Below are 144179 nucleotides of genomic sequence, written 5' to 3' on the forward strand. Positions count from 1 at the left end.
TTCAAAGTTCTCTGGCAGAGATCTCTTCTCACAGATGGGAGTACTTCTGAGCGCATCTCCGAATACTGCTGCCTTTACAAGCCTGACTTGGGTTTTTTGTTGTATTATACATTAACAGACGCGAAATGAAAGAGAGGTCAGTGGTTCAGCAGCTCGCGGTGCGGCAGTCACTGATGTTGGGAGAAAGCTGTGGGGTGTGGGCTTGCCTGTTGGTCCTTCCCTTCATCTCACAGGCCGGGAGGTTGTAAAGTCTAATGATTAAGGAGGCAGGTTTAGAAATCGGAGTCTTGAGTATAGATCTTGACTTTGCCATTTTCCAGCTCTGCCACCTTGGGCCCATTACTTAGTCTTTCTGAACCTCATTTCCTTATCTTCCGAGTGGGTAAATTCATACCCAACCCACAGCATTAATAGAAGCATTAAATGAAATGCTATATGAGAAGGCATTTTGCAAAGTGTTCAGGGGCAAGTTCTAAAGCCCAACCCAGACAACTTAAGCAAAAGGAGAATACACTGACTGACATCATTAAAACGGAGTTCAGGTGTGGCTAGATCCAGGGCCTCATACTCTGCCATTAGGTCCAAATTTCACCCAACTTTTATTCTGCTTCCCTCCACATTGGCTCTCTCCTCAGACAAATCCTCCCTTAGTGGGTCAAGGGGGCAGCAATAACTCTAGTCTTTCTAGCAGTTCCAGGAAAAGTGTCAATGCATCTTTTTGGCTTTGAATTATCCTGGAACCAAGGCAATGTTTTGGTTAGTCACATGCCCATGTCTGGAGCGAGGTATGGAGTCAATACCTCCTGCACAGAATGAGCCCTGGCTTCCAAGCAGAAAACTGAGGTGCTGTTGCCAAAGGAAGCGGGAATAGATGTTCCCAAAGCTGATTGCACACCAGAATGACCAATTTAAAAACAAAACAAAACAAAAAAAAAAAAAACAGTTCTAGGAAACTGGCAGTGGATTCACTCAACCTGGGGTGGAGCCTAGAAGTCTAGATTTTGAACAAGCTTTCGGGCTGCCAAGACTAGTGTTTGGGTCTTTAGGGGCCCCCCTCCCCCAACCCCCTGGCCATCCCTCCTCAGTTGCACTCCCCACTCTGCGCCTGATGGATCTGCTGACATCACCGTTCCCTCCCAGGGTTTGAAGCCCCAGATGGCAGGGGCTCATGCAGCTCTGGGTACCCAGCCTGGAGTGAGCGCCCACAGCCCACTTGCTGAAGGAAGACAGGCAGGCAGACAGGCAGGCAGACAAGCAGCCTTCTCCCCTGTGGGCTCTTCTGGGAGAGAAAAGCTTCTGTTTTGGGAAGGGGCTGCCATGATGGAGGAAAGACTGTGGCAACAAAGGCAAGCAGGCCAGCAGGGGCGGACAAGGCTCACGGTCCCCTGGGCCACACACTCTTAGAAGACTCCTCCATAACTTGAATGATAATGTGACCACAAGAGTGATGGTGATGGTGTACGAGCATGACTGTGTGCCGACCACCGGGTCAGCATCAGATCCCCATTTTACAGACGATGAAGGGGAGGCCCCCGAGGGAGCAGGAGCACAGTTGGGAAGTGACACAGCTGAGCCTGGGCAGCCTGGCCCACGTGACCACCACCCACCTGCCCCCCCCACCTCTCAAAAGGCTGGCACCAAGGCTCCGGGACAAAACACCATCCATATTTGCAAGGGGCCCATTTCCTTCCTAGTAGCATCCGGCAAACATAAGTCAACAGCAGAGGAAATCAGGGGAGAGCAAGAAAGAGACCATTGTACACCTCTCCAAAAAGGCTCTTTTCTGCCAACTTCTTATTTCCCAGCTGTGTGCTGAAGGTCACTGGCTACGTCTGCACAAACCAGTGAAGTCACAAGAAGGAAAACTTGGCGGGGGAACCCAGGCGTGGGGAGGGTGGAGCTGGAGACAGAGGAGGGTGGAGTCAGAGGAGGAGGGGGCCAGGCCATTCCACACCCAGGGACAGGGCCTCCTGACCCTCCCTCAGTCAGCCCAATGGCCGGCTTTCCTAGCCGTGACCACTCCCGTGGGCTGGCTTCCCTGCACACCCACAAACAGCCCGGCCTCAGGAGTCTGCCTGCATTCCTGAACACTGGGTGCTGCTCCCTACTTCTCAGAAGGCAACCTCTTTTGGAAGAGCTGGAAAGGTGAGTGCCTGGTTGAAGCTCCTTTCCTTCTTCTCCGAGGGTGCTTTTTATGAGCTTGGAACTAGGGCGGGGCGTCTGGCCTCTGCTTGGAAAAGCGCTTGATCATCTTTTTGAGAGGGACCCACTGAAGGACAGAACCTGGCTGCTCTGAAAGGGATGAGTGGGGAGGTAGAGGGAGGGGTGAGGGAGGAGGCCTTGGGAGAGAAAGGAGCTGTTGTCCTTTGCACCTGCGATGAACTGTCCCTGCAGACTTTAGGGTTAAAAAAGAGAAATCTGGAGGGAAGAAGGCCGCCTCTCTCTCTTGCATGCCTCCAGTGCCTGGACCTACTAGGGCCCAGCCACCTCCTGGGGGAGGCATGGGTGGGAGGGCCTGGCTGGCTCAGACTCATCTCCAGGGTGCTTTCTAGGAATAAGGAACTGGAATGTCGGAAAGGCCACCGTCTTCCGAGATCCAGACCCAGAAAGGAGGCACAGCCTTTGTGGCTTCCTTGGTCCTCTGTCTCTGATAAGCTGTCTTCTCTTCCAGACCAGGCACACAGACCCCCCCACCCCCCGCCAAACCACATGGTCTTTCACAGCTCAATCTCAGAGGGACGGTGTGCATGTGTGAGATGGGTGAGCCTGCCGTGGACTGGCTTTGGTGGGGGGGGGGGCGGGTAGAAGTCAAGGTTTAGAACCACAGTGTCCGGGCTCACCTAGTGTTGCAGAAGAATTTTTTTTTTCTTTAAAGAGAAAAGGATCTCTTTCGAATGTTAAGTATTACCCAAGCATTCTCAAAATAGAAAGTTTCATTGACACACCCCAAACAATCTGGTTTTGCTCTGTTTTTAAGGAAGAATTTTCCGACTGGCAGAGCCCTCCGAGGGGCAGGACTGCTGGCAGGGGTGGGCAAGGCGATGATGATGCTGGGGAGCTCGAGGCTGAGGCCTGGGTTGGTTCCCCACTGTGGGACCCGCTCCCTGGGGCTCTAGTGGGGAGTATGGGGAAACCCATATCAGGCCCTGTCCGAGGCGGTGGTACCCTTGACCTGCCCTTCTGGATTTCTCCTACCTTTCCTGCCCCTCCTTCTTGGAGCCTTTCCTGGGAACCTCCTCCTCTCGTGGCCTCAGTAGCGTCTCTCAGCGGATCATCCTGAAACATCTATCCACATTTCCCTCCGGTTGCTAAGGGCTGCCAGATACCGGGAACTTCCTACCTAACCAGGCTCTGTGCTGTGTGCCTTCAGCTGTTCAGTGTGCTTGGGCCACACACTTCTAAATCTTGCCGTCAGCTGCTTATTGACGCTGTAACCTTGGGCAAGAGGCTTACTTCTCCGTGCCTCAGTTTCCTGCTCTTTGAAAGGTGGATAAGAGTAATGCCGACCCCACTGGGCTCAGGGAAGGCTTCTGTAACTCGATACAGACAAAGTGCTTTTAACAGCGCCTGTAGTTGTGTTTGATAAATGTTAGCCCCTCACACTGTCTCTCTGAAACCTCACGGCAAGGCTCGAAGGTCCGTATTATTATCCCTATTCGCAGATAAAAACACTGAAGCTCAGAAGAGAGGCGGAGCTCAATTAACTTTCAGTCCAGCAGTTTCTCTGCTGCTCTACACTCATAGTGAGCCCAGAACCCATTATTTTCATCATCATACTAGATTGCCTTTCTGTAATGGTTACAAGAAGGAATAAACACCCCTCCCTGGAGTTTGCTTTTCAAGTGGCATGTGCCTTTGAAAGCACGGCCGACCTGCAAACCAGTTCTGTGGAGAGAGCACTGGTCCGTGAGGACAGACTTAAAACTATGAAGACAACCTGCCATATAGTATCTCACTGAATCTTCACCGTGATCCTTGGTGACATTACCTTATCTGGTGGGGAGCTGGGACAGAGTCAGTCACTTCCCCACAATATGGTGATTAGCACACATTGGGATTGGGATCTGAGTCTGTGTCTGACTCCAAAATCCTGGCTGAGTCCCTGAGTCTCTGATGGAGCTTTAAAAAAATAGTAATCCATGCCCACTGAATCAGAATCTCTTGGGCGAGGACTGGGCATGTGACTTTTAGAGCCAGAATCCAATGTGCAGTCAACATGGAAAACCTCTCACAGGGACACTGCCTCTCCCAAGTGCCAGACACATATTTCCAAACGGCTACCAAAGAGATACCCGACCTGGGCACTGACCAGCCTCTCACCCTCAGCGGGCTCAGGATGAACTCAGCCTCTCTCCCAACTTCTCAGGGCCTCCTACCAGCAGGCACCCGCCCTGTCCTCCCTGCTGGGAACCCCATCATCATGGCTGTTCCCGCTCCCTCTCCATCCCCGCTATAAGTGCTATTCAAGATGTCTCCCAAGTCCATGCCCCTCCATCTTTGCTGCCTCCACCTTGGTGAAGGCCCTCATTAGGTCTGCTTTCCCCTGAGGCAACCAGGCAACTCATCTCCCTCCGGCTGTCTCCGTTTTTCCTTCTCTGTGTCTCCATCTCTTGCTAGGCTATTCCCACTCCATCTTCCCTCTTCCCTCCAACCCCAAAGACCAGCCCATATCCTTTCCCCATCCAGGTTAATGAACTGAAAACTATCTCATTGCCCTCTGCTTTAAAATTTCCACCGGCTCTAGACCACTCTCCCCGCCCCCCGAGCCCAGCCCAATATCCACAGTCCTTACTTAGCACAGCAAACCTAGACCCTCAGCCCCTGAGGGTCAGCTCTAAATTCCCTCCTCCCTGGCTGCACACACCATGTTCTAGCAACACAAAACTTCCCCCAACCCCTTAAACAAACCATGCCCTTTCACAGGCTGTGAACATGTCACATTGTGCCTCCTGCCTGAAGTGGGCTTCCAACCTGGCTCAGCTCAAAGACTGCTTGCTTTATGAGACCAAGTTCAAATGTCATCTCCTCTGGGAAGCCTTCTGGGAGTTCACACAGCAGTGTGGGTACTCCTTCCTCTGTCCTTCCCCAGCACAAGACTCTTCCATCTTCAGTCACAGGGAGGGCGTTAGAATGATCTGATGACATGTCTGTCCCTCCATGAATTCCTCATTCAACAATCACATATTAAAGGTGTCCTACAGCCAGGTGCAGGCCCAGGTGCTGGGGATGATGAGTAAGACTCAGCTTCTGTCTTCAAGTCTACTGTGCGCGCCAAAGAGAGGACAGGGCACTTCAGAGAGAGGGCATCGCTGGTGCAAAGACCAAGAAGGCAGGGGCAGCTAGCCTCAGTAGGTGTGTAAGGAAGGATGCTTGGCCAGAGTGGCAGGGGATGTGGTGGGGTGATCAGGGGAGGCAAGAGGTCTGGAAGGGCCACCCTCACCCGACCCGAGGTGCTCCCCGGATTGCCCCAAGACTCCATCCATGTGATGGATCCAGGGCTGGAAAGGACTATGATCACACTTGTGGCTCAAAAAGATCGCCACGAGTTGCCCAAGACTGTGTCAACCCCCACACCTAACCCAGGTCCTGGAGCGCAGCAGGGTCTGAGACGCAGGAGCTAAGGCAGGAATGCCCACTGGGCAAAGAAGCTCCTGGGGTCCAGAGTCCAGAGGCTCCCCAGTGCCAGCAACTAAGGCTCGCTCCGCCCCACCCCTGGGGGTGCCCACAGGTCACCGACTCTGGCTATGCTGGCCCTGTTGCTGCTGTGTGCCTACCTGCTGCTGGCGGCCCCCGCCTCGCGCGCCTGGCCTGGCGTGGACCCGGAGGAGCCCGGCTCCATCACGGCGGCGCAGATCCGCGACATGCACGAGAAAGTGACGGCCATCTGGCAGGAGCTGACGCAGCGACAGGTGGCGGCCGACGGCCCGGACGCCGCGCTCCATGCCGCCTGCCGGGTGGAGCCGTCGGCCACGCTGGACACCGCGCAGCCACGGGTGAGCGGCCTCGTGCTCTTCCGGCAGCTGGCGCCCGGCGCCCGGCTCGAGGCCTACTTCGACCTGGAGGGCTTCCCCGCCGAGGCCAACAGCTCCAGCCGAGCCATCCACGTGCACCAGTTCGGAGACCTGAGCCAGGGCTGCGAGTCCACGGGCGCGCACTACAACCCGTTGGCCGTGCCACACCCGCAGCACCCGGGCGACTTCGGCAACTTCGCCGTGCGCGACGGCCGCCTCTTCAAGTACCGCGGCAACCTCGCTGCCTCGCTCGCCGGCCCGCACTCCATCGTGGGCCGCGCCGTGGTGGTGCACGCGGGCGAGGACGATCTGGGCCGCGGCGGCAACCCGGCCAGCGTGGAGAACGGCAACGCGGGCCGCCGGCTCGCCTGCTGCGTAGTGGGCTTGAGCGGGCCGCTGCCCTGGGCGCGCCTAGCGCAGGAGCACGCGGAGCGCAGGAAGCGGCGGCGCGAGAGCGAGTGCAAGACCGCCTGAGAGCGCCCCTCCGTGGTCGCCGGGGTCACAGGGATCCCCCCTCCGCGTGGCCCCCGACGCCCTTCCCCTCCGCGCGCGCCCCAGACCTGTCCCCTGCCTGCCACGAGTCTCTCCCTCTGCTCCCAGAGACACCCACAGGCCGGGTCCCGGGGCTGCCATGGCTGAGGTCTCCCGGAAAATCCCCTCCACCCCGACACCTCCAACCACGTATGCGGAGACACCCCTCTGCTTCCAGGAGGCAGCCCCCGCCCTCTGAGACCACTCATCTTGAGCTCTGAGGGCCCGTGGAGGTATTGAAATACCCTATCTACCCTCGCAGACCCCCCCATTCCGAGGTTACTTCCCACCCTGTCACCCCCACTCTCATTCCAGGAGCCCTGAAATCCCTCTTTGCCCCGAGGACTTAGCTCTTCCCACCCCGTCGATTCCTTCTAGGAGCTCTGACACCCCTCCTGGGGTTACCCAGCCCCCCATGCCCGCCTCTCCGCCTGTCGTGCACCATGCCAGCAAATGAGCCTGCGGTTAGGCACCCCTGCCCAGTGTCCTCTCAGCTGTCTGTCGCTCGCCCACTGCCACCCCCGCAGAGAATTGCTCCTTTGGGGGCTGTTTGGCAATCTTTGTGTTCGCATTAAAACTCAGCAATTCAGACTTGCACTGGGGCCTTGGTTACTTATTTTGTTTGTCTGAGGCTCTGCTCCCAGGCTCAGCTACTCTTCGGAAATAGCAAAGATATTTCCCAAATCCGTGCAGGATTTCTCCTTATCCTCCTCTCTCCAAGTCTGCTGGCCGCGGTATTCAGTCACTGGTTGCCTTGCCCTTCCGTGGGGCTCCGAGAATGGAGGGCACCAGGATCACTCAGGAACATGAGAGAGGGGAAAAAAAATGACAGCTTCCTGGGCGGGAATCCAAAGGAAAAGATGGACATCTATTTGCAGCAAGCTTCCTGGAAATTCCCAGGCTGGAGCCACCGACCTGGCACACAGCTCATGCCACCTCACTGGGCCTGGCATCTCCCAGCATGTGCCTCTAAGGGCAGCCCGAGGTCCATTTCCCAGATGGCGGGGAAAGGGCCAGTGAAGCAGTCCAGTGGGCAGTTTACAGGGAGGTTGGCATTGCTGTCGGAAGTTGCTGGCCTTCTCCAGGACCCAGACAAGGACAACGTTCTTCTTGACTTCAAGAACCATGGAGCCCAATGGTAGGCTTTGACTTGGATGTTCAGCCTCTCTTTTTGAAAATTATAATCTATACACAGACTAGAACAGAAAGTGTTATCCACCTTTGTTTATTTTTTAAAAGATTTTACTTGTTTTAGAGAGAGTGTGTGCTTGAGTAGGGGGAGCGGCAGAGGAGAAACAGAGAGAGAATCCCAAGCAGACTCCACATTGAGCATGGAGCCTGATGTGGGGCTCAATCCCAGGTCCCAGAGATCATGACCTGAGCTGAAATCAAGAGTCCGTTGCTTAACTGACCGAGCCAGCAGTGCCCCTAAACACCTTCACTGATTAAATAAAAACACTCACTTCTTGGGCCGACTCACTCCGTAGCTGTAGCTTTTTCTCCCTGTTACTCAGAGGCAGCTTCCATTTCTCCCAGACTCTTAAGGCCGTGAGTCAAATGGAACCTTAGCCAGAAACCCATCCCCAGTGGTTATTTTTGCTTCTTACTAGGACTAACTTGTTATTTAAAAATCTTTCCTTGAACCCAAGTGACAACCAGAGAGCAAGGTTTTTGCCTGGTGGCTTTGCTCCACCAACTGGTTCTCACTGGTTTGAAGTATTAGCCAGAACTGTGCAGATCAGCCCTAAAAGGGAACATAGCAAATGGAGTCTCTAAATATCCTGATCTCACCAGATGTGCGTGCCTATCCCCACAATTAAAAGTTGTGAAAACAGGGCAGGAATCACATAGGACACTCAGTGGAGCCATAAACACCCCATGGATGGATGCCCAACACCCCATCTTCGACTCTGCTGCTGCGATTATAGGTTAATTCAGAATCATCAAGGGAGGTTTGGACTTATTTTTAGAAGGAGGGTGGTGCTAACCTTCTGTTGTAGTCCATTTGGGCTATCACAAAATATCACAGATGGAGTAGCCTATAGACAACAGAGATTTCTCACAGCTCCAGAGACTGGAAGTCCAAGATCACAGCATCAGCATAGTCAGATGAGGGCTCTCTTTGGAGTTCACAACCATGGACATTCACTGTGTCCTGACTTGGAGGAAGGAATTAGAGATCCCTCTGGAGTCTCTTCTATAAGGCTCCCCCTGTCACGACTTTGGGACTTCCCAAAGGTGTCACCGCCTGTTACCATCATTTTTGTGGATTAGGTTTCCAATGTATGAATCTTGGCAGGGGGTGGGTGGGTGGGGTGGGGGGCAGGGGATACAAACTTTCACATCATAGCACCTTCCGTTCTTAGTTTCCCTTTTCACTATCTTTGCCCCCCCAAGACTAAAGAGACACCCTAGCAGACCCATTTATTTATTTTATTTTAAAAAATTTTTTTAAGCTTTTATATATTTATTTGACACAGAGAGAGAGAGATCACAAGTAGGCAGAGAGGCAGGCAGAGAGAGAGGGAGAAGCAGGCTCCCCGCTGAGCAGAGAGCCTGATGCGGGACTTGATCCCAGGACCCTGAGACCAGGACCTGAGCCGAAATCAGAGGCTTAACACACTGAGCCACTCAGGCGCCCCTAGCAGACCCATTTAATTTCCTTTCTGTCCATCAAGGGGAATTGGATTGATAAACTATTCTGTGGGACTCCAGAGACAAGAAACAAAGAAAGGAAATAATAGAAGGGTCAATTACAGTTCACTGTAAAGGCAAAGGAATGCATTCAGCAGGGTGGTTGACAGCTCAGGCTCAGGTACAAAGGACTGTTTGGAACCCCACCTCTGCCACAGATGCTGTGGGACCTGAGTAAGTCACTCCACCTCTCTGGGCTTGGGTTTTCTCATCTATAAAATAAGATAATCACACTGTTTTGAGGATGAAATCAAGTGTTATTTGTGACGGGTATATAGCATAGCATGAAGGCCTAAGTATCTAGTACATGTCCACTTAATAACAATGGCTAACGGCAGAAAAATAGTTAACCTACAAATGGATTAGACTATCTTGTAAGGTAATGAGGGTCCCGCAACTAGAAGGATTCAAGTAAAGGTTGCTTTCACTTAGGTTTGTAAGAAAGTTTTGGCATCGGTGAAGAGACTGGCTGTGATGAACTTTGACCCCAGGGGGTGGTCGTGGTGGGGCGGGGTTGTTCTGAGAGGAAGGAAGATGGTGAGCAGTGGAAGCAGGCATCTGGTTTGGGGCACAGAACCTGATGTGTGCCACCAAACCCGCCCACTGGACCCCACTTGGCCCCTGGAGGCTATTTTTATTCCTCTCATCTTACAGATCTGTTTTGTTAATCTCCTTATATTCGCTGTTTTGACTTCCCAGCCAGCTTGCTAATCAGTTTGCCTGTTTGACTCACAGGGTTTGCATTTGTCACTGAGACTTAAACACACACTTGTTTTGATTTCTTTTTGTAAAATTAGAAGCGTTTGATGTAATGACTCTACCTAGACACAGCTGGTAAAGTGAGAATAATGCTCAAGTTTGCACAGTTTAAACACAATGTAGACAATAATTAGAAATGCTATCTTTAGATGTTTAGGATAAGCTTTTCTCAGAATTGCAGTGAATTTTTTCCGAGTGGGGCTTTTCAGTGCGTGTATATACAGAAATACTAAAAACGTAAGAAAATAGAGCAAATCAGTGAGTGCTTTGGTCAACTTGAAAGACTGCAGGAAATAAACCAACTGATTTTAGATCTGGCATTTTTGACTGAATGCGTAAAATCTTTACATTCTCCATAATTTTCACGACTGCCATATGATCTAATAATTTTAGGTGACAGATTGCAACTGATAAGTTGTTAGAATGCGCTAGGAGGAACGCTCAGCCTGTATCATTGGCCTGCAGCGAGGGTGGAGAGAGAAAATGGTGCAAATAATAAAGATAATCATCTATACCAGGAAAATTACCACATGTTTATTTCAGGTAACAAAAAAAGATATAGTTATATTACATGATGATCGTAGAAACCAATAACACAGGGTCTGCAAATGAATAGAAGTTACTTCTTTCTTTAAATTAAACTAAAAGATAGCAGCTGGTTTGCATTTTTTAAAAAGCAAATTGTTTTAAATTTAATGGGCTATCACTAGCCTTGGCCAAGATCCAAAATATATTCCAGGGCTCACATAGATTCCAGAAAGTCAAACTTGTCAGTATTGTACAAACTTTCCCTATTAAAAAAAAAAATCCCTCTCAGTCAAGAGGTGATCTGAAATGTAAGGTTGCGCATCTGTATCTATCATTTTAAATTGCCTTCATGCTGTATCAACTTGTTTTGTTTTGTTTTTATGAGCAATCATAATATCGAGAGACAGGTCCTTCTTATTTTTTCTGCTTCTCATTTCTAATTAGATTCACTACTCAGCTCTCTATTGCATCTCTGATTTTCAAATTTTTTCTCTGTTCAGAAAGACATGTGGAAAAAAAAGGAATATATTAAAATAATGAGTTAAGGGGAATCTTTTGGCTTCTTGACATCCTGACTGAGCCGGGTCTTGGTACCCTAAGTATTTATTAAGGAGGGAGGTTTTTCCAAATGGAGGCTTCCATTTGGAAGCCTTTCCATTCCATTTCCATTCCATTACTTCCATGAAAGCAAAGGGCAGACAGAGAAGGTACTCAAAGAGAGGACTCTTTTTTGTTTTGTTTTGTTTTTTTAAGATTGTGTTTATTTCTTTGAGAGGGAGAAAGAGAGCACAGGCAGAGGGAGTGGGAGCAGCAGACCCCCGCTGAGCAGGGAGACCAACATGGTGCTTAATCCTAGGCCCCAGGCCCCTAGTGTCATGACCTGAGCCAAAGGCAGCAGACTTTTGAACCGACTGAGCCACCCAGGCGCCCTGAGAGAGGAATTTTTCAAAGAGAAGTGGAATACCAAGCCATCCAAAAGGCTGCAGCAAAGCGATGGGGGCCAGGAGAGGCCCCATTTTTTGGAGGAGCAGAAAACCAAGAGGGGAGAAGGCATGCTGTAATATTAAAGAAACAAGGAAGGTAACACCAATGAGCAGGTAGCTGGTCTTTGAAATTCCTTAAAGAAGAGATTGAACGTCTTATGTCACATGGTAAGTGCAAATGCTCCCATGGGACTAACACATCCGAAGATTCACCCCAACACGTGAATGACTGATGCTGGAAAGCTTTTTTAGAATCCCCTGTCTTGGTGGGTATTGGGGATTGAGGGCACAAGAGTCACAATGATGGGAAAATGTGTTTAGTTGAAGAGCCCGGAGTGGTTGGAAGCTTCAGCTGGGATTGAGCTGAATGCCCCCAGGAGCCTCCTAGCTAGAGAGGCTTCTGGAACAGCTGTGTGAGGTGAGGAAGACGAGGGAGGGGGAGAGGAAGGTGGGCAGAGGCGGCATGGAAAGAGGAGTTAGGGATGAGAGATGCCTGGTTTGAAAAAGCCAATCCATTTCCAGAGACCTTAATTAAAAGAACGACACATGCTCATATGTAAAAATCCACACCTAAAGGCTCTCAGGTACAGAGCGGTCACCAGAAATGCAGTATGTGCAAACGAGCTTTCATTAAGAGACTGTCAGCTCTGTTTCATTTATCCAGACTGCTCTGCATTCTGCTGGCAACCGAGCTGGAAAAATAATGGAAGGACAGACACACTCATAGAGGCAAACAAAGGTGGGAATGTCCCAGCTACAAAACAGAACAGATGATCAAGCAGCCAGGGAAGAGCCAAGATGAGATGGCATTCTTCTTAACAAACAACCACGGCCCCGCCCCCCAGCCCCAAACTCATTAGTAGCTCAATAGTCTGCCTTTTCAAGGGAAGAAAATGAAACAAAATCAGAGGTGGGGTTCAGAGACAATGCTGCTGTTGGCCTATTTAAATCTATTCTCAACTTTCCTGTACTGCTCAATTTTGTTTTGCTGTTCACCATTTTAGAGTCTGCATGTCCAGGGACGGGCCCTCCCCAGTTCACATGTGAGGAGCTTAAACCCTTTTCTGGAATTCCATCTCCCTCGTCAGGGTTTGGTGGAGACATAAGCATGTGATAATTCTGACCATTGACATGCGACAAGGACTAGGTTTCTTACTCTTACTCGTGCACATGCACACACATGCATGGACCCATGTGGGAAGAAACTTCCTTCTTGCCTTTGGACACAAATGTGAGAATAGGTGACTGATGTTGGAGCTGTGGTGGCTATTTTGGCAGCTTGAGGGAGTAGCTGACCCTGAGGTAGGCAGAGAAGAAAGATGGAAACCCAGATCCCTGATGACTTCTTGAATCAACCAGCCCCAGAATACCCTACTTCTGAAGTTCTTGTTATGTAATATAATTCATTTTCCTATTGTTTAAATCTCTTAAAGTGTGAAATGTAGCTGAGCGTGCTCAGACTGATGCAAGGCTAGCTGGTGGAACAGAGGAGAGAATGCTGTGCACTTTCACGATGACTCTCAAAAAGACAAGACAGCCATAAGTAACTGCTGAAACTCCCTTTAATGTCTGTGGAACAGAGGAACTGCACTGGGCTGGAACAGCAGGGGTGGGACAGTGTCACGTGTGTGTATGGGGCATTGTCAAGGTTACTCATGTGACGGGATCAACTCATTGGCCCCAATTCCATCTAATAACAGAAAACCTTCCGAGGTAGACTGCATGCACAGTTTGGATTTTCATTCCCTCTGATCTCCCTACCCTGAACTCCACACTCTCTGGGACTCACAGTAGTTCCCCTGCCCGTGATGGAATGTGGTGGAGTTTATTATAAGTGCTGCTTTCCCAAAGGTGATGGAATGGGCCCTAAAGACGTGCACCTGGCCGACTGCGCGTCAAAACCACTGCTTCTGTGGGGAGAGATTTTTTTTCTTTTTATTATTATTGTATTAAATCTGGCTGTGATTTCCTTTGGTGGCTCTGGCAGGCTATGCAGTAGCGCTGAACATTTGCAGATAGTTAAGGCCTGGTGCCGCAGGAAAATTATTTCCGTGCCTGCTGGCTTGTGCGAACTCTGCAGCTGCAGAAGCCGCCTCCCTGGAGAGGAAGTCAAGGGGGCGGGGGTGGGGAGCCGGGAGAGGCCGAAGCACAGAGGGATGAATGGGGTTTGGGGGGCTGATGGTGTGTCCAGATCCCAGCTCCTGGGTCCGGGAGCGGCAGAGCACTGACCCGGGCACACCCCTCTTCCACTATCGGGGTGATGTCTGTTGAGTGGGAAGCAAGCAGCGGGAGGCCCACCCCGGCCCCAAGCTGGACCTTCTTGCCTACACTTCACTCTCCTTCAGGGTGAAAGAGCACAAAATTTCCACCAGCAGAGTAAGGGCAAAGATGAAATGTGGCAGGGAAGTTTCCAGGTGGGCGGGTTCACAGGGTTCACACCTGGGAGTGTGCATCTGCTCTACACATCTGATATTTCGGATAAATTTGCCATTTTCCCACCTCGGGAGCCTCTCTTTTCCCTCAGGAGAGCCTCTTGTAGGAGTGATTCTGGTTCTCAAGGGTGTTTTGAGCTCTGGGATATGGTATCAGGCCTTTCTGGGGTAATGAACTGAGTTTTGCTCAAAGAAAGGCCTATTGTTTGATGAGTCTTCCATTTTCTGCAGCTCTAGGTGCCATCCAGAAGAGCTAATTTTATCTCTCAGGAAAAAACCAAGGAAGGTCGACATCCCCTCCCTTCCGACCCTTGGTCCTTGGTTCCGCAGCCCCCCAAAACAAGCTGTAATGAAGTTATTTTGTTTCCCTCTCTTTTTCCACTATTGGGCCGCGTGCTCTGTGTCTCAAGGTCCGGTACCTGGCAGCACAGGGAGGCAGCCTTAACCCACTGCAGGAGGAGTGAAGGTTTCCCGTGGCACAGGAAACTGGATGGGCCCGAAGAGTTTCCTGCCCCAAGTGCTTATCTTGTCCCAACCCCCCATGGCCACAAAAACCCCATAGGCAGCACAGGTTGAATGCAGAGAACCAGCGCTCCCAGGCTCTGGCTCTTATCTCAGAAATGAAAAAATCAAAATACCACTGGAGTCCCCTTCCTTCCCTCTCCTCCCTCCCATCACTCCAGGTCGATTAATCCTTCGGAATTACAGGCTGGAAAACTCAGCTCAAGCAGTCCACAAATGGGTCTCCACAGGGGACGTGGATTTCAAACAGGAAACCCAACCTTCTGAGCCCGCTTAAGCCCTTCTCCACCTGCCAGTCGGTGGCATGACAGACAGGGCTGTGGGCAGGGTGCCAAGAACACCCACGCTGGGAGGTCCTCCGGGGCCCTGACATGATGGAGCGGAGCTGTGGGCCCTCTGGACCCATTATGCTCAATGCCACTTTTCTCTCCAGCGGCCTAAACATTACAAAGATGGGGGACCTGATTAAAAACCCCATCTGTTTCACGCTCTCCCCATAATTTTGATCGACAACATTAAATGCTAATAGAAAAATGTCTTATCTCTAATAAAACAAATGCTGACAGAAAGACGGATGCCGAAAACTAGCCATATGGCTGACACGATTCTGTGCCCGGCCGTGTTCACAGCAGCGCGTCTCCGGCAGAAAGAGATGACACCGAGAAGCTTGAGGACGCGCATTTAATAAATCAAACTGGGCTGGCATCATCAGGATATTCACAGTTTGCCAAAGGACCTGTGTCTCTTCTCACTTGTAGACTTGGAAGTGTGTGAGGAGAAAGCAGCTTCTGAGAGCTGCTCAGACACTTAATTCTTTACCGCCCCCTGCACTGTAGACGTGTCACCACACGGGTCTCTTTTCTCTTCAGGTTTTCACTGCGCTCCTCGTGCCGCCACCCTCTGGGGTCTCTTTGCTGTCCTCCACGCTGGAGGCTTCGACTGCCGCCTGGCTGGACTCAAAGGAGCCCAGGCAAGATTTGGGGACCTCCCCCTTGGAGGCCAGGCCCGGTGGGGCTGTCCCTGGCTCGTTCCTCTGAGTCTCCCCGAGACTCGCTCTTCTGACCACTTCCGGTTCTGCCTCTGTCAGTTTCATTCTTTCCCCTCCAAGCCTGTTTATGCCTTCTTCCTCAGACACTACCCGGGGTGATGAAGGATGAAAGGGGTTGCACTGGTTCCCATGGCTCTGAGTTGCTGGGGAGCGGCTGGCTGGCCTTCTAGCATCCTCCGGTGCTATCAATGCCTCAGTAGCGGCCCGGCTTTCATTTCGTTCTGGCCTCTGGGCCTCCCCTGAAACAGACCCAGGACAGCATCAGACATCTGGCGGGGAGTCAGCCCTCGCTTCCTCTCTCTTCCCAACCTCAGGCTCACGTCACAGGGGCTCGGAGACAGAAACTGCTGCTAAAGGGACCCACGTTAGTAAAGAAAGTAGCCACCTTGGCGACCGCTGTGTCATTCACGGAGGGAAAGGGTGCCCATGGTCATGGGCATCACCCATCCCTTCTGGGAGCCTGGTTATCTCCTGCTTCCCGCTCTAACTGTGCTTCTTCGTGCCCATTAAGCATCTAAATTGAGGACAAAGGTTCTGTAGATTCTGCAGCTCAGGAAAGACCTGGGATCTTTAGTCATGAAAAGAGGTGCTGGCGGCCTTCCTGGTGGGAAAGAGAACAATGTGGGAGGCATTTAGTATCCCCATCCTCCCACTCATTCTCCAACAGCTCCTCATTCTTCGATGCACACTGCTGATGTTTCCTCAGTGTTAGTAAAACGTTATATGCAAAAGAAGCTTAAGCTCCCCACCCCTCCTAACTAAATTGTTCTACCCAGGCCTCTTCTCTGAACAGCAGACATTTTCGAGCTCGACTGCTGGGGAATGGGAGAGAATGGGGTCCTGAGAACTGGCGCCTAGCCCTATTTTCCTACCTACTCATTGTGATCAGGAGAACCTGTCTGGCCTCCTTTCCGCAGAAACAAATTGAGGGGCAGGAGTCCCTGATATCCCTTCCAGACCTAAGCCGCAGAGGCTCTGTAGGATGGACACATGCCCGGGGAGCAACCTCTCAGCACCCAGTCGTGTGCATTTGACCCCAGACTCTGAGGTTCCCTAAAGTCAAGATTTTCTTAGCTTGAGAGAGTGGTGACATGCATGGAAGAGCCTCATAGGGCTGGTTTCAGAGGCCAGGGCCCGGGGAAACCGGGACCAGGGTAGAGTCCCACCGTGATCCAACTGGCTTCAGATACATGTAGACAGCTTCAGCCTGACAGCTGGGATTTGGGGAAGCCAAGGGAGAACTCAGGACAATTAGAAGAAGTTGACTTGTCCTGACCATGCATTTTTCTGCTTAGGACCTTTCGCCGGAGCTTAGCTGCTTCTAGGATAAATTTTAATTCCTTTCACTCGGGTCTCTGACAAGGTCCTACCCAATCTGCTCCTGATTCAGCCCGCAGCCTTGTGTCCTATGGTTCTCTCATGTCTGTGTGTCCTTCTGTCCATACTATGCTGGCTTTCGGTCTCTGCAGGCACCTGTGGTTTCTCCCTCTTAAAGTGAATCATACCAGCCAATTCTTTTTAGGTGCTTTTCTGTGCTGGGGTCAGTGCTCAGCATTGGACACGTTGATCTTATTCTAGAATGTAAGCGGGGGCCTCGTCTGACTTGTACACAGTGCTTGGCACATTCTAAGCATTCAAGAATGTTTATAAAAAGTTCCTCACTTTCCTTTTTTTCTTTTGTTGGGAGTCTAAAAGTGTGCTGTTACGTCTACAACTCACTGAATTTCACATCGTGGACACACCCATGGAACCAGCAGCCAGGACAAGAAGCAAAATAACCAACCACTACAGACACTTCCCAGTCTATCTACTCCCCTGGACCCCTTCCTAGTCACTTTTCTGCCGAGAGTGACACTAGCCTACTTCAGACACCAGAGATGAGTTTTGTCTGGTCTTTGGCATTGGCATACCAGAATCGTACTGGAGGTGCTGGTTTGTGTCTGTATCGCTTTGTGTATATGAGATTGATCCATGTTACTGTCTGTAGAGTGGGTTCATTTGATCGTGCCATGGCATTCAACAAATATTTAAGTATGGAATGGAAACAGGTAATTCACAAGGACATACAAATGGTTGGCAAACATGAGAAACGATGAGATCACTCTAACTAAAGATATCTACTGCAAAGAGATACAATTTTTCATCTACCAGACTGGCCAAAATGAAAAGGTTTGATAAAGCTCAGTGTTACTGAAGATGTGGGGTTAACAGATGCAATCATACATTACCAAAGAGAATAAAAAGGAGCAAAACTCTTTGACAGGGCATTGAGGAAATATCTACCCTAATCCTAAATATATTTACCCTTTGACTCAGTATTTTCATGATTAGGAATCAACCTATGGATATTAGCCCAAATACTTCAAGATGTATGCACCTAGAGGCTCACAATGACATTGCCTTTTAAAAAGGTTATTTATTTATTTATTTGAGAGAGAGAGAGAGAGACTGTGTGAGTGGAGGGAGGTGCACAGGAAAAGAATCTTCAAGTCGACTCCCCACTGAACACGAACCCAACATAGGGCTTGATCTCAAGACCCATGAGATCACGACTTGAGCCAAAACCAAGAGTCAGATGCTTAACTGAGTGAGCCACCTAGGTGCCCCATGACATTGTTTTTTTTAAATAGCAGAAACATGGAAAGAATCTGAGTGTCTGTTGACAGGGGATTCTGTATATACTTGCTGCGCTGTAAAGATTTTTTGGAGGCATACACTAACACTTACAGTTTTCCTCTAGGGAGCAAGCTGAGGGTCAGAGCAGAAAACAAGGATGGAAGAAGGCTTTAAATTTAATTTTATACCTTTCTGTGTCATTTACATTTTCTTTTCTTTTCATTTACTTATTTTTTTAAGTAGGCTCCGTGGCCAGCATGGAGCCCAATGTGGGGCTTGAACTCAAGACCCTGATTTCAGGACCTGAGATCAAGAGTTGGACGTGTAAAGGATTAAGCCACACAGGCGCCCCTTCTGCGTCAATTACACTTTAAACATGTGTTTGTATTACTAGTTTAAAAAGATAAGATATGCAACCTCCAAGATTTTTTCACCAATTACCATCTTGACTTTCCTTTTCTGCACTGAACGTAGACCTAGGAGCCTATATCCACTGCTTCCCCTTCCCAGTGCTGACTCACAGCTCAGATCCTTCAGCCTGCTTTGTATCCTCCCTACCAGCAAGCAAGCTGCTGTCATCACTTCCAGCACTCTTTCTTCAGTCCTCTCCTGCACCCTCTGTAGCATGTTTCAAATGGCCACATCCTCCTCTCAAGCTGTCTCTCCCTTTGGTTTCCAAAACATTGTATTCTTCTGTTTTGCCTCCAGTCTAGTTCAGTCAGCATGCTGTATTAGTTTCTCATAGCTGCTGTAACAAATTACCACAGATTCCATAGCTTAAAAGAACACACATTTATTCTCTTATAGCTCTGGAGGTCAGAAGTCCAAAATGGCTTTCCCTGGGCCAGAACCGAAGTCACTTGCCCTTGGAGGCTCTAGGAGAAGATCCGTTCCCTGCCTCTTACAGCTTCTGGTGGCTACTAACACTCCTTGGCTTGCAACAATATCCCCCCATGTCTGCATGTGTGGTCACACTGCCTTTTCTGTGTGTGTCAAGTCTCCTTTGCCTCCCTCTTACAAGAAAACATGTGCTTCCACCTGGATAATCCAGAATACTCCCTCCATCTCAGAGTGGGTAAATCAATCACACCTGCAGATCCTTTAGCCCACAAAATCTAACATTTACAGGTTCCAGGAATTAGTATCTGAAATCCCTGGGGCCATTATCAGCCTACTCTGCATGCCTTCTAGTTTCCTTTATCCATATCAAATCTCCTTCTGGCCCCTCTGATTGCCACCCCCAACTATGTGCCATGCATTTCCCTTGCTTCATTCACTTTCACTCACTGGCCAACTCATGACCTTAATTCTGGACCATGAGCACCGCTCTCCATTCTATATCCATGGCTCTGACCCCTTTCTCTTGGATACACACAACCAGGTTTCTAGCTGCCAGCTGGATTCCTCTACCTGAATGATCTGGAATTCCCCTCTCTCCAAATCTCTAGATGTCCTCATGCCTGCCACATCATACCTTGAAGCCACCTACATTGGTGTATTTCCTACCCATCAACCGCCAAGTACCACTTATATCCCTCAATACTATTGAACCGAATGTATCCTCTCCTTATCCATGTGTGGATCGATTCATGTGTGAAAGCCCTAATCCTCAATGTGATGATATTAGGTGGTGGGGACTTTGGGAGATGATTCAGTTTAAATGTGGTCATGAGGGTGAAGGCCCCATGATGGGATCAGTGCCCTTTAAGAAGAGGAAGAGACACCAGAGTTCTTGTTCCCTCCCCCACTCTTTCCCTCTCTCTCTCTCTCTGTCTCTGTCTCTGCCACTGAGGACACAGCAAGAAAGCAGTTGTCTGCATCAGAAAGAGGATCCTCACCAGACACTGAACCTGCCAGCACCTTGATCTTGGACATCCCAGCTTCTAGAACTGTTAGAAATGAATATTTGTTGTTTAAGACACTTTCCTGATAGTATTTTGTTATAGAAGCCTCAGCTGATTAAAACACTCATAGTTCCTTGTATCTGCCTCTTCCTCTCTTTTCCCAAGGCAGACACTCTGTAGTCATGGCTTGATTTCTTAGGCTTCCCTATATAAATCACTAGGTACATTTCCCCAAAATTTCAGCTGGATTTGACTTAACATCGCCTCAGCCAATGAACAAGTAAGCATTCGGAGAGCAAGTGCAAACCACTCCTGATAGTTCATAAACCCACATCCTGGCAGGCGATAGCTATGTGGTGACTATTTATAAGAGTTATATGAATTTTTAAGGATTAATTATAACATTTAGAAAGACTGGGTATTCAAAAGTGCATACATCTAACTACATGCAGCCTAAAAAGTCGAAAGATCTAAAAAGTTTGAATTAAAATGCAGCTCAGAATTTCTATAACACGAAACAGTATTACCCTATGTGTGTTCCATTTTAACTGTGAGATGGTGCATAAAGGTATTTGTTAATAAGAACAGTATATGGGGGTGCCTGGGTGGCTCAGTTAGCTAAACGTCTGCCTTCAGCTCAGGTCATGATCCTAGAGTCCTGGGATCAAGCCCCACATCTGGCTCCCTGCTCAGTGGAGAGTCTGATTCTCCCTCTCCCTCTCCTTTTGGCCCTCCTCCTGCTCCTTCTCTCCCTCTCAAATAAATAAATAAAATGAAAGATGAAAATGAATAAAATGAAAAAATGAAATGTTAGTGAGCTTAGATGCACCAGAAGTCTGAAATGAGACTGAGATGAAAGGATGCAGGAAGAGATAGTGGTAGACGAGTGGTGGATGTCTTGGCACACTATAATCATGGGGGGGCCCGACTCAACCTTGACCACTGTCCCCATACCTCAGCCCCCACACCTCCAGTTTCTCCCATACAAATCTGAATCCCACATTTAAAAAAAAAAAATTTCTCTTTTGCCTTCCTGAGGTCCACGGACAAAGTCCCAGGGACTGAAGTTTGACCAAATCTACCTCATACTTTTGAAAACCTGTATGTCGATAAGGATGGCTATGTATTACCATCCTAAGAACTCACTGACCATGGGAAGTACTGTACCTGAAAATGAGCCATGACTTGTGCTTGCAATGAAATTCATGAATATATAAACAAGTGGATGAAGTCAGCCTGGATTTTTGAGAAAACAACTATTGGGATCGGTCTGGACAGGATAATGTACGTTCACACCTAATAGGTTTCTTTGCTTCTAGTCTCTAATCAGATGGCCTGGAGAGGAACCTTGCCTCAAGTTTTGCTACTCAGGGTGGGATCTGTGGAGATTGGTGGCACCATTGGCTGGGAGACTGTTAGACGTGTTGGATCTCGGGCCCTGCCCCTCACCTACTGGTTCAGAGCCTGCCTTTTAACTTGTTAAAAGGTGATCTGGGCACACCTGAGTTGTAAGAAGCACTGTGAGCTTTAACACAAATCTGACTGTGCCTTTCCCCAGCTATAAACACTTCAAAGGCTGCTATGGTCTTGGGATATAACCCGAGTGCTTGGCCTGACATTGAAGGCCTTCAACGACTCAACCTCCATCTGCCTGTCCACCTGACATCCCAACCCTTGTCCTCGTATCCCTACACCTAACCCTTTGTGGCATCCCAGCCCTGTCCTCTGAGCCTTTGCTTATGAGGTTGACAATGCTGCCATGGCTATGGTTCCTGTCCATATCCAGACGGCCAACATCAATAGTCAGCTTGACCTCCATCTCCACTACAAAGCCTGTTCCATGAAATCTGGACAAAAAGTAATCTCCACAGTGCCCTAATCTCCACAGAGCTGTGTCTAGACTCCCAAGGGAACTTTGTCCTTTCTTTGAACTTTTTTACCCTTGTTACTTATGTATAATTAGCTTATAAAAGTCACCTGAAGAATGAAATCTTAGCTGATAAACTTTGCCAATGTTCTATAATGGGGAGTCAATAAATAGCTTATTAAATGCTTGGATCTATGGACATATATATGAATACATGAACAAATGAGTCTATTAGTACATATATGTAAATCCTATGCATCAAAAAATGAAAGCAATCCTTGAATTCGTTCTAGGCTATCCTCAGGTGGCTACCCTAAAAGTTCTTAAAAGGCCACTTCTGGGAAAAAAAAGATTTCTAACTCACACAAACAGCTACATCTGAGGTAGCTCAGGGAAGCAATAACATTAGTTTCATACCAACAAAAGAAAATTTTTATGGTAGTTGTAGAGGGGATATGGGAAACACGGAGTCAAAATGAGCCAGTTTCCAGGACAGGGCAAGGAGCTTTATTCAAAAGGAGTAAATTATGGTCCTTTCTGCAGTTAAATTTTTCACCAACGTGAGATGAATAAACTCCTTCTGGAAATTACTCTTAAGAAATTACTTCTTCCAGGACACTTAATAGTATATTCTGGTGCCCCTGAAAAATTAATTAACCTTACCTGTAACAACCTAACCCCTAAACCATTTGCAGTGTTTTTACCGTGGGTCACGTTAATCTTCTCTACCTTAATTTACATCTAAGTGAGGGTGGTCTAAATTACACTGGGGCCTTTTGGTCGCTGGTACTTTGCCTTGTGCCATTTCTTTAGATGACATTCTGCTCGTGTCCAAACACATGAATCTTTTTTAAAATGGCAAACCTTTGAGATTACCAGGGAGAACTTTGCAACCTTTTTTAGGGGGAGCGGGAGGGAGCAACACTGCTGCTATCCTTAGAGGTCAAAACACAGCAGCAAGTGGGGGATGGGCAAGGATGTAGTTCTATTGTTTGGCCCTATCGGGCATTTATTTTTTTCTGAGAAAGTCCGGATTTTCGGAGACTGGGAAACATGAAGATACAGGGGCCGGATTCCATCTGGGATTAGATTGTGGGTCAACCGCAAGATTTACCAATCCTCTCCTCCCCTTTGGTTATCCAAAAGATATCTAAAAAGTATACTCAAGTCATTATCAGGAGACAAAGACAAGTGGCTGAAAATGTCAAGACTGTTGATCTGCTAGGGCCTCTGCTACTTGTTGGGGGAAAACTCTTCCTTTAACTCTGTGATTCTGGAATGTTAACTCTTGAGCTGTGAGAGTGTGCGTTCTCCTTTGGGAGCAGACACAGGGCACTGCCTTTCCCATAAAAGAAGGATTTTGAGCTCAGCATGGGAAAATATTATTAGAAGATAATAGTGATTATTCTGTGCTGTTTTACAAACAGAATTAGTATCATTAATATGTAATAATAACAAAACACATATCAATAATGATGAGGCAATCAGCCGATACAAACGCATTATGACACAAATAGTACAGAAAGCAGAAATATTTTCTCGAAAAGATGAAGAAAAAGTAGCTTTTTGTAGAAAGACTGTTAGTCTCCTAAAAATGTGTCACCCTCCCACTTTGGCCCAAAGGGGACATTCGTCTTCTTTTGTTAACTGATCTCTGATGGGCTTTGTCCTCCCAAGTGTGAGCTTTCAGTCGGAATTAATCAGAGACCCGCCGGTGATGAGAGACCATCCCAGCCGCTGCCAGCCACTCCACAAATGCTTCCTTGTTCCCACCCGCACTGGCAAAGGATGGGGTTGGAACAATGAGAGCTAATGATGGAACTCTGGAAGCTATCATTTTGAATCAGGCCATTACTTATGCTACCCTTGTGAAAATCAAGCCCAGCTTATGTTCCATTTTAGCTTAGGGGGCCCCGGGTCCACCCAGGGGCTAAATAAGCCCAGAGAAGACAGAGGGCTTCAGGTCTCCATGTAGACACTGGATGCTGGCACGGGATGACCAATGCATGTTCCAGACTGCTTGGGGGAGGGCACAGCATGTCACAGGCCCGGTTTGCAAAGAGCCCCACGCTGCTGGCTGGAAAGACCCAGCCTTGCCTTCTGGCCAGTGTGAAACCCACCTGAGTCAAGTGCTCTCTCTTAAGAATTCTCCCTGCATATGCGTGGGGAGCCTCTCTGTGGAAATCCCAGACCTGTCCTATTCTTACCGTTCTATGTACTAGTGTGAAGGATTGAAACAAATTTCAAAGCACAGCAGTACAGATGCACGAGCAAGCCTTGCTGAGCCCACCTCAGATCCACAGAACTGCTCATTGGATCCCAAGACTCATGATAAATAATACATAGTAGTTGTTTCAGTTCTAAGTTTTGGGGTGGTTTGTTACACGATGGTAGCAACTGATTCAACTAGTTAGTACAGTCTGATACAAGCACAGTTGTTAGGTCAGATAATCATCAGGTTAGAAAGATAGGGTAGCAGTGCTGTGATTTTTTTTTCAAAGATTTTATTTATTTATTTGACAGACAGAGGTTACAAGTAGGCAAAGAGGCAGAGAGAGAAGGAAGCAGGCTCCCCGCTGAGCAGAGAGCCCGATGCGGGGCTCGATCCCAGGAGCCTGGGATCATGACCTGAGCCGAAGGCAGAGGCTTTAACCCACTGAGCCACCCAGGCGCCCCAGTGTTGTGATTTTAAGTGGAAAACAGTTGGGAGCCATTAGAAATTTCTGCTTAGGGTACACACATGTTGGACAGCAGTGCTCCAGAAACTTTATCCTATAGCAGCAAGGAGAAGATAGGAATGAAATAGGGGGAGTCTAGAAGACAGGGAAACTGGGACAGAAGCCATGCTGAGGAAGTAAAGAGGGCTGAACCAAAGCCAGAGGTGGTAGGATTGGAGGTGTGAGAAACTCTGAAGAAAGAGTGGCTACAGCCAAGATATGGATGGGTAAGGAAAGCTGACAGTGATCAAGGTTGAGTCCAGATGTAGCTGGGGTAGCTGAGAGAGTGACCAAAAAGGGAGGAGGCATGTAGAGTTGGCGATGTCATACTTGAGAAGTCCACAGAATGTTTAGGTGGTAAAGTTTGCACTTTGGGAAGTCAGGGACTGTAGCTCTGCAGATGGTACCCAGTGGGGGGAAAATATTTCAAGAATATTTTCATAGAGGTGATGGTTGCAGGTGTGACTCAGAGCAAGAGAAGATGGAGAGAAAATATGGAAACCAAGGGAAGAACCTTGGCACCTGCATGTTGGGTATATTAGTTATGTACTGCTGTGCCACAAATTGTCCCAAAACTTAGCAGCTGGAGACTCAGGAGCCTGGGAGCACTTTATCTGGGCGGTTCTCACTAGTGGTCACTCATGGAACTGTCATCAAATGTTAACCAGGGCTGCTGTCATCTGTAGGCTTGACTGGGGCTGGAGAATCTGCTTCCAAGATGGTGCACCCAAATGGCTGGTGGCTAGACGGCCTCAGTTCCAGACTGCATGAACAACATGTGGGACCTCTTGGGTATCCTCAAGACGTGGAGGCTGGCCAGCTTCCTCCAGAGAGAATGACTCAAGATAGAGAGAGCAAGAAAGACCCCATGTATCTTTTCTGACCTATCCTAGGAAGCCATATACTATTACCTGTGCTGTATTCTGTTAGTCATATAGATGAACCCTGATATGATGTGGAGAGGAATCTATAAGGGTAGGAATACCAGGAAGTGGGGATCATTTGGGGTCATATTGGAAGCTGGCAATCACACTGAGGGTAGAAAAAGAAGACAAACAAAACTTAGAAAGATGGGAGGGATAGTTTAGCTGGGGAAACAGGACTGTTGCATGGGAAGACAGCTGCCTCTCACACTCGTGGGCTCCTCTGGCACCCTAAACGGGCCTCTGAACTCCTTCAAAACACTCTGTCTCCAGAAAGTGTGCTGGCAGAGAAGCTTTTATTCTCTTTTCAACTGACTCCCAGACCACTTCCCCTGTGCCCAGCAGTGTGCTGAGATCTCCCCGAGGTTAGCACCATCATCTCGCCAGTTTATAGGTAATGGGAAAGGCAGAAGTTACTAGTCCAAATTCTCAGAGCGAACACAATATGGGGGTGGACTATGAGCCTGAGCTTCTCAAATCCTGAGCCCTTTCTCTTAACCTCTGTGTCACTGTGATGAGTACAGAGGCCTGCATTCTTCAGCTGGAAGCTCCAAACAACACAAACCCATATAAGCAACAAGACGAAATGCAAGGGATGACCCCACAGTGTCCCAGAAGCTACTGGGAGGGGAAGAACTAATATCCACTGAGCCCCGGCTCTGTGCCAGGCACAGGTCAGGCAGAGATAGACAGAGAAATCAAGGTGTGCTTACCATCCTCGGAATTTGCTTTGTTCTCAGTGGGCTGCTCGATGAACTTCAGCAGTGGGGATCTTGATCTCTGTATGGTGGGGAGAGCAGGGTCGCTGAACAGTATGGTGTCCTTGCCCCCTGTCATGGAAAAGGGGAAAACGGACATATTATGTCACTAGAGGAGTTGTGGTTATGTTCACCCCACACAATGGACTGGCTGTTGGGTGAAAAAGGCACTTTCTTTAATCACAGGTAACACTGTGGAAGGGCAATGGCCAGCCGGTCCCTTCTATAGTGTGAGGACCAGGCAGTGAGGTCCAGGGCCAGTCTATGAGTCTGTTCAGGACATAGGCACTCACAAATGCCACCATGAAGGAGCAGCCTGGTGTCCTGAGCAAAAACCAAATGGCTTTGATCTGGGTGAGACTATAACAGTCATAACCACAGGAGAGGGCTGAGGAGTGTGGGCTTTGGAGCCACACTATGGGGTCTGTGTCCTGGACTCCATCCCTTGTTAGCTGGCTGACCTCAGGCAAGTCACTCAGCCTCAGAACCCTCATCGGTAAGATGAGAAAGAAGGACAGCACCCACCTCACTGTGAGGTGGTGGTGAAATGAAATAATTCATGTAAAGCCCTTAAGCATTTCACTAGTGCTCAATGTCCTATACTGAAAGTATTATCTTATGGTGTAGACAGCACTGCCATATATGCTACCTTTGATTTAATTCAATGTGGTCATTTGGACTGAGTCATAACGTAGGTAGTACCAGGTCCCCCAAATTGTCACAGCTAAACTTGCACTTAGAACATATGGTCCCATACCAACCAAACCCTTGTATCTATTTGTATGAACTCCCCCAATGGATGGAGAGGCTGAGGGAAAGAAGAACATTATAGCTCTATTGTGGAGGCCATGGAAAGTTCCAGAAATCTGGAGCAGGAAGTGTAGCTCTGAAACGTAAGCATCGTGAACACAGACACATGGACACAAAACATGTGGACATAAAGGGAGTCTGTCCAGTGGTCAGGAGAGCACAACAAGCAGGATTTGACCCCAGACTTCTGTCTACGAGACTTTGGGATTCCTTCAGTGGGAACCGCAGTGCCCCAAATCAAAACCCCAGGGCTGTGGGCCCAGCCTATGCTCTAGCCTTAGCCATTTAACTTTGAGAAAGACCTTTTCTAAAGCCAAGCCTCTAATCTCTCTAGGGCTCAGATCAGGGGCCCCAAAGCTCTGTAATTTTACTTGGTTTCAGGTTCAGTGGACACAGAATGGTATTTCTGTAAAGACGTTTCCGCCTTTAGAGAACCAGGTGAACCTTGGACTATACCTCTGAGCCCTTGGTTTGTTCACAATACCATCTTCCCATTAGGGAGCTTCATTTCCAAGACTGTGGGAGAGAGTTTGGCATAGAGTAGGTGCTTAATAAATAGCTGGTAAGGATATGAATACATGGGTGATGGATTCTTGGGGCTCCTGATGTCATGTTGGGCACAGGTGCTCGGGGCTGCCTCCGGCAGAAGGACTATGTTGTTAGCAGCAACAGCACACTGAGTTCTGCTGAGGGTCATCCCAGAAGAACAGGCATCTGAAAGGAGCCAATCTGAAAGCTTGCCACCAGCATGACTATTGTCTCATGTGGGAAAAAAACCCCAAGTCTTCAGAGTCATAGTCTGGAGGAGTGTCCCAAAAAGAACTGTCCATCTACAGGTTGGGATATTGTTAAGAGGCTCTCAGAAAGAAAGAAACACAACTGGGTCTTCCTCTGTACTGTGAAGACACAATTTGGAAATGCTTTGAGGGACTAATGGTTCCTATGAACCCAGAGCAGACACCTCTTCATAGACTTCCTTTGTTTTTCTTGACCAAGGCAACAGCTACTGTACTCAAGTCAGGAGAGACTGCATTTTTTGAGCCATCTTTCTCCAGCAGGTAGACTGGTTGTTCTTGTATGAAGAGGCACACTCTGCCCCTCTGTGTCCCAACCAGCCTTCCAAGTCCCTTGTGGCCTCGTGGCTGAAGAATCAGAATTACAGGAAGAGTAAGGAGCTGGCCTCAGGCAAGGGATTAAGGTGGCCTGAGGGAGGCCCTCAACCCCTCCGGTCATGAGCAATTCTCTAGCCCCTCCAGCCACAGAGCACCGTCTGTTCCATAATAATTCCGTAAAAATGCTGGAGCAACACGAAACCTCCAAGCATTAGTGAAGGAAACCGGAGCCATGACTTGTCCTTGGCCAATCGAGGTGGGGGTTGGGGAATAGCCAGCCGAACACTTCCTGAAATTCCTGCCTAGAGATATCTAACCTGAATCTGAAGATAAAATGGCAGGATTTGGTCATTCTTGCAAAGTGTTTGTTGAAAGATTCAAAGGCCTCCTTGGAAGCCTGTCCTATTGTTTCTAAGTCTGGATTCCATCTATGCCGATGAATGTGAGCTCTAATCTGATAGTCGGCTGTCTTGCAGTTTCATTCTGGTGCCTCGCCCTGGAGGAGGTGGCATGGGGTAAGGTGACCCACAAAGAGTCAAGTGGCAGCCGGCAGCCAGGCAGAAAGCCACATAGGCAGGCCCCTCGCTTGTGGGGCACATGAGTGTCTGGAAACTTTCCCGATTCCCTGGGACACAGCATCCCTCCTCCCCTTCTCCCAAATGTACCAAGTACTTTCAAAATGCACATTTTCCTCCTCAGGCTGATGCTTCGAGTGGAGAAGAGAGAATTAAAATGAAAAACTCAAAGAGCCAGGTTCTGCACTTGCCAGGTTTTTTTTTTTTTTTTTTTTTTCTGGCTTTCAGTGTTTCTTTTTAGAGCAGGAGCACATCCAGGAAACCTCTCCTTGGAGCCCCCAGGCACCACTCTCCCTACAAAGGCTGGCAAAGGGCTTGGGGACTGAGGCCGATGTGTGGAGGGGGTGTCATTTCCTCCCGGGAGACCACGTCAGTTGCCCCCCACCCACCCAACCTTTCTCAAAGGACTCCCATGCCTTCCCACCTCTTGGGAACCGATGAAATAGTTTGGAATATGCTCTGCTCTCCAGATGATTTCTCCATGCAGACTGTGGCATTTGTCAGACTTGCCTATTTCCCAGCAAGATCACAAATTTTCCCCAATTCTATTGAACAACATTGAGAACTACATACTCGTTGGCTGAGAGAGTGAGGAGGGAGGGGAAAAAAAGACTCAAAGAATACTCATTGCATGCTCAAAGTCCAATAGCAGTTCTGTCTCAGAGTAAGGTAGAATTCACCACTGCCCTTTGGAGTCTCCGAGGAGACTGTTTTGGCTTCTGAATCCTTCTTCTCCAGTTCCCAGCTGATCTATCCCTCCCCCACCCCTGCCCAATTCCTCTCTTCTCTGAACTATGGTTCCCCAGCACACGTGGGAAAACACCTGAGTTCTAATATCTACCTCTGCATCCTTTTGGTATCCTCCCATTTCCTAAACCTTTGTTTTTTCCATCTGAAATGAGGGGATTAGACTAGATCAGGGAGGGGGAAATGTTTTCTCTCACACGTCAACTCTAACCAGTCGGAGGCTTCCTGGAAAGCCAGTGTGGACGTCTGTTCTGAGGGCCACATGTGAGGGCAGCATGCAAGAGCCATGGGATGGATTAGTAATGTCTGCCACTGGCGTTGGAATGGGTGTTTTATAATATACACCAAGTATTTACCATACTTGAACTCTTTGCTCTCAACTCTCCCTGCAGGTCTGATGTTTGATGACTCTTCACCTTCTTCATTTACACCCCAACACCTTTATCACTCAGCACTTAATTATATATCATTCTGTACTTTCTTCTCACTGCTAGATGTGTATGCATCTTGCTTCCCTAAAGGAACTATGGATTCTTGGAGAGGGCGTGACTAGAATGCCTGATACAGAAATGAATTCACAAAGTCGATGCTCGAAAATGTATCAACACATTGATGGACTGATTTATTGAAGAAGATACTGATCCTTTCAGATGCTAGTAAATAAGAGTGAGCTAACAACTCTCTGAAACTACTGGGACTCAGTCCCTGCCAGGTGGCTGAAATGCTGACAAGGCTTCTACCTGGGGAGAGGAAGAGGAAGGAAAAAATGTGGAAGAGAAAGAGGAAGAGATGGAGAAGAAGAAAGGGCGGGGAGGAGGTGGAGGAGGAGGAAGGGGAGGGAGGGAGAGAGGAGGAAGATAACACACTGCCCCTTGCCCCACTCTTTGATAGGTAAAATGGGGTCCACAAAACAATGAGTGTGTGGAAGTGGCTGATTGGATTGATACTGCAAGGGGCCCTTCCCTTAGTATTTCTCACCGTGGTTTAAAAATGACCACAAGGCAGTGCCTCCTTGAGAATCCTTCACAATAGCAGCAAAGCAATGCTCTTTCCCTTACATCAACTGTACCAGATCTGTACCACCCTTGTCCTGTACTCTCACTCTGTGTCTGCAAGGAGGCCAGATACTAGAACAAACATGGCCATGGCATACAATCCATTTAGCCGGGTCCCTCAAAGCTCATTTTACCATTGAATATTTACTTGGTACTAATTGAATTCTCCATTTCAATGGACTGTTCTAATCAGAAAAGTGCAATGATACATAGAGAATGCATTTCTATTTATTTACATGCAGGGGACGCCTGGGTGGCTCAGTTGGTTAAGCAGCTGCCTTCGGCTCAGGTCATGATCCCAGCGTCCTGGGATCGAGTCCCACATCAGGCTCCTTGTTTGGCAGGGAGCCTGCTTCTCCCTCTGCCTCTGCCTGCCATTCTGTCTGCCTGTGCTCGCTCGCTCTCCTCTCTCTCTGACAAATAAATAAAATCTTTAAAAAAAAAAAATGAGTATTTATTTACATGCAGGGATGATGATATTAATGCATTGCTGATATTAGCCACAAACACACATATTTGAAATAGAACATACTCCCGAATCCTACTGAAACATTGTAGCTCAGGCCTTCAGGCAGCAAAAAGGAGGAAAGAAAGAATTGTTAATGCATAATAGCCATTCCATCCCAGAACAAATAACACCGGAGACAGAAAATTCTCAGCATCCTTCGACTTACTCAACTTCCATCTTTTTTACATAAATTGTAGAAATAAAACATCGTGAAATTTCACTAAGTCATTTGGAGGGAAAAAAAAAAAATCAAAACTCCAGTCCGTGCCCAGAAATAGCAATCTGACTGCACAAATAAACGATAAATTTGCCTGACTGTGTTGAAATTCAATGCAGCCAAAGAAAGGCCTTCAAAGAAGATAAGGTTTTAACCGTATCAAAAGGTTCTTGTGCAAAATGGATCATTCAAATCCCCAGAATGGCACTTGCCACTAATTAGTTCTGTTAGGTCTTTTGACATCAAGTTCAAGGAATCTGCTAAAACTTCCAATTTATGAAATGCACTTGCAGGCAACCTAAGGTTGCCTCTTCAGATTACATTACGGGAACGTGTTGTTGTCCATGTCCCTGTGGCAATTTTCATTTCTCGAACATTACGGGGCAGCAACTGATACAATTCAAGGGTAGAGAAAGCTGGTTTGTGCAGAAAGGTTAAGTAACTAAAAATATATGTACAATGTTGTTTCCAGGGAAAGAGGAGGGGATGGAAAAATGATAAATACAAGTTTCTGGAGAAAAAGAAAAGGGGAATAGCTGATGGGGGTCTCACAGAGGGGTTATTTTACCAAGACAAACAGGATAAATATAGCTAATTAAAGTGAAACATCAGAGTTTCCTTGCAACGTGTACAATTGCGGGGAAAAAAAAAATCTCCAAAGGAAATTTTGATTTTCAAGTTGCATAAAATGGGATAGGGGAAGAGAGGAGAAGAAGGTTCTTATACTCATTTATATATTCATTCTTAGGAATGATAATTAAATAGAACAAATTTTTCTCAGTATATTTATTTTTAGGTATGATTCATTCATTTTTTTTAGGAATGATAATTAAATAGAACAAATTTTTGTCAGTTCTTATATTCATTTTTAGGATTGAGGAGTAAATTGAACAAATCTTTGTATATTCTTCTACTCATTTTTAGGGATGATAATTAAAATGAACAAATCCTTATAAAATACCTAGGGGTAAAAAAAAAAATGAAACAATTTACTATATCCATAAAGGTGAAAAATAAAGTATATACAGACACAGACAATGACAATTTCTGAATTTAGGCTAGCAAAACTTGAGAGTTCCACAGATGGGAACTTGAATATTTATATGAGTTTCTCTGATTCCCTCAAAATTGATGGTTTCTGTGTTTAAAGCACTTGTAGATTTTTTCAACAATGATCTTCAAATAAAAGGATACTTAAAAACTAGAATCTTCTTTGCAAATTAGGTAAAGGCTGCCTTTTTTAAAAAAGGAAAATAACTTTCATGAAGTTCTGCTTACCTGGAAGACTCCACAAACCAGAAACTTCCAGAGTTCTTAATTTTTTCTCCAGTTCAGCCACCCGATTCCCTAGGATTCTGGAAAATGGGAGAAAATGACAACAGACAAAATTAATGAGCATCTCATCAGCTCTTGGAGCCTCATCAGCTCTAGAGTGCCCGGACAGAAAATGTTTTGAGATTTAAAGCGTATGCAGAAAACACAGTGTGTATGCGTATACAAAGAATATATGTGTAAAATATGTAATACATTATACACAAACTCTGTTGAACGTACCTATGAAAATATAAAGTGAATGATGAAAAAAATACTAAATGTTGCCATTCAAGTGAGTCCTCTCCCACAAAAGTGGGGAAGCTAAACAATTATTCCATTGTTGCCCAAACGTCTTACACAATTTCTGTTTGGGAATTGCTCATTGCTAAAGATTATAATTCATTTTGAATACCCTTAGTGGTATCATACCTGATTCTTTGAGGGTGGATCTGAGTTCTGGAAACCATGAAGTCTAACCAGTAAGACGGGTGAACGTGTGTAGTAAAGTTGCTTTGAGTCAATAAAATAAGATCTGCCTTCCTCAACCTAATCTATGTCTGAGACAATATCCTTGATACCAAGCCGAATGCCCAGTTGAGGGTAGGTGTTCCATAAACATATTTGATTAAAGAAAATGCTTTTGTTTTTTCCTGGTTTGCAATTATCTATGGACAGAATGAAGAAATAGGCTTTTCAAAAGAACTTCCAGCAATTGCAGAATCACTAGAAGAATTATATTGCTTTCCAAGGTGACCATTCTGATGCACTGGGACATATAATTTCTGGAACGTGTATCTGAAAAGATTATACTGTTTACTTGGGGGTCAAACTTTGTCTGAAAGCGTGGAAAAACATAAATGTGGGCGTGTGTTTCCCCTTTTCCACTTTACACAAAATTAAACATAGTTGGGAAATGATTTTATAATCATCTCAAACTTGAATCACTTTCTATTGGCCTAGAAATTGAAAACCCAGTCTTTATATTATTTGGGGGATTTTCTTGGCACTGCCGTTGTTAAAATGATGCGGAAATCACCTTAATAGCAAAGTTTCAATTCCTTTCAGCAGGAGAAATCAGAATGCTAGAATTGTTCTCCTACCTCTCTTTATATCCTGGAGATAGCTGCACACACCCACATACATACAGAGGCGTGAATATGTATATATCTACACATATATATATGGTTTTGGATTCATCCTTATTTTACCTGAATTGACTCGCAGTATCTTAATTAATATTCCCTTTGAGCTCCCAGAAAACTCTGATGTTACTATCTGTGGTTTTCTTCACCTAGGTACTTGAAGCTTTTCTTCTTTTCCTTAAGTCTTAAATTCTGCATAGTCTTTATCAATTACTTTCAATTTTCACCTTATTTGTTGGGTCTATTCTGCTTTCATGTCCCTGACCCTTCAATAAAGACCATTCTTCGTAATCTCACTTTCAATATTTTGCTCAGACCTTCTGATCCGAGCTCCCTTTTCACCAGCTGACGGGTTTGAGATGCAATCACAGCAGAGTTCAAGTTGATGCCTGTTTCTTAACGAGATCAGATCACCTGTGAGCGAGGCCTCTTGGAAACAAAAGATAAGGCTTAACTCTTCTGTGTGCGCTGAAGGATGCCATCAGAGCAACCTTCGAAGGCGTGGTAAAGAGACATTTGGTTGCTGTTTCTTTTTTTCCCCCCTGATGTCCCCGGATAACAGAGCTCTGTCTCCCAGAAATGGACTGAGGTGAATTTGCTGGTTCCCCCTACTTTGAGGGACCCTGCCTGTTTGTCAGCAGTGCCTGTTCTCTTCGGCCGGACACAAGCATCTGATACAGAGCAGGAGGTAGTAAAACGGACCCAATGGGAATTGTGCTAGTAGTGATAGTAGCAATAACATTATCCAGAACACTAGCAACCACACCACTGTTACCATGAACAGCGAAACTAATCTTTCTTGAGTCCTGGCTCTGAGTCAGAGCCCATGCTGAGCAGCTACTGAGCATACATGATCTCATCTGACCTGACAAAAACCCTGTGGTGTACGTTGTATTATTACCCTTTCACAGATGTGGACCATAAGGAACACAGAGGTTAAGCAACCTGCCCAAGGGTATACAGTTTATCTCCAAGCTGTGTCTGTTGCCGACCCCCAGTGCACTCATCCACCTCACTCGACTCCTCCCATTGGGAAACAGAGGCACGGAAATTAGTTAATTTGACCAGAGTCACAAGCAGGACTCAGGATTTGAACTTGCAACTCCGTTTGTTGCCACAATACATGTCTTAATTAACACCTCACAGTGGTCCTGTAAAACAAGCATGCTTGTGTCTGGAGCAAGACCTCTTTAAAAACTGTTCATAATTGAAATGTAGATGCAGCTGGGCTGGCTTGTATCACAGCTGGCCCAAGAGTCCTCAAAGGATAAAAAGACTCTTCCCGATGGGTTTCACGCTGAACAAATACGGCCGGTGGCCCATGGAATGTGGGGTGGTGCAGCCCAGCGAGAGAGGGCAGCAGGCATCGAGGGAGGCAGTAAACACAAGAACAGGGGCCACTGAATTCAGTTTGATCAATTCAGCACACAACTGTTGAGACTGTAGGGGATAATGAAGAGAAGCAGACTGTATTCCTGTATTTGAGTATTTGAGGGACTAAAAGTCTGGTGGGAAACAGATGTGGATACACACACACACACATACACACACACGTACAGAGCCTGTCAAAGGTTTGAATAATATCTCCCAATCACCTGTTCTCTAGCAGGCATTACTCTAAGCACCACACAGTATCTCCCTTACCCCTTGCAACAACTGAAGAGGGAGCTTTTAATATGCTTCATTTGTGGATGAGGGAACAGAGATTCAGAAAGGTCAACTAACTTGCCCAGGGTGACGCAGCTGCTAAGTGGAGGGTGGGCTAAGTGGGCCTAAAAGCATGCAAGTACTTCAGAGTGGAAGTGAACCACAGAGTGGAAGTGAAGTAAATGAGGGCTGAATCCAGAGTGGTTTTGAAGGACCCAGATCACGAATGAACTTGTTGCCGTACTGAGAAGGGTGAGACTTTTCTATGTCGGCAACAAAAGTGAGATATTGGGGGGCACCTGGGTGGCTCAGTGGGTTAAGCCGCTGCCTTCGGCTCAGGTCATGATCTCAGGGTCCTGGGATCCGGCCCCGCATGGGGCTCCCTGCTCAGTGGGGAGCCTGCTTCTTCCTCTCTCTCTCTCTGCCTGCCTCTCTGCCTACTTGTGATCTCTCTCTGTCAAATAAATAAATAAAATCTTTAAAAAAAAAAAAAGTGAGATATTGGAAGGTCTGAAGCAGAGGTGCAGCAAGATGATGTTTAGGGAAAGTATTCTTGAGGCAGAGTGGCAAATGAACTGGTATCAGTATGAGTAGAAGCAGGAAGACCAGTCAGAAGGGTGATGTCCAAGTCAGTGATAGTGGTGGCCTCCAACAAGCCCAGGGGGCGATGTGGGAAGTCAGCTGAATGGAGTAACAATACCAAGGTAGGTGAAGAATTTGAGGTGCCTATGGGATATCCATGGAGACAGTCAGTCACGTGATAGAAGAAAAGTCTGGGAACGCAGAGATGGGCATGGAGGCTGGGGAGTAGATCTGCTCACCAGCAGAGGGTGAGAAGACAGAAGAACCTGACCCTAGAGTATTCCTGTCTAAGGCAAGAAAGAACTAGAAAGGCATAGCTGGACAGGGAAGAGGAGAGCCAGGCCACATGGGGCAGGAAGCCAAGGGGTGTGAGAGACCCAGGTGGGATGTCAATACTGTTTTATTCTGGAAAGTGGTCACATTAGATGAAAAAGTCTACCTAGTAGATGTGTCTGACCCTTGAGAGAGATGTTTCAGGACAGTGAATGGGGGTGAAACCCAGAATCCAAGTGACAGGGTTGGGAGAAGCAGACTTGGGGCAACCAGAAGCAGGGAATACAGATGACTCTTCAAATAGTTTAGCACGGAATCGAAAGAGACAGCTAGGGCAGTAGCTTGAGGCATAAACAGGTTTGAGAGAGGATTCTTTTTTTTTTTTTTTTTTTGTAGGAGGGGAGAGATTTTAAAATAAGGTTTTTTATTTAGCTATGGTTTGTTTTAGGAGGGATTTCAGCATATGTCTACCTAGCAGTCTAGGAAAATCCTCAGGATGTCAGGCCTCCAGACAGATTTTCAGTAGTAGTTTCTGATAGTAACAACGTGATAGGGGATTGGTAAAGACAGAACCAACTCGGGAGCTGGCCATCACTGTGTGTCTGTTCCTGTTCCCCAGACAACACGGGAGCAGAAATCCCTGAGGGTCCTTGGGGAGAGCCCAGTCCTCAAGATGTGACTGTGGCTCTACCCTGTCCTCCCTTCCAACCCTACGTGGCCTTCTTTTGACTCTCTGCTCTGATCCATGACAGCTCATGCTGCTCTCAGTGTCTTGAACTTCCGAGCCATTTACTCTTGGCCAGAGTGGGGGAGAGCAATAAACAGTATTAGGATTGCAGGAAGGGCAGTGAAAGGTCACTATCTTCATGTACCCGCCACCATCACCAGCACCGGCACCCTACCACCAGCAAAGTATTGACTGGAAAACTAAACGGGGTGTTCGGTAAAACATGATTTAAACATCTGCCTCTTCTGTTACTGCTTTGCTACCTGTTGAAAAGTCACAGGATGCTCATCCCTTCTTTAGCAATAGTCAGACAACTGACCAACTCTTTGGCAATGAGTACCTCAAGCAAAATGCCCATTAATTGAAAATCCTCTCAAAAAATAAAGTCCTGTGTGGATCCATTCGTTCTTCAAGATGGCTCCCATTGGGCCTTCTCAAGGCGGGTTGAGTGACAGGCAATGGAAAGCCAGTAGGGGGAGCACAGGCTTACAGAAACAGAATACCTTTATTCTCACTTAGAATGCTCCACCAACACAAAACTATTGTATTATTTTAGTTACAAAAGGGGGATCACAGCAAGCAGACCAAATTCAGATTTTATTCCTAGCCCCCACTCTGTTGTATAGTTTTTTTTACATGCCCCCAAATAAAACATTTACTGAAAGTATGAAACCGAAGACCTTCTAAGTTTTAAAGATGGCACATTAGGTACTTTATGTATGGATAGGAAGCAATCTTTAAGATCTATTGTTATGGGGGGGGGCAAGGTGAAGAACAGTGGGAAAAAAACACCTTTTTGGTGAATACTAGCTACAATTTGTAAGAAGAAAGAAAAGAAAGGAAGGAAGGAAGAGAGAAAAGACTATATTTATACAAGTATATATGAGTATTTATATGTGTATGTGGAAATGTGTTATATGTTTATTTCCATATGCACCCTTGGAAAGGGATACATAAGAAATAAGGAATAGTGTGGTTCCTTCCAGGAAGGGGAATTGGAGGCTGAGAGATGGTGGTAGTTTAGGGATACATTGTTGTTTAACCTTTAAAATTTGAACCATGAGATGGTACAGAATTATTGAATAATAGTTATAAATAACAAGGTACATTAAAACAAAATTAAATCTGAAAACAAAAACAAAAACAAACAAAAAACAAAATTAAATCTGTCAAAATGAGCAAGCCTGTTTCTCAACAGAGGATGCATGCCCATGGAGCCTGGGGCGGGCTGGTCACGGTAGGGTTAAGACAGGACAGGTGCTAGGAAATCAATGTGTCCTGAGAGGCGGGAGCGTCAGGTTGACAGTCTGGGGTTCCTGAGTTCAGCAGGCAACAGGATTTAGCTTTTTTTTTAGCAGATTTTCTGCTTTTTCCTGAAACCCATTTTACACTATATGTTAATTAACTAGAAGTTAAATAAAAACTTGAAACAAACACGAAAAGTCCAGCTTTTTAGTGGGGGCTTGTGACGTCATCAGAACTGTAGCTGGGGGCGTGGAGTTGAGAGAGGGCGGAGCTTGGCTGTGGAGGAGGGTCTGGGGTCTGCGGTTGGAGGATCAATGGGAGGGTCTTCCCAAGGGAGAGGTGATAGTGGGGTGGGACCAAAGCTGAGGGGGCAGGGAGAACATGTAGACTGAAGGCTGAGGACAAGGATCTAACATATATACAGAGTCCAGGAAAACCGTAAAAAATATCAAGGGAACAAGAAAAAGGACTAAAAGATGATTCCATCATCCATTCATTAAATAAGTATAAGGACATACAGTGGGCCCAGCACTGTCCTCCCTACTGGGAGGGAACAACGATTCTCTTCTAATGGGACAGCTTCAACCTGCATAATGTGGAGGTCTGTTGATTGTATCAGGAAGGTGGGCAGAGCCCATTAAATATTCTTCAAATCATGCTTTAAATGGCTGCATAATAGTCTATCTTATGGATTTACTATAATCTTTTTTTTTTTAAAGATTTTATTTATTTATTTGACACAGAGCACGCGCACGACAGAGGAAACACAAACGGGGAGGAGCAGAAGAGGGAAAAGCAGACTCCCCTCTGAGCAGGGAGCCCGTTGCTAGGCTGAGATCATGACATGAGCTGAAGGCAGACCCTTAACGACTGAGCCAGCCAGGGATGCCTGGAGTTACTATAATCTCCAACTTAAAAACATTGGCAGGGGGCACCTGGGTGGCTTAGTTGGTTAAGCATCTGACTCTTGTATTCCGCTCAGGTCATGATCTCAGGTTGGTGAAATCAAGGCCTGCGTCAGGCTCTGTGCTCAGCATGGAGTCTGCTTGTGATCCTTTCCGTCTGTACTCATGCACTCTCTCCCTCTCAAAATAAAATAAAATATAAACAAAAACATTTGGCTTGTTTCTGTTTTCTCCCCTGTTATAAATGAATCCATTTATGTGAACCTGAGGACATTCACGCTGATTTTTTTCTTTAGGATAAATTCCTAGATGCAGACCATGTGGGTCAAAGGGTGCAAGCATTTTCAAGGGTCTTAAAACGTACTAAGGAGTGGGTGGCTCAGAGTCTAGATTCCTTGAACGCGAAGAGCTGAAGGGATATGGGGCAAAATGACAACCTATCGTTGGAAATGTGGGTACTGCTCTGGGTGGTGAGGTGGGTACAAGAGTTCTGAGAAGTGCCTGCAGAAAGTGAAAAGCAATCATGCGGGGGGGTGGGGAGATGAAGCCCCCAGGTGTGGTAAGGAGATCAGAAGGCCTGGTGGAGACCTGGGGTTGAAGTAAGGGGCATGGAGGGAATCGAGGGGATGAGGAGAAAGAGGAATCCAAGGAGATGAGTGCAAGATGCAAACTGGGATGCAGAGAAATCAGAAAAGAAACACTCAGAAAGTGGGGTTTGGGGGTACTGGAGACCCTCAAAGGGAGATGGCTATGGAACATCTGGAAAGAGGTCTCAGGAGGTGTTGAAGCCAAGGTGGTCTTTCTTTCCTGGGGCTGGCTCAAATCCAGAAACCTAACGTTCCCTCCAGAAAACCCCTCAGAATCTGCATTTCAGAACCAGTGCCTCTGAGTAATTCTGACATGGGTGCTCTCAGGAGCACAGTCTGAGGGGGTGCTATTGAAGAAGTAAAGGCAGCCTTCTTGTTCACAAAGATGCTGGGTGAGTGGAATTCAGGGGGAGCTGCAGTGCTGGGGAAAGACTATGGAGGTTCAGGGAGCTCTGTGTGGTGTCTGGGTGAAGAGGCAGAAGCCAGGGGTTGGGGGCAGGAGTGGACTAGGTGGGATGAGTTGCTCACAGGGGAGCCAAGCCCAGAGGAGGGAAGATGGTGTGGACCAACAGGATGGTGGGTGAGTGTGTTTCCCAGAGCCAGGAGGGAGAAGGTGGAAGGCACTGGTTCCAGGGGAGGGTAAGTCTTGGGGTTCCTGGGAAGGTGCATCTATTTTTTTCCATAAAAGAGCAGCTGAGGTTACCTGCTGAGAACAGACTAGGGTTTAGAAGACCTGAGAAGGTTTGAAAGAGCCCCAGTGGGTGCTTTATAGGGAGTCAGTGAGGACAAAGAAGGCTCATGCAGAACACTATCGGCTGCAGGGGATTCTGTCTGGATAAAATAGACCTCGTACCTATTCTGGGGAGATTTCCATTTCTTCTCCCTCCCCTGAGATGTCTCTGCATTTTAGCACCTGACTGTCTCATTCCTTGGTTAAGATTTCTTTTAAAAGAATTTTAAAAACTTCTTCTGTCAATAAATTACCCTTGTCATCCCTCTAAGATTGCCCAGACTCCCTCCACTGCTCCCTGCCTTCTTTTATATATATCTTAATCTCCTGCGCGATCTTCCCTTCACTCCCAGCTTCTCTTTTTTTCTATTTTGTTTTTACAATACTCTCAATCATGTTCCAGTTGCCTCTTTCCCCGTGCCCCTCCCCCTCGCCAGGACCCTGCTTTCTCACCCCTCCCATCCTTGCTGGAAGCCCCAGTGTTTCAGAGCCTGCTTACTTCTTGCACAGCTTCATTTTGGGGCTATGTGTAGGTTTCATAAGCAGGACCAGCTACATAATTCTGGGGCCCACCGCAAAATGGAAAGGCAGGCCTCCTTGTTCAAGAATGATTAAGAACCTCAAGATGGCAACCATGGAGTTCCGAACCAAGGGCAGGGCCCTTCCGAGCATGGTCGCTTGTCCTCAGAGCCAGCCTTGTTCCCGGTGTCTGTTGCTTTAACTTATTGTTGTTCACCATTCTTTGAACACCTCCAATTTGTGTGTGTCTCTAATGGCTACTAACTTGAGTCGATATGTTTATAAGAATCAGTGAAGGGGCGCCTGGGTGGCTCAGTGGGTTAAAGCCTCTGCCTTCAGCTCAGGTCATGATCCCAGGGTCCTGGGATGGAGCCCCGCATTGGGCTCTCTGCTCAGCGGGGAGACTGCTTCCTCCTCTCTCTCTGGCTGCCTCTCTGCCTACTTGTGATCTCTGTCTGTCAAATAAATAAATAAATAAATCGTTAAAAAAAAAAAAGAATCAGGGAAGACACTCTATTTTAATTGTTCCGTCCCACCACTTTCTCTGCTTCTCTGGAAGAGTGACAGGACACTCCCTTCTAGGCCCAGTTGCCTATGAAAGTTGATGCTTGGCCTTCCTGCTGGTCCGAACCCCCCAGTGTCATGCTATAAGTTACAATGGCACCGAGGAGGCGCCCTCCCTGAAGGAGACCCGCAGGAGAGGTAGGGTGAGTCACCCGGGCAATCGTACTGCCCATGTCGTCTACATTCCTCAGTGAGTGGCTCCGAGTAAGTGTTCAGTCTGTAATGGCTGGTAGTATTCTCCCCCTCCCCGACTCTGGCAGATGGCTGAGATGCTGTCACAATGTGGACACAACATTCTAGTTTAGGAGGTGACCTTCCAGACTTCAGTGCTCCCCTCCCTTCCCCCAAAGGTCTGCCATCCCACCTGGCTGCAACCCCCCACTAGTGGTCAGCATCCCACATCTCTCCCACCCACCCCCACCCAAGGGTCCAGTCACCTACTTGTTGGTCTGCCTCTGGTGCTGGATGACCATGTTTTTCTCGTGGATTGTCTCTAGCAGGGCTGTTGCCAGAGATTTCAGATCAGAAATGGACTGTGGAGTGGCTGGGAGACTGCACCCGTGATCTTCGGATAACAAATCCTGAACTGGGTGGGATGCAAAGTTTACAACTGAGTCTTAAGTCCTTCTGGAACACTGCAATGTAAACCTATGTCCGATCTTCCTGGATAATGAAGCTGGGTTAAGCTCCCGGCTTCTAAATGCTATGATGAAGTATTGAAGAATCCACTTCAGGTGTTTTTATTTTTAAAACAAAATAAAATTTAGTGTGAGGGTTGAACAGAAACAAGGAAGTTCTCATGGACTTTTATCACCCATTTCTTAAAGGGATAATAATCTTTTGCATTTGTCCAGCATCTCACCCTTTCAAAATGCTTTATACTAACTCATTTGAGGCCCAAAATTAAAAAAAAAAAAAAAAAGATAAAATAAAACCCACCTGGGAAGTATTATTTATCCCTATTTTATGGGCAGGAAAGCAAGGTGCTGATGGATTAAAAACATCAGCTGGAGGTCACACAGCCATGCAAATAGCAATGACCCTGGTCCCAAGCTCCTTGCTTTGTGGCAGAGTTTCCTACAGTGTGCTATGTTCAGTGGGCGGCAAGATCCTATGGGGCATTATTTAAAATACAAAATATATTTTGTGTCTGCATCTTTTTAGAAACCATGAGTTACCATAAAAAAGACACAGTCTGTGCTCCTATCAGACAGAAAAAAATAAATCTCTCACTACATCTCTGAACATCCTTTTCTATATGCCTATACATAGATACACAGATTCATACATTTTTCTTCTGAAATGAGAAAAAGCTCTTTTTTTCAGTTAACCCAACTCCTCATCATCAATATCTCCTAAAACATAAAATGTAAAGGCAGCTTGGGAGCCCATGTGTAGATATAATTTATTTAATTCCTGCTGGACATTTATATTACTTTCTATGTTTTTTTTTCCTCATAACTAATGGAGGAAGAACTTGCCTCAAGCAGTATGTTTTCAGACGTTGGTAATTATTTCTTGCTGCTCAAAGGGGATGAGTTCAAGCTTTGTCAAAATAAGTTGCCAGAGGGTTATACAGAAAGGCTCTGGCAGGTTTAGGGCATGGTTGAATGTGGCTGGCATTCCCCACATCAGTGATGGGACTGGGTCTCACCATTCAAAGATGTTTGGCTGTCCAGGGTATCCAGAGCTGAATTCACATGGCTACTTCACATTTCTGGGGAGTACTGAGGTTTTCCGTTTAAAAACAATTCTAGGGTGTCTTTTTTTTTTAGTTGAGTGGAAAAACAGAAGTTGCTTAGAAAAGTGCTTTGGTTATTAGGTCAGCTGAAGATTCAGCACTTTTTTTTTTTTCCTCCCCTAGCCACTCCAGCTTTGATTAAGACTCCTGCATGATCGTTGCTGGTCTGTGTGGCCGACAACCCAAAACTGGGCCAGTCGCCCATGTTCAACCTGAGGCTTACGCTGAGAACTGAGTTCCCAAATATTAAGTGTCAGAAGCAAGCTCTCTGCTATTTATTCCCCTGGACTGTTCCTGGAAGATCATTATTTTTCATCAGAATCGACAAGGAGGAGGAACAGAATTGCAATCAATAAAAGCTTCTTTGAAAAAGGCACATGTTCCGTGATAAAATGATTTCAGCGGCTGTGAGACTTTTCTATTCTGGTCACAGAGGCCAGAAAAAGGAGAAACTTGGCAAGGTTGGAACATGGACTCATGGATGTTAAACCGGTGATCGAAGGAGGGAAAGTGTTCTTGAAGGAAGAGCACAGGCTAGGGGACCAGATGTGAAGAGGGTCCGTTATTAGAAAAACGTCTAATGCAGTGGTTCTCAAAGCAGGATCCCAGAACCGGCATCAGCAACACCTGGGAACTTTCTAGAAATGTGCATTCTCTGGGGCCTCACTGTACCTAAAGTCAAAAACTCTGTGTGTGTGTTGGGACAGAGTTGGGGGCAGTAATCTGTGTTTTCAAACAAGGCCTCCAGCCAATGCTGATGCAGATGGAGGTTTGGGAAGGGCTGTTCTAAGAACCACCTTGGTTCCCCAACCACAAACAGAGACGCGGACCCCGAGCTCTGGCATTCTGTTGTTCTGAGATCCCTCCAGAGAACAAACCCTACCTTGCTTTGCAGATAGGACTCCAGTCAGTGCACTGCTGCTGGATTTACTCTGGCCTTTTGAGTTTTTCCGTCTTTCGAGAGCGTTCTAAAGCAGCATTGGGAGAGAATACAAATCTCTATCAAAAAAGCCAAAAAAAAAAAAAAAAAGAAAGCAAAAGAAAAATACCTACTTATAGTAGATGCATGCTCCCATTAGACACACAAGACCCCTTGGCAAACCCCAAATGCTGACCCAACTTTTAAAATTCCGAGGCCCTGCCAAAGAGGTATGAAATTTATGGACCTGGTAGAGAGTTTTGTTTTCTTTTGTTTTTTAAAGTTGGTGCCCGGCAGAATGACAGCAATTACCTTTTCCTATATATAAAAGGCACTCAATGCGTATTCATTAAATTAAATCAAATCCGAAAGCAAGTGCTCCGTCTAATGTGTGAAGTCACTAGTTATGGAAACCCCTTCTGAATAGACATGAGATGGAGAACAGGTTAACTTTTATCTGCCGATGCCAAAAGATCACTGTTGGTCTTTGGAAGACTTCCGGGCTGGACTGGAAAAAGCCACAAATAATGAGTGACGTCTGCCACGGACACAAGATAAGGAGGCACACAGGTGCTGACCAAAGTGCCATTCCTGTCACAGACCCTTACACTACAATTGATATGCACTGTGTAGCAGTGCTTGGCACATTGAAGAACCAAATAAAGGCTGTTAAATGAATGCATACACACATTTTTTAAATGTATGTATTAATTATACAACTTTAAAAGCTGCATTCTTCTTTGGCTGTGTGTGTGTATATATAGACTGGTGTAAAGTGTGGCCCCCAACAGCATGGAAAAGGGAGAACAGCATAGAGACTTCAGGGAAGAAAAGCTAACGTCAGAAGCCGGGAAAACGAGACGGTTCTCCCAAGCATCTAGACTGCTATAAAACTCTACTCTCAGGAAGAGAAATCAATCTATTTTCAAAGCAGAGAAACCCAGGAGATGTTTCTAATTATAACGCTCACAACGAACATCTGCAGAAATAGATATTATCAGACTAATGGAGCTGGGATGAGTCTAAACAACAGTGGGAGAATTTAAACATTCTGTCCTTTCAGTGTGACGTGAACGTTCTCGCTTAGATTGTGATTCCCCAATCTTGGTTTCTTCTTGTCGCTCGGAAACCATTTTCTTATGGATGATTATGAGACAAGCAGTGTCTGATGATGGAACATTTTCTAGAGGCGCTGATAAGAAATCTAATTCTATGCGGACCGAGGCAGTGAAGTGGCCACGTCCAGATCTGGGCAGGCTCCATGCGCCCTGTCTAGGTGACAGCAACGAAAATGCTCTTGCAAAAGCTATTTTTGTTGTGTTTGTTGTTTTGTGCTTCATTTTTCCTGGTTACCTCAGTGAAAGCTCTTACTTTATCTGGGAGGGCAGGTGAGCACTCACATGTCTTTGGCACATAAAAGGGGATTAACACAGAATGGCATTTAGATGTACAATCGTGAGTCATTACCAGCATCATCACAATTCTCTACCTTATACTTGGCGATGTTTGATTTCAAGAGGTTGACCTCTTCGTGGAGTTGCTTTAATCGCTCTTGAAGGTACCTAGGAGAGAAAACATGTAACTAGGAAGTGTCTGGGCACAAAATAAAAAACATATAGGCAAGTAGGAGAAGAAAAAAAGAAAACAACCCTCCTCCAGAGCTATTGTGTACACACAATGCCTTCTCACCACCAAAAGAGGAGAAGAAAAGTGCATCTTGGTGACCTCTTCTTAAATGGATGTAATCAAGGCCAAATATGCCCAAATCACAGAAACCCCACTTTAGAACAGCCTCTGCAGAGAACCTCTAAGGGATATCAACATAGTTTTCACATAATTCTCATTAAGATGATTCCACTGGGAAGGCAGGCAGGAAGAGGCGACACCAGACATAACATTAAATTAGACACACGCACACGCGCGCGCACACACACACACACACAAACACACACACACTCTGAAATTTGCCTCGGGGAAAAGAAACAGCTAAGGGAATTTCTCAATTTATTTTCTTATTCTTTCCCCTCTCCTTGATATCAATACCAAGAAGCTTTCACTGGCTCCCTACCCTTCTTGCTCAGCTGGGGGGCAGGGAGGGGCGGGGGAAGGAGACAGGGGTCGGGGAGGCAAGTGTATCGCGGTGTGGTGCCTTTCTGACTTTCGAAGCTAATACATGGCATTGCTATCACCATGTTGGCGGTGGGACTTTCCTTTCATTGCAAGGCAGCTGTAACTTGGGCTGCCCAGACTGCACGGCCAGTGTCCTGCCTGAGTGCATGCCCGGGCCCGGCCACTTGCCTGTTCTCCATACAGAGGGCATCCACGTCAATGATGCGGTTCTCGTGCCCACCCAGGATGTGGTTTAGCTCCTGGTTGAGCCTCTCCACTTTGTCCTGGTAGGAAGACCGTTCTTCTTTAACGTCCTGAAGCTCGTCCACAGAGGCCTGCAGGTCATGCTCCAGAGACTCTATCTGAAACCAAGGAAGTGTCCTTACTTAAGATGTTCTTCAGACATCATTTTAGGGCCAGAGATGGAGGCTTCTGCTTTGCTGACCTACTCTGACAGGGCGTATTCATCCCGCCTGCGAGAGGGAAATGAAGTCTAGGCTCTCTTTCCTGTCCCCTAACTAGGGCTCTGTACCCGTTGAGATTTTGTCTAAAAAGCATCACTCAACACTTGGGGAAATTTGCAAATTAAGGCCCATTTGTCATGTCTTGTTCCTGTCCTGTCTATCCTGAATGGGGGAAAGGGAAGATGTTTCTTGTGTTCAGAGCAATGGCACCCCAAACTAGGGGAACAGACCTTCCGGAAGCAAGGACCACAAGAGGCAGATCAGGAACTTACAGAGCAGGGAGAACATCAAAGCATTCAACTCACACCCTCCTTGTGCCTCCGGCTGGCATCCCAGGTACCTTGCCCTCTCTGAGAAACGGGACACAGTCCAAAGGTACAAACATATCCCCCACTCTTAACAGATGTTAGCAATAACCTGTTCCTTAGCTCTTTCCAGCTGCTGAACCAAGTCTTCACGCTCATGGGCTGCAAAATGCCGCACACCAATTTCTTCGTCTCCAAGCCTCTGTTTGGCAATTGTCATCCTCAAAAGCTGTATTTTCCATTAGTAGGAAAAGGAAGAGAGAGAGAGAGAAAACGTGTGTGTGTGTGTGTGTGTGTGTGTGTGTGTGTGTGTTAAAATGAATAGATCCAAACCAAAACCTGAGCATATTCAGCAAAAAGTTTTGGAAGGTATGACTTTTCAAGAAATACTGACGAAAGGCATGAGACAAAGAAATGTCTTGCCAATATCATGAATTAAAGAATAAGTTAAATATACATTGTAGTTTGCACACACAGGTATATACCTCTATATCCATGCACACACAGTGTAAGTCTAACGGGAACACTGGCCTGGGCGTTTGAAGGTGGAGGTCCTTTGCAGGTCTGGCACAGTAAAGAAAAAACTCTGGGTCTCTTCTATAGTCAGCAAAGACAACAAAATGATAACACAATTTTTGGAAGCATCTAGTAAGATAGGCCTGTTGTTCCCACATCTTAGCAATGAGGCTATGTCATCAAGGGCCTTAAAAATGTCCCAACCAATGATTCAGTAACCTTGTTTCTGACAACCTGGGCTAACAGCAATCCCAGACATGCACCAGCTTTAGGAAAAAAGAAAAGGTGGATTGTACTCTCATTTTCAGAAAGAGCTAAAGAATGAGAACAAACATCTAATGAGCACGGGATGGCTAGCAAAATGTAGTGCAACCAATCAATGGGCTAGTTTGCAGCTGTTGGAAATAAGGGTGATGAACTGTGTAATAACACAGAAGATGCTTATGATAGCATGCTAAACGGGGAACAAAAAGCAGAAGACTAACTTTCATTTGCAGTAAAATTGAAGTCATACAAAGAACCTGTGCACAAAAGAAAAAGTGACCCAATACACCTAATTTTTTAAAAAAGATTTTGTTTACTTATTTGATGGACAGAGATCACAAGTAGGCGGAGAGGCAGGCAGAGAGAGAGGGGGAAGCAGGCTCCCTGCTGAGCAGAGAGCCTGATGCGGGGCTCGATCCCAAGACTCTGGGATCATGACCTGAGCCAAGGCAGAGGCTTTAACCCACTGAGCCACCCAGGTGCCCCTATCTACACCCAAATTTTTAAATGTGTGTGTTTTGATGATAGTGAGATATGTATGTTCTCTGTTCTGTACTCTTACACTGTTATGTTCTAACTTGTCAAATAAGCACACACGACTTTCATAACAGACTTTCATTTATAGGTTTTTAAATGCCTACAGATAAAATTCCAGGCTCCAAAATGTAATTTTCCAAAGGATCCCTGCAGACCTAGAGTTGCTCCAGATTCTGGCGCCTAGCTCCATGTGAAATTCCAAACCTTCGGGCAGGGTCATAATGGAAACAGTGATCCCCGGAAGATCTGATGGGGCCAGAACTGTCCTTAAGTGTCTAGCTCAGTGCCAACAGCGTGGCCATGAGACTGACTTTTTCAAGTTATGGCCCTGCTTCCTGATGCTCCTTCTGAAAAGGTTGTAATCCTGACTCCCCACCTCCCTGTATGGTGTTTGTGGATGGGCTTCGTAGACGGACAACCTGGAGACAGATTTTTATGACCCAGCCAGCAAAGTCCGCTTGGGGTATGCTTTTCCTCACCTAGCATGATTCTTAAGGGGTTTGTGGAAGCAAAGAAAATGGATCTTCAAGTCTCTAAAGGATTTAGGGGCAGGTGAAAGAAAGTTAAAAGCCAAGGTTTTATATTAACTAGATCGAGACAATAAATACCAGAAGTTACCAAGGAAAACAATGGTGTAAACAGAAGCAACGAGCATCTACTTTCAAATGACAACTACTTTGGGTCCTTTACTGAAAACCACTCGATTGAATGTGACCAATATTTATTGTGCACCTACTATGTGCTAAAGCAGCACTGATACTGAGCAGACAATTCTCTGGGCAGCTCGTGCAAAAGGCCAGCAGAGGACATAGGATACTTAGGGATGTAGACAGCTGCGCTCCATGGAACCTGATTACAGCTGATCCTCATAACTCAAGGATCCTGTAGGTGTGAATTTACCCACCTGCACATCTATTTGCAATCTCAAAATCAACATTCATGGCGTTTTTGCATCATGGCCAGACATGTGCAGTGATGAACAGAGTTGCAAAGAATGTGACTCCTCCGATAGGAGCGTTTCCAGCTGAGGTAGAACAAAGCAATGGTCTACCTTCTTGTTTCAGTCCTCGTACTGCAAACAGATGCCCCTTTCGTGGTCTGGCCATTGTCCTGTTTGTTCATGCTTTTGTGCTTTTTGTTGGTGTTCTGCTGTTTAAAATGCACAGTGCTGAAGCGATGTCTTGTGTTCTAGGTCGTGAGGTGCCTGACGGAGAATTCGTGTCAGGTGTGACTTACAGCGCTATGGGCCTTGAGTTCAAAGTACTCTGTGAACTGATTAAAAAAAAAAAAAAAAAGTTCTGACCAGAGGCTCAGAGGAACCTAGTCTTACATTTCCTCTAGGAGCAATCTTCGGTATTTGCTAATTTGTTGTTTGCAGAGAATTTAGAGAGCAGAGCTATCTCGAATGATGTGAATCACCTGTACTCGGGTAGATGGCGTTTATGGCAGAACTGGTTAATTCAACCGACTGGGATGTGAAAACATCTTCTGCTTCAGACAATTTCTTGGCTCAGAACTTTCAGAACCCAAGTGGATATGCAGATAGACAAACAGCTAACCAAATGAGAAACGTTTCTCAGATCAAAGGGTCTAGGAAGGAGAGGGCTCATGCCTTTCTTGGCGTGAGGCTACAGGAGGCCTTTGACACGGCGTGGAATGGGGGGCACTTCACCTGATATGTGAAAAGCCAGACTGACAGCCTGATCTTGAAGTAATAAAACACTGCTGTGGTTTTCCATGCACAGAATGCTTCACTGAACACCTAATTTAGAATCACACAATTATGTTTGCTTAATGCCAATTAATTATTAAACATGTTTATTGAGGTCTGACAGCCATATAAGAGAGTCATCTTTTATATGCCCGATGCCTGTTATGCTTCAATAAATATGTTAACAATCATTTGGTGTTTAATATGCATACAATATTGCCTATTAAATTGCAGGGCTGGACTGGTTGAAACATTTATTTTTAAAAGTGAGGCCCACACTCGTAATAGCTGGATCATTAGTTGTTCTGAAACTCAAGTGCAACCAGCTGAAGGGGCCCAAGGAGGGGGTTGCAGTAGGGATGCAGCGGGAAGAGTTCTCCTGACTTCCAGGGCAGCAGCCCTGCAGGCCCTGGAATCTGTCTTGGTTGGGGTCTGGGGTCTGGGGTCTGGGTCCACAGTCTGCTACCTGTACAACTGTACACAGGCCTGACCTTCCCTGAGCTGCTGTATCTTCCACTGAAGCAGTAACAGTATAGCTTCTGCGGGGGGAGTGGGGTTGGGGGGGCAAGCAGGTGCTATAAGCATGAACTGAGAAGGAGTGCAGGTGGTTTAAGTGAGCATTTAACTCAGGAGTTCAAAGATCGTGTTTGTCAGGAAGAGAGCAATGGAGAAGAGAGGATGAGTGAGCACAATGTTTTCAGTTGGGCCACTATGCACCCCTGCTTTCAGGGTCCCAGACAGAGGGGTGTGGGAGGGTGGCTGCTAATACATTCAGACACAAGCACGTTGTTCATATTTATCCATACTGCCCGGTTCGGGAACCTAAATGCCACATGCCCTGAACTTTATGGACAATTTAAGGGACCATCAGGGGAACCAGGGCTAGACACAAGTTTTTGCCTGTCACGTGCTGACTTTAGGATGTAATCCTAAGAGGTGGTAGGATTTTTCTGCAATACTTAGCACAGCCCCTGGAACACAGAATGTGTGCACTGTCAGCTGCTATTATGATTCTTGTTATGACTGTCATCACTGTCATCCTCCATGTGAGTGTCCCCATACATACGCCCCCCCAGGGAGGCCCAGTCTTTCTTCCAAGCTGAAAGAAGCAGACTGGACCCAACCTTATCCATACACTGCAGGCAATGATGCTAACGTCCCACCTTGGAAATGATCATGAAGCAACTGCTCGAGCCACTTAATTCCCTCAAATGGGGCCATCAAACCTCCGTGGCCAACCTCCCTGCGCCAGTCCGAGAAGCGGATCATTGCCCCATAAGGCTCATGCACGCCACCGATAGATGTATTCATTTGCTGATTTAGATGGAAATAAACATTTATGAATGAATTATGGGTGTGAGTTGTCAGCTTATGGCTGAGGAGCAGCTGCAGCTGGGATGTGGCTGAGGGACACGGCCACAAAACCATGTGGCAAAATGGCTCTTGGGTGCCCCTCGTCCACCCCGCGGATGGAGTCCAATTTCTCTACGGAGGCCCTGTTCCAACTCTGGTCCTCCTTGGGGGGCCCCGTTGGAATGACTCATTCCTTTCCAAGATCTCTTCTCAGCCTTCACCCCTCAGCCCTCCACATCCTCTCCTCATCTGGTCTTCGCTTGCCTGGACCCATCTGCCCCTGTCGATGGTGACAGGTAGCCAGGGGCAGGAATGGCTGCTATTCGCAGGTGTTACCTGTGTTCAGACCCCGGTGCTGCTTATCCTCGTCGTGCCACCTTGGCAAGTCATCTAAACTCGCTGGGCCCTGGGTGTCATTGTTTTTTCTGAAAATGGGGAATGTGTTAATTCAGCCAGGCTGCTGAAACAGATTGCCACAGATTCAGTGGCTTCTAAACAACAAGCGTTTATTTCTCGCCATTCTAGAGGCTGCAAGTGCTAAAATCGAGGTGCTGGCAGACGTGGTGTCTGCTTCCTGCTTCAGAGATGGCCGCCTTCTTGCTGTGTCCTCATGTGGTGGAGGACGTGACTGAGAGGTAGAGGCCTCTTTTATAAGGACACCTGTCCCATTCATGAGAGCGCCTCCTATTGACCCAATCACTACACAAAAGCCCCACCTCCTGCTACCATCCCATGGGAGGTTAGAATCCCAACATACAAATTTGTGGGGGGACACAAATATTCAGTCTCTAACACTCCGCCCCTGGTCCACTGAAATTCATGTTCTTCTCACATACATAACATACTCATTCTATCTCGACAGCCCCAGAAGTCTTAACTCATACGAGCATTGACTCTGAAGTCCAAAGCCTCATTGAAATGGCACCTAAATCAGATATGGGTGAGACTCCAGTCATGATTGGTCCTGCGGCAAACCCCTCTGGCCATGAGCCTGTGAAACCAGACGAGATGTGTTCTCCCACAATACAAAGGCAGGACAGGCAGAGGACATTCCCGTTCCAAGAGGGATAAACAGATAAGAAGAAAGGGGTGATGGGTCCTAGGTAACTCCAAAACTGAACAGAACAATGTTAAACCTTTAGGCTCCAGAATCATCCTCTCTGGCTTGATGTTCTGCCTTTGGACCCACCAGGGATGACAACCTCACCCCCATGACTTGGTAATGCAACCTCATAGGGCTCCCTGCTGGCCGTGCAGGTCTGGGTGACCCCATCCTTTGGAACCAGGCTGCTGGGATCCCAGGCTCATGCACACCAGGCCGACTGGGTGGTCTCTGATTTGTCTTCATATTCATTCTTTCATTGTTTTTAGGAACAACCCCTGGGTCGTGTCTGAGTTGGCTGGTCAGCGCTTATCTCCTTATCAAAAGGTCACCTGGCCATCCCCTTGGTGGTCTCATTTGTTCTACAATACAGATAGGCTGAGGACTTCCAAATCTTTCATTCTGGGTTTTGCTTAACAACTCCATCTTCAAGTCATTTCTCTATTGTATTCTATAAGCAATCATAAGAAACAAAGCCATGTCTCCAGTACTCTCCATAGAGATCTCCTCAGCTAAATACCAAATATCATTGTTCACAAGTTCTACCCTCTATAAAACAATGGACTCAAACACAATTCAGCCAAGTTCTTGACTATCGCATAACAAGGAAGGCCCTCCCGCTAGTTTCCAATATGTTCCTAGTTATTTACGAGGCCTCATCCATGGCCTTCACTGTCCATATTTCTATCAACATCCTCTTCAGGATTACTTAAGTATTCTCCAAGAAGACATAGGCATTCTCCTCTGTTCTTCCTGAGCCCTCGCCAAAATTGCCCTTGATGGTCCATTCACAGCAATGTAGGCTTTATCTAGCACACACTTCCAAACTCTCCCAGCCCTACCCATTATCCAGTTCCAAATTCACTTCCACATTTGTTACTAGTTCTAGCAGCATCTCGCTTCTTAGGACCAACTCCTGCCTTGGTCTGTTTGGGCTGCTATAACAGGACACAATAGATTGGGTGGCTTCTGATCAACAAGAATGCATTTCTTATAGTTCTGAGGGCAAGGAAACTCATGCTCAAGCCACTGGCGGATTTCGTCTCTGCTGAGTGCCTTCTTCGTCATTCACAGACAACCATCTTCTTGCTGTATCCGCACTTGGCAGAAGAGGCCTAAGAGTTCTCTCTGGGGTCTCTTCCATGAGGTCATTGATCCCATTCATGAAGGCTGAGCTGTTCACCTCTCTAAGGCCCCACCTCTGGATACCACCCCAGTGGGAGTTAGGTTTCAACATAAGAATTTCAGGGAGATACCTTCAGTTTGTAATAAGGATAAAAGCTATTTTGTAGACAAGACAGCTCTGTATTGCTGCCCATCCTGTGCACTGCACAATGCCAGCTCTCGGAGGAGGGTGTCTCTATCCTCATAAAGTGCAGCTACAATGCAATGATGACTATTGATGTAAGTCTCCAAAGAGCTTTAAAAGTGCAATCCCCAGTTACAGTTGGTATGGTTACCGTTCTTAGGCAGAGACTCTATTTGTCAGGTTATGGGGAAGATCAGATGAAAGGATTACTAACAGGAAGTGGATGCTAGCCCTCCCTTCCCCCCAGTTCTGTGTTCTGCTGCAAAGAGCTCACCTAGGGAGAGGTCAGCATCAAAAGGCATTTATTAGACATTCAGCTGGCATAGTGCCATGCCTGCTGACTTAATAAACAAGGCCCTGCCTATCTTGACTTTTCCTGTTGGTTTTCTCCATATGCTCTCCAACTGCCCTCTGACCGTTTTGAAATACCCTTGATAAAATTGGACATAATTGCTTAAAAAGGCTCCAGTTTGCAACTCTACTGTGTACACCAGAGTCCAAATTCCTGGATCTATAGGTCAATCCAGTTCTAGCTTTAAACAAAAGAATTTGTCACTAAAATAACCAAACCAAACCAAAAAAACACAGTTGTTTTCATTGTCTTCCTCCCAAGGCTCTGGAGATCATCACATGCATTCATTAGTGTGTATATCAACGTCTCCCGGTTAACAAGCACCCAACTTGAGCCAAACAATGTGCTAGAAGCTTTCCTGACACATATCTTCAGTGGCTTTTCACTGCATTGGAACAAATGCCAGAGTTTTTAGTTGGGTTGATGAGGCACAACATGAGGACATGAGCTGCTCCCCACAAGCCTCCTGACTCCATCTCCAGCCACTTGCCTTTTTTCTGTTCTCTAGCCTGTCTGGATTCCTTTCAATGCCTCAAACATAAATGCTTGTGCCTGCTCCTGGACCTTTGCACATTCTCTTGGTCTATCCAGAACCCACTTCCTTTCTGTCTTCAGGTCTCAGATCCAATGTCACCTCTTCTGTGAAGTCTTCCCTGGATACCATCATGAGAGCCATTCACCCTGAAGTGGCTCCTGCTCAGATCACCCAGCTCTACTGTCTTCATCATACCTACCAGAAATTATCTCATTCACCTTTCATGCCATCCCCACCAACAGCTCCACCATAGCCAGAAGCTCCCTTATCAAGTGCTCTGGAACATCTGGTACCCACAGTGGTGTCTAGCTAACTGGAGGGGCCCTTAACCCTTAAATACTTTTTAAACATAGGAGGGCTCTCATTTGATTCTTCCCATGATTCCAGGAAGCAGACACTGTCATGTCCTCTACAGGAGAGACCCTCCCACCCCACAGAGAGGCTGACGCAGGCTCTGAAGCCAAGGCTCTTGCCCTGAGTCCACACTGAGTTCAGTGAGTCACAGTGCCCCCTCTCTGAAGGTTGCAATCTCTTATTGCTTACAGGGGACACAGGTGGCTCTTCCCACACCCCAAGCCCTGGCTTCAGTGCTTACAGACATGAACCCAGAGAAGACCAACAAGGTACCCTGTGACATACTGTTGTATCTCCATTCTCTGATGAGGTAAAGCAACCTGCCCACACCATAAACCTGGCAAATGGCAGGACTGGGAGGTCCACCCTGGCAATATAGGGTTGTGGAATTCATGTTCCATCACCTCTCTCCACAACTATGACAGCAACTGCACAGTATTCCCCAGGGGAGTGTGTTCTGTGACAAGTGCTTTATGCAACATAACTTTCCATATTTAATTCTCATAAAAGGTACAGTGGACTCCCTGCCATGCATTTATCGTCCCAAGCTTGTCCCAGTCTCAGGGCTGTGCACCTTATCCCTTGGTTACCTGACCACCTCCCACCTCCCACTCTTCAAGCTTCTCAGCAAAGGGCCTGTGAGCAGATATGCCTTCCCTGACCACCTAATATAAATAGTGTTCCCCTTCTGCCCTGGTTGTACCCCATAGTACTCTAAGTCATGTTTTCACTTAGCATTAAATATCCTCTGACATGTCATACTGTATCTCATCAAATATAAAACTCCAGGGGTGCCTGATTGGCTCAGTCAGTTGAGTGTCTGGCTCTTGATTTTGGCTCAGGTCATGATCTCGGGGTCATGGGATTGAGCCCCACCTTAGGCCCTGAGCTTAGTGCAGAGTCTGCTTGGGATTCTCTCTCTCCCTCTCCCTCTGCTCCTCCCCCTGCTCATGCTCTCTAGCTCTCTCTAAAATAAATAAATTCTTAAACAAAAAAACTCCATCAACTTTAAGACCCATCTTTATGTACATCTAAAAGGAATAAAAATTGTCCATCATAACAACACAATACCACTGATTATATGTCAGAGATGTTCAAATGTGAAGACCTTCATCTCAGAATCTATGAAATAGAATGTATCTGTTTAGTTGATTACTGTTCATCTATCCCTACTAGAGTGGAAGCCCCATGAAAGCAGGGACTCCCTGTTTATTTCCCCCTCTGTAGAGCCTTTAGTTGGGGCCTCAGTACAGCTCTGTTGAAATGATTTCCACTGAGCTGTGCACTATAAGGCAAGTACTACTGTCATCTCCATTGTGCCAAAGAGGAGAACAACTGTGACAAAGAGAAGTCAAGCAGGTGGCCCACGAGCACAGAGTTAGGAAGCCCCTGAATTACCATCAGCCAGGTCAGTACACATCAGCCTCAGAGCCACAGTCTTTATAGGGCCCCACCGAGCAGCCATAAGGCGCTTCAATGTCCTTGCTCTTGAGCATGATCTGGATGTGACGTGCTGTAGAAGGAGTCTTGGGCCACTATCTCTCAGAACCAGTTCTCTAGGAATTGTTAAACTCTACGCTTAAAACTAGTAGTACACTGTATGTTAATGACATTGATTTTAAATTTAAAAAAAGAGAGAGTAAACAATACTTGAAAAAACTAACAAATAAGAAGTAAGTTACAATGCCTGGTCTCATGGGCCACCCAAGCTACGCACTCATCTGAGGTGGGACGGGCTCCAGTACGGTCTCTGAGACCCAATGTGTCTAATTCATCTGACAGTAAAACCTTAGGGAATACTGATCTGCTCTGACTGCTTGCTGAACGATCTGAGCATTGTCTATAGTTCATAGTCAAGATCCCAGTTAGAGCAAGATATGCTGGGGCTGGAGCCGGCGAAGGGCCCTTATCACTCATTTCAATTCTTTGTAATTAATTTCTATAATGCCCCAAGGTAAGAGCTTTTCATTAGAGTGCTCTCTTCATTTGGGTCTCCTACAGACTGGGACACATCTCTCTGTTCCTCTGAAGCATAAAGAGGAACGGTTTACAAAGAGCTTTCTGATAACTCATTCCGGGCCATTACAAACAGCCACAGCTGAGCACTCTTTTCTTTAAAAAAAAAAAACCAAAATATACTTTAATTAGTCACCTGCATACTCCTTGGTCTGTCTTTATTGGCTCATGGCTTTGACTTAATTGGTTTGCTTTCTGAATTCATCCAAAAGTCCCACATCAATAGAGGTATGTTCACAGAAGGGCCCTATCGTTTTATGGTGCCAACGCCACATAAAACAGAGGTGCTTAAAGGCCATCAGCTGGTGTAACATAAAGCTCATTATTAAGGGCAAAACCCTGTTTTTATGCAATATTATAAAGAGCTACATTTCAATTGGCCAGCAGGGGCCCAGGAAATTCGGATGCGGGACACTGTTAGGAGATGCTGTCCACCCGAACGCCCTTGCTTTTGAATACCTTGCATTGCATTATTGTTCTTCTGCAACAAAGTGCCATAACTTGTCACATGAAGAAAAAAACAAAAGCAAGTGGACAAGAAAACCGAGTTCTGGCTGTCTCACTGGGAACATGAGTTCCTGTTCCTGGCACGCTCTGCTGTTAGGTTCCTATTCTACAAGGGGCACACAAAATGCAAGGAAGCTTCCAGGAGCTCTGCACCAAAGGAAGCATGCCTGGTGCTGGCAAAGTCTGGGGTGGTTATAAGGAGTGCTGAGTTTGGGGGATCCAGAGGCGAGGCTTCTCACCACAATTTCTGTCTCTACTGGGAGGCATGTACCCAGTTCACTGGAAATACTTGATCAATAGGAAGGAAGACCTGAGCTTCCTGGTAGAACACTTGCACAAGAGAATTCTAAGCCAATCTGGCCCCAGGTCATGCTAAGATACCAGCAACATTTACCCTTAGTGGAACACTTCCTGGGTTCCAGGCACTATGCTACACCCTTTACAAACACTGAGTACTGCACACACACACCCAATCATTAATTCTCCTTGTGCTACTTTCTTTTCTTCCCAGCGCTAACCTCTATCTGATGATCTTGTATATTTTATTTTCTTACTGTATCTCTCCCCAACTAGAATATAAGCTCTGTGAGAATGGGTACGTTGTCTTTCTTATACCTTGGTGTATCCACAGCTCCTAGAACATTAAGCGGGGTATGTAGCAAGTCCCCGTTTATGTGTGGATGAATAAATGATAAAACCTGTCAACAATTCAATGTGAGATATGATCGCTCCCATTTTCCAGATGAGGAAGCTAAGGCCTGGAGAGAAAACTGACTTGCTCAAGGCCATAAAACAACCACTGGCAGAGCTATAAATCTGGGTCGAACAATTTCCAAAGTTGGACTTCTTAGACTATATTTCTCTACACCACTTGACATTGGCAAGGCTGGAATTGGTCTTTCCTGGAGTCCCAATCTTCCCAACTCACAGCTCAGTGCTTTCATGTTGGTGGCCTCATGATTTGTTATACATCAACAAAGCACTATCAGCCAGCCTTCCTCTTTCTGAGAGCTGGTCTACCAGCTCACCTCTGGCTATCTGACCCAAATGTGCTCTGCTAGGTTTGTTGGTGACTCTTACTAATCCTTAAATTCTCAGAGAACCCCTTCTTCCTCCTGGTCTTCTTTCCCTAAATCCACTCTTTTAATGCCCAGAAAAGGAGCAGACAGTCCTCTAGGGCAGGAAGGAAAGCTGCATTTCTCCTACTGGGCTCTTTTTCAGACTTGAGGTCCCAGCATTGTTGGGTCTTTCCACATAATTGGTCCTTATTCTGCACAGACTGACACCCTGAGAGCCCAGGGCAATCTACCACCCATGAAAAGCTTTTCCCAAGGTGATCTGTGGAGATATGAGTCCTCCCTTCCCCACATGCCTCCTCTTTCCTCATTAACCTTTCAGAACCATAATTATCAAGGAAACAGAGGGTGTCTGGTAAGTTTCCCTCCTCATGCCTCTCTTCTAGCTTGTACTGGGGGTTTGTGTCCACCCAAGAGCTCCGAGAAATTCTTGGGCACAGTTCAGAGAGATGGCAGGTGGTGTTTGATCATGGAACCCCCCCCCCACCCTATCCCGGACCTCACCACCACCCTCCCAACCCCATGGGAGGGCTAAGCTGCTTGTAAGCCAGGGTGGCAACAAATCTTTCAAGAGGCTGTTTGAAAATGCTTTATGGCACGTAGGGTCACAAGGCTCTAGCTGAACAAATGGAAAAATTAGTCTACCTTAAAATATCCAAGGCAAGTAATTTCCTATCTCCTTGTTTCTTAAATGTACTTAACACCTAGAATCTGGGCTTCCCAAAATATGGATAAGGGTCATCAGTTAAAATGGCAACTTGGAGATAACAATCTTCTGCTTTAACAGTCACTCATAAAATGATGCCATCAGCCCTTCTGTTTGGGATGGTATGGGCTGGGGGAGGGGTAGTCCAATAACATCAGATACTAAGTGTTCTTGAATTTCACAGGCTTGAGGCAGCCTATGGGCAGGACTTTTACCCTGAGTCCACCAAGGCTCAGACTCAGACACTGCTCTCTCCACAAGGGCTTCCCAAGGTCTCACACCTAGGGTTTGCTTTGGTTTTATTTTTTTTTAGATGAAAGTTTGCTTTTTTAGCTCATTTCTCCAAATTTTGAAACTACTTCTTGGCCTGTGAATGGAGTTACTGGTGACAACCACAGCTTATTTTCTCAGTCTGCTTATTTTCTTATATTCTTTGTCCTTTTTGTTCTTCTCTTCCTCTTTCTTGAACCTTTGGCTCTTCTTTTCCTTCCCTTCATTCTTTCCGTTTATTCATTTACTCATCTATTCCATTCCATTCCTTCAATTAAGATTTACTAAGAAATGTGCATGTACCAGGAACTAAGAGTGCTAATTCCTAGCAATAAAGCCCAGTCAGGAATTCTGCCTGCAAAGAGCTTACTCTTGGGGCTAGTGTGCCATACACGTGCATAAGCAGAGGGGAAAGAGCGGAGCACTGTGGGCATGCACAAGACCTGCCCCTAAGAGTTGAAGAAGGCTACATTTGACCTAAGACTGGAAAGATGAACCAGAGTTGGAGAGGGAAGTAAAGGGAAAGAGTGTCCCAAACAGCGCCAGTAGCAGGTACAAAGGCCCTGAGGCATAGGACAATAAAGTTCAGCAAAGGGGCTGAAATTAGTGTTGTTCACTGAAGCATGAGGTGACTAGTGGCAATAGACATGGCTGGAGAAATCAGTTAAGGGGCCAGATACTGGAAGGCCTACCCACCATGGCAAGGAGGTTGAACTGGATTTGGAAGGTGATAGAAATGTTGGAACAGCAAGTGACATAACAAATTAAACAACAACAAAAAAGAACAAATGAAGGATTAACCCATTCTTCACCACATACCAAGGAAGAGGGGCCTCTGCATTTCCCAAGATGCCTGGTGTCATTATCAAATGAGTCATCTGGCCCTAATGTTGACAACCGGGGGTGGGGGTGGGGGGGAATGGCTATGACTCACAGGGATCTGAAAATAAATCAGCCCTATAACTATAGATGCAAATGAGAATAAATGGATTCTCTGGGGCTCACTGCAGTTGGTCTTTTTTTGAGGAGGGGAGGCTGGGTACTGAGATACGGGGCCTGCTGAACATTATAGCATCTTCCCTGTACCTTTCGGCGGGCGAATTACATCACAGACCATGAATATGAGTCACTAAATTCTAAACCTTGGGCAAGAAAACAAAGTTTGGTAAATGTGTCCAGCTACTGGAATAAAGACCCAGAGTGCAAATAAATCAAGAAGTTCAGACTGTGCCAACACACAAGGAGCCCCAGACCTGTGCTTAGTGTGACACGTGCATACATACACACACACACACACTCAGTCCTGCACACACTCACACATGCATACACACATACTCACATACACACACGCCCTCCCTTTCTTTCCTTGAAATACCAGTTGCAAATGTCGATTCCCATGTCTAAAAGGTGTCAAAATTAAAAGTGACCAAAAGATGAGGCAGAAGTATATTTTGGAAAGTTGGGGAGGTGGATAGCTCATTTAAGAGGGAAAAAAAGAGATAAGGAAATAAAATCAGTCAAGAACCATGAATCCAAATATCACATCTTTTCAAAATGTTCTAATATTTTGTGGATTTATTATGTCTCCAAAATTCCTATAGTATTTTTATGGGTTTAAGGGAAACTACTACACACATCTCATTTCATTCTCTAGAAAACCTCGAGGAAGTGACTAAGAAGGTCTGGCCTTTAATTATGAACCAAACACCTAGGTTACAGAACTTAAATCCTTGTAATGGTGCATAAAACCACACCAGGGCCCTGATTAGCTTGTCCAGTGTTAATTAAAACCCTTCTCAGGCATTCTCTCCCACCCCCTACTTCATGACCTGGAATAGTCAAGCCTATTTTTTTCCAAATATATGTAAATCCAAAGGGTTTAAAAAAAAATGTAAAGGCTGATTAAGTGGAGAAGAGGCTATGCAGGAAGACCTCCCAGTTGGTCCTCAGACTGAGCCTCTCAAACCAGCAGCAGAAAATCCTCTCTGATCTTTGATCATGGAAGACTTCTCTGTATAACGCAGACTCTTGTGTGCATTTTTTAAAGAGTCAGCATCTTTCAAAATGGCGCCTTCCATGAACCAAGAACTCCCAGAAACAGTGAACATCACCATCATTTGTCAAGAAAATTTGGTAACATTTAAAAGACATTTCCGAAGAAAGGACTTCCTCCCTGCCATGGAGTTTTTTTGAGTTGAACTCCAATGGCCATCTCTGTGAGGAAAGCTGCCTCTGGCAAGGAGTTGGAAATGGATCTCTTGTGGCAAAACAGAAATTTTTTCTGGTCGGGGGGGAACAGAATTAAAACTTTAAAACTTTGATAGTTTTTCTTCCTTTTCTCAATTGTACTTTTGTTCACAGCTTCAGCTGGGAGAGAGAGAGCACACATTTAGTTTGGAGTTTATGAGTTCATATTTTATAATTAACGTTGCCAACAGGGGAGTTTGATTAATACCACGCAGTGGATTTTGAGCAATGTTCCATACAAATTGCCAAATTTAGCAATAAAATAAATTGGTTATGTGAACGTAATTAGTAGGATGACTACTTAAAATTCAAAACTGAATGCGAATAATTCCAAATCATCTGAGCCACAAATCCATTATTTGTAGAGAAGGGGGAAAACATAGCATTTTGGGTTTTATTTTGCCCTCAACCGCAATGTTATTCACCACCAAGCTGAATATAATGAAACTTCCACAGTGGGTTGTGGCAATATTTTGGAGCAACCCAGAAGCACGCACATACGTGTGCACACACACACAAAAGGGATGTCATAAAGATAAGAAATGCTAAACTGTGACTTTTCACTGCAAATGTAAAAATCTATAACAAATTTCTCAGCAAATGTGGCATTACGTTTTTCTGATGTGTTCCCCATAAACCTCTAAGCACACAATTACATGGCGGAGCTTTTCCCTTTAAATATTCACAGTACCTTATTGTCGCCTTGGACTTCTGCAAGCCTTTGCTGAAGTTCTTTAATTTCTTCTCCCAGATGTTTATTTCGGTCCTGAGAATCTCGCAGTAGTTGTGCAAGATTAGCCTGGAAATGTCAACATATTATGGAATACAATCAGAAACACGGGAGTGGATCAATGTGGGGCTTTGTTGGGCTTGCCGAGGCCGGCACCCCGGCCGAGTGGAGCCATGCAAAGCCCATTAGATAAATGCATCCACGATTGCAAGTGTACACATCACACCATGACAACTGCATGGTGAGGGCAACAGCACTGGCTGTGAACCTCAGCACCGGGATCTCCTTTGTTTCCAGAAGGGCACAAGGACAAGGAACGGAGGGGTCAGTCACACTCGACTTTTTAGAGAAAAAATGTTAAGGGCTCTGTGCTAAAAATCTTGCAAGTGGATGTACAGTTCAATTACAAACTTGAGCCATCAATACAGGAAAAAGCTTCATTTCCTTGTTTAGTTTTCTTCCCCTTCAGATAGAACTGGTTTAGTGAGATTTTCTTTGCTACCTCAATGCCCAGAATTTTGATCACGAGATGAGTTTGCCAGAGAGGGGATGAGGAATGAGCAACAACTTTAGAAATCAGGGTCTGGAGGTAATCCAACAGTCTCGGGCTGGATTGCTCACCTCCTTATTCCCTTCTTCTGGTCCCGTGGTACCAGGACAGTTCACTTGCCTGACCCAGGTTCATGACATCATCCATTCATAGGCTGTGCCTCCTGCTCAGACCCAGATCCCTCTGGCCCATATGGCCCACTCTCTATGCGCCAGCCTCCCCACCTCGAGCCAGCTCCACCTCACATCATCACTGCCCCCATCCCCAGAGCATGTGAGCACCTCTTAACCATGCCCCACCCCTTCCGCAGGTGCCCTGAGCTTGGAAGTGGCGGTCACATGACTGCTTTTCATGCCACGCCGTTCCCCTTTTTGCTAGCTGCTGCTTGCTCTGGTTCTTGCCTTGCTTGTTGTCTTCTTCTCTAACCTCAGCGAGAAGACTGCAAGCGACGGAAAGGCAGAGATGCTGTCCCTCCTTTCCTTGGCGTCCATGTCTGTTGCTTCAGGAAGGGCTTGTGTTCCAGCAAGTGTTTTAAAAACTCATGATGAATAAATGAAGGAAAGAAGGAGGGACAGAAGCAAGCAATGAGAATATGGCCTGTGGGGAATCATTCAGAAATGGTTGGAAGGGGGATTTTTAAGATTATTGTGAAGAGTCCCTTCATATTACAGCTGAAGAAACCCAAATGCAGAGGCATTAGGGGACTAGTATAAGTGTAGTGGCCAAATCTCCAAGCACCTTAATGCTAATACTTTTGGGGGTGCTCCTGGCTGGCTCAGTCGGTACTTTTGACTCTTGATCTCAGGGTCATGAGTTCAAGCCCCACATTGGGCATGGAGCCTACATTAAAAAAATATATATTTTTTAATTCTAATACTTTTGGGAATACTCAAAAAAGGAACGAAGGTGGAAAGATAAAAAAGTTAAGCCTTGGTTTGGCTCATCCCTGACTCTGCACTCTGTCTCATCTCCCATGTCCCATCTACTGGGGATTCAGGTTGTCTCTACCTTCAGGTTCTTCCCTACTCTGGCTGGGCACCTCCCAAGTTTACTTCCTTGCTGTTGTCCAAGCATACCAGGCATGCTCCCATCCTGGTGCAGTTGCTCTATATTCTCTCATGGGAATGCTCTCCCACCAGAATACCTCTTGGCTCCCTCTCCCTTTCACCTCTTCAAGACTTTGTGCAGAAGCCACCGTCTCAACAGGGCCTACCTGAACCACTCAACCTAACACTAACTCGATCTAACACTCAATCTAACACAGCAACCTGCTTGCCTCCACCCTGACCTTCTAAGCCCCTTCCCCTACACTTATTTTTTTCCTTTGTAACCCATGCCATCGTTTAAGATATCATGTGATTTATTTCATGGCCTCCTGCTTACTACTTATTTCCTGCCTCTCTCTCTCTACAAAAATAGAAGTTCCATGAAGGGCAAGGAATTTTGTTCTCTCTATGATCTACTCCAAGCACCTAGTAGATGCTCCATAAATATTTTCCAAACAAGGGACAATATGTTGAGTTTGGAGATTGTGGTCTCAGCCTAGGGAAAAATATGGAATATTAACAGTATGTACCAACACTGAAGCCAGTGCTGGGGACAGAGTCTTGCATGAAAACCTGACTCATCCCCACTGGCTGGATTTAACCAAGCCCTGTATTCCTCAACAATGCGATCTAATTTTCAACCTTGTATATGCGAGGTTCATATTTTAGAATAGCTGTATTCTGATTTTCTCAGTTTTCCATTCTTATCAGATAAAATTTGGTGAAGGATGCAGAAAATTAATTCCCATCTTACACTTAAAAAAGCAAAAAAAAAAAAAAAAAAAAAAAAACAAAAACAAAAACAAGAGACACTGTGACCAAATGACTATTTCTGGAAGTTTTTAGAAATCAGATCAATTAAGCTGGATCCCTGTTCTGCCACTCACAGGGCTGGGTGACCATGGGTGAAGTACTCGACCTCTTGAGTCTCCCCATCTGAAAAAGCAGCTGCCCACACATATCTCACGTGACCATGTGATACCTAAATTGAATAACGAACACAGGACAACTACCACAGTACTTGGTATACGGTAGGTGCTGCTTAAAGGGTTAGCTCCTCCTGACTGTGTCCTTCCAGTGGCCCCAACTCAACCACTCAGCGAACGGCTGGGTAGACACGGCCGAATGCCTCCTCGGACACAATTAGCTCCTTTGTGATCCTGCCCTTTTACTGCTCCTTATTCATCCATTTGCTTATACAACAAATATTTATTGAGCACCTACCATGTGTTTTAGACTCTGCATATACAGCACTGAGCAGGACAGACAGAATGCCTTGCCCTTGTACACTCCCATCTGAATAGATGATATTATATTACATTAGTTACATTATGTTGCCATAAAATACAGAATGACCTACTGCTTGAATGATGAGAAAAACAAAGTGGGCAAAGGGAACAAAGTGTGCCAAAGGAAAGGACCACATTTAAACCAAGATTTAAAAAAGCAGAGAGAGCCAGGATGAGCCTTGTGGATGGGAGTGGGGAAAGTTCCCGATAAGGAAAAAGGCACCCTGCTTCCCTCACTCCTAACACATCCCAGGATTCTGATTCCCGATTTCCAGTTGGAGAACAGTTCAAGGCCACAAGGACAGGCCGACCCCAGGGACCAGAGTACAGTGATGATTTAGCTCTTGAATTCCCTTTCCTGGTTTCTCCCCTCTATCTGCCACTCTCCTTCCTTAGCACATGGTAGCACAAGTGGGCTGCCTCTGCTTTCCTTCCACGGAACCCCAGAACATTTCCCAGACATGAGCTCAGCTAGCATAATCCCTCCCTCACAGACCAGAGGGACTGGCCCCACGGAGGGGCGGGGAAGCAGCGTCTCAGCACCCACTCTGCAGGAGACACAGCAAAATTCACCTTCACGGCGCCTGCCTCCTCCTAACCAGCAGAAGGGAGGCTCAGGAACAAATGCTTGTAAGAGTGACAGCGAAGGGGATCAAGAGGACACTTATCAGGACAAGCACTGAGTAATGTATAGAGTTGTGGAATCTCTATTATTCACCGGAAACTAGTATAACATTGCATGTAAACTATACTGGAATTAAAATTAAATTTGAAAAAGAGTACCTGTGGAAACTTAATAAAAGACACGCCCCCCCCGACCCCGTATCTACAATGTCCTTAACCTTTTCTTTTCTTTCTTTTTTTTTTTTTTAAGGATTGCATTTATTTATTTGAGAGAAAGAGTGAGCGACAGAGAGAGAGAGCAGGATCAGGGGGAGAGAGAGAGAGAGGGAGAAGCAGGCTTCCCGCTGAGTGTAACGGCCAACGGCAAGCTTGATCCCAGGACCCTGGGATCATGACCTGAGCCACGGGCAGACACTTAACTGACTGAACCGCCCAGGTGCCCCAGTCTTTCCTCTTTGAATCAAGAGTGGCTTGAACTCCTCAGGTAGCGGGAAGACCCTGATGTTCCGTCACCAGCCTCAGGTCGTAGCTAAACCAGTACAACCCGATCCATCCGTGGAGAAGGGCTAGTCCTCTACCTCCAACCAGGCACAGAGCATAACTTTTGTAAAATACAATAAAAATCAATCACTAGAAAAGTGAATTTGGGCGCCTGGGTGGCTCAGTCAGTTTAGCATCTGCCTTTGGCTCGGGTCATGATCTCAGGGTCCTGGAATCGAGTCCCATATTGGGCTCCCTGCTCAGTGAGGAGTCTGCTTCTCCCTCTTACTCTCCTCTGTTTTTTCTTTCTCAGTAAATAAATAACATCTTTTAAAAAATGAATTTAAATGGCATCAGGGTAAAACCCCCAAGTGTTTGGTAGAGTCAACAGACATAAAATCATGCTGTCAAATCGTCACAGAAGTTTCCAAACATTCCTCAATTTCTGTGTTTATCACGGGCCAGAAGCGAGCTGCCTGGCTCCCGGCATGGTCCTGGGGCCTCACTTTGAAAAGTCCTGAGCTTGGAGAGCTGCCAGGTTATTTAGCTATTAGCACAGGGCGGGCACCTGGTATTCACATCATAGGTTCCAGTGGTATGGGAAGCAGAGGACAAGGCTGCTTCTGGAAACAAGGATTTGTGGAGCCAGTGATGTGACTGATGACCATTATTTACTCTGCAGCCGGCTGAACAGAATTCTACCAAAATAAAGCCAGGCATTTCCATAGTAGCCACAGAATGGTGGTCCATTAGGAGCGCAGAGCCTCCATGCTGGGTTTGAGTAAATCTACCCGTGCTTTGAAACCGACCCCGCTGTCGGGTATGGTGGGGAAGGCACCCCGCTTCAAAGCGCTCAGCTGTAATTTCACATTTCCCAGGCTGGGTGACTTGTCAACACACATTTCTTTTCTATTCAGTCTTTTCAGTCCTTCCACCTCCTCAACTCCAAAACAATAACTTCGGGAACTGGAAAATGACTGCTCTGATAGGGTACCTAATTCCTTGACATATACCTTAAAGAGGAAAAAAAAAAAGAAAAGAAAAGAAAGAAAAGTAGTCCATTTCAAAGCACTCGAAATAGAGGAGAAAAGTTCACACGATTCTTTTGACCAAAAATAACACCCATGACTCACACACGCTCACTCTAACAATCCATCAAGCTAACACGTGGGGTCTGCTTATAATTTATCAGCTATGCAGGGCGTTTTGTCTCTGTGTTATTGAGAAGGACTCTGTGACCATCAGCTGGCAATAGCCACACTATGTAAAGGAAATGTCAAAGAAAAAGTGGCAGACCGCCTAACCCTGGGAAGGCTTTTGCAGGGAAGGAAAACCAAACCGATCTCTGAGAGATCGTTTCCTCCTAGATCTCTGGGGCAGGAGCTAACATAAATAGCAAATCGTAAAAGGGTTTAAAAGCTCTTTTAAGTATTCAGACCTAGCCAGGGCCCACAGGAAAGGTTGACATTTTAGCTCTGATAACAGGGGAATAAATACAGTAGCATGTGTTGTAGGACCCATATACTGCAGTGACTCTTTCTAGCTGCAAGTTCATGCACATCGTGATCGGGAAGAGAGACGAGCAGGATTGGATGGGAACGTCTCTGGGACATTTGAGGCCAAAAGGATTCAGACACACCTTCGTTGAGGGACAAGTCAACCCCCAGTTACCCAGTAATGTCTATAGAGATGCACTGCCAAGGCCAGCCCGTGGTGTGGGCACCATGACTCTCATGGCAATTCTCTCTGCATAGAGATGAAGGCCACAAATCCTGATGGTTATTGTGGGGGCAAAGATCTGGAAGGTGTGAGAGCAGTGTGATCTCACCCCAACCTTTTGCCTTCTGGGGGGCAGACATTCTCACTAAGACAGAGAGCCACATGGGTCAAGGGAGCCGTTCATCCAGCTTTCTTCCAGTCCCACCGCACCCTAGGCTCCAGCTCTTGCCTCAACCACTGGGTTTTGATTCACCTATAAGTGCCATAAAATATGTCAGAACAGTTTACACTCTAGATGCAATATAGTTTTTAAACTTATAAGAAGTGATGGCAGGGAGATTTTAAAAAATCAATGATATAATCACATTTGGCAATGACAATCACAGGTAAGGACCCTAGTTTCCAATGATCAAGTAATCAACACTGGCTCACAAGGAAGGGATTTCAGGACACTAGTTATAAAAACACCACCCTGAATCCTTCAGATGGGGAGAAAAGAATCCACTATACACCATTTTTCTCCCTGAAGTAGGAAAAGTAAAGATGGATATGAAGGGGATCAGAATATGCCACTCCAAAATATTCCACTTTGCCATGAGGATATTTTGAGTTGAAGGCAATTGTGAATCAACAGATACAGAGAGTTCCCTTCCCTCCTCCCCATTTCTACCTAAAAGCAGGGCATAAATTTCCCTTTGTGAAGCTGTCCCAACCTCTTTCGTACCAGGAAGAAGTAAGCAGCCCATCACGAGAGAGCCATTTGGGGCACCCCAAGATCTGCATTATACAAGACTTACTAAAATAACCCTTGGCTCCCATTAATTTCCTATACATTTTCTAGTCACTTTCCCATAGCTGATCATCCCTGGAAGCCCAAATGCCCTTTCTTTTATTAAAATGGTATATAAGCCCCTGAGCCAACTACTTCTTTGGGTTTCACTTCTTCTGTGAACTCCCATACATATAAAATAGCCATAAAATTGTATACTCTCCCTTCTGTCTTTTGTTAGTTAAATTTGCAGGCTCCCATACACTGAACCTAAGAGTATAGAGTGAAAAAAAAAAAACAACACAAAATAAAAGAAAGTAATGAAAAGTTTAAGATTAACCATCCATCCTTGCACTAGCCCAGACACCAGCAAGAGCAGAAAAAGGGGTGGGCCACATATTTCCACCTGAGTCCTTAAATAATTCAGACCAGCGACCAGGCATCAGGGGCAATACTCCAGGGGCAATCCCCCATGTCATCCTGAATCTCTGTAATTTATTAGACACATATCACTGCAGGAACCTAGCCATGGAAAACTTAGTCTACATCACAATATAAAAATGATGTACACCAGAAAGTCCTGGTGACATAAAAGTACTGACGTAAAAGTACTTATCAAATTGCTGACATAAAAGTACTTATCAAAAGTGGGAGGGAAAAAAGTTAAGTAAGAGCCAGAGAGACAGGTAAAACTGTGACCTATGCAATTCCTCGAGAACAGTAAGGAAAAGAGAAGGTGAGGGGGAAAGAGACAGAGACCAGACTCAGAAACCAAGCTGTTGCATGAGGTGTTAAAAAGTTTGATGCTGTGTTGGGGCACCTGAGTGGCTCATTTGGTTAAGCATCTGCCTTTAGCTCATGCCTGATTCCAGAGTCCTGAGCTGGGGTGGAGCAGGGAGTCTGCTTCTCCCTCTTCCTCTGCCCCTTCCCGCCGCTTGTGCGCGCTCTCTCTCTCTTGCTCTCTCTCTCTCTCTCTCTCTCGCACTCACAGTATCATACACACGTGCTCTCTCTCTCTCTCTCTCTCTCTGAAATAAATAAAGTCTTTTTTTAAAAGAAGTTTGATGCTGTGGACTCCTTAAAGCCATACCTTTGGGAGGGCAGAGTACTAGATTAAACAAGAATATGTTTAAAAAAATGTCTGATGAAACATCAAGTATACTTGAGCAGTGTGATTGATAGCAAATTTAATTGCAATTTTGACTCTGCTGCTTTGGTCTATGGTGAGTCCTGTGTTAATAGTAATAGACGGAGACTTGCTTTGCTGAGCAAGGGCTCCCTATTCATAGCGACTGCCAAAGTGATGACCTCTGCTACAATGACAGTTTTCCTATTTACACAGAAACAACCACCCAGAGCTCCTGCCATACATATGTTCTGCCTGTGCAAGGAGCCCTTGGCAGACTCCTCCCACCTCATAACCTCAACACACGTGCTTGCGAATGACTGCATTTCCAGGCCCATAGGCAAACACACACCCAAAGGTTTGGAAGGTTGCTGTGGACACGAATGTTCGCTTCATCTTGGCCATTATGATTCTGCATTCCTTGAACATAAACATCCCTATCTATAAATTGGGGGTGGGGGTGGGGGGCACTCTCACCTTCCTCCCAAACTCCCTGCAAATATCCACAGAGCTGAGAGCAAGACCCTCCCTCTAGTACTCAGAATGAAATTATAGTCACTTCATTCGGGAGGGCTCCCGCAAGCCGGACCTGGATTTCTTCTCAATTTCCCTGGCGGAACAGGAAAGTTGCACTGTTCAAAGAGTCGTGAAAAGAAACATCTCAAAGCACTTGAGATCTTTGAAGGAAGTTTTAGGTTGTGAGCATCAAATCCAAAATACATAGAGCCGCTCTGATTTGCAGTCCCCGGGGGACGAAAATAAGATTAACCAAAAAGACTTTCGTACTGAAAAGTAAAAGACTCCCTCCCATTCCACAAAGGGCCAACCCATGCTCTGTTTTCTCCAGGCTCTCTCACTCTGGTGCATGACACCATCTAAATAAGCCATCACTCTTTAAGGGAAGAAAGCAAAGGCTCCCTCTTAAACCTGAAGGAATACCTCCCGTGATATGTCGGCTTGAAATCAAAACGGGAGAAGACAAAGATGCGTTTGATTGTTTATTCAAGGAGGAGTTGGAATGGGGAGAATGTGCTGCCGTGACCCCAAAGAATCCCATCTTCTAAGAAGATTAACCCAAGATAATTCAAATTCCCTTTGTCTCCTTTGGAGGAACTGCTTGTTTAACAAAAGAAAAATACTGAAAGGGTTGTTTGAGATCTTTTTTTTTTTTTTTAAGATTTTATTTATTTATTTGACAGAGAGAGAGATCACAGTAGGCAGAGAGGCAGAGAGAGAGAGGAGGAAGCAGGCTCCCTGCTGAGCAGAGAGCCCGATGTGGGGCTCGATCCCAGGACCCTGAGATCATGACCTGAGCCAAAGGCAGAGGCTTAACCCACTGAGCCACCCAGGCGCCCCAAGGGGTTGTTTGAGATCTTGTGGTGATCTCTCTCTGCAGTGGAAAGAAGCACTCTGTGTAGAGTTCTGCCTAGAGTATCAAGAAGATGTTTTCATTTCAATATCCCAGGAGAAGTTATTAGTGCATTGCTGTTGTCATGATTTCTTCAGTTTCCTTAACGCATGATTTGCCATTGGAAATTGAGTTGTTTTCAAAGAGATTCTAAGATCTAAAAGAAAGCCTCGACAACTATATTTCTAGAACTATAATCATGAAAGTTCTGGTCTGTCTCTGAGGAGGAGACAAAAGAGGCAAGAAGATATTTATGACCAGACCCTTAGTTGCCATGAGAAAGAACACTGGCTTTACCAGGTAAAGATTCCTAGCTGTTTCTGGCTCTCCACCACTTCTAAGCACATCAAAGCACTTCATCTCTGGACTTCCAAAATGGGTTAAGTTAAATGTTGACTCGGCTTCCTCCCCACTCAGTCTAAGAGTCGAATATAGAACAATAAACCTGAACGAGAACAAGGAACTACAAGTTAGCAGATCTGGATTTTTAGTTCTGCTCCATGAACTGGCTTGGCAAGTCAGGGGAAAAACAGAAACCAGCCAACATTCATTGAGCACTCAGCAAGTCCCAGGCAATGAGCGTGATGAACACTATCATACCAGTTCCTCAGAGGAGATTTATGAATGCGTCTCATGGAGGAATGTGAACCTAAGAAAGGGTAGGCACCATGCCAGAGATCACCCATCAGCAGGTGGAAGGGGAAAATTCACATCAGTAGGATTGGATGCCAAACCTGGGCTCTTTCGGCCTGCTGTGAGCTGCGACGCTGCCTCGCGACTTTGTGCAAGACCTAACTTGCCAGTGGGACATTGGGAGACAGTTGGGAGGTCACATACATACATGCATGCATATATGGTCTCAGAAAAGCACAAAGCACTACTGAGGCGGAAGATGCGGTATTGCTTCTACCTACATTTGAGAAGAACCCTCAACTACATTTGTGTTCAGCTGAAGGTGCTATGACAAAATACCATAGTCTGGGGGGCTTATAAACTCCAGAAGACTATTATTCAGAGTTCTCCAGGCTGACAGTCTGTGACCAGGGAACCAGTGTGGTCAGGCTCTAGTGAGGACCTCTTCGGTTGTGACTCCTTGGGGCACCCTCCGGGGGATGCAGAGCAGAGCAGAGAAAGTGAGCTTTCTCATGACTTCTGGAAGAGCACTAATCCCACTCATGACAGCTCTTCTCATCCTAACTATCTTTCAGAGGCCCCCACCTTCTAATACCATCACACTGGAGGAGCATAGTTTCAATACATGAATGTTGGGGGGACACAGACATCCTGCCCATAACAATGATCATAGCAATCTCTCCCTCTGAGTGGAGACACGAACAGGGAAGACTGAAGTAGAGACCACAGAAATTCCACCTTCCCAATCAAGAAACGAGGCTGATGGGCAATGAAATGGCTCTGTGTGGCATCTCCTTTTCTAATATGTGGATCTTTGGACCTCCATGTCCCACCTGTTAACATGACAGCTTGCTCTTGTTCCAGTGCTTTCTGCTTAAGTAAGTGCACCTGCTTTTCAGCTGGAGGGGTAAATATTTTACCCACTGTCTTGCCTTCGTGATAAACATGTAAATTAATAAAGGAGACACCAGCTCAGAGTGCATGCTTTTACCTGTTCCTGCTAGACGAAAAAGTGAAGAAAATAATTTTGCCTCTCCCTTCCCGTCCTGTCACATGTGTGTCAAAGCTGTCTTCTTCTGGCTAAATGCAAAGTCTCGTTGCAACCAGGACCGAAATACTTACTGGTGCATTTTCGTCCCCACACCGAGCTAAGGAAGAAGGCATCTTAACACTCACTGCCAAAAAACCAGCCACATGTTTCTATAAATTAACTAAAAGTAAATAAAATTTTAAAAATGTATTTTGAATGGATAAAATTCTTTATATTTCCAAATCCTGGAACTATTTCTCCCCACTATTTATCAAGACATCTCTTCCATCACTAAGCCAGAATTCTCTCCCATGCTTTGGGCTGTATTCCTCCCTCCATAGCATCAATGGCCATTACATCTGATTTATTTTAATTATTTTGTTTATTGTTTGTTCATAGCATCTCTACTAGAATTAAAGTGATTATATTATTTATCATCTAAACCAAGAGGCTCTGGAGAGTGAAAAGCCCTAATACAAATTATGCCAGGACAAAATGGAGATGTTCCTGGGGAAACAAAGGGTGTGGTCACCCTAACTACAATGCAAGTTCCAGAAGCTCGGGGATTTGGATCTGACTTTTCTCAGACCTGTGTCCCCACTGTTTAAATTAGCACAAGACACCCATGAGATGCTCCATAAATAGGTATTGAGTCAATGTGGCTAAGAGCATGAGCTCTGAGTGGACAGCAGGGGTTCATACTCTGGCTCCAAAACCAACGAATTACGTCATTTCCCTGCAGTAATTTCCTTGACCACCATATGCTTCAATTTCCTCATCTGTCAGATGGCGACACTAATGACAGCACCCACCTCACACGGCTGCATGAGAACTAAATGAGCTCATCCATAGTACAATGCCGAACACAGGGTCTGTACACGGCTCGAGCGGTCACTCCAAAAGGTTGGCTGCCATCATTACTCTTGGTCATTCCAAGGTCGTGTGAAGAAGGCATGTGAGGCAGACAGTTATGTCTGCCTACCCAGCACCCCTTAATATGACAACAGTAGAAGCCTTCTTGTGTCTATAGAATGCTTGGCTGTGCCTGGCCAACCCTGAGATGGGCCCCTGGCTTGAGCCTGGCCTAGAGGAGCTCTCACTTGAGACTGAGGAGCAACTTTTTTCTAGAGATCAAAGATGTGGAGTCACATTTCCCATTCTACAGAGAAAGCAGGTTCACAGAAAGAAACAATGGCTGCTGAGCGCAGAAGAGGGAGCTGGGGTAGTCAAAGCCCCGGCTGCATTTCTGCCTCACTGCTCTCTGCTCAAATAACCCTCTGAAGTCCTATGAGCCAGGAAACCCCTCTTGGACCCCAGCTACTTTAACCTGCCAAATGGAAACAAAAGGGTCCTGACAAGGGCCATGGTGGGCAGATTCAACACACTTTTATATAACTGATTAAAAAAAAAAAATTTAAGGGAGTTGAGGTGGAGAAGGAAAGGATGAAAATATTTATTGGTGCTCACCCTTTGCCAGGCACCATGGGGAGGACTCTGCTGGCACCACTATGTGGTAGGTACCATATTTATTCCCATTTTATGGATGAGACTGCTAAGACTCAGACACCCAAAGGAAACTTCCCAAGGCCACACAGTTATTTACAGGGTCACCGCTGGCTTCCGAGCAGCCCTTCTATCCTCGGTGATTAATCGAAGCCAGTCAACACATGGCACTCTCCTGGTGAATGTCAGTAGACCAGGAATGGGAGCATGTCCTACACTAACCCAATTAGAATGGAGAAAAGCACTTCCATTCCATGGCTGGGGGTTTTGCCTCTCCTGCTTAGGGGAACCGGCCTTAGAAGAAAGTGAAGTTCTTTATTCTAAGTAAAGAAGACGAAAGAGAAAATTCAAGAGTTCTCTATCTCTTCAAGAGAAAGCTGGTGTTGAAATTGGCACAGTGGTAGAGTGGTCAGTTAAAATATGGGATGCCCTGCTCAACTTGAATTATAGATAAATAATGAATAATGTGTTGGCATAAATTTGTCCCAAATATTGCATGGGTCATACTTTGTCTTTTTCTTTCTTTTTTTTTTTTTTTCTTAAGTAGACTCCATGTCCCGTGTAGAGCCCAACACGGGGCTTGAACTCAGGACCCTGATATCATGACCTGAGCTGAGATCAAAAGGCAGATGTTTAACTAACTGAGCACCCAGGTAGCCCAAGGGCCATACTTTTATCCTAAAAACGTTTTGTTGTCTATCTGAAACCCGAATTTCCCAACTGTCCTGTATTTTTTTTTTTTTTAAGATTTATTTATTTATTTGAGAGAGCCAGAGAGCCTGTGCATGCTCATAAGGGCAGGGACTCAGTGTGGAGCCAAAACACCAGCCTCCACCTCCTGGCTTGAGATCATGACCTGAGTCGACTCTTGAGTTAGATGCCTGACTGACTCTGCCCCCACCCAGGCACCCCCTAGGGGTCCTGTGGTTTATTTGCTAAGTGTGGCACAGTGGAGAGAAGGAGTACACATAATGGAGAAGTAGGATGCTCTACCTTTGAACTTCTGGTTTTGCAAAGTCATTGATATTCTTTACTGTTTAAACACTTCAGAATTTCGGTTGCCCGCACCGCAACCCATCCTATCTCATGCAGCAAGTCAGAGGTTCCAAACCAGGCAGGAGGGATACAGAGCCAAAGTCACACCATTGTACAAATCCCAAAGGGACAGAAATTGAATGCTATATTCAAATCTAAAAAGCCATCGCTGAGGACATGGTACTTGCTTTTTCAGAGCTATATGAATGCAGCTTGACAGACTCACTACAATTCTTCAGATTCTCCTTGGTCAATGTAAATTTTTTATTATAAAGTCATGGGACGTGAATTCACTTAAACTGTAAAACCCCTTCATGAATACTAATAAACTTGAAAATTGAAAATTTTCAACAAGGATGACTGTTCCTAGCCACCAAAAACCACAAAAACATCTAGTAATTCCAGATTAAGGACAACTTTTAGACATTCATGATAAAATTACACCCTTGTAATTTTGTTTAGAAAAAAATCAGCTCTATAGCAAAATCTGACTTCAGATCAAACCTGGAGTGGTACAAAACAATCAAATAAAATAGGAAGAGAGTATAGGAATGAGTAGAACTAAATAACCAAAGGGGTAACTGAAGGAAGGAGTTGCGTTGCTGTTTCAGGGTGAAAGTCCTGTGTGTGGGGGAGGGGGGGGCATACTATTTACTCAGCATCAAAAATCTCAAGGAAATGGACCCGACAAGTTTACATGTGATATCAAGTATATTGTCAATGAACAAAAACAGGATGTCGAGTTAACCATTACAGCTATGAAGAAACAAAGCAATTCCTGTATCTTTATTTCCTAGTTTTGAAGCCCTGCTCTGAGGCAGAGGCTTCTCCATAACATGGAACACATAGCATTAACATCACCATCATCTGGGCTCACTTCAACCCCATAAAAAGCTGTATTTCAGGGCATGTTAGTAGAGAACAATTACCAAGTTGAGGGAAGGTCTGACAGAGATACCTTTGGAAAACAACAACATAAATATGTATGTATGTATGTATGCAACTGGATTAAAAGAAATATGATTTATGATATTCCTGGACATAATGTTTTAGAAATCTTAACTGTCCCCAAATTAATCTACAAATTTAACAAAGCCCCAATCAAAATACCAATAGGTTGGTTCATTTGTTTTGGTGGAATGAGAGGAAGGCTTGATAAAATGTTTGTAAGTTTTATCTGGAAAAAGTAACAAATAGGAAACACATGAATAGCAAGAGCAAAGGGAAGGAGACGAGCCCAAACAGATGTCACAAGTATTACAAAGCCAAAACCAATAGAATAATGTGGTACAACACCAGGACTACACAGGAAGCTCCATGGAACAAAACAGGAAGTTCACAAACAGATCTACAAATACATAAGATTTGTTCAACGACACAAATTAAGTATCTGAAATCTGTGGGGGAAAAATGGATTCACCTATAAATGATATGGGCTATCATTTAGTAGAAAAGAACATGTGAGTTTTGCTGGTAAGATGGTTTTAAAAGCCTGAAATGGTAGAGGCTGAATGGGAGAACAGAATCCATCCACGAACAGAATGCTAAAGAGTGACAGCCCTGAGCTCCCAACTCATGGCTCCTGACAGGATTCCCAACAAGAAAGGGAATGCTGTCAACTGGTATGCCCTCTTCCCCCTTGTTAGATGTCATTGGGTTTCCTTCCATACCATCACCCCCACAACCGCCAACCCCTCTTCTCAGTGAGCATTTCTCTACTACCTGTTCCCCACTCTGTAACACAAAAGGATTCTGGGAAGTTAAGAGAAGTTCTCTATACTTTCTGGATTGCCTGACACCCCAGTCATTGTAAGGCATTGGTATGAACAATCTGAGAGTTACCAAACTTCAGGAATAAGGCTTACCTGTTTCCTCTTTTCAGGGGGAAGTGACAGATCTCCATCCTACAAAGAAACAAATATTACACTTTACTTTAAAAAAAAAAAAATTGTGCTTAGATTCAGGGAACTGAACAAAACTCCGAACTAAATTCAGACCCTCCCACTCCTTCCCCCTGCAATCAATAGTGTGCTGAACCAAATTCAAATATATTTTTTTAGGATTTTTTTTTTTTTAATTTGAGGGAGAGAAATACAGAGAGAAAGAGCATGAGCAAGGAGAAGAGGGAGAAGTAGGCTCCCCACTGAGCTGGGAACCCCACATGGGGCTTAATCCCAGAACCCTGGGATCATGACCTGAGTTGAAGGCAGATGCTTAACCAACTAAGACACCCCGGCATCCCTCACATATGCTTTTAAAAAAATTAAGTATAAACTGAACCAGTTATTTTGGAAAAACCTCTAGGAAATCAGTTCCAATTAGGACCAAACCTAGATACTTTCTAAAACCATATGAACCAAGTAAATACATGAAAAAAACTGGATTTATCTTTGAGCAGAGCCAAAACTGAGATAGTAGTTCATTTGGTTTGAGTCCAATCCCTCTTTTAAATAGTTAGATCCAAAGGAATAATAGTGGATGCACACATGCTTGACTTTTCTCCACGAGCAGAACAAGTTGGGGGCGGGGATATGGTAGGGAAGAGGGGATAGGATATGGTTAAGATAAAAGAGAATTAACTGAGAACTTGCAGTCCTCTCAGAATCTCTGTCTTAAAAGGATTCATTTTCCCCTCCCCACCCCTTTGGTGCCACCTGGAAATAAAAAGAACTTAGGTGACGCATAAATGCTCATTAAACCAGTACTCTTGTCTCCCATGCTGCCTGAATAGAAGTCAACATTATGTGGAAACTTCCTATTCTATTTCTACTTCAGGAGAGTTCAATGACCCCAGCTTAGATGGCTAAATGTTAGTCATTGGGTCAGCACTCAAAAACAGAGATCGTAACGTTGTGAGGAAAAAAAAGTGGAATGCATCTGGTTCTCTGCCGTTGGTACCCTCCATCTCAGTATAATCTGCAGCCTTAAAAATCTTGCCACATGAAAACCCAGAGTGACTCTAAATGCCCGGCATAAAGGAAAGGTAAAAGAAATTATGGAAATCTTACTATGCAACTGTTTTTCAAAAGGAGTTAAATTTGTTCGTATGGCCTAGAGAAATGACCAAAGGACTCAGTGAAAAGCAAGTGCTGGAACTATGTTTACACAGTGGGGATGAGCAGAACTCTGCAATGATGGAAACGCTCAGTATCTCACCGTCCCAACACAGTGGCTATCATGGAACTCTTCTACATCCACATAGTCCCACATGGTATCCTACAGGGATTGGGCCCATGAAGTGTGCCGAGACTGAAGAACGGAGTTTTCAATTTCACTGAATTCTAATTAATTTGAAATGGAATTTAAATAATCACATGTGGCTAGCAGCTTCTGGATTACTGCAGATTTATAACATGAATCCTCTTTAAACAGGGTGCCTGGCAGTCTCAGTGGGTAGAGCAAGCAACCTTTGATCTCCACGTGGTGAGTTCTAGTCCCAACTACCCTGAGTGTAGAGATTACTTAAAAAGAGAAAAGAAAGGTAAAAAGAAAAAGAAACAACAAAAAGTGATAAAAATGATAAAAAACAATGAAAAGCCCCATACAATTAAACTAAGAAGGAGGCATATACAAACACATTTGTATGAGTTTTCATAGATGCCAGAGGAGGCAGTCCGGAAGCACACGCTTCTGCTAGTGACTGGGGCTGGGTTGTGGAGGGAACAGGGGTGACAACTTCCACTTCTTCATTTTTCCATGTTGGAACTGTTTGAACGTGAATCTCCCCTCACTTTCTTTTAAAGAACTGGTGTGTTAAAATCCTCACTTTTTTTTTCTTTTAAAATTTTAATTCCAGCGTAACCCACTTTCTATCTTAGTGAGGGCATGAGAACATCACCGTGACGTAACACGTACAATCAGCTCCCGGTACTTCTTCTTCAGGGACTGATGGCGCTCCCGAAGCTGATTGGCCATGAGTTTGTACTGGTCCCTTTCTTGCTGGCATGTGTCCAGCTCCTTGGAGAGGATCAGCAGGGCTTCCTTTTTACTCTCCAGCTTTCTTTTACACACCAGGTACTGCAAAACAAAAAAATCCAACCAGCGGGTCAAAAACGTCAGTAGACCACCGTTTAACACACTCCCTGTTTCATGCTTCCTGCACAGTTGGTTTTGTTTTGTGGAGTTTTTTGTTTTTAGAGAACATATATCCAGGGAGGTCAGTCAGTAAATGATGTATGCAGTAGGTATACAATATGCAGACAGCCATGGTACCTGACCTACGCCCCCATGACAGAACCAAAACCTTGGATGTTCATGAACTTTAGCAAACTGGGATAAACAGATAAAATACTTTAGCCAACATATAAGTAAAAAAGCAAATTTTTTTAAATGACATGGATAGATAGTTGGACCCAAATTTTGTTTTAAAAAATATATTTAGGTAAGATTATGTAAAATTTTATTAAAATTCAATGAAATGATATACACAGAAAGATAATTCAATACAAATTTTGTAAAAATATTAGTAACAACTCTTGGCCACGTGTTTTTTATAACTTTATTCTTTGTGCTTTTCTGTGTCTTCTAAATTTTCTAGAAGAAACCCATGTGGCTTTACTATAATAAGTAAATACAAAAAGTGCTATTAGAAATAACTTAATTGAACTATAAATCACTGCAGAAGAATTCCCTTGTCCATTCACCCCAGGAGACATTTTCTTACCTGAGAATGTTCGTTTACTAACTCCACCAAGATGTGTACAACTTCTATAACTCCAATACAGGCACCCACTACCCAGGCACCAGATGAGCTAAGTATTTTAGCCACACATTGATTACCCCCAAACAGTTGGGTGTACCTAGCTGGAACTCTTCCTCAGGGGGACAGGATTTCTTCATCCCTCCTTCTCTCCATCAGCCCATCCCCACCCCGACCATGAACCACCCTTACCTGATAATCAGCCACCACACGGGCCAGTGTGAGCCTGACTGGGACTCTTTACTTTCATTGGATATACTGCATCGCCTGGCATTATTCACGTATGTGAAATGTGGCATTAAATACCTTTTGAATTTGCCCCGTAAAAGACCAAATTCAGAGCATTCATGAAAACAATTTATAGTTTCATTATACACTCTGACATGAGCACTTTGTCATTATGGACGCTCACACAAAGCAGAGAGAGAATCAGCGCTCCCATACCATTGGAGTCAATGCTCTTTTATGGACAAAAAGCATTACTCATATATAGTGCTTGCTTGGAACTGACTTTGTTAAGTTCAATTTCAAATAAATGAAAGGGGGAAAAGAGAGTTTTGTGCATTAGCACAATTTTTTTTTCCTTAAAAAAAAAAAAAAGTAATTGCTTAGCTTCAAAAACAAAGGGGAAAGAAAAACCATTCTGAGACGGATTTGAGTTCTAAGAGAGGACACTTCCACCTTGGGTGAGTCTTATTCCTGGCAGTAATGAGGTTGGAATCCTGCCTTAAAACGTCCTGGATTTTTAAGACTTTGACATCGTCTTCGTGGAGGCAAAATGGTTCTGTTGCCACTGTGATTTCTCAGGAGTAAAATCCCCAACGAGTAAATATCAGAGGAGAGCGGCTCAAAACCTAAACTGCAATGTCCTAAGGGAGGTACTGAGATTCCACAGGAAAAAAATCCCGTTTACACACAATTTAACAGATCTGCCCTTGCGCCTTCGGTTCTTTGCCCCGGATCGGTAAGCCTCGGTTGTCAGGGCTGTTAGTATTGGTGGCACAGAAACAGCCACCTTTGTCCCTTCACTTGATCAGATTCAACTCTGAGACCCCAAAGACACTGTCTTCCACCTTCGGGGAAGAAAATTCCAATTGCGTGGAGACATTGTGAGGTGCTGTAGGCAAGATTAGCCATAACATCGGTCTCGGGAAGCGGTAAGGGCCACCCCTTATTGGCAAAGTGGAAATTCAGGTTCCCTGACCTTGAACTGCTGTCTATTAGGATCCAAGAGAGAAGCAGTTTCTCTCCCAAGGCCTGGTTCAGATAGGGCCTTGGAAACCGTGAAGGGCTGTAATAGGACTCCCTTCCCTTGGGTCCAGAGTACCTGGCAGGAAACAGGCACAGAGGCCTCTGTGAAGACAGTGACCTGGGAGTTGCTGAGGGGCGTCCCTGCAGCTCGAGTTCCTTCAAGGCACGAAAAACAGGACCATTATACCTGCCCAAAGGGTCAGAAAGCAAACACATTCCATACAGAACCTAGAGCCACAGCAGCAAAAGGGTGGTCTTTCGGAAGCCGCTGCTCGACTGTGTTCTTCTGCTTACTCGGGTCTAGACCAGCAAACGGCAACAACTGCCCTCCGTGCCACTTATTTTTATCAAGAGAACAAATCTCAGGCTGGAGCCTCATTTCGGAAGCAGCTCGAAGTGGTGCTGCCCCGAAGACGGGACGGCTTCCCCGGAGTCCCCCGACCCTGCTGTGGCAGAATCAAGAAGGAAGAAGAGGCTAGAGGACACTGCTCTGTGTCCCCCCACCCCACCGCAGGCCGGGGGTGCTGGTGGAACTGCGGCTGCCCGGCCCCAGCTCAGAGCCATGGAGTTGGAATCTCTGTACCGGCCCAGGCTCAGGAATCTGCATCGTTAGCCCACGGCACGGGGAATCTCACTCCGGCTACACTTTGAAAACCCAGGCTCTAGAGGCCTCCTGCTTCATACTGTGTCCAGAGTTAGAACCCTAACTGCAATAGTTTGAGAGGCCAGCAGTGGCCCGCGGGTCCAGGGGCGAGGCACGGTCTCAGAACCGTTCTGTGCCATTTTTTGTCGCCCAGAGGGGGACCAAAGTGCAAACAAGGGCTCTGTTTTCCTGCACCTGGCCAGAAAGCTTATGTCTGTTATCAAAGTAACAACAGAAAACTCTGTGGGGGGCGTGGGGGGAGAAGCGATATTGGGGAATGGGAAGGAATTTCTCGCACTCATTCTAAAATGGTTATAGTTTGGTCCCTGTGGTGATGCTGTTAAAATGACCCATTTCCTAGCCCTCCAATTGGAAACAAAACAACGAAAAAACTGGAAGGGAAGGAAAAGGTCCTGAAGAGCCTCCTTGTTGGCAGCTTCTGAACAACGGGCAAGTGCACGGATCCATCCCCAGCCTCCGGCAGGACCGAAACCTGATCAGGAAGCCGGACCAACCAAGTGACCGTGCTTGAGACATTTCAGCTCCTAAAGGAGGACAGGGTAAGTGTAGAGGATGGAGGAGGTGGATAACAGAGAATCAGCAGGCAGGGCCAGGAGTCCTCCGTCCGAAAGTGGGTCTCGCCTGCAGCTAATCATGAACTGTGGGGGCCCTGGGAGAACCACAGAACAGAACACACACACCCCGCCTGGAAGATGAGAGGGGCAACCAGGGTGCCCTGAAACTTGAGGAACCCATGATTTTACCCCCATTATCCAATATCATTGGGGGTAAATGGTGTCCAGGAAAACATGGGGGCGGGGAGGGATGGGGCTCCAGTCCAGGAGGTAGGACTCACTTCAAGCGCCCAGAAATTGCTTCCTCTGCCTTATCTAGGACAGAGCTGGCTCAGTGGTTTCCAAAGATCACCCGTGACCGTGGCAGTTTCAGAATCTCTATATAGCAGGGATTATCAGATGCCCACTAACTGCCGTGGGTGCTGGGCGGAGGCTGTGATCACAGTAACGATTTATGGCAGAACGAGAAAAGGCTAATGCCTGTGCGGTTAACATGAGCATCTCTCTCTAATATTTCCAGCTCTCCTTTCCTTCCAGGCCCATGGCAGGACTGTCCCTCCCTGTGCTTTGGAGTAAGGTAGAGCTATGTAACTTGCTTTATCCCATAAAATGGGCCTCTCAGGGACATGAGGTTCTCCCAGGGTGAAAGCACTTGAGAGTCTAGGTGAGAATCGCTGGTCCTTCTCCTCACTGGCTGCAACAGGTGTGGAAGCAGGTACGGCCCTGAGGACGAAATGGTCTTGACTGTGGTGTCAATATAGCAGATGACTTGCCCTGGAGAGTCCGTGGGGTCCACAGAGACCATGACATGATCCAGAAGTAAAATTCTGTGGTGTTAAGGTATGGAGATTTGGGAGAGGTGTTTGTTACCAGGGCCTAACTTAGCCCATCCCAACTCATGGAGTCGAATCAGAGAACGAGCCTAGGGAGACCGGTGAAGAGGATATTTGCCCCTGGTCTGTGCTTCTGTTGAACCATCACAAAGATGAAGATCCATCACTGTGAACCAAAAGCATAGTTTCTGTGACAGATGCTCTCCGTATGGATACCTTCAATCCTCACAGCAACACCGTGAAGTCACTGACCTCCTCGTGTACAGTGTGGAAAGGCTTATGCAATGTGCTGAGGGGCAAGCAGAGTCAGAATTTGAACCCAGATTTCTGTAGAGCCAATCCCTGGAAGCCCCAGTGCCTTAAAAACTAAGCATTCCATGAAAAAGAAAGGAAGGAAAGAAAAATACCAGAATATTTATGGAGTTTCTTCCTACTTTGAGTTGGTATTCCCAGCACGAGGGAGCTATGGAAGGGCAGTTTTGAGTTTGGCTAGTTTTTAGACCTGGAACAAATGAGTGAAACATTCATCTCTTCACCCACTCCCCTCCACTTCTTGGGAGCCTGCCTCTCCTTTCCTCAGATGAAGCCTGAAGGAAGATGGGAAAAAACAAATGGACTCTACAAGCATCTCTCCCCTGTGCTCCTTGAGAGGGAGCCAAGTGGAAGCGATAAGGTTACTATCCACTTATAAGAAATGGGATAAACTACAGGGCGTCAGAAAAGAACCAGAGGACTATTTCCTCCAAAGCAGCCAGGCTGGAACAGTTTTCTGTAAGCTATAGCTGGTCTCAGCCACCCATTCAACAAATATTTTCTAGGTGCCTTCTCTGTGTGAGGCACAGAGCCAAACACTGGTCCCCTGAAGGGATAAATGATCTTGTTGATTTTGAAAATGAAAAACATGATACCTGGATAACAAACCTAATTTCCACAATCCCTTACGGGTTTTTCTGAATCTCCCCGGTGTTCACATCCCATTAGTGACCTCAGTGATGTGAGGGCGTTTATGGTCTTTATGCCACTAAATGTGAATCTTTAGATATTTGCTGAAGACAAATGAATGTGTTTGATTATTGACTAAGCCACCGCCCTATAGTCTGCTGGGGCCAATACATAATATTCTGTATGCTTATGGCAATTCCTCTCAGATTCCAATAACTCCTGCTTCTGAAACGACTTTGGGGCCCAAGGATTTGGAGTAGGGAACCTGATGTTTACTTGAAAGTCTCCCTCACCAATCCCTATGTAGTCTCGATGACATGTGTGTGATTAACACCCCGTCTTTCTCAAACAGGAATTGTCCCAAACCTAAGCGTTTATTAGATTTTGACTTCCTCGTGTAGACCAGGAAAAACTAAAAGTACATTACATGCAGTAAACCTTCAAGCTGCTGTAATGCTGTGGGTCTATTCCCATAGCCTATTTTTTTTTTTTCTTTCAAATTAGCATCGAATGCAGGAACTGGGATAAAGCTCACAGATAACCCACACGACTTGCCCCAAACCGCAAAGAACAACGTTCCTGGCTACTGGATATTTTCTAAGAGTGTTTTCCAAGTCGTGGGTCATGACACCTTCATCTGGGTACCGAGATCAATTCACTTGCAACCCCTCATTTTCTTTAAAAAAAAAAAAAAAAAGATGCAACATAGAACAGAAGAGAGCACCCATGCTGTTTCACCAGACTTCTCCTTTAGAACATGGGTGTAGGAATAAACACACACACCCCTGTGTATTGTCACACATTTATTGTGGACCATCATCTATAGACCTGTTCTCTACTATTCTGTAGGAAGCCACTCCATGCATTTACTCATTCACTGGACAAATACGGAATGAAGCTCCCCAAGGGAGACAAGAGTGGGATGAGGGGGTGGGTTCACTGGCAGGGGAGGAAACCTACATGGAGGACTCAGTGCTTGGTGAGTTTTGAGAGATGGGGGCCATTATGTAATGCAGATAATTAGAGCTTTGGGATGAAGGCACAGCCCTGATTAGTTCAGACCTGCCCTGCCCACCTCACTGAGCTCCAAAAGGAAGATGCTGTGTGAAATTTGACTTTATATGCTTTTTCAAAATTAGAAGTATTATTCTTCTCACATTAAAGCAAACAAAACACTTTTGCAGACACTCCCTCATTGGATGGTCCACACTATATGACAAGTGGGACAAAAACTGTTTCTCCCACTTGACAAAGTAGCTGAGATTATCTTTCCCAGAGTCACATACCTAACTAACTACTGTCAGCTCAAACCAGGACTCATTTTTTAAAAAGATTTTATTTGTTTATTTGAAAGAGAGAGTGAGCACAAGCACTTGTGCAGGCAGAAGGAGAGGGAGGCACAGACTCCCCGCTTTGTGGGGAGCCCGATGTGGGGCTTGGTCCCAGGATCCTGGGATCATGACCTGAGCTGAAGGCAGACACTTAACCAACTGAGCCACTCAGGTGTCCCTCCCTCAAACCACGACTCTCAACTACAAATTCCAGGCTCTTTTAGTATTCGATATTGGTACCAGTTACATGAGTAGCAGGTCCACATATTACCGTTCTTGTGTCTAAACACATTCAGAACAAGACACTCAGAGATCACTGTGCACTGAGCACCGCATTTTACGCACAGTATGTTGAGGCCCCGTTTGGAAGACAGGCTGCTCTCCTGGGGCCTTTTCAAACACATTCCCTGGGGAAGGGCTGAGGCGTAAGAGGCCACCCACGCATCTGCTCAGGTGTCAGCCAAACCCGTCCCAAGAGTTCTGGCTGGCTGCGTGCTGATGACCACACAGGGCTCAACACCAAGTGAATCACAGGCATGAGACACTTAGTTTTTCAAAGGGCACTTACACAATTATGCTGGTTGTGATTCAGGCCCCGGGGCCTCTTTTCTTGGCTAACCCAAATCCTCCCCCCACCTCAGCCAGGGTTTTTGTTCATTCTGTTGGCTTTTCCATCATCTCTGTGCCAATTTTACCTAAATTGGTGTCACCAGCTCAGACTCTCATCTGTACTCACTCTCATCTCTAACTTGATGCCTCCATTGGAACATATGAGGGGCAGCTTGGTCTATGACCACATCGAGCCCACTCCAACCTCAGGGCCTTTGCATTGCTGTTTCTTCTACGTGGCCCATTCTGCATGGCCCGTTTCCAGGTTTCCTTCAGATATCTGTTGTAATGTCTTCTCAGGAACCTTGTCCCTGTCTGTCACCACCCAGAATCTCAATCTTTTCATACCGTGTTACTTTCCTTCATTGCACTTGTTACTTGACCTTGAGTTATACAACTCACTATTGGTTTATTTTCAACCTCTCTCTCTCCAGATGCCTGGCACTAAAAACAATGCAGGGTACTTACCTGGGGTTCAATACATACATATAATAAATGAGACAATGGCATACATTTATCTTACCTTGACATCCTGTGACACATGTAGTTTTGTCCTCTTTTGAGAGAGTTTCAAACTCACAAGTAGTAAAGACCTCAGGAATCCTCTAAGGCAGGCCTCTAATTGCACAGATGAGGAAGCTGGGACTCAGCATGATACACTGGCTTACACAGGGTTGGCTAGTGGGACCCAGAGTCAAAACCCAAGCTGAGGGTTCCCTCAGTCCGGTGCATTTCTCTCCACCCCGCAAATCAAGGTACACATCCCTAGCAAGACATGAATGCCTATAAACTTAGAACGGTGCCTGGTCCTTTTTTATAGCAATAAAAATTATTAATATAACACAAGAGATAATAATAGATGATAATGTGACCTGACCATCACTCATTAATCATTACTAACTACAGCACACTAAATGCTATAGAGAGGTATACATGGAGCTCCCAGAAACCCAGGGAAAGGCAGTTTGAATGATGGCTGACAGATCAGGTCGGACTGTGAGATCTGATCAGCTGCCTTACCTCCAGCCGGAAGGAGTGCAATGCCTGCATTTGGATCTTGGCTTGACCACTCACTGGTTACGTGATCAATTACTCAGCCCCTCTGTGCCTCAGTTTCTCTATTTGTTAAATGGGTATAATCATAGTATCTTCATAGGGCTCGTGTGAGAATTAAAGCAATTAGTATGTATAACACACTTAAAATAGGAAGCGCCATATGCGTATTGTACTCTACTCTTCTTAAGCACAAGGAGAGGATCACAGCTCGGCAAAGAAGGGGCTCGAAGAGTTGGAGGAAGATGTGAACATTTGGAAGGGATCCCAAAGTACAGGTGGAGGGGTTCGTTTTGTTGGGGAGTAGATGAAGTTGTGACAGGTAGCGGTGATGGGAAAATAATATTCCCGGCAGGGAAACGGCCAGAGCAAAGCACAAAGGTGACACATGGGAAGACACGCTGGGCCGTCTCTGGCATCGGGGTGGGAATGACGCCTGCATCAGATAAAGCTGGAAAGAGAGACAGATGGGTGGTCAGGTCAGAAAGGGCCTGGAAGTCATGCTGGAGAGTTCAGATTTTATTCTTCCAGCAAGCAGGAGCCCTGAGGGGCTCTGTATAGGGGAGTGACATTAAGAATCCTTTGAGGAAGACAATTGGGTCCTGACATCACGTGGCGTAAATTATCTTTGACTCTACTGCTTGGGTAAAATTGGTTGCTGAGCTCCCAGGGGGAGGGGAAGGCAGCTGGGGATGGGGGCTTGCTTTGCAGACATACCTCTGGATCCTGCCGTTTGATCTGATCTGTCAAGCCTACAAAGAACATACTGACTTTGCTGTTTCTTAATATGGATTCTGTTATCACCTTGTCTAACGCAATTCTGTTAGGGAGGGTGCTGCCCAGGCAACAAGAAACAGGCATGGGTCTGGCCTCAGCCTCAGCAGCTGGTATCAGAATCCTATCGACAGGCGATTGGGTTGCATGGCAGCCCAACCCCGTCCAAGGGCTGAGCCCAGGGGGACAAGCCACAGGAAAATGCCCCCACTTTCTGGTCACTTGGGTGGGGCCAAGGGATACACACTTGATTCTCCTTAGGCTTCCATTTTTGCTCCCTAGTCAGGGTGTAATTCTGCCTGGTAAGTTTGAGTGTGGTTTAGGGGCTGGCGATATTTGCTCTCTTCCCTACCCAAGGAAAGGTGGGTTTGGCTTTGTTTTCAGTAAAGAGGAAGGAGAAAACAAATTTGTATCTTTGGAATGTCTTCTACGTCCCAGGCACTGTTAAGAGTAATACTAAGGAGAATTGGGCCTTTATTTCATTACCATAGTAAGTGTAGCAGCCTCTATCCAGCGAATATTGTTACTTTCCAAATTGTACTAAATGCTCGACTTGAAACATTATATTCAATCCTACAGCTATCTATGAAATAGATTGTACAATTAGCCCCATTCTAGAGACGAGGAACTGAAGCTCAACGAGGTCAGCTTACCCTTCATTACTAAAGGAACGAGTAGCACACCCAGACTGTTCTCTGCATTGATCAACCAAGATCCTTTGGTCATTAAGCAACAGTAACTGATCCTCTCACATAGGCATGTCCTGGAAAGACTCTGGCACACATAGAATTAGCGGGATACAGGGAGGCAGCAAGGTGACTCTGGAGGCTGAAGGCAAGATGAGGTGCCCGTGCAGGAAAGATCAGATCAGAGGCCACCAATCAATTGGGTAGAACTCTGCTACATTTCAGCCTTTTTCTCTCTTCAAGGGTTCTCCAGCCGCCCAAAGCAGATGGTGTGCCAGCCTTCCTCTGGGGGAGACCAGGACACCCGGGCTGTCACCCTGTGCTCTCTCTGCAGATTACATCCAGTGGTAATACCCTCCAAAGCGGGGTGTAGTTGGAAAGGAGAGAACAATGAATGTTCACCCCATTCATCTGGGTGGATCTATTCCAGTGAGCTTATTTCTCAGCTTTGCTAAGGTCCTCCCTCCCCTTCTGGTGATTTATGAATAAAGACTGAAAAAGAAAGAGTGGGCATTTAATAACAATTCCTTTTATTTTAATGGACCCCTGAGTCTTTACTGATCATACCCAGAAACACACATACAGTGGTGAAGTTTCCAGGTTGCAGTGGGGTAAACACCTACCTAATGGGAAAGAAAAACCACATACCAACTATACCGGGTAATTGGTGAAACGTGAACGGAATAAACTTGGTAAAATATGCCCAGTTTTCGGCATGTATATTAGACATCATGAAATATTTTTATTATCCTCTCAAATATAGATTTCTTTTGAATTGCATTTCAATTATATTTTTAAAGCACAATTCACAAGTCATTTGTTAATGTTAATTCATACCCGCGCAGAAGCACCATGAAGATAGCTTCGTGCTGATCCTCTGAAGAACCCAGACCCATAGTTTTCACCACTGAGTGGCTTTTATCTACCCGTTTACTGTTATCTGCAATAAAGCAAATCATAATTTGCTACAAGGAAGATCATAATAATTAAATGTCTATCTGACATACTACATTACTATTTAGATGGCTTTACGAACAGATAAATGCAGAGAGGGATGAAGGTAGCCGGGATGTCAGGAAGGAGACCTCTCCACCAAGGGACTCTCACCCTCAAACAGTGACTCATGGGCCTTGGCGATTTTTACTGATGGAATCAGGCTAGTTCTCATTAGCTGCTGCAAGAACATACCCGCCAATCCCCAAAGGCTTTGCCGCATGATGATAAACGTATGTGGCTGAAGGGTTGGTGTTCAGGAATAATTTAGAAACTTCTCAATTCACGGACTCACTCTTTTCTTAGAGGTATACCTCCCCTGGTCCCCCTGTACTCTGTCACACCCTCTTCCTACCCTATCTTCCGTCCTCCTCCCAGGATACCTCCTTTCTCATCCAATTTGCAGCTTCAGGTAAACAGTACTCAACAAATGACATAACTTCACCTTCGGATAAGCCACTCCCACCATTCCCGGAACCCCTACTTTGCCCTGCCTTGTGACGTCTGGCTGGGAATGTCACGATGGCCTCCTTGTCTCCCTACCTGTCTAGAGCAGGTACCAGTCCCTTTGAAAACCATAAATCAGGTCTTGCCACTCACTCATCTTTAAAAATATCTCTGTTAAGGAGACTGAGAAACAAGAGCCTTTCGATTCCTGGCTGCTGTCCACCTCTGACTCTTCCTGGCTCCTCACAGCCATGTGACATTCTGGGTACACCTTAATTAGAGCATCACAACCACCTGCCCACCTGTCTGCTTCGTCACAGACTGAGACCTCCCTGCAGCCAAGGTCCAACTCATTCACCTTTGCATCTCCAGAGCCAAGTTCCTGAACGAGAGTGAGTGCTCAGAAGTATTTGAGAAAAAAATGAATTTTGGTTCCTAGTAAGCTATAATATATATTTACACACACACACACACACACACACACACATATATGTAAATATATATGTTTGTAATATGTTAATAAGCTAATCAATTATTATTTATTGTTAAGCCTAAAACTCTCAATTCCATTTCAGCATCATTTAGAAAAAGTCGTCTTGGGCGCCTGGGTGGCTCAGTGGGTTGAGCCGCTGCCTTCGGCTCAGGTCATGATCTCAGGGTCCTGGGATCGAGGCCCGCATCGGGCTCTCTGCTCAGCAGGGAGCCTGCTTCCCTCTCTCTCTCTCTCTGCCTGCCTCTCCGTCTACTTGTGATCTCTCTCTGTCAAATAAATAAATAAAAATCTAAAAAAAAAATAAAAATAAAATAAAATGTCCTTAAAATGTTTCCTTAAAAAAAAAAAATAGAAAAAGTCGTCTGTTTGCAAAAACTTGGTATGTATGGAGAGGTCACAAGATGGCTCCTATAGAATTAGCAAAATGGCATTTGCATGTCGCCTCATTTTTATCGCTTAAAATGAGCACTTCCCCAGATCACAAGGGCATAAACTTCCTTTGCCACCTTCATTCTCCAGATAGGCATTGAGGACTATTGCTTGGAGATACCCTGAACCTTGCCAGGCCAAGTTTGGGCATCTATGGGGTAGGAGGCCCAGTGAGGCCAAGCCCACGCAGATGGCCATGTCACTGAGATCCTGCAGCCTGAAGGCACCCCGACCGAGCTGCGCTGACTCACCAGCACCTGTGCGAGCCACCTTCGCTGGACGTGGCCGTGTACCCCAGTCTCCAACTATGTAGCTCCCGAGCATTTCCACAGCCCTGTTATAAATCTGTTTGTCTCTGTAATTTTTAGATAACATTTCAGCAATTTCAGGTTGGTAACTTAATGATTCTAATGCCATTCTCTAAGATGACTTTTTTTTTTTTTTTTTTTTTTTATGATCTATCTTTCTCGGAGTCACCGTGGCAGTTTCCCCTCTTCGGTATTACTTTCGACAGGCAAACTTTGATTATTCAAGTGCCCCAGGGGATGTGCTGAAATTTAAGTTAAGTGAGATTTCAGGTAATTGGAAGAGTTTATAATATGAACTATAGTAGCTGGGGGGTATGTGAAATTCACTGACAGTCTTGGTTAACTGAAGTTAGGAATAATGAAGGTTTGTCTGGATATCTATTTCAATCCTTCGCCCTGTTATTTCTCCCTTCCTCCCTCTCCCCACCTTCTCAGTCTCTATGCTGTCTGTGTGTGCTCCTGTTCTTTGCAGGCCTACAGAGATGAGGAGGAAATGCAAGGAAAAATGACTGGCTTTCCTCCTAGTTGACCATAAATGGTGGAGGAAATCCCTCTCATTTGCTGAAGATAGTGTATATTTTTAAAAATCATTGCTTGCCTAGAGTGAGTTTGCGCTGTCTGCAGTGCTGGGCTGATCCGACCTTGCCTCCGGCCGCGATGCTGACGACAGGGTGTGCAATTCTGATTCATTTCAGAGATCTGGTGTTCGGGATGGGGGGCTGAAATTACCCATGCATCTGAGGCTCTCCCTTTTCCACCCAGGTTGCCAGGGGCCCGGGATACACTAGATACAGGTGACAGCCCATGTCACCAATGCTCGCATATGCAATGACATAACATATGACGGCCACATGTGGAATGTGATGCTAGATCCACTCATCACTTCACTATAGGATAATAATTCAATTCAGCTGCAGAAAGCTTTTCTTGTGGGCTGGGTAGCAATAAGAGGCCAGCAAAGTATGGACATCATTTCGGTCAAACTGCCTTTAGAAGTTATAACATTGTTGTGGTTCATCTTCCCCTGGGCTCAAAAAGAAATCATTAAAAAAAAATCCAAACCCTAAAAATCCTACTATGGATGAGCCCCACCGACTGCTGTATATTCACCTGCTCCTAACTTCTCAGATCTGCCCCCAAATACCAGAAGGCAGAAGAGACCTCTAGCAGACTCTCCACTTTATAGATGAGGCTCAAGGAGGACAACAACCAAGTCCAGGACTATCCTTTAACAAAAGGGAATTTGGGAGGCACCAAGACAAAGGGACCATGAATAGACACAACATGGCATCTGGGATTTACAGTGAAATTATGTGGCTCTCATGGCCGTCACCTACGAATGGCCATGAGAAGCCACTCACCCTGCTCTGGGCTTCGGTTTTCTCTTTTATAAATGCTGTGTGACTGACATCAACATCTTGGGGGTCTACTCTGTGCCCAAAGGTGATTTAGCATTTCACATATATACATCATTCATCCTTATCACAACCCCAAAATGCAGACATTATTCCCTTCTATGGATGAAGAAACCGAGGCTCTGGGAGTTTAAAAAAAGGTCACACAACTTGTAAGTGGCAATGGTGGGATTTAAACCCAGGCCTGTCCCACGCCCCTTCCTGCCTTTCCTGCCACAGTGCCCCGTGCCTCCCTCAGAGAAGAATCATACAGAGTCCGTAAAACAATGCATGTGGAAAAGCACTTGAGGGACATGGGTGGCTCAGTTGGTTAAGCATCCAACACTTATTTTGGCTCAGATCATGATCTCAGGGTCATGAGATTGAGCCCTGCGTCAGGCTCCGTGCTGGATGTGGAGCCTGCTTCTGATTCTCTCCCTCTCCCTCTGCGTCTGTCCCTCCCCCAACCCCCATGCACGCATGCACGCACGCACTCTCAAAATAAATAAAATATTTTTAAAAATAAAAATAAAAAAGCACTCAATAAATTCTAAAGGGACCAATCTTTCTCATAATCACAATAATCCAAAGAACTACATCAGTCCTATTCAAAGAGAGAAAACAATCTTTATTCCTAAGTCTGTCAGCAGACCTTGCCTTTCTGAAAAATGTCATCTCCCTGCTGGGATGAATAGCTCCATAAGAGGGTCAGAGTGCTCAAGATGGAGATTCAACTGAAGACGGAGCATTTGGGGGAATATTCCCTGGCTCCCATCCCTCTGACACTTGAGTCAGGTGCAGATACTCCAAAGCAAGGAGGAGTTCCATCTCTGTGTGCCCCAAAAGGCAGTCATCTGCAGACTAGAGATCTTGACATCAGACATGCAAATCCATCACCATTTTAATTATCCAAGTAAATAGAGCTCTTACCACCATCTGCCAAGATGCCAACCAGTCGTGATCATCACTGCTCCCCCTGCGGTTCTCTCTGTGTGAGAACCACGGAGTCATCATTCAAGGGGCCACTTGGGCCCACATTTCTGCCAACAGGATGAAGGCGTCCGCAGCTGAAGCCTGCGGCTGGGAGCCAGTGCTGCCCTCTCTCTGCGCTAGCTCACCTTCTTCTGAGCACAGCTCCCTTGCTCCTGCACTTGTTGTCACCACCTCTGGGCAGCACTGATGAGTGGGAAATTTCCCTCAACAAGAACCATTGGTTCAGAACTCAACCCCACAGCAGCAAGCTGCGTGGAGAGGCATTCTGGAACATGGGAGGGTGTGCAATCCCGGTGATTCAAATCACAGGAGCTTTCAGAGAACGGACTAAACTGTAAACGCTTCTTAAGGTGAGAGCTGTGTCCACGTCTGTTTCTCTGGCTGGTAATGGTGCTGATGGGTCGATTATGCCAGCAAAGGGCTCCTGTGGATGATCTGAATTTATTGTGGCTTTCAGGGAGGAGGGCAAAATCCTCATTGGCCCCACATCACCAACAAGCCATGAGCCAATATTGGGGATGATTTTCTCATTTCCCTTGACAGGCCATTTGTCCACCACCATCACGGGTCATCAGAAAACCATTTAAATGACAATGAAATGGGTTGTTCCAGTTCAGTCTTCTGCAAGTACAGACACAAGACCTGACACTTAAAAGGAATTCCTTCAGAGAAGACATCACTGATGCAGGTAGTGTCAAGGTTTGGGCATTTCTCTTTCAGTAAGGAAATTTAGTGATAATCAGGATTGCTACAGACAGTAGCATCAAAAGGACTGACTAAATATATGGCCAGGAGACCATTCTAAAAGGAGATGAAATTTCAGAGGCAGAGAGACCTAAAACGACATGAAGGATGGCAGTGGATATCCCAAGTAAGACCCTGAGCTTGGAGGAAGGGCGGTCAGACTTTCCTCAATTCCAGTCTCTGTCCTGCCAGTTCTAGCCGAATGACCTCAAGCAAGTTAATCCACCTCTTGCTGAGCCGAAGATGCCTTATTTGTAAATGGGGACCATGACAGTCTCTACTTCATAGGGTTTGTGAGGTTAAAGGAGATAATGAATGAAGAAGGCATTTAGTCCAGTAACTGGCATGTAGCTGGCACTTAGTGAGAAGTTATCTTTACCATCATCATCCTCATGATCCACAAGCATCATGTTCATAGCTATCATGAGGACTGTTGCTGTCTGTACTGTGTGGGAGGGTGCAAAGACCAGAGTAGTCAAAACAAGTTGTTGAGTAAGACCTAGCAAGCCTGAAGGGCCTAGATCCCACATATGACCATGTGTGCATCAGACAAAACACTGATGGCAGATCCTCCTGCACCCCTCATTGCATGCCAGGTCCATGCTGGGCACTTGACGCATTCCCAGTGAGGCCCTATGAGGTAGGTATTACTAGGATCCCCTACATCCATCTAAAAGTATTGGTCAATGAGAGGGAAGCAGAAGTGTCCTGGGAGACTGATGGGAAGTTTCCTTAAAGGAAGGAACCCACTCTTCTTCATGTCTTCTTCTTCCTTCAAAATACTGGTCCCAGAATAGAAAGCTCCACTCTTGGAATGGTGGACGAGAGAAACAGAAGGTGCCTGGGTCCCAGACAAACTGTAAGCCACCTTATCCGCCCTAGATGGTCTTCCTCTAAATTCACTGTACTTGAGGGAAAAATACAGATAACTCTATCTTATCCAAACCACCGCTGTTGCTGGTATTACCTTAAAATTAATCCCCAAAAATATGCCAACATGGCCAAACAATGGATACCGAGGAAATGTGGAGCCTTTTAATGGAAGATACGTGACTGAGTTCACAATAGAGCCCTGTGTCACCACTGGCCAGTGTCACTGGATATCTATGACACAAAAGCATAAAAGTATGACACCAAGGTTTAAATTAAAGGACACTTCCGTTTCAGCTCAATAATTCAAACTACACCAGCACAACACTGTAGCAACTCTGTTTGGTCACTCCCTCATTCACTCATTTGGTGAAGCCGTGGTCAAGTAGGGAAAACACAGACTTTGGGGGGAAAAGAACCTGGGTTCAGATCCCAGATCTGGCATTACCAGCATATTCTCTTAGGCTTCCTCATCAACTCTTAGCCATATCGATCACAGCAAGTGAAATGGTAACTCTAGCTGCCTCTCAAGGTGGTTGGGGGGAATAAATGAAGCATAGCTAGTGATAACATATTAAATAGTGCCCAATACCTGTGTCCTTTTTCCTTCCAACATGTCCCTGGACCAAACCTTATCTGCTTGGCACATGACCAGGGCTTTACTTCTGTTGGACATAATAATGATACTGAGGGAGTAGTAGGGATCATGGTGGTGTTCCTAATAACAGTGATAGTAAAATAATCGAAAGCCAAACCAAGAAAGGGTGAGAGCCAGGAATGTCTCCAAATGTGCACTGTGAATGCCTACATGATCAGAATGGAACTGGTCAGCACTGGGCAGGAGACTGTCTCTGGGGGAAGCATGGCATTTTTCTCATGAATCCTCATGACTGTTCCCAGTAATCAAAACAGCTGTTTTCCTCACTCACCGAGCAATCTTGTAATCAGAAAACAGCCTCTCTCTAAACCCAGGTGCTTAAATTTTGTCCAATGAATTCTTCCCCTCTCTTAAAACTAATTTTTAAGAAGTTGAGGGATGGGATGAAGGAACCCCTTGAAATTGCTCTCCTGTACGGATGTTTACACGCCACACATGGTAGGATGTGAGATATCCTTGCCGTTGCACAGGATTGGTTATTAGGACATTCAGCATAACTCATGCGAATTCAAAGAAACTAAGTGAGCCAGGGAAAGCACAAACTGGCCTTGCAAAAAAACCATAGGCAAATCTCCAAGTCACTGTCCCTGCAGCCTGTTCAAGATCTTGAGAGAACCCTGATGTCAGACATCTGAGCATTCTGATAATGGGAAACAGTGCAGCAAGAAATTCCACGACATAGCTTCAAATTCCAGCAAGCATATGGTTTGTCAATATGGTGGAACCCCACACCGCCACAGAGATTGTGTTGATGATGCTGATGAGTGAGGGACACGGACATTAGGCACTACTTATTGCTGAGTAGGAAAAAGGACAAGTTATAAAAATAGCATCCAGTGACAGAATTCAAAATGGTTATGGGGGTGCGGGGACATTGAGTTGACTGAGAAAGGCATATGGAGTCTTCTGGGGAGCTGAAATGTTCTAGATCTTGACCAGGGTGGTGGTTACAGAAGTGCATGCACACGCCAAAAGACATGGAGCATTCACTGTGTGCACTCACTGTATGTGTGTTAGCTTTAACACAAATGAAAAAAAATAATAAAATAAAGCAGCCTGTGATATAAACTCATTTTTAGAAATAAAGACATGGAGGGCAAATGGATGGCTCGTTCAGTCAAGCATCTGACTCTTGGTTTTGGCTCAGGTCATGATCTCAGTGTCCTGAGATGGAGCCCCAGGTTGGACTCTGTGCTCAGTGTGGAGTCCACTTGAGAGTCTCTCTCCCCTTCTGCTCGTACACACACACACACACTCTCTCTTTCTCTAAAATAAGTAAGAACTTTTAGGAAAGAAGGAAGGAAGGGAGGGAGGATAGAAAGGAAGGAAGGAGGAAGGAAAGACGGGCATGAAAAAATACCTGAGAGATTATACACCAAAATATTAACAGCAATCAGCTCTGGGTACTGGAATTATAGTTATTTCCTTTTAAACACACCTATATTTTCCAAATTTGGGGAGTGTGTCAACCTACTCAGACATTTAAAGTTAAATCCATACTGACCCAAAGTTTGATCATCTCTAGGTGACACCTGCAGCCACTCACTTTTCTTCCCCACCCGCCTTTTCTTCTTCACTCCCAGACTCCAGCCGGCAAGGGTAAGGCCCCCAGTGCTGCCTGAGGAACTCTCTATGATGGGTCAAGTAGACAGGACGAGGGTGGGGAGTGGGGAGAATGGCCCCTTGACACTATTAGATTCTCACACTGCCCTGAGCCTCTGCTCAGACAAGACTACGTTGCCTGGCGCACCTTCCTTCAGCCTCCATAGCAGAAGTGATATCCCGACTGTCCTTCAGTTTTGGTCACGTCTGCAGGTATCCCTGACACTGCTTTGGCTCAACTTCTGGAGTCTCCTGATGTCTGGGTAGGGATCTGGACCCAGACCCCAGAAGTCTCTATCTCAACTCCAGTTGCTGGGGCTTCTATCTCGGTCAGCTGGCGTGAGTGTGCAGAGGGTGTGAATCCAAGCCTTTGGTTGGGAAAAACATCTGACTTGAAGTGAAGAGGCATGTCTCCACACACTCGTTTCTTGCTGAGTGTCGTCAGCCAGGGCTCTGCATTTCCATTTCTTCATTTATAAAAGGACACTACCCCCCAGCTCATTCTAACTGATAAGGAGATTACGAGGATAAGGGAATGGAGAGGAAGGTGACAACTCCTGTTGCCTTCTAGCCCCAACTTTTAGCAAAGTGCCTGAGGCTGTGTTCACCCTGTTGAATATCAGTGGAAGGCAGACAGATGTAAGGTATTCTTTTTTTTTTTTAAGATTTAATTAATTTATTTGACAGACAGAGAACACAAGTAGGCAGAGAGGCAGGCAGAAAGAGAGAGTAGGCTCCCTGCTGAGCAGAGATCCTGACGCGGGGCTCGATCCCAGAACCCCGGGATCATGACCTGAGCCAAAGGCAGAGGCTTTAACCCACTTTAACCCACTTTAACCCAGGCGCCCCACGGTACTCTTTTTACTAATTTTTTCTCGTGATGAGAAGATGACTGCAGGGAACAGGGAAGTTGTGTAACTGCTTTGCATGAAAGTCACCTGTGGGAGCCAACAACCTTGCAGCGAGATTCATATCTAGCCCGAGCAGAGACGGACACTGGTGAGTGTTCAGATGCTCTCAAATACAGGTCAGAGCCCATTACAGAAAGCAGCTCTTCAGAACCAAATGATTTCCCACCTGCAGCTTCTGCCTGACTCTTTCAAGCAATATATCTGATACAATAAAATTTCAGTTTGGGAGAAAAGAAGAGGAAGAAGGGGCGGCTGAGAGGGAGAGGGGGAGGGAGGAAATGACTTGTAGTGAGTTCATAAATCCCTTGGAGCTTATTAAAAGGCGATTTGACTTGCTACCTTTAAAAGATCACAATCTGTATTTTGGAAGTCAGAAGGTCTATGAGATCAGACAGATAAAAGGGGGTTTTGGGGGAAGAAACAAATGGGAATGTTGCTCTGACAAACCAAAAATGAATGTCCTTGTTTCAAATTCAGGAGTTTTTCGATTCAGGTATTCACGGAGAACCCGAGAGGTTTGGCATCTCTTTCAGATTTGTCTGCTGCGAGCAGGACATCGTGCCGGGTATAAGGGCAGATTCAAATCTGCATCAGCCCATTCCTGCTCTGAGGAACTCCAGGCCGGAGACAAGGCACATAAGTAAATCATTCCCACCTAGGGAGGCCTGGGTCACAGAGGGGCACCTGGATACGATGGGGCCACAGAGGGCCGAAGACCTTCCGGTTGGAGGTGAAGGTCTTTACCAGTGAGCCTCAGGAGAGTAGTGGGAAGAAGCAAGAGAACCAGAGCTCCTGCTCAAGGGCCCAGCCTGAGCAAACAGCAGGTGTGTGGAAACACAGGCTCCCGGCAGAGACCCAGCGTGGCTCCGCGGAGCACAGGACACGTGTAAAGGAGAAACAGAAGATACGGCGGGAACATCTGCTTTGTGAAGGTGAGCGGAGTCGGAGTCCAAGGGAGAGCCAGCAGGAGCTCCAGAGACTTTTGAGCAAGGAAGGCCAGAAGCCCAGTCTGGCTTCCAGGCGCTCGACCAGGCAGAGGGGAGAGGGTAGAAAGGCAGAAGGGGATGCAGGAGGCAGGAAGGCTGATGAGGGAACACCTCCTCCAGGGAGGGGGCTACTGCTCGTTCTTTGTGAGTCACTGCCTGAGCACTGAAGTCCGCTCACTAACAGGCTTCTTCTGCCCCAATCAAACGAGGGAAGGCGAGTGTGGTCAGCAGAGGGCTCTGAAAACCAGAGAGGTGTGCGAGCAGGAGGCTGGACTCAGGGAGAGCAGAACGGATACAAGGTCGGAGGGCGAGTGATGGGTGCGCGGAAGAGGCCAGGGAAATGGAAGGCACCCAGGAGGGACTGAGTAACCTGTACATGCACCAGGAGGTCCAGCAAAGCTGGAGACTGTCAGAGAAAAGGTTACAGACTGGCCCCAATGGCACTCATCAGACTGCAGCACATTAAAAAGCAAATTAGAACTGGCTAGAAAGAAGGAGTTCCCTCCTGCCGCCTCTAATACCTCCCTGGTTATGGGGTCTGCAGACAGCCGAGCAGGCAAGTACGCCCACCTGTACCCCATCGACATGAATCTTCAGCAGCATCGTGCTGACAACCAGCAGCTGACACATCGCCTCTCTCAGCAGCAGCATCTCCGAAGCCCTGGGAAGGGTTTTCCCAAAGCCCCACAAGGACTGGACCACCACCTCCACCAGAGATGCTGAGGACTTCCAAACACACTTTCACGTATCTCACCTCACTTTATCCCCATCTTAGGTGAGAGATACAAGATAGATAATAGATAGATAATGTCCTCATGGTAGGAAATCCAGAGGAATTGAGGTCTTGGAGAAGTCAGGAGATTCGGTGGGGCTTGATGACTTAGGTTACCCACTGCAGCCTGAGCCCAGCAGCTGGCAGGACACCGGCCAAGAGCTGAGGCCACGTGACGCTCACTCTCAGCATCTTTAGGGCCATGATCAGGCAGGGGGAGAGGCTGGAAGGGGGGCACAGCTGCAGATGAGCAGGGCTGGCTTCAAAGAGAATATCAGAAATGGGAGCATGAACTGTGTTTCCTTCCTCCTTTCCTTCTCTTTGTTCCCTCCCTTCCTCCTTTCTTTCCTTCCTTTCCCGAGTCCCTACTAAGCCTCATGTGCCTGGAATTGTACTAGATATTGTTGGCCACCCACGTCTCTGAGGGTCCCCATCCTTCGGAATCCTTGCCTAGTCATGCTGCCAACAGTCCCCCACACCATCGTCCCAAGTCAAATATACTATCCACTTCCCAGGTAAAATACACCAGGCCTAGGGGAGGTAAGAAACTCAAGTGGAGGATGTGATATTTGATCTGGGCCTCAAAGTACATGTAGGAGGTCACTGTGGACACAAGCAAAGGCCTAGAGGTGCCTCAAGGCATGGAATGATCTGGTATCTGTCAGGAGTTTTGTGGAGAGTGGGGGAAGTGGTAGCAGAAGGGGAATTGCTGGAGATAAGGAGGGAGTAGGGCCCCTGGAGGGCCTGGTTTTTCACTCCCAAGGCCTCAGGAGGCCATCAGAGGGCTTGAGGCAAAGCAGTGGTAAATCCTTTCCGTGCTTCTAATGACAAATCCAGCTGGACAGCCGGACATGGAAGAAAGATCTTACAAGGTGTGGCAGATACTCTGGGGAGAGTGGATAAGAACCTGGGCCATGGTGGGATCGTGGGAGAGGTGACCCAGAGCCCTAATTAAAGACTTGTCCCTGAGCAGAAAATAGGGGCCTTCATTAATAATTAGATTGGGTTCCGCTGGGAGGAAGAATTACAGACTCTGTAGTGATGTCATTAATTGAGATGGGAGGAAGAAGGGAAGAGACACAGGAACGGCGGAAAGCAGGGGGAGGATGAATTGAGGTTAGGGCACAGGGAGGATGAGGTGCCCAGAGACATGTCCAACAGTCCTGTGGAGGGATGCCCAGCATGGAGGGAAAAAAGAGTGGAGTGTCATAGACTGCAAGGTCAGGACCACAAAGGCTGAAGCCTGAAGACAGACCACAGTGTATGGCAAACAGGAGACTTGTCCTGGATGGCCTTGGCAAGAGCATTTGCAGGAATAAAGAAGGGGTAGAAGGTAGACACAGATGGACTGAGAGTGATGAAAGCAAGGGAACAGAGGAAGAGGTACAGCTGGGCTCCTGCGTCCAGCTCAGTCCTTATCCGTACCACTTACGTACCTTCCTTCCCAATGCATTCAGGTAATTTCTCCCCTGCTCAAAGCGTACGATCATTCCATCAGCCCCCTCAAGAGTAAAGGCCACACTCAGGACCCTAGCACTCTCTATATAGCTAACAGGGCATTCAAGGTCTGTGTAACAACCACTACACCAAGCCCCACTATGTGTTGCCAACCAGAAGCCAGACTCTGGTAATTCCTAAACAAGCCTTACATTTTGCCACCTCTGCACCTTTGTTATTTCTATTCCTTCGGCCTAGAACACCCTTCCTTTATACTTCTACTTGCTCAAATCCTGCCCAACCTTCCAGGTACAAGAACCTCCCTCAATCCCCCAAGCTAAATTAACTTCCCCTTGACCAGCAGAGCACTTACCAAAATGTATGTCACAGCGTAGTGGCCTTATCCCCATTCTCTACCACCACTGGACTTTAAACCCCTCAGGAGTGACTGTCTGGCGTCCAAGGCCCTGCACAGAGTAGTTCTCAATTTGTGTCTGCTGTGTTGAAGACCTTCCACTGCTATCCCCTGTCCCATTTTAAAGGCTGTCCTTTACTCCTCCATCATGCCAACCAACCAGACTAATGCAGGAACGGATCCATCCAATGTCACTAATACTCTACCTGTGTGTCAGCCTTTTAATAAAGCTATAGGTGGGCAGGCATATGGAGGAGTTAATTTCCAAAAGTTAGGATGTGAAATCCAAGTAGAGGTCTTGCCTATGGGCCAGAACTACGTTGGTTCTGGGGTGTTATTCAGTTACCCCTCTCAGTTTCTGCTCCTCTTGAGTCATAGCGTGAAACACATTCCTATCTCCTACCTAACACAGGTGGTCATGGTCCCTTCTCTGAGGAGCTCGTAACTGGTGTAGGAGTTAAGATCCACACACAGAGAAGGTCCCTTCTTTCCTCTGGGAGAATTTTCATGCGGGATGAGTGGGTTGGAACCCGAGCTACATAAGGCAACAGGTTGAAGAGCTCACTTCAAGCCTGGGTGGTCATGGATGATTTTATGAGGGATGTGGCTTCTGTTCCACCTGGAAGGACTAGGAAAAGCTGTGGTCTGGGAAGAAGTAGAAGGTCCACCCAGATGAGATCAGGATGTGAGAATAAGGTAAAGGTAAGAATGGATCACAGATTAATGTGTCTGGAGCAGCCAACTGCTGAGGGGGGCAGCGAGACATAAAGTTAGAAAGGTCAAGGCTACTTTGAGGGCGCCTTTGAATACCAGGTAATGGGGAGCCATAGAAGGCGTCTGAGTAAGAAGACTTAGTGAAAAGTGCTTTTCTTTTTAAGGTCGCATAGCAGGCTAGTTGATAGAGGGTAGACTGGCTTGAAGAAGATCTGATATCCTGCACATAAATGTTTGTTACAATAAAACAGCATAAGGAAATGGAAACAGAGTTGACTACTTGGTGCAAATTTACATAGAAAATAAAAATGGGAAGACTTCAAAATAACAAAAAACAAAAAACAGAGGTTTGTGTTCCTTGGGAACCAGGTAATCCACTGGTACCACATTACCCTATGGGCCAGAGAGAAATACAGGCTCTCCACTCAGCCAAGTCCTTTGCCGTGAGGCACCCAAAGCCTCAGTCTGGTTTCACTAGCGGGAAACCGGGCGGTGAGTGAGAAATGTCATTCACTCTGGTCACTTTCATTCAGGGACTAGCAAAGTCCTCTTCGAATCTTCAGCCAATGTATTTTATTCAATGTGAAAGCCACTAAATTAATTTTTTAACATAATAAGAGTAGAAATTGTCAATTTTAGAAGCACATATGCGAATTTCCCTGCACAGGAGAGAACATGAATCCTATTAGTTAAAAATAGCAGTTGTGCTCACTTTCCCCCACATGCTAATTTTAATAAACTTACTCTGAAATTAGCCTGCCACTAGGAAGATAGCTGCTCATCCAAAATGTTCCCAGTAAGCACGAAGTTTGCCTTGCAAGAGTTCAAGTACTCCCAGGAAACTCTGAACAATGCAGAGTTCTAAATGGAACTCATCTCTTATCGCCAGACCTGGCCACCCCCACCCCTCCGTCACACCCAGCGTCACCAACTCTCTAGGTCATCTCGGACTCCTTTGATTTCACCTTCCCAAACAGCTGACTATGAAATCCCGTCGGGGTCTTTTTAAAAAAATCTTCCTCACAGCCATTCTTTTTCCTCTATTCCTACAGATGCTATGTCTCCTTATCACTTTATTTATTCAAAACATCCAAATTCATATATTCTACAGTTAACACCTACAAAGGGCAAAATATGGTGCAAAGAGCTAAGGCCACAAATTAATAACACATGGTTCCTGCTCTCAAGGAGTTCAAGATCTTTTGGGTTCCGCGGAGAGATAGACAAGTTACGGGTTAGTTAGAAAACTGTATGATTAATGGTATGACTTCAGTGCAAAAGGAATAATTGGGAATGTCGGTGATGACAGAAAAGACTGGGTTACTGGTCTCTCATCTTGTCTTTCCCTGATTCCTGGCAAAGTTACCAAATTTGCCTATACATCCCCAGTGCCTGGCATAGTGCCTCATAGATGTAAGAGGCTCTGTGATCATTGAGTTCAGTGGAAAGAAATCTATTCCAAATATTTTCATCAACTTGTAATCCAGCTAAAAAAGCACCCAGTGCCTCTCTATTACCATCTACATTAGAGCACACCCTCTGTCTTGCTTTTGAAGTCATTCACCATCTGGTCCACCCTGGCTACTCCAGGCTTAATGTCTGCTATACCCCAACCCACTGGTTTCAGCCTTTACCAGAAGCATATCCTCAAAAGTCAACCACCAGCCCAGGGTTCATGCCTGCTTCCTGTCATGATCACCTATGCCCTCTTCAGCCAAAGGGGAGGGAGCCAGCTCAAGTTCCACTGCCTCTGAGAAGCTTTTTTCCTACTGCTCAAGACTTACCAACTATCTATACATGTGCTCACTGTTGGGTACTGCTTTTTCATTTAATAATAATATTATTAATATGAATAATGCCTTGAAATATTAACTGATGTCCTATCTACCCACCTTGCCTCCACTTCCTATAACCCCTATCCTGTTTCTCGCTACATATTCCTCTCCCTTTTTAAGAAGCCAGTCATTCTGCCTTGATGTTCCCAGAAAAGGAGCACCCAGAAAAACACAGGCAACAAAGTGATTGGCTTTTCAGTGTTGAAAGTTTGGTCCTTAAGACATCAGGGCATAGAAGAGTGTCCCCAAGAGCTTCCTCTCCCAAAGCCCCCCAAAAGACTAGAAAGAACTCCAAAGTTAAGGAAAGGACAGAATCAAGAGTGTAAGGAGGAGAGCTTGGTTATCAGGGAGTCTCTAAGAATGCACATGGAGTTCCGCCCGGTCAGCCTGGGTTGGGAGAGCAGAGTGAAAACCAGTGGGCAGGTTCGGGGAGCATGGCTCGTCTTGATGGAAACCCAATGAGGTGGGAACCTGGACAGATAAGAAGTGAGGCTCTCTAGAGCAATGGCGATATTGACTACCCAAGCCTTCCCTTTAAAAATAATTAGTTTTGGGGCACCTGGGTGGCTCAGTGGGTTAAAGCCTCTGCCTTCGGCTTGGGTCATGATCTCAGAGTCCTGGGATGGAGCCCCGCATCGGGCTCTCTGCTCTGCAGGGAGCCTGCTTCCTCCTCTCTCTCTGCCTGTCTCTTTGCCTACTTGTGACCTCTGTCTGTCAAATAAATAAATAAAATCTTTAAAAAAAATAATTAGTTTTATGGAGATATAATTCACACAGAGAAAGATTCCTCTTTTTTGGGTATACAGCTCTATGAATTTTAGCACGCACAACTCATGTAGTCGTCAGCTCAATCGAGGCATAGAATATGTCCGTCACTCCAGAAGGTTCCCTCATGTTCCTCTGCAGTCAATCTGCTCACCCCACTCCTGGGCTCTGGCAACCACCGATCTATTTCCTGCCTGTTTAGCTGTGCCTCCCCAGAAATTTCATATAAATGGAATCTTATAGTAGGTATGCTTGGCTTGAGCCTCTGGTTTCTTTCACTTGCCAATTTTTTTTTTTTTTAAGTATAGTTGGCACACAGTGTTACATTAGCTTCAGGTGTACCAAATGTCTTAAAGATTCATTCATGTTTTTGCATGGATCAGTGATCTGTTCCATCTTAATGGTGAGCACAATTCCGTCACATGCATGTGTGGCCGTTTACCCACTCATCAGTTCAAGGACGTGGAGACTATTTCCATTCTCAGCAATTATAAATTAAAACTGCTATAAACATTCACACGCAGGTTTTGGTGTCGACATATGTCTTCGTTTCTCTGGGATAAACTCCTAGGGGTGGGACTGCTGGGTTGCTGAGTTAAGTGTATGTTTGACTTGATGAGAAATGGAAAAAGGATTTTCATGTCCTATTCCTCCACCGACGCATGGGGCTTCCGGCTGCTCTCCAACCTTGTTAGCACTTGGTTCATTTGTGGTTTTTTTGTTTGTTTGTTTTTCAATTCTAATAAGTGTGTCAGGGCATCTTACCGTGGTTTTTAACTTATACTTCTCTAGCGATGGTAATAACGCATATCTGTTCATGGGCTTGTTTTCCATACAGATCTCTTAAGGGCAGTGTCTACTGAACTTTTCTGCCATTTTAAAAATTAGGTTGCTTGTTTTCTTATTATTGAGTTGTGCAAGTTCTCTCTATATTCCAGATATGAGGTATGTGCTCTGTGAAAATTTTCTCCCAGCCTGTGGCTTATCTTTTCATTTTCTTAGTGGAGCTTTTCAAAGAGCTGAAGTTTTAAATTTTGATAAAGTCAAATTTATCCTTTTTTCCTTTTATGGTTTGTATTTTTCATGTCCTATGTATCCTTCCCACTTTTGAATCTCCCAAATTGTGAAAAAAAAAAAAATCTCAGGTGGCAATAAGAAGAACCCTCCCAAATTTAAGTACATATGCTAAAGATTATATTCGCTAGAATACCGCCCACAGCGAGGGGAGACCACGTGACTACACTCAGACCAGGGGGATGGGAGCAGAAGTCATTCTTCATTAAAGAATAACCCCTAGCCCTGAACCCCCCCCCTCTTTTTCTCCATTCTCATGGGCTGGGGCAAAAAAACATGGCACCAACCAGTTCTACACACACAGTTGGGGACCACCCCCAAGACCCACTGGAGTAAGAAGGTGCCCAAAAATCTGGATTCTTGAATCCGCCCTCCCCAGATGGACCACCACACTGTAACGAGAATGAGACCCATGTACCAACTTTAAAACGATCTATTTTGAGGATAGGTATCTTGGTTACAGTGGCTTAGACTTTACCCTAACGAATCTACCCTTCCTTCTGAGTAAGTAGGACATAATTCCAAGGGTCTTACAACCAGCCAAGTGTCGTGTGGTACATCTACCCAGACAACTACACAATAGTTTCCACAAGTTTCCCTCTGCTCAGGAGTGATTTAGGGGCAGGCAGAATAGGAACCTCTTGCCCCTAGCCTGGGCCAGACAGCGAAGTCCCCTAGGCTCAGAGCAGTGACTAAGCACTACATTGACATGAGTAGCATGAGAGAGGGACAAGGAGGGACACAATGGTGACCTCTGACCAGATACTAGCCTGAAAAGAGGAGACTGTGGCCTGGCACCAGAAGTGTGCCCCCCACCACATCACCCCTGCCAAGGGCGGAGTCCTGCTCAAGCTTCCTAGGATGCAAATACAAGCTCAGGGAAAGGGAGAGGCAGGACTCCAATCCAGAGCAGTTTCATTCCTGGGCAGGCGAGTGATCTGAGTTCCCAGGGAGTGACTCCTGCAGTTTTATGGAATGTACAACCTAAGAGCTTCTGTTTTCTCCTCTGAACTTGAAAGTATGGGAGGCTGAGACTGAAGACAAACAGCAAGGAGAGCCAAGTGTCCTTGCAAGTCAGGGATCCAGCTGTGCCCCAAACCACCCCTGCCTTGGAATTAGTAGCAGGCCAGCTGCATTGTTTTGCTAGAGTTGCTGTGACAAATTGCCATAAACCGCGGGGCTTGAAACAACAGAAATGAACTCTCTGATACTCCTGGGGGTTAGAATTCCAAGATTCAGGTGTCAGCAGAGCCACGTTCCCTAATCAGACTCTAGGGGAGGACTGTTGCTTGCCTCTTTCTAGCTTCTGGTGGTTGCCAGCAATCGGGGGCACTCCTGTTAGCTGCATAGCTCATCATGTGGCCTTCTTTTTTCTGTAACTTCACATGGTCTTCCCTCTGTGCATCCCTGTGTCCAAATTTTCCTCTCCTCATAAGGACACTAGTCATTGGACTAGGAACCCACCTTAACTCGATTATGTCTTCAAAGATTCTATTTCGAAGTGAGGTTACGTTTGCAGCTGTCAGGTGGGGGTTAGGATTTGAACAGATGTTTTGGGGGAGCACAATTCAACTCCCAACACCAGTCAGTAAATTCCCTGAGCTTAACCACTTTGGGTTGGGTTTTTGATCATTTGCACCCAGAAAGAGGTAGCCAAGGTTCACCCCCTAATCTCAGTCGACTGCTGAGACCCACAGCTGTGCCATTAACCATAGGACAACTATAGATAGAACTGAATAGACTATATGTCTATTCAATCTCTCTTTCAAATGTCAGTGGCTCCACTCTGGGCAGAGGCCCAGGGTCATACAACGCACTCAAGGAATATGAGACTGATTGCTATCTAATTAATTAACCAACACTCAAATAGTGAAAATGCGACACTGAACTCAGCATGGTTTATCACAGGGCACCAGGCTGAGAGGTGGCTAGCATTTTTATTTTGGAAATAGAAAGGTATTGATTGTCTGCATGGCTGTATTTCAAGATTTCTCCCTGATTTTGAAAGATCACCTCAGGTGGCGTTAAGAACATCATTTCCTCCTCCCCAGACATTTAATTTCCAATACAGCACACAAGCCATGCTTTTTTTCACACGCATGGCCGTGTTGACTTCAGGGCCTGAGAAAAGGCTGTAATTTCAGCTTGTTATACTAAAAATATGAAAATAAAACTCATCTCTGTAGGATCATTTTAAATGAAAACTGCTTCCTAGAGTCAAGCAAGCCGAGGAAGAAAACTGATTGAAAGCGAGCACAGGTCTCTGGGCAGGAGGGGTAATGGTGGAAGGCAGAAGCCAGGTCTTCTGCAGAAAACCAATAGGAGCTGTCGAAAAACCCACTCAGCTCAGGTCAGATGTCTGGCGACATCTTCCCCAGTTCCTTCGGCTGGGCTCCAAAATCACTGTGAAACACCACCAGCCACTGACCACTCTCTTCCTTGAATCCTGCTTGGCTGAGTATCATATATCTTCTCCATGCCAGACTCAGTCCACAGCCAGCCAGCAAAACTTGAGTGGGCAGGGGAATCCCCTGGGTAGCTCAGTTTCTGAGAAAAGCAGATTTGAGGCTACACTCCTGGGCATTTTCATGCCATGGGTGTATCGGTTTCTTATGGCTGCCACAACCAGTTATCACAAACTGGGTGACTTAAAACAGAAATTTATTCTCTCACAGCTGTGGAGACCAGATGTCCACAGTCAAGGTGTCAGCAGAACTGATTCCTTCTGGAGGCTCCAAGGGAGAATCTGTTCTGTGCCTCTTCCAGCTTCTGGAGGTGGCTGGCAAACCTTGACGTTCCGGGATTTGCACTGTACAACTCCGATCTCTACTTCCATCTTGATATGGCCTCCGTCTGTGTGTGTCTGTTTTCCCATGACCTTCTCCCTTGTATCTCTGTGTCTGAAATCTAGCTTTACTTTCTTTGATAAGGACACCATTAGATTTAGGGCCCACCCTAAATCCAGAATGATCTCACCTCATAGTCTTTAACTCAATTATATCTGCAAAGGTCCTATCTCCAATAAGTTTCCATTCACAGCTACTCAGGGGTTAGGACTTTGATGCAGCCATGGTGAGGAAGTAGGCACACAATAGATTTGGGGAGAGACTCTGAAACTTGCATTTTTCCCAATAATGCAGAGTGACTCTTTGTACTTTTTGCTCCCCAAATGACTGGTGCAGGTGATGTATAGATCATACTCTAACAAACACTGACTTAGTCTCTGAGGATTCAAAGCTGAGTAAGACATGATCCCCTCCCTTGGAAAACCTATTGTCTAGCTGAAAATGTAGACAGATGAACCAATGATTAAAATACAAAGTACAGTCTAGGTGGCTCAGTCATTGGGCGTCTGCCTTCGGCTCAGGGCATGGTCCCAGGATCCTGGGATCGAGCCCTGCATTGGGCTCCCTGCTTGGTGGGAGGCCTGCATCTCCCTCTCCCTCTGCTTGTGTTCCCTCTCTTGCTGTGTGTCTCCCTGTCAAATAAATAAATAAAATCCTAAAAAAAAAAAAAATACAAAGTATAGTCTAATGATCCTAAGAAAGTCAGACAAACCAGGTTCAAATTCTCTAGCTCCTTAGCCTGTCGGAGCCACAGTTTCCTTATCTGTAAAACACAAAGTAATTCCTACTCTATACCGTGATGAGATTGAGGCTATATAAATGCTTAACATTGTTGAGGGACTCAAGAAATAGACATTCGCTATCATGAAAGCGGCAAGTATACCTCCTTGCTGTGTGCCTTCACATTCTAAAGTCTTTAATGAATGTCTGCGGAAGGCAAGAAGGTCTTACCCTGAAGAAATGCGGCTGGGACAGGCGAGGCAACTCCTGAAAGACCCATTTCAGGATTTTGATTTATTCCATAAGCATTCTGGAGGCACCTGCTGTGTATGGAGCTCAGTGTGTAGGCACTTGGAACAAAGCCAAGGAAAACCCACGTTGGGTTGGGGGGTGGGTAGGAACCACCAGTCTGCAATACAGTGTGGTCAGTGCAAGGTGGAGGTAAGCCCACCACAGAGAGGCACATTTGAATGCAATTAAGCATTTCCTTCCTTTGGTTTTCCATCCTTTACATTCCATTCCTTAGCACTCTTTGTGTCTATTGTGTGACTCTCCCTAACTGCAACATATGCTCCAGTAAACAAACTAAACCAGGGAGAACTAATGACATCTTATTCCTCTTCAGAAATACGCTTCCCACACACTGGACATTAAGTACCGTTATCAGACTGACTTGGAGCCCCAGAAAATGACTAAAGGAGAAGGACATTACCAGGTTTCCCTCCAACATCCCGCAAGGGGAAGGAAGAGAGCAAACCACTACACCCCACATTGTGTGCACAGGAGTCAAGTCCAAGAAACCCCAAATTGGCCTGGGGGCAGGGGGATGGTTCTCAGGAGGGAGAGAATGGAAAATTTCAGAGGGATGCTCAGCAGTGGCTAACTGCTGTCACATATGGTGGTGAGTCAGGAAGAGCCACCTACCTGTGAGAGGGACACATCAGTCCTTACTCTCACCTGGAGGAGTCCGTGGACAGCCTCTCGCACGCCAAAAACTCAGGTGGGCTCAAGTGGGAACAGCTTAGACTACAAGTGGACCCCAGGGGAGTTTGTGATGGCGGGGGTGGGGGGGAACAGGGGGCGTGGTGTTTCTGCTTCCACAGATCGAATGACTTCTGCACCTGTCTTTCTCAGCCTTTGATAAGGGCTCTCCGCCTTACACGGGGTAGGCCCACCGTACACACGTGTTGACAGAAATGACTAAGTGACCGCATGAAGGCTACGGAGGACCCCGAACTCCCCTATCCGAACCTCTACTATAGGTAATTCCACCTGGCCCGAGTGGAACCCCAGGGCCCGGATCCCCCCCCCCGCGCACCCCCTTTCCGCTTCGGCACCGGCTGTCCAATCGCAAGGCTCCAGAACAGTGGTGACCAGGCAAGCAGGTGGGGCTTGGCGCCTCTCCTCCCGGATGCCCGCGCTTCGCTCTCCAATCCGGGGCCAAACCCTGCCGGGGTGCGGTGGGGGGAGAGTGGGAAGGCCCCTCCCCAGAAGCTGGCACCAGATGGCGCGGAGCAAAGCGGCGCCCGGCTCGCCCGGGAAGCGCGGGAGGAACAGAGCACCTGGCGGGGGCGGGGGCCGGCGCGTCCCCCGCGCGTCCCCGCGCCGCTCGGCCACCCTGGGGGGCGCGGGCTGTGGGCCGGGGCGGCCGCTCGAGCCGGCCCTGTTCCCCCGGCCGGCGCCTCGGCCTCACCTCGCTCACCAGCCCCTGCCAGTCGCTCTCGGTCCCGTCGCCGTTCATGGCCTCCTCCTGCAGGCGCGGGCCGGCTTCGCGGACGCCGCCCTCCTCCGCCTCCGCCTCCACCGCCTCCTCCACCGCCTCCGCCTCCTCCACCGCCTCCGCCTCCACCTCCCCCCGCCGCGCCGCCGCCGTCGCCGGGAACCGAGCCCCGCGCGGCCCCGAGAGGGCCGGGCGCCTCCGAGCCGCCGCGCCGCCGCCTGCGGCCGCCCGCGCTATTGACTCAACGTCCGCCTCCGCGGGAACGGGAGGAGGAGCCGCGGCCTCCCGGGCCGCAGCCACAGTCCGCCGGGCCCCGGGGCTCCCCGCGCAGCCCGACCTCCAGGTCCCTGGCCTCCCGCTCCCCGACCCGCGACTGCCACGCGGGACCCAGCCCCTGACACCCCCGATCCCCACGGGGGTCCCCTGACTCCTGCGCCCGGGCCCTGGCCCCACGCCTGCCATCCCCGCCCATGCCCCCAGCCTCGCAGGGAAGGAGCCGGAGGGGGCCTCAGCATTCTGGTCGCTGCTGGCTCAGAGACTCCTGCTCTCTCCTGCCAGGAAGTGGGCTCCACAGGCACCTGCGTGTCCACTGCAAGAACCAAGCCCCCAAATCCAGCCAGCCCCTGACCCACTTCCAGAGAGTAAGCCCCACCGGGGCAGGTCAGTGGCTTTGTTCTCCAGGGAACGTCAGGTACGGGGCCTGGCACATCGTAGGAGCTGTACAAATATTTGATGGTCATGGGAATGAAGGGACCGCGTGTTATATATTTAACATTGTTTTTGAAGTTCCTAATGTTTACTTATATTTATTTCTCAAATTATCAGCTGTCATAAATAGAAAGCAAATGAAAAAAATTGAAAACAAAACAATACTGAAATCTAAATAGGACCCAAAGCTCTGAGTGGGATGCTGCACTCTTTGGGGGGGGGGGGGGGGGGTGAGTGATGGTGGTGGGGAACAGGCTGGCTTCAAACAGAGACCGTCTCCTGAGAGGAAGGGCTGAAGAGAATGGTAGAGGGCAGAGAATCTTCACAAATAAGTCATTAATATTCAAGATGGTTTTTTCCCAGGTCTCCTAAACTCTCATGGACCACCACCAATGTGGACTTTCCAGTCTTGCAGAAGCCCTACCTGAGGGGATAAGCAGGTAGGTTAAGAGGCTATGGACCCATTTTACAGTTCTGGGAGCATCATCGCCAGCCTTTACTTATAATTTTTAGCCCCTTTTGGATCCTGGATCAATCCTGTGAGATGGGTGCTCTCTTCATATATCCAATATGGAAACAGAGATCTGAAAAACAGAGAAACAGAGACCTGGCTAGGACGTCTGGCCCCAGAGGATCCCTTCAGCATCTTGGATGAACATGATGTACCACACCTGGGAGAAGGACATACCACATTTTATTGTTAGCCTTGTTTTGTCGGCCTGCAGACCGTCTGTAAAATGTTAATAATTCCTTGCCCATGCCCCAGCCCGTGTCTGTAGCTTTGACTCTACTCTAGGCTCCGCCACATAACTAGCTTTAGCTAACGCAGTGTTTACAAATGTGCAGGAGGGCTAATCCTTGCTTATGCTCTTGGGGACCTGTGTGCCCTACCATACAAACAAGCCCAGGATAGCTTCCTGGATGATGGACTTAAGACCAACAACCAGCCAACTGCCACATATCCGAGAATGACGCCAATGACCTCCAGCTGCCACAGATGACCTGTTCATGCATGAGCCCAGTAGGAACCGGCAGAAGAAGCACCCAGCTGAGCCTGGCCCAATTTGCAGACCCCAGATCACATGGTTAAGTACATGGCTGCTATGTTTGAAGCCACTAAGGCTTGGGGTGGTTTGCTATGTATCAGTAGATAACCGGCATAGATGGTGAGGCTACTGAGAAAGAGCCTGGTTGGTCAGAACTGTCCCCAGCAGCCATTAACAAGCAACAGCCCCTGACATGTGAACCTTCCAGGCCTTCATCTAAAGAATATTCTACAACAGATTCTGGCAGGCCAGGGGCTCTGAGAAGGAGCCTGCCAGTCAACCAGGCAGCACAGTTATTCAGTGCCTGTTGTATACAAATACTGTATACATCCTGGGAATGTTCAATAATATTGCAGACCATGGTTCCTGTCCTGGAGGGTCTGCAAGCCTTACCATCGAGGTTTTGCAAAGTAATGTTCTAGCAAATGGGAAGAAAAGAAAGAAGAGGCTAGAATGCATCCTAAGGCTTCTGATTTCCTGACCATGCTGGGCCACCTAATCCATTCTTTTTAATCTGAGGAGGTGGAAAGAAGGTTCATTCTCTGAGTTGAATGTCTAGGGTTAACTCAGTGTCAAACACTTGTTCCTAACAGCCTGATCAACGCCTCATGCTACAAAGCAAGGGATTATCTGCCAATATATTGCCCTCTGGCAAACCATCTGGTTTCATCCGACCTGTCGAGGATCTACACTGCAGGAAGAGCAGGCATAACCCGGTCCATCTGCCTTCCACTGCCTCCTGGTCTGTGCCTTGTCTCAGCTGGCATTCAGGTAGAAAAGCAGCCCTACGTTTCCTGTTACCATGTGCAGCTGAGGCTTGCAGGTCAGCTGCTGCTCTGGAGCCTTTCCTGGTGATTTCAGGCGGCAGGACAATCTGGAAGCAGTTGCAAGCCCAGGAATCGCCACCTGAGAGACCACATACCTTTAAGACAGCCCTCTGTATGACTCTGTTTCCCCTATGTGCTTTCCTTCCCTGCAGTTAGTCAACCAGTTGTTGAGGTATTTAAAAATAAAATTGGGGAGGAAAATCAAAAGAGCAGCGAGCTTCTACCCACCCCAGCATGTGGGGAGACTTTTAACTCCATTGACATGGCCTCTGTAGTTGCCTGGGATTTTCCTTAGAGGTTTCCATGCCCCAAGTGCCAGCTTGAAGCTGCTTAGCTTGTGAGATGAGATTTAATCACGAACCGAGGCAATGGAGCTGCAAGCGATTCTTTTTTATCTCTTTTCATTTATGTAGCCTGACATTGAGTAATAATAATAATTAAATGCAGTTTAAGCTTTTAGGCACCTATACCAGAAGGCCTCTAGATACCTCATCAACAGCAGCCCAGGCTGACAAAAACAAAGCTAATTATATTGTGGTGAACTTTCATCAAAGAAAAAAACTGAAACTGCTCACCAACTGTCCTTATATCTGATAAAAGCGGTACTTTAAGTGTTCCAACCCACAGTCCATTTGCACAGGACCAATGGAAAACCAGGAGTGTCTTAAGTCTTTTTCTGAAATTTGCCACCCAGACACTAAGTATTGAAACATTGGCTTTCACCTCTATTTTCACACCCCCTTAGCACTCTGAAAAATCTCCAGGGTCCCAATTTTCCCGTATTGATTCATAGCCCCAGGGCCAGGTTTATTTATTTATTTATATGTACCTATAGTGTTAGAAGAAAGTGCTTAGATGCTTTTGAGTGATGTGTCTTTCAAAAGTTTGAGAGGGTTTTAAATGTGGCAACTCCAGAATAGCTTAATCTAAGACATTGAAGCAGCAGATAGACACTGATGAAAACCAAACCAAACCAACCAACCAAACAAAAACCTCCGGAGAGACTGGGAACAAAAGGACGACTTGAACTTGTTGGAAACGTAGCCTCTCATCACCCCATTTCCACTGACTTGCGAGATAACTTTGGCCGAGTCCCAACAGGCCCCAGACACCCAGGAAAGCCCTAAAGCTTTTGATACAACTTCTCCAGACAGTATTTTCAATTCAGATTCTGGCGGCCCAAGCAAAAATGTCAATGTTCTCCTTAAAGGGAACCTAGCAAATCTCTAGTTGAGATTTTTGGCTCAGCTTTTCTCTGAACTACGCAACTGGGGCAATACCCATGACCACTCCTTTCCCCCAGTCACCTTTCTCCTGTCTGAATTAGGAAATCCAGTCTGATGAGCCTGGGAAGAAAATGATCTATAATGATATGGTTCATTGTGATGTATGTTATGTACACACACACACACACGCGTGCACACTATGTGTGTGTGTGTGTGTGTGTATAAAATAAAAAAAAAGTTAACTCCATATAAGCCAAGGTCCCCAATTCTTGCTTTTGTCAAAGGAGGGACATTTAGACAGATCCTGCCAGGAACCCTCCCCCACGTCACCTGGTTGCTAAGTGCATTCCTTTGTTCTTGATTTTAATGAGGGGGGGGCGGGTGGAGGACTGCAGTGGACTGTAGGTCCTAGCATCTTTGGCAGTCAGGCTTGCTACAGAGCCCTGAGACCTGAGGTCCCCTGGGCCACTGGCCTCAGCTCTGTAAAAGATAAGCCTTCTCTCTTCGCCTACCTGGGGATGCTCTGCAAAGCACTTCATCCATCATTTCCCTACCAGGACTGGCAGCCAGACATCAGACAGACCTCAATTCTGCCCAGGGTTCCTGACTCAGAGCATCTTCTATCTGTTTGCCTCCTGAGCTCCTGGGCCCCCTCTCTGCCACCACTAAGCCCTCCTTACCCAGCAGCAAACAATCAGTTGCTCTCTGCTGCCCCTCCTCCCCCCAGCCCCGCTGGCTGCCAATCAGCCCGGCAGCAGGGGGTGGAAGGAAGTTCCACTCCCCGCTGAACCGCCGCTGAGGTGCTCAAATGACTGAGTGGGGCTGACGATGGCCTCGCAGGCCGGGGCCCGCATTTGCCATCCTGGAGGGGCGCAGACCTGGACGTGATTGGCTGGGTCGTTGCGGGGCGGGGGGCGGGGGCAGGAGGCGGGGACCTGCAGAGCAAAGGGGCCGCTCCTGCGATGGAAGGGTTCTGGGAAGGGAGACCAAGAAGTCAGCAGCGAAGGGCCTAGAGCTGGAGGAGGCAAGGAAGGAAAGGAGGGACAAGGAGAGAGGCAGGGCCCGGGGGGGCACCTGAGAAGAGGCTAGAAAATCAAGAAGGTGGGGGAGAGAAGAGTGGAGGGGGGCGGGGGGAGCACATGCGCAGGGCTGGGTGGGGGAGAAAAACAGTCCTGGCGGGTCTGGGAAATGGTGTGAGTCCGGGCCCCAAGGAAGGAGTTAAATGGTAAAGAGACAGGGAAAGTCGCTCTGATTATTCAGATTTGTTGTACTTATTGATAATGTATTTCATTTCTTCTGCGGGGGGGGGGGGATATGATTCAGCACAAATTTGATGTAAATTTATGGAAATGTAAATGCGGAGAGGCTGCAGGCCCAATCTGCCAGCGGGTTGGCTGCGTGGCCCTCAGCACAGGGGAGGTTAGCTCTCTGGACTTGGGGATCCGAAAATAGAAATGGCTGACTTGGGGGCCACTGGCCTCTCCTGCAGGCCAAGAGAGGGACTGACCCTGCCGCTCTGCCAGGGTTATTTAAAAAAAAAAAAAAAAAAAAAAGTCTTATGATTGTCTAAAATAGGATCACCTACATTGTCCTCTGGTCTAATTTTCTCATAGAGTGGGGGGACAGTTTTTACCCAGTAGAGACAGGCGGGCTTATTTTAGTGAAAAGGAACACCAAAAGAAGAGAACTAACCTTATCTAGAAACTACTCTGTGTACAGAATTCACTAGCAAAGTGACAACAGTGTTGTTTTCTCCCTTCTGCGCTATGAAAAAGTAATGGGACTTGGGGGAGGGAAGAAAACACAAAGAAAACAATTTGATAGGGTGAAAAGGTGGCATTCCATATAAATGGCTGAAGCTGGTAAAATATTTATTGTCCATTAGGCTGTCCTTCAGAACCCTGGATGTTGATTTTTATCTTCCCCCTTCCTACGGGGTCACGACATTTATCTAATGATGTGCCTCTCCCTGTTGGGAGCAGCCTGTCCATGACCGTGACTGCAAAGTGAACCCTTCACAGTGTTCTGAGAATAGCTTCTTTGAGCCCAGCCTTCCTCTGCAAATTGCAACCATAGTGAGACCAGAGATTCAAGACCCCAGGATGCAAGGTCGACCCAAAGGGTTTTACTGCCCCTTCATTCCCAGCAGAGGCGAATGGTACCACCACTGCTTTTCCACCAAAGCTGTGATTCCTTTCAGTGTCCAAAGGGTCGAGGTGCTGTGGCTCCCCCGGTGGGGGGCAGACGAAGAGGCATTTGCCTGCAGTCCGTGGCCACAGTCTGGGGGTCTACTTGAGCAAATGTTTCAGAGAATGGCAGTGATCTGCTTGCTTTCATTACATCTGTGGGGCAGAAACTGTCAGGCCTTGGTGACACCGATTACAATGCTTTGACCTCATTCAGTCACCAAAGGGCAGATTTCTCTTTGTTCTCTAGCAGAAACACAACTTGGCAAATAAACATGATTTCGAAAGAGAGACTGTCAACAAGGGTATTTATGAGTGTACCATGTCCCTGCTGTTCTACTGAGTAGCTTAGCTTTGGGGGAAAAGCCTCCCATTTGCCTACCTGTGATACAACAGCTGCCATTGATGAGCCCTATTTGTTCCTGTGAGGCAGAAAAAACAACCTTTTTTTTAAAGATTTTATTTATTTGTTTACTTGAGAGATAGAGAGCAAGTGAGCAAGAGAGAGAGAGCACAAGAGCAGGGTGAGGGGCTGAGAGAGAAGCAGACTCCCTGCTAAGCAGGGAGCCAGATGCGGGACTGGATCCCAGGGCCCAGACGTTTAACTGACTGAGTGGAAGGCAGATGCTTAACCATCTAAGCCACGCAGGTGCCCAGAAAAACAATCTTAAGACAATATAAGAGCTCTTAGGAGGGTCTTCTGATAACCAGGTCAAGATGCTGTCTTCTGTCCTCGAGGCTCTTAGTCTAGTGGCCAAGTTCCCCCAAGCAGCTGAACACTGCAGAAACATGGAGAATTATTCCAGAATCGGCCTCTATGGCTTTCTATCATTGTCACATAGTCACCCTTCCCAGGAACTGGGAATGAATCATGAGAACTAGATCCATTTGGTACACTTAAAAATGGTTAATACAGCAAATTTTATGTTCTATATATCCTACCATAATAAAAATAAGTAAAAACAGAAACAAAAAACTTTTGAAAAAAATTAAAAATGCACAAGAAAGAAAAACCAGGTGCAATTAGAAAGCTGTGAGAGGACAGAATTAAAGACCACAAAGACCCAGAAAACATAAGTTGGCGAGTTTACTCACCACACCCCAGATCATTTGAAAAAAGAAGCAATGACTCCTTTCCAAGGTGAAGGAAGTAATAGTTGGACAAAGCTTGAGAAAGGGAGCAGTGGGTTGGAGCAGTGAGTATGGGAGCTGGGGCACCTTCACAACCCCGTGATTTGGTGTTTCCTCATCTATACCATGAGCTGGTGGAGCCAGATGACCTTGAGGGTCTGCAGCTCTAGGAAATTGAGCAGAATTTTACATTTGGGTGGAGCTCTATACGAATGGTTAGTGCAGGTGCTGTTAACCACCATCCAAGAAAGATTACAGCACCGTAAAGAGTTAGAAGTATGAGGAATCCTGGAGATCTGGACTCCTTAGGGAAGAAACAGAGGCCCAAAGTGATGAAGTACCATGCCCAAGGTCTCAGAGCCTGTTAGGGACAGAGCTGTGGCCAGAGCCCAGCTTCTGATTCCCATGCTCTGGCCTCTTTCCAGTGCTTTGAAGTTGAGAATATTTGAAGTTCCCAAAGAGCAGAATTCTGGTCACCCATTGCTATGCAACAAACTCCCTCAAACCTAGTGGCTCCAACATTGACTTATTATTATCTTCTGGGGTTTTGTGGGTTGGTTGGGCTCAGCTGGGTCGTTCTCATGTGGAGTCCCTCCCCTGTGGAGGCCAGACAGAGACTGGGCCTTGTGGTTCTCTGAAGGCTCAGCTGGACCGGATGTCCAAGACAGCGCATTAACATGGCTGGCAGTTGAGGCTGGCAGGCGTGCTGCCTGCTGGCTGGGAACTCAGCCAAAGCTGGCGATTAGAACACCTACTCCTGTCTCGCCATGTTGGGATTTTTACTACATGGCTTCCAGAAGGAGCTTCTCAAGAGCAAGTGTTTCAAGGAAGTGGAAGTGTGTCTTAGTTCATTCAGGAGGCTGTAACAAAATCCCATAAACTGAATAGCTTAAAAACCACAGACATTTATTTCTCACGGTTCTGGAAGCTGGGAAGTCCAAGATCATGGTGCAGACAGATTCAGTGTCAGGTGAGGGCCAGTTCCTTGATGGCCATCTTGTCACTATGATCTAAGACAGTGGAAAGGGTCAGTTGAGTCTTTGGGGTCTCCTATAAGAACATTAATCCCAGTCACTAGAGCAGAGAATTTGTGGTCTAATCACCTCCCAAAGGCCCCACCTGCTAATACCATCAGCTTGGGAGTAAAATTGTGAACATTGAGGAGACACAAACATTCAGACCACAGCAAAGCGGAAGCTGCCAGTCCTGTAAAAAATCAGCCCTGGAACTGGCATGGAATCACTTCCACTACAAGCTTTTGGTCAAAGTAGTCACAAGTCAGCCCAATTTCAAGAGGGTAGGGTCATTGATGCCAGCTCTGGATAAGGATGGGATGGAGCCATCAATGTGCACATAGGGACAGATGGATTCCAAAGAATTCCATCTTTGGAAACACCTCGAACACAGCAGCAGTTCTGATTTTTATCATGATCCTTTGATGCCCTCTTTGAAAAAAGCAACACGGGACACATATTAACCAAGCTTGACTTTGTTCTTTTTATCTTAATGCACAAAAAATCAATGGAGTTCTGGCCTCAATACAAATTTTTTGTTTCGTTTTGTTTTAGATGCTATCAGTTCAGGAATCACTCAAGTCAAACCATGGCATAGAGGAGTCCCTAAAGAAATACCCCAATGGGGGCACCTGGGTGGCTCAGTGGGTTAAAGCCTCTGCCTTCAGCTCAGGTCATGATCTCAGGGTCTTGGGATTGAGCGCTGCATCGGGCTCTCTGCTCGGCGGGGAGCCTGCTTCCTCCTCTATCTATGCCTGCCTCTCTGCCTACTTGTGATCTCTCTCTCTGTGTCAAATAAATAAATAAAATATTAAAAAAAAAAAAAAAGAAATACCCAAATGATGAGGTATTAGTACAGGCTGTGTGGAAAGGAAGGTGGAACCCATAGTGACAGGCACTGAAATATTGAAAGACTCAATCTCCTTTCATTATGAAGATCAGGGAAGTATAAAAGAATAAAAATATATTCCTTGAGGACAGGGGTTGGGTCATATTCATCTTCGGATCCCTAGTACCCGGAGAGTACACAGCCCATAGCAGGTGCTTAATAAATGTTCTATTAGTTCTATTTAAATACCTTCTTACTCAATAATGATGTAAACATGGGGTGCCTGGGTGGCTCCATTGGTTAAATGTACAACTCTTGATTTTGGCTCCGGTCATGATCTCAGGGTCACAAGATTGAGCCCTGCATTGGGCTCTATACTCAGCAGGGAATCTGCTTGAGATTCTGTCTCCCTCTCCCCCTGCCCCTCCTCCCCCAATATATGAATACATCTTAAAAAAATACTAATGTAAACTAGGGGTTTTCGAGCATTATCCATATGCCAGCACTTTGCTAAGCACTTGAAACATTTCACCTCACCTAATTTTCACAGAACCATGTAGTATCTGTAATTATCCCAGACATCATATTCAGCAGGTAAAAGCCAGGAAGACCCTGTTGGTTGTTGAAAGAGGAAAATAGGGGCACCTGGGTGGCTATGTGGGTTAAACCCTCTGCCTTTGGCTCAGGTCATGATCTCAGGGTCCTGGGATCCAGCCCCACATCCAGCTCTCTGCTCAGCAGGGAGCCTGCTTCCCCCTTTCTCTCTGCCTGCCTCTCTGCCTACTTGTGATCTCTGTCTATCAAATAAATAAACAAAATCTTAAAAGAAAAAAAAGTGGAAAATATTTCCATGCAGGTTGGTAGATGGCAGAGGCTCTGTGCCCCTGGAATGAACCCCGTACCCTTATAGCTCTCTCACCAAATACCTCAGCCCAGGAGAGACGCATATGGGCACCAGCAGGGAGCTCTCCTCATGGTTTCCCCACAATGTCTCCCATCCCCATGTATTTCCCTGGCCTGAGCTGACCAAATGCTGAAGGAGTGGATGGAGCCCTGGTGGTGGACGGGGCTGCTGCTGCTTACCTCAACAGGTTATGTGCTTGGTGTCCATCTCGTTGTCCAAGACTGGAAGGCGGCTTCAAGAATGAATGCATCTGAAGTCACCTCCTATGGCCGCCTGTAGGATTGGCAGCCTCTGCCGCATGCCTTAGGGGTTGTTAAATATTTAGGGTATCATTCCTGATTCTCTACATGTGAGTGGAGAGGAAACTGAGCATATTAAAGAGTCTTTCAATGATTGACCAAGCTAGTAAGGGTGGATCAGGACTAAACTTTCTCTGTGTTCTGTGCACTCTATTATGCTATGCAACAGTATTAATTAGCTAGGGCTGCTGTCCCAAAGGACCACACACTGGGTGGCTTTAATGACAGAAATATAGCTGTGGGGGCGAGAAGTATGAAATCAAAATTGGCTGTGAACAATCTGTCCCAGGCTTCTCTCTGTGGCTTGTAGATGACCAACTTCTGTGTCTCTTCACATTGTCTTCCTTCTATATGTGTCTGTCCCTGCGTCCAAATTTCTCCTTTCGATAGGACACCAGTCATACTGGATTGATTAGGGGCCTACCTGCTCCAGTATGACTTCGTTTTAACTGGCTACATCTGCAATGACCCTATTTCTAAATAAGGTCACATTAGGAGGTACTGATGAGTAGGAATCCAATGTATGATTTGGGGGATCAGACACAGTTCAACTCTAACAGCTATTTTTCTTAATGAGACTTCCCTCGTCTCTGTCTAACAAAGTTAATTAGGCATCTACATAAATTATCTGGAGAACGTTCACAGTATATAGGATTACTAGTTCCCCTGTTAATGCCTCACCATTCCCAAGTCTTTCCCCCTTACTTCAGTCAGAAGTGGTTTGAATTGGCACTACTTGGTGACACTGGTTCTTGCGCAGTGCCATCCATGTCTTTCTATTGTGCCAACCCATTTCGATATTTAGTTGAAGGATCTCAGATGAGGTGTTTTTTACTGACTTTCCTTCTTTCTCATGCTACTTCAATGTCCTTAAGCTCACTGCTGTTTCCATTCTTGTACCTTCAACTGTTCTGTGAACTCTGCTGCTCAAGAGATCCCAGGACCGCTGATCATGTGTGATGAATCCCTTCTCAGTCTCAAGGAGCTACTGAAAAGGCCTTTCCCAGGAAGTGAGAGGAGGCATTGTCTTTGGAACTTTTCTCTCACTGAGAGCTTCAGCCATATTCTGTGTATATGAAATGGTCATCCGGTTTTCTTCCACACTCCTTCGAAACAGACGGTAACCTTGGTCTCAGATGCAGTGTCCTCAGACTTGGAAACTCATTGGGCCAAAAATGTCTACAACTTATTTTTCCCCTTAGATTTTCTTTTTTTTATTGATTTTCCATTTTTAGCACAAGATTGATCACCAGCAAAATACCAATTTACATACAGATTCTGCTAAACTCAGCATCCTATATACTTGGGACTTTTTCATCCATAAACCAATTTTTTAAAGAGAGAGATTCTATTATCAGAAGTGTCCCTGATGACACTCAAGATAGCCTATGGGGACCAAAATCAGGATGCCTGCAGCCTGGTGGGGTGAGCTCAGCTGATTTGTGAGTGTAATAACTATGAAGCCAAGGTCATAGGTTGATACCAATATGGGCAGGTTCATCTTTTGCTTACTTCTCCAGCCACAAGCCTAACCTGCAAACTTTGGTCAGCTATCTTACAAGTTCATCCGATAAAATTCAACAAATAGTCTTTGAGTAAACTATTATGTGCCAGGCAGGATTCGGGTACTGGGAATAGATCAGGAAACATGAGGGACATGGACCTTGTCCTCATAAGGTCTACAGTGTAGTGGTGAAGCTGATACCAAACAGTCATGCAAATGATTATGCCATCACCAAGGTAATAAGTACTGTGAAAGAAAAATACTATAAGAGTACATAATAGGGAATCCATGTGAAATGTCATTTAGCATAAGACCTGGAGTTAGCTGGGCAATAGGGTTGGCTGAGAAGGACAGCTGTCCTGGCAGAGAGAACTGTGTGTGAGTAAAGAAACTTTATGAAGACTTGTTGAACCTAAGCACAGACAGTGGGGAAGAGTGTCAGGAGGTTAGGCTGAAGGGATGACAGGAGCCTTAGCCTTGTGCTGGAAGTGGGATTTTATCATACAAGTACCAAGAGCCTTTGACGGGTATATTAAGCTCAAAGCTGAGCTTGAGTAATTGACAGCCAAATATACCAGGACTTGAATGAGAAAGAAATGAATTTCTCCTTCACATGGTGGCCAGCAGGGCAGAAAGGGCAAGTCACAGATAGCTGGTCTCTGGCCTGACTGGTTCCTCAGCTGGAAACCCTCCAAGATCTTGAGGAACTTCATGATGAGAGTGTGGATCATCTGAAGACTTCTTCGACCATGTGTCTGGCCCCTGGGCTGCAAGAACTCAAAGACCAGCCCTTTAAAATTTTGTTTTATTTGACTGTAGTTAACACACCATGTTGCATTATTTTCAGGTGTTCACATAGGGATTTAACTTCTCCATATGTTACATGACACTCACAAGTGTAGCTGCTAACTGTCACCATACAACAGCATCACCATATCCTTGGCTCTACTTCTTATGCTGCGTCTACTCCCCTCCCCTTAGGCAACCATCAGCTTGTCCTCTTTATTTATAGGTCTGAATCTATTTTCTGCTTGTTTGTTTATTCATTTGTTTTGTTCTTTAGGTTCCACATATGAGCGAAATCATATGGTGTTTGTCTTTCTCCAAGACCAGGACTTCTTTAAGTTTTTATTTTAATTCCAGTGTAGATAACATGTAGTGTTATGTTAGTTTCAGGGATTCTGTGTAGTAATTCAGCAACTCCACACATCACCCAGCAAAGACCAGGACTTTTGACTCAAGTGCCCATCAGTGGTTGCTCCATACTGCTTAGCTTCCTCACAGAACAGCCACCTCAGGAAAGGCAAACATCTCACATGGCAGCCCAGCGCCTGATGTTCACATTCTAGGAAGAAGGCAGGGGAGGCTGTGTTGTCTTTTATGACCCAGCCGCAGAAGTGGGGCCCTGGAGTCACTTCTGCCATATTCCATTGGCTACAGGCAGGTCACAAGCCCATTTGGATCATTGAGGAGGAGACACAGACTCCTCCTCCCGAAGGGACAGGGTCAAGGTCACATTGTCAAGATGTCGTGATGTGAGATTTGGGGACCATCTTTGGAAAATATAATCTGCCACATCCAGGAAGGTCATTACTGATGAAGCAGAACTGAAACTCAGTTGTTTTTATGCCCAGATCCCTGTTCTTTTGCTTAACCATGATGATGAGTCAATAGCATCATTTGCATGAATAAAGGATCTTATGTTATTAAAAAGAAAAGTTGAAACATAAGGCAAGAAGCCAAATCCAGTCTCAATTGAACATTCTCTGCATATTACAAATGCAGCATAAATATATGTTTTCCCTTGCTCTTACAGAGCAAACAGCTGCATTTATTTGCGTCCAAAAACATGGAAAAATTCCAAACTATAAGCAAAAGGAAGGAACTCGAGAAAACTACTCAAACTTCTATAAGTGTAAATCTTCATAAAAATAGTTGTAAGGTTGATTAAAGCAGGTGCTGAAACCTTCTCTAAGCCCAGAGTGTTGCACTCAGAAACAACCACCTTCCCTTATAATGATGTCATCCTGTAGGTACTACTTCTATATTTGGCTAAGCAGTCAAATGCGGATTAAATTTCCTTACGTTAACTTGATCCACCACTCCCTCTCCTCTCCAGCATACATGAATTTAAACTTGCACGTGCTTGCTTTCTCTCATGCCACACACACACATTCACACACACATGCATACACAGACTTTCCTTTATCCCCCTGGAGTCCTTCAGATTTCCTTTTACAGAATAGGTATATTTTCCATAAGACTTGGCTTGGACAAAAGTCAGGGCACACACACCTGTGTCATCCATGAACTCTAAGTGAATTCCTTCCCTTTGCCCCACGAATAAAGATATAGTCTGGAAGAAGGATTGGACAAAAGAGCCTTTATAAAACTGCTCACCCCTGTTCTCCCCTTGATCATAGTGTAAGTTTGGTCTGGGAATCTGAAAATGTCAGGAAATGCATTATTCCCTACGATTTAGCATTAGTAAGAGAGCTCTTTGAAAGGATTCTGTTGCATCTCTGTGTCTTTGCACATAAACCTGGTCTTCTCTAAAAACTCCATTCAGGGGCGCCCAGGTGGTTTGGTCATTAAGTGTCTGCCTTCGGCTCAGGTCATGATCCCAGGGTCCTGGGATTGGGCTCCCTGCTCGGTAGGAAGCCTGCTTCTCCCTCTCTCACTCTCCCTGCTTGTGTTCCCTCTCTTGCTGTGTCTGTCTGTCAAATAAATAAATAAATTAAAAAAAAAAAAACTCAGTTCAGATTTGATTTGCAGTGAAAATCCCTAAAGTTGTGGTAAGAATTTTAGGAGCTAAGAAGGGAAAACACCACTCAGCACTTACTGTGGCCAAAGCAACACGCTAGGTACTTTTCTGGAGATACACGCATTGGAGGTTTGGGCATAATAGAAGGCAAGACTGGTAGTGTGTTAGACGGAGTAGATGCCCAGAGAGGAGGCAGAATCAAGTGAAGTGGGCCCGAGTCGATTTGGAAGGATGCCTAGGAATGCCAGAGGAATGGATGGCATAAACAATGGAAGGCTTGGCATTGATCTCCTGTATTTCTCTCACTTTCTGAATGGCCATCACCTGGCCATGCACCGTCCCACCCCAAAGCCTTAGCCACTCTCGTGCCTTCCATTTTGAGTGCTCTTCCAAAACTGCGAGAATAAATCGCTTCTGTTTTCAGCCACCAAGTTGGTGGCACTTTGGTATGGCAGCCCCACCTGCAAACTCAGACAAATGTCTCAGGGTCTTCGCAAAATAGAGCTGTTCTCCCATCATCCTCTAACATGTCTGGGATCTGAAACAAAAAGGAAGGAAGATAGGCAAAGGACAGGAAGGGCAGTTGCACTCCATAGGACAGGCTGGGCAGCATACCCCCTTTCTCTTTGGTGATACCGATGTCAACAGAAATGATTTGGATCATTGCTAAACTTCATCCGCCAGGCTGCTACAGTGCCATGCACTTCGCTGGTCTGTCTGCCTGATTCACTTGAAGAAGCACTCTTATTAGCCCAGTGTTCTAGCTCTTATGCATTGGTGTTTTATTTTGTTTTGTTTTCTTTAAGGCTGAGGGTGGAGAAACTTGTCTCAACACCAGAGGTTTTCAGTCCCATGGTCTGGTGAAGAAGTTTGGTCCCATTCAGAGCTGGCCTCAGTGTGCTGCTCTGTGACTTCTGTGTTCTCCAAATGGATTGCCAAGCCGCCCTGCTCTGCTGATTCTCAAAAGCCATCCCTAACTTGCTGTACTTTTTCTCTTGTGAGCTCCAAGGGAGTGGAAATCGGCCCAGAGCAGCTCATAAATGACGATCTCAAGGATTCTTCTGAGTGAGGCAGAGATTTCCGAGTAGATTAGGAAATTTTACAAAATCTCTTCTCCCTCCTAATCATTAGCACCATCAACACTATCATTTCCATAATCATCTTCATAATTATTTGAAGTGGAAAGGGAGCGGGGTACCTGCTTAATGAAAAATAGATGTGGGGAAAGAGGGTGATTAAATAGCCTTTCTCAGAAAGCACATAATCACCTGTGACGGGTGAGAATCTGAGGGCACTGGACCTTAACAAAAGTGTCCAACTTACACTCACTCTCATTTCCTTCACCCTTCACTCTGGTCTGATTGACTCTCCCACTTCCTGCTTTAAGGACTCCCTGGTCACCCCCTTCTGTGCCTCTGCTCCTGTTACCTGGTAGCATCCCGCCCCATCAAGGGATCCTCCACCTGACCCCGCTGCTGAACTTCCAGAAAGCCCATCTGAACCTCTCCTGGAGCTTTTGTCATTTTCTGCCTCATCAACTCCTCCAGGGAGACTTTCAGTCACATTCTTCCTGCACCTCCCACCACCCCACCCCCAGCCACCATGCATGTGCTTTGAACACAATAGGTGTTCAATAAATAGCTACTGAAAGAATGAGCAACTAGAATTTTAATTCACTGGCTTGTTTTATTTTAACAGATATATGTCGGGAGAAGAGGGAACAATAGCAAGTGTGGCAGGCTGGCTGTTATTCCCCAAACAGATTTTCTTTTCCTGGACACATAGGTAAATGACATTTACCTGCAGATTTTGCAGCTGGAAGAGACCTTCTGAGGGCTGGCCAATGGAAAGTGAGCATAGATGATGTCCACCACTTCAAGACCTGCCTGTTGGACCTCTGCATGTGACCCTGCATTCACTTTCCCCTTCCAGATGCAGGTTAGCACAGTGGCCTTGGACCCTTGGGCAATACATCTGGACGATGACAAAGCCACAAGGTAGAAGGAACCATGACACTTGAATCATCACACAGAGAGAACCAATCTCCACATAAGAAATACCATTTAGGATTTTGTGGAAGAAACCGGCGTCTACCATGTTTGAGCCATTAAACAATTTGGGGTTTATTTGTTAAAGTAGCTATGGTTACCTTAACTAATATAATAAGTTTTAATATTTCTGGAGAAAAGGTGTAAAAACCATAATTATTGGTTTTCTTAGGCAACTGGGTTTTTTTTTTTTTTTTTCTAATTTGGGCAGAAACATACCTTCTTTTTCGTTTTGGTTGTGGAGGTATTTAAAGCCATTCCACATTCAGAAATGCTCTTACTCAGCAAAGTCCCCACTCAATGAGGAGAGCATGAGAATTTTGGTTGTTCTTTCAAGAAACTGTCATACTGACACATTGCTTCAGTTCCAACAGCAGATTCAGAGGGGGTCCCTGCTACCCTGGACTGTGAGGGTTTGTAGAGATGGGTTAGGAATCATGATAAAAATTTCTGTGTTAGAGATCATAAAACCCAGTTCTTCCTGCTACTGATTCACACCATGAGCTTCTAGTGTTCTGAACTGTTTGGGGAAGGGAGGGATTCTCTGGCTCAAACAGGTACCACCTGAAAGTATTGGACTTCGTGACAGCCTCTTGCTCATCAAAGAACTCTCACTGGGGCTCCCTGTTTGACGTAATTATCCCAGGAAACATGCTGAATACTGCCCTGTTCCCATGTGGAAAAGAGTCTAAACTCTTGAGTCCAGAATGTAAGGCCCTCCCTGATCTGACCCCAGTTTTCCTTTCTGATCAAACAAACCTTTGTTCAATATGTTGTACTTTGTTATACTTTATTTCTTTTTTTCTGGTTGCTCCACCACCATTTAATGTATATATATATTTATATTTTATATAATTTTAATTATATATATTTATTTATTTACATAATGCACATAAAATTATATATGCATATATAGAGAGATATACTTAATCATGACAGGCTAGGTTATATTACAGAAGCAAACTCCTAGTGGCTTAGTATATGAAAGACTGATATTTTGCCCATGCTGAATATCCTTGGCAGGCGGCTGAATGTGTGTATTTGGGTCAGAGGAGGTGTCTGTACTCCATGCCGAACACTCAGGTACTCAGGTTGATGGACTGATGGACTTTCTACTGTCTAGAGCTGCATTGTCTGGGATGCAGAGCCTTTACATGGACTGCTGCGTGAGGGGAGGGACCAAAGAAGCCCGGCACTTTCACACACATGCCACACACCAGAGGTATTATGGGACCCTGACGAAAGAACTGGGAAGTGGGCAAAGCAAAGTAATATTTAGTGAGCACAATCATGTTTGCCGCTCTTCCAGGAATCCTCCCTGGTTCTTCCTAGCTGCAAATAATGTCTCCTTCCTCTGGATTCTGAGAGCACTATATGGGCGCCTCCCCTGCAACGGGGCAGTTTCTACATTGTATGAAGATCTCTCTCTCTCTCTCACACACACACACACACACCCATATAAAATAGACATCTATATAAAAAAGAAATCACTTGCAGCATGTGAAACGCTCTCCTGTTTACATTTATCAACTCATTTAAATACTCGTAATAATCCAATTAGGTACCTTCTCTTGTCGTCCCTAATGGACAGATGAGGAAATGGAGGCACGGAAAGGCTAAGTATCCTAACCAGATTCCAGCCAGAATTCTAGCACAGCCAATTTACTTCCCCTGTGTATGTTCTGAACTACTCTACTATATTACGGCTTGTCTTTTTAACTTCCTTATTAGCAGAGAGTAAGATATAAAATTGATTCATTTCTTTTTTTTCCCATAATGCCAAGTACAGGTTTAGGCACATAACATGTTTTCTGAAAGAGATTGCACACAACTAGTACCTTTTCTAATTAAGAATCTCAACAGAGCTGATCTTTGAATAATTCTTTCTGCGTTGCCAGATTGCTCCTGAGGTATCAGAAAGCATTTCAGGATAGGTGATTGTTTCTCCTTAAAAAGCTACAGTTCTTCAAGAAGATAGACTGGGGTCTTTGGGGACATCTAGGGGACAGCAAGACAGAAGGCAGTGGAAGTTAAGGTAAGACACTCAGGAAAGACTCAAGCCACTTTATTTATATTGTGTTTGATTTTGTGCTTAAGAGACTGTTAAATTGCAGTGGGGAAGTGTGGCTGCTAAGTCTATTTGGTCTTCATTTGAGTCCCCAAACTCTGTAAATAAATCCAGATCCCCAGAGAGGACTTTCTTCTGCTTAAATGTGGATTCCTAGTAAGCTATAATCCCCTTCCATTGGCTGGGAGCCTTCTACAGACTAAATTTAGAAAAATTAAATTACGACCTAGCAATGTGGCTCCCCAAATGAAATGTATAGGGCAGAGTACCCCAAAACACCAGGGAAAATGGTAGTCTCAGGGAGGTGTTGGGGACCTGGTGGTCAATCTTACATATGTCCAATCAGAAAGGCAAAGGTCCTGTTCATTTAGAAAGAAATGGGATTGTGTGAATCAATTTAGAACTATCAGAACAATGACCTGGAAGAGAAGCCTCATTCTAATTATGACTCTGTGTTCAAACCAGGCATGAAAGAAATCACAGTAAACCTATTTCAGAGAAAGGCAATCCCCAATGTGGTAGTGTCTGCTATCTTATGCACAGTGAGAGCCAGTGAGTCAGGGAGGAAGCATACTAGAAAATGATCTTCGATGACTAACACAGAGGGGGCTGTTCTCATGTTGCCCTGATGGAAAAATTGGTGGGATCGCAGGAATTAATAAGAACTATCAGCCCCTGCTGGGATGCTCTGTCTTAAAATGGGGAATTGTATGTATTTAAATGGGAGGCGCTGGATGGCACATGAAGTCTGTCCTGGGAAGATGAGAGGACTAAGTGGTACTTTGTCATTAACCAACCCACAGGATCACTCTGCACTATCCAGTGAGTGGTAACAATATCCAAGTCATCTTAAAATGCACTGCAGATCTTGACCCAAAGTATTCTCTGGGGTGGATGGTGGGCGGGGTGGGGGGGGGGGCGCGGGGAGGAAAGCCTGATGTTTTCCTAGTAACCTGATAGAGGTCTCTGGTTTAAAGAGAAAATATAATTGGATGCTGGGATTTAAAGGACAGTTTTTCCATGAGGATGGATATGATTTTTTGTAGGAAAGTAAGACTCATTATCTATTAGGGTTCTTGGTATATTAATTTATCAACAAATACCTATTGAGTCCTAAAATAGGCCAGAGATTATTCCAAACACTGGGAATGATATGCTGAACAAAACACAGTCCTTTTCCTTGTTGGTTTATATTCTGGAGGCAAAGACAATAATAAACAGGGAGTAAACTAATAATTACATAATTTCTTGCTGAAATAATTGCTATGAAGAAAAAGAAATGGAAAAAAAAAAGTAAGTGGTGTCTTAGTCTGTTCAGACTGCTCTAACAAAACATCATGAAAATATGAAGTAGCAAAATACCATAGGCTGTGTGGCTCATAAACAACAGAAGTGTATTTCTCACAGTTCTGGAGGCTGGGAAGTCCAAGACCAAGGTGACTGGTGATTTGATGTCTGGTGAGAGTCCACTTCCTGGTTCATTAGAGTCATCTTCAGGTGGTGGAAAGAGCATGGGAGAGAGCTGTGTGGTCTCTTTTATCAGGGTGCTAATCCCACATTAGTGAAAGCTCTGTCTTCATGACCTAATCACCTAGAGGCCCTACCTCTCCATCACAATGGAGAACAGGTTTCAACATATGAATTTGAAGAGGACACAAACATTTAGTCTATAGCACAGAGTGAGGTATTAGGAAGTATTTCAGCTTCTATTGCCTTATAATGAACTATCCCCAAATTTTAGTGGCTTTAAACAAGGACTTGCTATTTTTCATGATTCTGTGGGTCAGAAATTTAGGGATGTTTCAGCTGTCTTGTTTGACCAACTGGGGTCACAGTTGGTCAACCCTTGGCCACATTCACTGGCACTTGGCTGGGCTGAAAGGTCCAAGAATTCATTCATATGTGTGGTGCCTCCATGCTCCTCTCTGTGTTCTCTCTCTCTATATATGGTGTCTCATTAGTCGGTAGTCTCTCTTGGTCTTCTTTATGGGATGACAGCTGGCCTCCCCAGAGAAAGCATCGTGGACACTTCTAGGCTTGCTAAAGACTAGTCCTGGAACTGGCACATTGCCACTTACTCTGTATTCTATTGGTCAAAGCAGGGCATGAGACCAGCCCAGATTCAAGGGTGGGTAAATGGACTCCATCTCCCAATGGGCAGACTTGATAGAAGCCATTGTTGGACACTGTCTACAACAGATAGTGAATGGGTTGGGAAGCAGGCTGTGTTAGATATGATGGTTTTAATAAATGACATTTGAACAAAGACTGGAATGAGGAGAGAGGTTGAGCCATGACAAAGATGGGTGTGTTGTGGTGGGGGGGGTGCTTTAGACAGAGAGAAGCATGAGGACAAAGGTGTTGAGAGGGGATGCACGTAGTGTGTCTGAAGATTAACAAATAGGTCGAAGATCCTGGGGATATATCTAAAGAAGAATGAGCAATAGAGTAAATAGGCAGTTGATGGAGACAGAGCTAGAGTTAGATTAACAGCAGCTTTGAAGGTCATAGTTAGATCTTTATATTTTATTCCAAATGTGACAAGAAGCTCTCACAGAAGAGTAATATGAAATGGCTCATGTGTCAGAAGGGTCACACTGGCTGCTGTGTGAAAAATGATTGAGAGGAAAGGTGTATAGGTGGAAGGAGGGAGACCACCTGGGAGACCCCTTCATCATCTAGGTAAGAGATATGGTGGCTTAGAGTGGAGTAGTAGCAATGGGCACACAAGAATATATTAGATTCTGGATATATTTTGAAGTTAGTCCCAGCAAGGTTTGCTGATAGATTGGATATAGAAGGGAGAGGAAAGACAAAATTAAGGCTGAGTTCAAGATTTTTGGCCTGGCCCACAACATCAATCATGCTATCATTTGCTGGAATGGAAAAGACCCAAGAGGAGCAGGTTTGGGGTGGGGTGGTAAAAATAAGGAGTTATGTTTTAGATATTTTTTTTAAAGATTTTATTTATTTATTTGACAGAGAGAAATCACAAGTAAGCAGAGAGGCAGGCAGAGAGAGAGGAGGAAGCAGGCTCCCTGCTGAGCAGAAAGCCCGATGTGGGGCTCGAACCCAGGACCTGGGATCATGACCTGAGCCGAAGGCAGCGGCCTAACCCACTGAGCCACCCAGGCGCCCCATGTTTTAGATATTTTAAGTTCAGGGTCTCTTCAGAATCAAAATATAGATTTTAGTTAAGCAGTTAGATATACAAGCCTAGATTTCAGGGGAGAAGGGGAACTAAAGGTATAAGTTTAAGAGTCATCAAAGTATAGCTGGTATTTAGAACCACGAAACTGAATGGGATCTGGGACTCTCAACTTTCAGAGGTAAGGAAGGTAAGGAAGAGGAGAAGCCAACAAAAGAGACAGAGAAAAAGTTGACCAGTGTGAGGAGAACATACAAGAAAGGAAATGATGTCCCAGAGACCAAGGAAAAGGTGTTTCAAGAACAAGGCAGTGCTCACCGAGTTGCTATTGTTGGTCAGGTAGGATGAGGACATACTGGTTTTGGCCAGTGCAGAAGTTTTGGGCAAACTTAACAAGAGCAAGTTCAATGAGTAAAGGGGAGGGGGATCCGATGAGAAAATAGAGGCAGCTGATAAAGACATCTCTTGCAAAAACTTTTGCTTAAAAGGGCAGGAGAGAAATGGGTCAGTAGGAACTATAGATAAGGGAGATTTTAAGTTTTTTAATAGAAGAGCAATATTAGCGCATGCTTTTACATGAAAGGGAATGTGTATTATTGATAAGAAGAAACTTGTATTTCAGGGGAGGAAGAAAATACTTTCATAAACCAAGTCTTTGAGTAGATAAGAGAGGATGGGGTCTAGTGCCCAAGAGGAAGGCTTGTCCTGAAACAGAAGTGTAGGTAGATACAGATGCATTTGGCCTAGTTGATACAGTGGTTGAAATATGAGAAAGTTCTTGAAACTGTTTTGGTTTCTTAATGAAAGGAGAGAGATGGTTGTCAGCTAAAGGTTAGGTAGTGATATTAAAGATTTACAGTGAGAGAATTATGCTTTAAAAATAGAGTAGAAGAATTTATTCATTAGGGAATGAGGCAGAATTCTGAACCTACATGATGCGTGTGGTTATACATTTATAAATTTAGAGTAAAATATGACTGTGTGTTTTTCTCTAGCCATTTGTACCTGCTAAGGTGCGTATATGGAGTAAATGGAGAAGAGAGTTTTTCCAAGAGTTTGGTTTTTTGCCAAATGTGAAAAAAGGAGGGAATGGGATGCATTTTTTTTTCCAGGAATGGTTGAGGAGTATTAAAAATTTATTTCACATGCACTTATATAGTGCTCCTATGCACCAGACACATGTAAGTACTTGTTTATTAAATATTAATATTAAATATTAACCCATTCAATCTTTATAACAACCCTTTGAGAAAGGTAGATACTATTATACCCTCCTCCTTTATAATAGATGATGTACCAAGGCATAGAAGATTGAGTAACTTGTCTAAGGACACCTAACATGTAAGTGACAGAGCCAGGATTTGACCTTGGCAGTCTGACTCTGAGCCTGTGCTGCCAACCCCTGCAATGCTTCTCCAGAGGACTTGTACAAGACAGGGTCTGTAGGGATAGGTAAGGAGGGAAGTAGAAACACAAAACAGGTAATGGACAGCAAAGAGTTTGAAGGATCAATAGAAATGAAAGGTTTGGTTGGAGTTGGGATATTAGAAGGAGTGAGATGGAGAGATGGGAAGATGCAATCAGAGAGTAGGATGTTTTTTGAAATAGAGATTCTGGAGAGGGTAGAGTTATTGATCATGTCAAAGTATAGAATATGATTCTGGGAATGGGTTGCTGAGATGGCATGAGAAACAAGACAAGTGGGGGATAGAAACTGAGAGGTCAGAATTTTGGATGAGCCATCTCCATAGTTACTGAAGCCCCCAAGGATGCTAGAAAGAAAATACAATGGGTCAAGCTAGTTCTACTCTTCCCTGAATAAGGAGACATGTCTTGGAGGCTTGTAGGTTAGTGCAATAGGAAAGGAGTAGGTCTATGTGCTTCCAGTGAGCTGAAGGGTATGCAGGTTAGGGAAGCCAGGGTAGGATGGAAAGCAGTGGTCTAGATGGAGAATTTCGGAGAATGCCCTGTGCTTCTAGGAGAAAGCCAATGATGATTAGAGGGAGCTTTGGGGGAAAACACATTCACAAGGAAAGGCAGACTTTAATAAGAGAAGAGGCTGGAATAGTGGGATTTTACTGCTGATCAAACATGAGTTTTAGAGGTAAATGTTGAAACAACCCGGGGTTGGGGAGGGTTGGCAGCTTGAGTCACATTACGAAATACCCAGAGCTGTGTGGAAATCAGATGAGGTAGAAATGGCCTGGGAGGCTGGCACTTTCGGGGGTATTTGAGGTAATGAGATTGGTCTTGATGGTCCCCAAGGGGAAGAAGATAACCAGTTCTAATTATGAACCCCTTCTTGGGCCTGGTCTCTGAGATTTTTGGCATGAAGTGGGCAGTATCCATAGCAGGAACGGTGAGAGTCATCAGGGGCACAGGTGGGTCTCTTTAAGTCCCATTGTCAGTGGTGCCAAGGCCAAGGAGAGGAGCCTTACCAAGGCCAAAAGAAACAGACCTTAGCTAAATAAAGTGAAGGTGAACATCTTAAGGGATAAGAAGAGACCCACAGAATTGACAAAATTCTGGACAACCTGGCTAGGAAATGGGCAGGAATAAGTAGAACCCTGGGTGGCTGGACAAGGTGTACTGTGGTATCTGTTTCTTAGCAGCAGATGAATACAGTCTGAGCAGATACCAACAGTCTAATGAATGAACTGTGAGTGTGACAAATGTTCTCCAAGCATTTATTCACATATTGAGGTGCTTACTCAAGACTCGAGTTCCTGGGAGGGTAACTACTTGGTTGAATGTAGACCAGTGGCTGTATTAGTCAGTATAGACTAGGCTGTGCTGCAGTAACATTGAAAATCCATATCTTGGGGCACATGGGTTACTCAGTTGGTGAAGCGTCTGTCTTTGGCTCAAGTCATGATCCCAGGGTCCTGGGATGGAGCCCTTCATTGAGCTCCCTGCTCAGCAGGGAGTTTGCTTCTCCCTCTGTCCCTTCCCCTGCTTGTGCTCGCTCTCTCTCTCTCAAATAAATAAATAAATAAAATCTTTAAAAAAAAATCTCAGTGGCTTAACTAACAATGACTTATTTCTTGCTCAATTTTTATAAGTAAGCAGGAGGCTCTGTCCCATTTGGTCACTTAGTGATTCAGGCTGACGGAGGTTGTACTGGGAGCTCTGCTTCAATATATTGCTTCAGAGCTTTCTGAAGGAGAGGAAGAGAAAAGCGGGAGGTCACACATGGGCTTTCAAATGCCCTGGCCTGGAAGAGACATATATAATTTCTGCTAATACCTATTGGTCAGAATCAGTCACATGATTGCCTAACTGTAAAGGAGCAGGGACTTATGGGGTAGTACATGACATTAAGTGAGCAGTAAATGTCTCTGCCACATGATGTTTTGGAGCAGAAAGAGGGAGGTTAACATTAACATCCAAGGTCTTCAGAAACAAAATTCACACTCTTTCCTAAATACTACACCACCTTCTTAATGATTATATGTGTAAGAGGGGAGGGACATGTAGGTGGATATTTAATATTTCTGTATGTACCTTTTTATTCCTTTCTAAAAATTCTTTACATAGTGTTAGAGCACAGAGAATATGCTTGAAATTTCTCCTTGACTGATGGATTGATTGATATGAAGCATAAAGTTTAATCATGGTAAAATAGCTATAGTTCATCTGAACCAAGATCCTCAAGTGGCGTAAATTCAATTCAGCCAACCCCTGAGAATGAGTTGTACCATATTTCAATGACTGGCTTTAAAGAGAAATGACAGAGAGCCCTAATCAGGAGGAATCTTAAGAATGCAGAAATATTAAGAGAGAATTTTATTTATTTTTCCTTTGGCTATTAAGAAAAGTCTTAAATTCTCCAGTGGAAAGAAATAACCTTAAGGACTAAAAACGTAGTTGAAAAAAATTAAATCTCTTGGGGCGCCTGGGTGGCTCAGTAGGTTAAGCCTCTGCCTTCAGCTCAGGTCATGATCCCAGGGTCCTGGAATTGAGCCCTGCATCAGGCTCTCTGCTCAGCAGGGAGCCTGCTTCCCCCTCTCTCTCTGCCTGCTGCTCTGCCTACTTGTGATTTCTCTCTCTGTCAAATAAATAAATAAAGTATTAAAAAAATATAAATCTATTGCCAAGGTAGAAGGACCATCATTTGACTCTAATAAACAAGTTCTGAGATATTCTATGTGTTGATTTTTGTTTTCTGCCATATGTGATTTGGATGGATGATGATGATAAACACGGCAATGGTTCTTTTTGGTAAGTGTAGGTACACAGTAGCTTCCAACAATTGGCAAAGTTATCAGAGTTCAAGTGCAAGTCCACTTTTCCTTCACAGTGAAGACCTGTATTCCTTCTACCCTGCTCCCCTACTACCACACTCCCTCTCCCATCAAACCCTTGTTTCTCCTTAAAATGACAACTTTCTATGTTTTCTGGGAGAACCGAGTGCTGAATTGAGAGATGCATGTGTGGGCTGCTTCTGAGTCATTGGTCCTCACACTTTGGAGGGCTTCAAATCACCTGGATGTGTGGTTTAAACTTGGATTGCTGGGCTCTACTCCCAAAGTTTATGACTCAATGGGTCTAGGGTGGGGGCCTAAGAATTTTGCATTTCTGAGGATTTGAATTTTCCTGGGTGAACTGAGTTGAATAGTCTCCCCCCACCCTCATACTCACGTCTACCCAGAACCTCAGAAAATGACTTTTCTTGGCATTAGAGTCTTTGCAAATGTGATGAGTTAAGATGAGGATGAGGTCTTACTATATTAGGGTGGACCCTCAATTCAGTATGACTGGTGTCCTTGTAAGAAGAGAAGAGACAACAGAGACAGAGGGAGAAGCCATGTGAAGAAGGAGGCAGAAATTATAGTGATGTGTCAACACGCTATAAAATACCTAGGATTGCCAACAACCACTAGAAACTAGGAAGAGACAAGGAAGGAATCTCCCCTCGCCTTCTAGGGGGGCACAGTCCTGCCCAAACCCCCATTTCAGACCCCTAGCCTCTAGAACTGAGAGAATAAAATTTGTGTTTTTTAAGCCACCTCAAATGGTAGTAATTCATTATGGCAAGCTCTAGAAAACTAGTGCACCAGTGGTTGCTGAGAATTACTCTTCTAGAAAAAGGGGGAAAAGTGTCAAGTACCTTTCCACCAGAAAATATAGAATTTGGGTGATAACATATTTTTGAGAAAAGGGAAGTTCTGACATTTTTTTTTTCCTTTTGGGTCTGTAGCAGACGTGCTATTTTGGGGTTGTACCAAAGCATTTCATATTGCTTTTGGGGAATTGCCCCTGAAATGGTCATTTCAGAAGACTTTACTCTGAAGCTAGACCCTTTTTGTGCCTGGACTAATACAGGCAGAAGTGGGCATGAACCCCTGCTTAGCCAATCACCCTCTCTTCTTGGACTTCGGATTGTAGGCAAGAGATGCAGACACACACATACAGCATTTACTCTTTGCAGCATCGTGACCAAACACCACTAGGAGATGGATGTCAGGGTTTGGTTGTCAGGTCCTGTACCTACAAGCCAGCCCTCCAGCCTCCTGGAGATTCTGTGAGGCCCTAGTGTTTTTCCAGTAAGTTCTTTTTGTGAAATTAATCAAGTCAGCTGCATTGCTTGTGAGCAAAGAAGCTAAACTAATAGAGTATCTCTTGTCTTCATTTGAGTCCTTAAAGTGTTCTGCCCTTCTCTGAAAGTGGAATGGAATGAGGACTTCATTTTTTTACTTCAAATTTTCTATCATTCAAACATAACATTTTTTGTATTGAAACACTTTGGGTTTTTCCCCCACCCAATTACAAAACTGATGCAAATGTTTCAACAAAGAGTGATTTTTGAAGTTTTTTTTTTTTAACCTTCCTAAGTGGCTTTCCATTGATTAAATTGTCATTGTATTTCCCATTGAATAGACAGTGAGAGGACATAATATTGACTAACTACAGGGCTTTCCCCTGAGGAGGAAACATATATATTAAAAGTCTGTCTAAAAAGAGCAAAGCACTAGTAAACCCGTGGCCACTTTACCCTTGTAAGGGGTGGGGAGTTCCTGTCCCACATTTTTTTTTTTGAACAAGTTAATATTAACTCCAGCTTCATCATTACCTGAAGATTTGCCTTAAAAATCTCATTTACGTTAAATCCAGATGCACTTTAACAGTATAAGACTTAGGTTTTTAATACAGCATTATTTGTGGTGTCTAAGTATTCATCTGTACTCATAGCTTTCCTTCCTGAACTGTGAATTATTTCCTCTTTGTGATGCCATCTGCTTTCCTTCACCTACGCCATTTTGTAATGCTTTCCTAAAGCTGGCTTATGGAGCTCTGACCTGGAAATCGGGTTCTTGTGCAGGACAATAATATGTATTTTTGCAACCACTGGATCCATTATGCCCCGTTATGGAGGCACTAGTGCATTGAAATGATCCCAGCCAGATTTTCACAGCTGCCCTTTGCTTAAACTCCATCCCCCTGACTTGCACTAGATCACAGGTGTCCAAGTCCAACTGGACTCCCCTGAATCCTCCCCAAACCCATCCTTTCCTCCCAAGAAATCCAAGCCAACTTTCCTGAATCTCCCCAGCAACATTTCTGCAGCATAAAAAATATTCAAAATTTGCCTTCCCCCAACTTGTGTGTTTTCTATACAAATACAAAATGCTACCTTTTTAAAAATTAAAAATCCAATAAAGCAGCTTCCAAGGTTCAATTTGAGTTTAGAAAATTCATTATAATGAAAAGAGAAGAAGGAGGATTTTTTTTTTTTATTGCTGATAGTTAGTGGCATTGATAGATCATGGCAGAACTATCTGCAATATGGCCAAATAATTTCACTGGAGAGGATTTTATATAGCTACAGCTAAAATTCAATGAACTGATTCAGAAGACTCAGTATAAAATATAACAGTGACTCCAAGTGCCAAATCAATTTGGGGGCTTGAAGGGATGGGAGAGCTGTTCATTCCCTCCCCCTTCATGGACGTGACTTTAACTGGAACTGTAAATTCAGAGGCCTCGGAGTGGCCAGGCAGTGGGTTACAGCGGGTGATTTAAGGGACCTATCATCAAAATCAGCAAGTGGTTCCGAACACCAGTGCTTGGAGGAGCATGTGACTCTGAAGTATGTCCACAAGAAAGAGAAGGATATTCTTGAGGACAAATTAGGGATTTGTAGACAGGTGACTAGAATTCCAGGTTTGTAGTTCGGATCAGCTCAAGACCTTATTTTCTACCTCCATTGCCTCACTTGTGAAAGAAGGGTGTTGGACCAAAGTCATGGTTTCCAAAGTCTTCTTTGATTTTTTTTTTTCCAATCACAGAAGGCTTTTTTTTTTTTTTTTTTTTTTTTAGTTAGTGATTTATCTTACTGTGCTGCATGTTTGGTTTCCTCCTCCCACCCCACAATCCACCTGCCATAGCTAGAATGTTTGTCTCCCAAGGGTTCTGTGTTGAAACCTCCTCCCCAGTGGTAGGGTATTAGGAAGTGATGCCTTTGGTAGGTGAGAGCATGAGGGTTGAACCATCAGGAATGGGATTAGTGCCCTGATAAAGGGACCCTTTATGCTATCCTAGCACGTGAGGACACAGCGAGAAGATGGCCATCTGTGAGTCAAGAATTGGGCTCTCACCAGACACGGAATCTGCCAGCCCCTTGATCTTGGACTCACCAGCCTCCAGAACTGAGAAGAATAAACGTTTGTTGTTTAAGCCACCTGTCCATGGATAGTTTTGTTTAGCAGCCTGTATGGATTATGACATCCTCCTTCTTCACCCTGCTCTGAGCTCCAGGATGCTGAGGAGAACCCCTTGCTTCCACTTGGGTTCAGCCAGTGGGAGGAGCCACCTAAGGTTGGGGGCAGGGGGAGAAATCAAGATATTTATTTCCCTAAGTCCCTCCCAGCGGGGCTGCTGGTTGACAGTGGCTGTATTCCTGCCTAGTGTTTCTCTCCTTCAACCCCAACTCTTTTTCTCCTGCTGGGTTCCAGAATCATCCCCTGATTTCACCCCTTCAGATGTGGGTAGCAACTACTGTAGTTCATCTCAAGAGCTTCATCATCCATTCTGGATTTCCTTTAATCCACACCCATACCTTTGTAAATCATCTCTTCCTTAAATTCTCCTCCATTGCCCATGGGAATGTGACATCTCTGTCCTGCTGTGACTGATGTTGGTGTGGCCGTGACACTCCTCAGCCCCAAAAGGGGCAGAGGGAATACACAAGAGCACTGGTCTCTATCACAGTCGACAACGTGAAGCTTGTGAGCATGAACTCAGGAACCAGACTGTCCAGCTTGGAATCCAGGTTTTGACACTTGCTGACATGTAATTTGTTTGCCTTCATCTCCTCCTGTGTAAAGGCAAGTTCTAACCTTACCTACTAGGAGGGTTGGAACATTTAATTAGTTAATATACACAAGCACTTGGAACAGTGTCTGAGGCACAGTAAGTGCTATGTAGGTCTTGGTTATGAGTATCCACCTCACTTAACTATTTTCATACACTGGTGGCCAAGTTGTAAAACACTTTCAAGATGGTCCCCAAGTCAAGGTGAGAATTTTGCCAGTGGGGCATGAGAAGAATTTCACGCTTTGGAGTAAGACAGAGATTAGAATCTTAGCTCTGCCATAAACCAGTTCATGGAAGGGTTTACCCTCCTAAGATCTTGGCAAGACCTTACCCTTCTTGATCCTTAGGCTTGTCATCTATAAAATGGCGATGATGATAGTGTCGACCTCTTAGAGTTGTGCTGGGCTTAATACTAGCCACTTCTCTACTTTCCATATACACATTCATTCACTTCTTCAATAAACAGATTTTTTTTTTCCACCAAACAACTGAGCGTATTATACAACCTGTTCCCCAGCGTTGGGTTGGGTTTAAGGCACATACACTGGTCCTTTGGGGCTCCGATGAGCAGGTCCCCAAAAAAGGTGAGTTGACACCATTCTCACTTCTAAGTTGGATGCTCCCCAGGTTTTCAGATTCAGCCTCTGATTCTCACAACACCGCAGCTCAGCATCTGTGTACCCTTGGGGACCCCTTCTGGAGAAAAAGCAGTTGTTTGCATGCTGGGGAGGGAGGAGAGAGGAACCGTGGGTAGGAGCATGTGGGACACCTCTGCCCTGCCCTCGGTGGGCGCTACCACACGTGTGGGTCTCGCATGTGCCCAGGCTGTTACCAGGAACGCAGGCAGCAAGTGACAAATCAGATGCACATTTCCTCATTGAGATGTGTCTCATGCTCCAGACCTGCCTGTTCACAAGAGGTTTCAGGGCAAGTTGCCCCAAATGTTCCATTCATGAATGATGCATCCCCATTCATTTTGGGAAGCTTTTAAACTTCAGGGTAGACAGCGTGGCCCTTGGGAATGTGCTTTCATGCATTAGGAGTTGATTTTAAACAGCAGATATGCCGCAGTCAGTCATTGAGGGAAATAATAATACAACTTCAAAAGAGCAGAGCCCAAAAGAAAGGGTATTAATAATGGAAAAAAATTTTAAAGTCATATTAAAGAGCCTCAAGTCTAGTGGAAAAAGCCAGGAAATGGGAACAAATTAGCATTATTATAGCTTTTCATGGTAACTTACTCCGGGTTTTTATGGTGGCTTAAAAAGGGAGAAAAGTAGGGAAAGCCTAGCTGATAACAATTTATCCGACCAAATACATTTCCTATCCAAAATGCACCTGCGATAGTGACTGTATGTGAAATGTTTTCTTTTTATATCGGTTTTGTGGCCATTTATGCCTCACAGTGTTATTGGAGAAAGCAGCATTTTGTGTGGAACAGTAAATAGTAAAGCTCTTTGAGGCCTTTCAGGAAGAGGGGCCGTTAAAGGGCCAGGAATTATGATTATTAATTTGCATCTTAATAATCCAAATCTTCACAAAGGCCCACACCGCAGATGTAGCCTCCAAAACTCTGCAGAGGGTCAGCGCTGGATATAAATGTGGCTCCTCTGGTCCTAGAGGATGAGAAGTTTCCATGAAGGGCAAGGCCTCACCTCTCTGCTTTGCAATCCTCTTCTGGGGGGGTTCCCATGTCCCTTGGTTCCATCGCCCCAGCTCAGCTAGAGCTCACCTGGTCCAGTCTCTCAGGGCCTCCCCCTTCTTATCCCTCTGACACAGGAGCGTGGTTTCCCAGTGCCCCAGCAGTCTTTCT

General features: G+C 45.8%; 2 protein-coding genes and 1 long non-coding RNA gene across 5 annotated transcripts; 2 read left to right on the top strand and 1 right to left on the bottom strand.

Moving 5' to 3' along the window:
- The first annotated feature begins 1978 nt into the window (after positions 1 to 1978).
- SOD3 (superoxide dismutase 3) lies at positions 1979 to 7139 on the top strand. Its single transcript, XM_047719025.1, has 2 exons — positions 1979 to 2145; positions 5729 to 7139. The coding sequence occupies exons 1-2, from the start codon at positions 1994 to 1996 to the stop codon at positions 6483 to 6485; spliced, it is 909 nt and encodes a 302-aa protein (XP_047574981.1). The 5' UTR covers positions 1979 to 1993; the 3' UTR covers positions 6486 to 7139.
- Positions 7140 to 10390: 3251 nt separating this feature from the next.
- LOC125093594 (uncharacterized) lies at positions 10391 to 12379 on the top strand. Its single transcript, XR_007125291.1, has 3 exons — positions 10391 to 10538; positions 11380 to 11674; positions 12171 to 12379. It is a non-coding gene; the product is annotated as an uncharacterized LOC125093594 (long non-coding RNA).
- Positions 12380 to 13050: 671 nt separating this feature from the next.
- CCDC149 (coiled-coil domain containing 149) lies at positions 13051 to 112420 on the bottom strand. Of its 3 annotated transcripts, XM_047719024.1 has the most exons (14): positions 91833 to 91839; positions 90531 to 90535; positions 79683 to 79844; positions 77693 to 77731; positions 62577 to 62684; positions 47143 to 47259; positions 46451 to 46623; positions 45642 to 45714; positions 44117 to 44201; positions 41934 to 42078; positions 32536 to 32612; positions 31065 to 31097; positions 26189 to 26305; positions 13051 to 15747 (listed from the first exon to the last, which is right to left on the bottom strand). In XM_047719024.1, the coding sequence occupies exons 3-14, from the start codon at positions 79740 to 79742 to the stop codon at positions 15326 to 15328; spliced, it is 1449 nt and encodes a 482-aa protein (XP_047574980.1). In that variant the 5' UTR covers positions 79743 to 79844; positions 90531 to 90535; positions 91833 to 91839; the 3' UTR covers positions 13051 to 15325. The 3 variants fall into 3 exon arrangements, with proteins under 3 accessions (XP_047574980.1, XP_047574978.1, XP_047574979.1); XM_047719022.1 differs by lacking the exons at positions 90531 to 90535; positions 91833 to 91839 and adding an exon at positions 112323 to 112420; XM_047719023.1 differs by lacking the exons at positions 31065 to 31097; positions 90531 to 90535; positions 91833 to 91839 and adding an exon at positions 112323 to 112420.
- Positions 112421 to 144179: the final 31759 nt, after the last annotated feature.

Source organism: Lutra lutra, chromosome 2, assembly GCF_902655055.1.
Source record: "Lutra lutra chromosome 2, mLutLut1.2, whole genome shotgun sequence".
Taxonomy (NCBI): domain Eukaryota; kingdom Metazoa; phylum Chordata; class Mammalia; order Carnivora; family Mustelidae; genus Lutra; species Lutra lutra.

Bases quoted from the DNA above. Each gene is read 5' to 3' on its own strand.
- SOD3 (XM_047719025.1), top strand. From the start codon at position 1,994: ATGGCCGGCTTTCCTAGCCGTGACCACTCCCGTGGGCTGGCTTCCCTG. The intron at 2,146-5,728 runs GTGAGTGCCTGG...GGGTGCCCACAG, and splicing joins CTTTTGGAAGAGCTGGAAAG to GTCACCGACTCTGGCTATGC.
- CCDC149 (XM_047719022.1), bottom strand. From the start codon at position 112,370: ATGAACGGCGACGGGACCGAGAGCGACTGGCAGGGGCTGGTGAGCGAG. The intron at 79,845-112,322 runs GTGAGGCCGAGG...TTTGTTTTGCAG, and splicing joins GGCAGGGGCTGGTGAGCGAG to TACCTGGTGTGTAAAAGAAA. The intron at 31,098-32,535 runs GTAAGCAGAACT...TGCTGCCTGAAG, and splicing joins TGGTTTGTGGAGTCTTCCAG to GCCTGAGCTACAATGTTTCA.